At 42.8% G+C, this 124563-nt stretch overlaps 1 protein-coding gene across 18 annotated transcripts; it reads right to left on the minus strand.

Annotated features, from left to right (window-relative positions):
* Window positions 1-1926: 1926 nt before the first annotated feature.
* Window positions 1927-66460, minus strand: GPATCH2L (G-patch domain containing 2 like). Of its 18 annotated transcripts, XM_082451734.1 has the most exons (11): window positions 66335-66410; window positions 65517-65778; window positions 63495-64166; window positions 51143-51207; window positions 46240-46416; window positions 44589-44668; window positions 41411-41478; window positions 40293-40347; window positions 38297-38382; window positions 22277-22383; window positions 5780-10656 (listed from the first exon to the last, which is right to left on the minus strand). In XM_082451734.1, exons 3-11 carry the CDS (start codon window positions 64154-64156, stop codon window positions 10496-10498), a joined length of 1461 nt encoding a protein of 486 aa, XP_082307860.1. In that variant the 5' UTR covers window positions 64157-64166; window positions 65517-65778; window positions 66335-66410; the 3' UTR covers window positions 5780-10495. The 18 variants fall into 18 exon arrangements, 13 of the variants coding, with proteins under 13 accessions (XP_082307864.1, XP_082307860.1, XP_082307853.1 ...); XR_014261032.1 differs by lacking the exons at window positions 5780-10656; window positions 65517-65778 and adding an exon at window positions 1927-2753 and having other exon boundaries at window positions 22289-22383; window positions 38297-38323; window positions 66335-66460; XM_082451738.1 differs by lacking the exons at window positions 5780-10656; window positions 65517-65778 and adding an exon at window positions 1927-2753 and having other exon boundaries at window positions 22289-22383; window positions 66335-66460.
* Window positions 66461-124563: the final 58103 nt, after the last annotated feature.

The following is a 124563-nucleotide window of genomic DNA, read 5'->3' on the forward strand; positions in this document are numbered from 1 at the left end:
CCATAAATTTTCCTCTATCCCTTTAGCTGTATCCAAAGAGTGTTAAGGCATAAGATTTTTATATTATTAGTTATAAGTATTTTCTAATATCCATTAGGATTTTTTCATTGATTCATTGGTTTAGATATGTTATTAAATTTCTAAATGCATTAGAAAATCACCCCCCCTTTTTGGCTATTGTCTTTTAAATTTACTTTAATTGTGATTAGAGTGTGATCTATGTGACTCTAATCTTTGGAATTTACTAAGGTTTGCTTTATGGCCTAAGAGTCAATTTTTATAAATGTTCAATCTGTGCTTGAAAATAATGTGTAATTCTTCATATTCTTGGGTGTGATTCCATTCATGTCCATTACACTAAGCATATTTGTTATTTAAATATGCTATATTCATAACCATTTCTGTCCACTTATTTCAATTACTGAAAGAGTATATTTTAAACTTAGTTCTGCTTATGTATATTGAGGCTATATTATTAAGCTTAGTTGAGAATTAGTATATCCCCCTGACAAATTGAACCATTTATCAGTAATTGAACCAATGTTTATTATTTTGTAGAGATTATCCTTACTTTCTCTGATATCTGCCTCGTATATTTTTTCCATCCTTTTCCTTTTCAATCTTTCTTTAAAGTTTTAGATATGTTTCTTATAAAGAGCATATAGCTGGATTTTAAAAGTCCAGTATTATAGGCTTTATCTTTCAACTGGAGTAATTCATTTACACTTTACTACTATATTTACTACTATATCTGAATCCTTTTTCCATCTTATTGTACACTTTTTATTTTTCTTAACTTTCTAATTTATTTTCTTATCATTCCTTTTATCCATTATTAGTTTAAATGCTATATTCTTTATATTTATTCTTTTAAAAGTTACTCCAAATATTTTAACAGCTCTACTTACCTAAGGTCCCTAACTAATAAGACTCTTTACTCTCCTCTTGAAAAAGTAAAGGGCGGTAGGACATGTTAACTCTCATCAACCCCTTTCAAAAGTATATGCTTTTGTTGCCTGGTGTTCTGAAGCCTCTCTTTGACTTCTTGAAATATATTTAAAACATGTGTAACATGTTTATATTCTGTGCTAATAAGTACAATATCTAAGTTGTTTGTGAGTCTGATTCTCCTGTATGTTGTTTCTGATGACTTGCACTCATGGTACTTATTTCCTTCTTTGGTTTGTGGTTTTTAACTGCGAGCTACCCATATTCTTTGTAACTTTATCTGTGGGAATTCTTTGATACCTAGATTGAAGTTTCATTCCTCCAGAGAGAATGTGTGTTTGCTTCTGCCAGTCATCTGGGGTTACCACCTACCTGGGTCCATTGTAAATTAAATTCCCACTTGCAGTATTTTGGACCACACGAGTAGTATAAATTTGGGCCATAAACCTCTATAAGGGGCAACTTGTTAAAAATTTTTAGGTTAAAATAAAAGCTTTTCCTCCATCCAGGGCCAAGGTCAAGAAAGGCATGTTCCCTTGCTGTTATTTCTGCTTGGTGGGTTTATTTAGTATCTACCCTTACACTGTAAGTGTAGTACTTTGAGGGTCCTCGCTCTGTGGGAGACCTCAGATCTCCCTGCCTTGAGCAGACCCTGCTTTACCTCCTGCACGCATCACAGTCATCATGACAGAGACTCAAGGAGACCAGCTCTCAGCAGATACCTTCAGGTTGAAAGCTGGCTTTCATCTTACTTGCCTCCCAAGTTTTGAGCTTTCACATCCCTTTTTGACCTCTACAGATTCTTTCATTTCTTGCCACTGCTTTGTGCATTTAGAAAGATGTTTTTGGACCCTCAACGATCAATGATAAAACTAAACCCAAAAGTAAAAGTATTCAGTAAGTTAGCAGGATAAAAAATTAGCATATAAAAATCAACAGCCTTCACATATAAGAACAATAACCAAGTAGAAGACATAATGGCAGCGAAAACCCCATTTACTAGCAACAAAGATTAAATACTTAGGGATAAACTTAACAAGAAACACAAACCTATACAAGGAAAATTTTAAAACAGTCTTTAAAAGGCACAAAAATAGACTTGAACAGTAGAAATACATCCCCTGTTCTTGGATAGGATGACTCAACATTGTAAAGATGTCATTTTTCTCTAAGTTAGTTAATAAATGTGATACGATCTCAATAAAAATATCAACACACTTTTTAAAAACGGAGTTACGCTGGTTGACACTAAAGTTTATATAGAAAAACAAACATGTAATAGCCAGGAAAACACTGAAAAAGAAAAATTATGAGGGGACTAGCTCTCCCAGACATTAAAACATACTGTGTTTAAGGAATTCATCTCTCCCCAGTGGAAGCTAAACATTCCAGATAACCTCATTCTCACTTCCTGCAGTTAGGACATAGGCATCTGACAATCAGATCCACCTATCCCAGATTTTAAATCAGAAACTAGTGATGTAAAGAAGCCAGAAACACACAGTCCCTTCTGGTGAGGGTGGAACCCCTTCATAGAGTTCCAAAGGCAGCACGCAGTGATGTGGAAAATCAAGTTCCACTTCATTATTAGTAGGGAGAATGCCTGAGACTCCAACAAAGTTTTCTGATAAAGTAAGCTCCAACATGGCACCCAAGGTCAAAAAGAGGTGAGGAAATGGGTCTCTCCCCTAAAGTCAAAATAAAATCTTACCAACAGCAGCAAGAAAAACTGAAGCAAGTACTAGATGGGGGGTAGCCTTCTTATATGTAGAAGTGGGCCCAGGCCTCCTTACCAGTCCAAGACCCTGGAAAGGAGAAAGCAGAAAAGGGACCACAGTTCAGCCTGACTCTTCATGAAGAACAACTCCACCCACTAGTAAATAGGGGCTATCCATTATAGAAACTGACTAGTGTGGTTAGCAATTCTTCCTACTACAGCAGGCTTGAAGGAGGAGCAAAGAGAAGTGAGGAAAGGAGCAGACACCTTGAGGTGGCTTTCCCAGTTTACGATAATTATCAATGAATGGAAGTGCTTCACTCCAATCTGTGCTTTAAGCCAGCACAATAAGGCGGCATGGCAAAGGAACTCACTAGCACATGGGTATTAATGAAGTAATGGAGGTGAGGGCAGAGGCAGACATTCAGTCTGCATTGGACTGACCTACCGACCACTCTGCCTGAGAGGCTGAGAAAGCAGGAGAAAGATCAGGAGAGCAGGGTCAGAAGAGTCAGTATTCCAGAAAGGAAGCAGTTATATGGTATCAAGACATAAAGATCAGCCTAAGGACTAAATTTTGGCAACCAGAAGTCACTGGTGAACCGAGCAAGAACAATCTTAATGGCGGCGAGGGTAGCGGCCAGGTTTTAGCGTGTCGGCTCTCAGCCTCGGCTGCACGTTGGCTGCACGTCTTTGCTTTAAAAAGACTGTCCCACTACCCCATTCTGGTGTAATTGGCTTGTGGTTCAGTCAAGGGAATTAGGGTTTTTAAAAATCTCCCCAGATGATCCTAGTGTGCAGCCAGGGTTAAAAACTACTGCTTCAGTGAATTGAGAATAGACAAAGTACAGGAAAGAACAGTATTTAGTGCTAGTCAAGGGGTTCAAAGGTTTGAGGAAAGGCATTTTTGTTTGAAGAGGGAGTCTTTGAATGTGTTTAAATGCAAAGCCATATGTGTCAGGAGTGAGAAGCTGTATTGAACAAGGCATCTGATCAAGGGCAAGGACCTTGAGTGTAAGAGAAGGGATTTGTTAGGGGGAGGACAGGAATTTCCAAGACAAAGAGGTGAGGAAGGGTGTATGTGAAGGTGTGTAAGCGGAGTTTCCCCATCTAATGCTCTATTATCTGTTAGGGGAGAGGTGAGATTAGCTGCTGGGGTTGAGAGAAGGTAGGGACTGAAAGGGTTTAAAATGGCCAGTTTGCAATAGCTACTGACAACAGGTGGGAGGTTGAGTGAGATAAATATTTTTATCACCCATGATTTTGGGGTGGCAGATTTTCATGGAGAAATACATGGCCCACTGGGAGGAGCAACGTGTAGAATCTATACATAGTGAAACGAGTTGATTTAAGTCTCACCAAGGCTACTTATAAGTTCTCTGATATTTTCTTTCCTTTTTCAGTTAAACATTTGAAAGAGGGATCTGCAAGGGTCAGAACTCACTTCTAGTGAAAGAAAACATTATTTTCATAATTTACATCTTAAAATTTTTTATATTCCCACACCTTGATAATATCTAGTAACGCTAACATTTTTGGCCAGAGGTTCTTTTAAATGGTTTTCAAGACGGAAAAGAAAAATTATGTGGTGCTTTAAAAGACTACAAAAATTGAAAGGAGAGCTAAACAGTCTATACATGTGTATTAATCATGTTTCATATTTTCAATATATCATGATGTTTTGACATCTTAAAAAAACTTTCTGGGGGCTTCCCTGGTGGCGCAGTGGTTGAGAATCTGCCTGCCAATGCAGGGGACACGGGTTCGAGCCCTGGTCTGGGAAGATCCCACATGCCACGGAGCAACTGGGCCCGTGAGCCACAACTGCTGAGCCTGCGCGTCTGGAGCCCGTGCTCCGCAGCAAGAGAGGCTGCGACAGTGAGAGGCATGCGCACGGCGATGAGGAGTGGCCCCCGCTCGCTGCAGCTGGAGAGAGCCCTCGCACAGAAACGAAGACCCAACACAGCCAAAATAAATAAATAAATTAATTAATTTTAAAAAAAAATTAAAAAAAAAAAAAAAACTTTCTGGATGGGGAAAGACGAGCCCTCTCAGGGCTAGCCAGTTCTTAGAGACTGCAAAGGACTCAGCCTGCAGCATGCTTTTGATGTGCAAACTAACCAGGTCTGATGGAGCCACACCTCCTCCATCTGGCCTGCACACCCCAGAACACAATCATCCCAGGGCCAGGCATCAGGCAACTGGAGCCCACACTGTAGCCCTAAGGCCCTGGAATTATTCACTAGCCATTCCTAAACTGTTCTCCCTGCCCTGCTTTGCCTTTCCCAAGAAAATCCTGATCATGGCTCCGGCCTAAACCTATCACTTGTTCCCGTCTTCTGCCTCCTGACCCAAACTTGGTGTTTGTCCTGTGACCCTGCATGGCAAACCGTGCCTCTTGTTTCTAGGGGAACTGTAACATTAGACTTTTCTTTCAATGGCACTGACCTTTCCGTGTCATCAGTTACCTTTACAAATAAAAATCCAGGCACAAAACGTGAGCATGTGAGGAAACGATACTAGAGAACTCCTCCGTAGTCACACATATTCCCAGAAAGAGAAATTTGGTTCATAGGCTTTAGTTATAAAGTAGGGCCCAGGCCAATTCACACAAATAAAATCTAAAGAAAAAATGACCATACCACCACTTCAAAGCTTTAAGATTAGAGTACTGTCTTCTGAAACACTGAATCGTTAAGTCAGACGACGAAAAAATATAACATGTTGTTACTACTGGTCCCCAACCCCTGCGGAATCACTAGCTGGAAATGTAAAACAAAGACAGTAAGGTGTGATTAAGTGGGATCACTGAAAATTGATTTTTACATGCTCTGAAGTACTGAGATTAATTCCCAGCAAAAGATTACCAATAATTCAACAGGTGTTTATTACACAATAGCTATGTACTCAGGGTGTTTTTTTCCTCCAATTATTTTTTTCATTTTTGTGAGCCATACTTTAAAGACTTCATCATTATGATGCTGGAAAATACATGACATTTTCCCATGAAACTAAGATATAATGAACAGGTATCATAAAATCATGGATGGCAGTATCTTACACAAATGTTTTACTGTCGGTTGTGAAAAGCAATGATCACTCACAGACTAAAAATCCATTGTTATATTTTAATCCACTTTTAAAAGGTTGTTTCTATCCACCTAAAAATGGCCTCAATGGCATTTTTCTCCACATCATCCTTTCTCAATATTTCCAGGAGATCTTTCAGGAACTTGAGGGGAAAAGTATGGGAAATAAAGACATTTAACAGTTTCTGCAAAGAACCATACACAAAACATCTCCATACTTATGGAGGAAAGTATAAGAGCACCTCAGAGCTTGGGGGGGACACCAGTATATTAAAACACTTCTTTTTAACTGTGGCAAAGCCTGCGGTTCTTAAACATCATTGTGCATCGTTCTTAAACATCAAGTCCCCTGGAGGGCTGGTAAAAGACTGCTGGGCCTCACCCTCAGAGTTTCTGATTCAGCAGATCTGGAGGGGGAAGAATGTATGGATGCTGTCGATCTCGGGGCCCTAGCACCCCTGCTCTAAGCATCTCCTTCTCTTCCCCTTGCCTTCCCAGTCTGAACCTTGCCAAGATTCCTTTCCTTGGTGAACATCTTCAGGATCTGCCCCATTCTTCAATACTGTACTTGAAAATTTTTTTTATTCTCCACATTTGGCAATTTTACCAAGTGCAGTGCAGGGCAGTGGCAGGAAAATTTCTTCTTTTGGCCATAAGTTTGTTTTGCTGGGCTTGTTAAAAACCTTCTAATCCACACTCTTCGGCAAGATCACTCAATTTCCTTTGTTTCTTTTCAATGTTGCTATTTCCAGGCATTTGATGTTCATCTGTTTCGTGATCTTGATGTTCATCTGTTTCGTGATCTTAATGAAAGCATGTCTGGGCCACTTGCGTTTAGTGCTAATAGCAGAACCCACCAATTTCCTCACCTTTTTTCCTCTGTGCCAGTTTTCTCATGGGGTAGGAACCCAACCTGATTGCTGTCACTATCAGTAACTACACTAACTGTCACAACTGGAGAGGGAGATAAGGAAATACTGACAAGTAAAATGGGCAGCTCAAACATTAGCAAAGGAAGCAGCTGACAGCAAGAGCAAACTGCTTCTACCACCCCTCCCACCATCCCATGAACCATGATACAGCCTATAAGCTATGCCCCCAACTAGACTGTATCCACTGCTGCTAGAGAAAGCCACTCTGTTCTCACCCCAGCTCGGATAAGGTTCACCAAATATACAGAATGCTGAATATGGCTAATGCTGAATTCTTACACAGCCTAATCCCCAGGAAATAAAAAAGCTTGTGGCTCAGAATCATGGTAGTGAAGCCAAAATACAGCAAAGACTTGAAATGAATCAGGCACCGCCAGGAGCCTTTTCCTGGAGCCGAAGTGGAGAACCCATCACACCGGCAATGACAGTGCCACCTAGCTCCTTCCTCACGTGACACTCCGGGACTCGTGCACCTCCAAATGACTTACTGCCATGATAACTCTGCTCCTGTACTTTCAGCATCAGAACTTGCTATGCTGTGATCTAGACTGCATTTCTGGTTCCAAAGTACAGAGATATGTCAGATTCATCTATTTGGGATTCAGAAGTAGTTTAAATTACCTCTCCTAGGTATTGAGCTTTACTTAGCAAAGGATGCCATAAGCATCACAGATTAAGAAGCTTTATTTCAGCTTTTGGTCATTTTGTTGCCAAAAAGGCCTTACTTGCAGCCTGTTTCTATAGCCCAGCAAAACTTTGTCATCTGAAATTTCCAATTGCATTTGATTTCTAAAGAATTCAAGGCTAAATGAGGCCTATTTATCGAGAACACACCACTCAATAAAGATCATACTCTGCCCCTCCAAACTTGGCACCATGTAAACAGCTACTAATTTCCTCTTCTGAACAGTTCTTACCAAAAAGCAACACAAGTTTTGAAGCAAATGAAGTTGTTCCCTTTAAAATACTGCACCTGAAAAATAATCTCAAATTCCCTTAAACCCGTAAGCAAAACTATCCTTTATGAATGATGCTCATGCAAGTACATAATGTTTTTGCCCACTGTGAAAAATACCCAAGATTAGGATTTAGACAGGCAGACTGGACAGCAAGCTGGGATAAATCAGAATCCTGAAATTAGGAAGAACTGTGGAACTCTGCTTCAGTTATTACTTTTGAGCAGATCAAACACATGTGAGCCCAATGATTATCCTCAAAAGAAGTCAAGCTATAATTTTTTTTCAACAGGTTTCAAAACCTGATTTTGAAATTATACCTTTTGCTGAAAGGTAACAGATTTTTCTTAATTTATGACATTATACACTTTGCCATATAAAAAGGAAATTTAAAATTTAAGATTCAAAATACACTTGATTCTAAGAGTATTCCTCTGGAATAGACTCATATAAAAAACAAGCAGAGTAAGTCGGTGAATAATTCTGTAAGCGTGCTCATGCAGCAGCTTAAAATAAGGAGCACAATTTACAACCCTGTATTGGAAAAATATTTGTGTGCTTAATGGCTATTCTCTTAGGCAATTAATTTTCTCTCCTACTTATTACAGATATGGCATTTTGGGTTGCTCCCTGTTGAAAGTATTCAAAATATGTAGGAAAGCTTGATCAAGAAAGATGATAAACATGCTGTTTATCTGGCATACTGTTTCGAAAATATGAGTCTCAGAGTTACTGTTTCAAAAATATGAGTCTCAGAGTGACTCAGGTCTATCAATGACAATCAAAAGACTATAACCCAGGGCCAAGAAAGTCTGTAAGTCTGGGATTTTAGTCTTGACTTGATTATGAGATTTGGGGCAAGTCACTAAGACTGTTCTTGACTCTATAAAATGGTAGCAATCACCTACCTTTACATCATAGATGTTTAAAATGTAAATAAAGTTGTACATATAAGTGATTTTTAATCGCAGGTAGAAAGGAGAATTATTAGGCTACATGTCATGAAGAAAAAGATGTTACCCGACCTACAGAGATCTTAACAGGCCAGGATCACAGAACTGATCTTTGAATGAGCCATGGAGCTTAGTGCAAAGAAAATGAAATTATTATGTTCATGAATTTCTCCCTTAAATCCAACAAATTATGTTAGAAATATATGCCTCGGGACACTATAGGGACTAGGTAAGAATGCACATATTACAACAAAAAGATACCTTCATCACTAAAACAACTGAGTAGAACCACTTTATATTCAACAGACATTATGTTTTCTATTCTGCTATGGGTACAGCCATAGGAAGGGAAGTACACTCGCTACTGCACAAGAACCTGGGTGGCTCCCAGGGATGCTGGGCTGGCTTTAGCACTACTTCTCATGCCATAATCTCCACCCGCCCCTCCCTCCACCATGTTCCTTGTTGTGGACAACTGCCATGTTCTCAGTCTTACATAAAGTACTATGTAAACTTAGCTTCCAGTTCCCCTTTCCCACCAGATTCACACCCACCCCACTGACAAGGACATTCTGGAGCTACCACTGATAAGGACAACAATTTTTAAAGGAATACAACAGAGCAGCCCACCATTAAATTCTGTGTGAGAAAGAAGGACAACTGCGCTTCAGGGAAAGGAGGCTCTGTCCTACCAGGTGCAGGGGTGGGAGTTCCTCTAGAATGTCACAAGAGCAGCGGACACTTGAGAATGGCTTCTGTGTATCTCAGAGTAAAAGCATTCAATTTGTACAAAAAAGAGCCCTTCTGCCAACCAGGTCCCTCAACGACAGACAATCTTGATAATACTTTTTTTAGGAAGGGTGGCTTTTCTTCAGAAGCTCTAGGCAGTCACTTATTCCTCATTTTGACAAAGGAGCATCCAACTTGAGGCATGGCTGTATATATAACTCTTCATGCAGCTGAGCCGTCATAAACATACCAAGTATAAAGGCATGTCAAAAAGACATTTTTCCTCCCCAAAGTATGGCCTCAATAAGCCATTATTATAATAGAGTATGAATTTCTGCTACAGGTTATTGACCTATAATACTAACGATAAAAGTCTTGTTTAGTACATAAAGGCTTACACCGCAACATGAAGTATTAAGACACAATCCACTATTTTAAATTTGCTGTACACCTAAAGCACCTTCTTCATGACACCAATCTGTATGTGTATATATATAGGTCCTCTTTCAGTAGAACACAGACTTTGGAGATGAGGCAAAGTACAATGCAGCTGCTGGCGATTCCAACAGGCCATCTAGAAAAATGGAGTAAGCTTCCAAGGCCCATGCTGCTGGTAGTCTCTTCTCAGGCTCCAAATTGAGTACTTGGTGGATTTATCTTATTGGCACTCTGCTTGAATCAAGACCATGCTCAAAGGCAAGCCTTATCTCCTGCAAACAATTCCACACACAGATCTTAAATCTGTGTTTAACTTTGTCTGGAACTGGCTGCAAATTTGGAACTTCCTCAAATGGTATTAAAAGCTCTACACAAAAAATATGCAAAAGCAGTTACTAGTTCTTCAAGAAAAAAGACATACCTGCAAAAGAGCAACAGCTCTGTAAACAGAGCTGTAGGTAACTGTTGGGACAGCAATAGCAATGTAACAAATATAGCATAGGATGACCTTTTTTAAAAAAATTGCTGTCCTAATATTTTACAATTAAAAAAAAGAAAAAGATTTTCACAATATGATTTTCTAAGAGAAAGAGTCCACTTCTTTGAAGAGGAGTCAGTCCTGGTGGCGAAAGGACTGGGAATGTCAATTAAGATATGCAAGACAATATAATACAAAGTCTAATATTTGTTTCAACAACATCCAGTCGTCTCTTGGTGGGTGAAATTCTGCTGTCTAGCTGTATCCAGGGCTCTTTTCTTGTGGCATTTTAAAAAATGTAGCTGCAGTTGAGTCAGTGGTTTTCTCTGCAGCAGAGGTCCTGACCAACCACTCAGAGCTTGGAGATTTGGGGGCCTGTGATGCTGCTATGGTTGGCTCCGCTGCATCCATGTGAACTGGTAAGGGTGTTACAATAAAAGTAAGGAGGAAAAAAGTCAAAAGGAGACAAATTAGAATGAGAGAGATGTCAACACAAAACTTTCTTAATCCTTATACTTTATGTCCTATTAAACCAAGTGGCCACATAAAGTTTCTTTTTTTTTTTTAAACCAAAAAATAAAGGCAAGATTTAAGTAAGATAAGTATTGTCTTTCTCCACCTCAGATAATGGGTTTAACTGAAAAAATGAATAAATTCAGTAGTACAAATTCATAATGTAGTAATAATCACTTATTAAGCATTTATGCGCCAGGCACTGTACTGTGTAAACAATGTATACTTATAGTCTTATTTCTTAACGCAAACTCTTAGAAGTAGGTATTGTCATCTCCATTTCCTGGATCAGAAAACTGAGGCATAGAGAAAGCAGATAATTTGTTCAGGGACACAACCGGGCTGGTTAAGTAGCAAGACTCAAACTCATATACTGGACTCCAAGCCCTCCGCTCTTTCTACAACATCCTATGCCTCCAATATGACGGTGTCACCAATAAATACTGAACAATAAGGCAAATGGTAGAAAAATCACACAGCCAAGCCCATGGTTTTTCAACAAGCACATTAAGACACTGTGGACAGGATAATCATTGCTTGTGCAGGGCTGTCCTGTTTTTTTAGGACACTTACCATTCTGGACCCTGTCCCTGAATGCCAAAAGCATTCCCCAGTCACTGTGACAACCAAACACTGTCCTCACATTTCCAAATGCCCCCTGAGCAGAGCAGTACAAACCACCAGCATACCCCCTCTGTTGAAAACAAATATAGACACCGAAATAGAGCAAAATCTTAAAAAGTTTCGTTTTTATCCTGTCACAGTAATTCCACTCCCAGTAATATAACCTAGAAAAGTAATTTTCAAATTATGTGTCACAAAATCAATGTAGTGGGTCATGACCAATACTTTTTTTTTTCTTAATGAAAAAGATTAGATTATATCAGAGTACACCCAAGGGTTTATTTCAGATTTACAGGTATACCCAACATTCAAACATGAATTTCAGAAAGAAAAAAAAAAAACCTTGAAAGCTTTTAACTCCATGGCACATATACAAGAGTTTTTAGAGGGTAGTGGCTTTCAAACATTTTGGAACCTCAACCATAGCAGCAAGAAATACATCTGACATCACCACCCAAATCTCTCTCTCTCTCTCTCTCTCTCTCTATTTCTCACACATACGTGCTCATCCACTCCTATTTAAGTGAAAATAAATTTCATAAAACTATACCTAGCATTACTAGATGGTCATCAACCATGGTGAAAAAACTCTGTCCTAGATTCTTGGCCTGTTACCTTTTTGAGGACTCCTATCCAAAGAAGAGGAATTACAGTATGGTAACTGTGCCATCTGCTTCTCTGGATACATTTCCTTCAGAAAATGAGAACTTTCTATGTGATCTCATGGACACAGCAGTTACAAAGAAACCCTGCTCCTTAGAAACTGCAAGGGCCCCTTCTCCAAGAACTGGGTCTTGGTGCTCCAGGCGGGTGTCAGGCCTGAGCCTCTGAGGTGGGAGAGCTGAGTTCAGGACATTGGTCCACCACAGACCTCCCGGCCCCTTGTAATATCAATCGGCAAGAGCTCTCCCAGAGATCTCCATCTCAATTCTAAGAACCAGCTCCACTCAACGACCAGCAAGCTCCAGTGCTGGATACCCCATGCCAAACAACTAGAAAGACAGGAACACAACCCCACTCGTTAGCAGAGAGGCTGCCTAAAATCATAATAAGGTCACAAACACCCCAAAACACACCACTGGACACGGTCTTGCCCACCAGAAAGACAAGATCCAGCCTCATCCATCAGAACACAGGCACCAGTCCCCTCCAACAGGAAGCCTACACATCCCACGGAACCAACGTTACCCCCTGGGGGCAGACACCAAAAACAATGGGAACTAAGAACCTGCAGCCTGTGAAAAGGAGACCCCAAACACAGTAAATTAAGCAAAATGAGAAGACAGAGAAATACACAGCAGATGAAGGAGCAAGGTAAAAACCCACCAGACCAAACAAATGAAGAGGAAATAGGCAGTCTACCTCAAAAAGAATTCAGAGTAATGACAGTAAAGATGATCGAAAATCTTGGAAATAGAATGGAGAAAATAAAAGAAACGTTTAACAAGGACCTAGAAGAACTAAAGAGCAAACAAACAATGATGAATAACACAATAAATGAAATTAAAAATTCTCTAGAAGGAATCAATAGCAGAATAACTGAGGCCAAAGAACGGATAAGAGACCTGGAAGATGAAACAGTGGAAATAACTACCACAGAGGAGAATAAAGAAAAAAAGAATGAAAAGAATTGAGGACAGTCTCAGAGACCTCTGGGACAACATTAAACACACAAACATTTGAATAATAGGGGGTCCCAGAAGAAGAGAAAAAGAAAGGGACTGAGAAAATACTTGAAAAGATTATAGTTGAAAACTTCCCTAATATGGGAAAGAAAATAGTCAATCAAGTCCAGGAAGTGCAGACAGTCCCATACAGGATAAATCCAAGAAGAAACACGCCAAGACACATATTAATCAAACTATCAAAAATTAAATACAAAGAAAAAATATTAAAAGCAGCAAGGGAAAAGCAACAAATAACATACAAGGGAATCCCCATAAAGTTAACAGCTGATCGTTCAGCAGAAACTCTGCAAGGCAGAAGGGTGTGGCAGGACATATTTAAAGTGATGAAAGGGAAGAAGCTACAACCAAGATTACTCTACCCAGCAAGGATCTCATTCAGATTTGATGGAGAAATTAAAACCTTTACAGACAAGCAAAAGCTAAGAGAATTCAGCACCATGAAACCAGCTTTACAACAAATGCTAAAGGAACTTCTCTAGGCAGGAAACACAAGAGAATGAAAAGACCTACAATAACAAACCCAAAACAATTCAGAAAATGGTAACAGGAACATACATATCGATAATTACCTTAAATGTAAATGGATTAAATGCTCCAACTAAAAGACAAAGACTTGCTGAATGGATACAAAAACAAGACCCATATATATATGCTGTCTATAAGAGACCCACTTCAGACCTAGGGACACATACAGACTGAAAATGAGAGGATGGAAAAAGATATTCCATGCAAACGGAAATCAAAAGAAAGCTGGAGTAGCAATTTTCATATCATACAAAATAGAGTTTAAAATAAAGACTATTACAAGAGACAAAGGAGGACACTACATGATGATCAAGGAATCAATCCAAGAAGAAGACATAACAATTGTAAATATTTATGCACCCAACATAGGAGCACCTCAATACACAAGGCAAATGCTAACAGCCATAAAAGGGGAAATCAACAGTAACACAACCACAGTAGGGGACTTTAACACCCCACTTTCACCAATGGGCAGATCATCCAAAATGAAAATAAATAATTAAACACAAGCTTTAAATGACACATTAAACAAGATGGACTTAATTGATATTTATAGGACATTCCATCCAAAAACAGAATACACTTTCTTCTCAAGTGCGCATGGAACATTCTCCAGGATAGATCATATCTTGGGTCACAAATCAAGCCTTGGTAAATTTAAGAAAACTGAAATCATATCAAGTATCTTTTCCGACCACAATGCTATGAGACTAGATATCAATTACAGGAAAGAAACTGTAAAAAATGCAAACACATGGAGGCTAAACAATACGCTACTAAATAACCAAGAGATCACTGAAGAAATCAAAGAGGAAATCAAAAAAACCTAGAAACAAACGACAGTGGAAACACGATGACCCAAAACCTATGGGATACAGCAAAAGCAGTTCTAAGAGGGAAGTTTATAGCAATACAATCCTACCTCAAGAAACAAGAAACATCTCAAATAAACAACCTAACCTTACACCTAAAGCAATTAGAGAAAGAAGAACAAAAAGACCCCCAAAGTTAGCAGAAGGAAAGAAATCATAAAGATCGTATCAGAAATAAATGAAAAGGAAATGAAGGAAACGATAGCAAGATCAATAAAACTAACAGCTGGTTCTTTGAGAAGATAAACAAAATTGATAAACCATTAGCCAGACTCATCAAGAAAAAAAGGGAGAAGACTCAAATCAATAGAATTAGAAATGAAAAAGGAGAAGTAACAACTGACACTGCAGAAATACAAAGGATCATGAGCGATTACTACAAGCAACTCTATGCCAATAAAATGGACAACCTGGAAGAAATGGACAAATTCTTAGAAATGCACAACCTTCCAAGACTGAACCAGGAAGAAACAGAAAATTAGAACAGACCAATCACAAGCACTGAAATTGAAACTGTGATTAAAAATCTTCCAACAAACAAAAGCCCAGGACCAGATGGCTTCACAGGTAAATTCTATCAAACATTTAGAGAAGAGCTAACACCTATCCTTCTCAAACTCTTCCAAAATATAGCAGAGGGAGGAACACTCCCAAACTCATTCTACGAGGCCACCATCACCCTGATACCAAAACCAGACAAGGATGTCACAAAAAAAGAAAACTACAGGCTGATAACACTGATGAACATAGATGCAAACATCCTCAACAAAATACTAGCAAACAGAATCCAACAACACATTAAAAGGATCATACACCATGATCAAGTGGGGTTTATCCCAGGAATGCAAGGATTCTTCAATATACGCAAATCAATCAATGTGATACACCATATTAACAAACTGAAGGATAAAAACTGTATGATCATCTCAATAGATGCAGAAAAAGCTTTTGACAAAATTCAACACCGATTTATGATAAAAACTCTCCAGAAAGTAGGCATAGAGGGAACTTACCTCAACATAATAAAGGGCATATATGACAAACCCACAGCCAACATCGTTTTCAATGGTGAAAAACTGAAACCATTTTCACTAAGATCAGGAACAAGACAAGGGTGCCCGCTCTCACCACTATTATTCAACATAGTTTTGGAAGTTTTAGCCATAGCAATCAGAGAAGAAAAAGACATAAAAGGAATCCAAATCGGGAAAGAAAAAGTAAAACTGTCACTGTTTGCAGATGACATGATACTATACATGAGAATACTAAAGATGCTACCAGAAAACTACTAGAGCTAATCAATGAATTTGCTAAAGTAGCAGGATACAAAATTAATGCACAGAAATCCCTGGCATTCCTGTACACTAATTATGAAAAATCTGAAAGAGAAATTAAGAAAACACTCCCATTTACCATTGCAACAAAAAGAATAAAATACCTAGGAATAAACCTACCTAAGGAGGCAAAAGACCTGTATGCAGAAAACTGTAAGACACTGATGAAAGAAATTAAAGATGATACAAACAGATGGTGAGATATACCATGTTCTTGGATTGGATGAATCAACATTGTGAAAATGACTACACTACCCAAAGCAATCTACAGATTCAATGCAATCTCTATCAAATTACCAACGGCATTTTTCACAGAGCTAGAACAAGAAATTTTACAGTTTGTATGGAAACACAAAAGACCCCTAACAGCCAAAACAATCTTGAGAAAGAAAAATGGAGCTGGAGGAATCAGGCTCCCTGACTTCAGACTATATTACAAAGCTACAGTAATCAAGACAGTATGGTACTGGCACAAAAACAGAAATACAGATCAATGGGACAGGATAGAAAGCTCAGAGATAAACCCACACACATAGGGTAATCTTATCTTTGACAAAGGAGGCAAAAATATACAATGGAGAAAAGACAGCCTCTTCAATAAGTGGTGTTGGGAAAACTGGACAGCTACATGTAAAAGAATGAAATTAGAACACTTCCTAACACCATACACAAAAGTAAACTCAAAATGGATTAAAGACCTAAATATAAGGCCAGACACTATAAAACTCTTAGAGGAAAACATAGGCAGAACACTATGACATAAATCACAGCAAGATCCTTCTTGACCCACCTCTTACAGTAAAGGAAATAAAAACAAAAATAAACAAATGAGACCTAATGAAACTTAAAAGCCTTTGCACAGCAAAGGAAACCATAAACAAGACAAAAAGACAACCCTCGGAATGGGAGAAGATATTTGCAAATGAAGCAACTGACAAAGGATTAATCTCCTAAATATACAAGCAGCTCATACAGCTCAATATCAAAAAAGCAAACAAACAATCCAAAAATGGGCAGTAGACCGAAATAGACATTTCTCCAAAGAATATATACAGATTGCCAACAAACACGTGAAAGGATGCTCAACATCACTAATCATTAGAGAAATGTAAATCAAAACTACAATGAGGTATCACCTCACACCAGTCAGAATAGCCATCATCAAAAAGTCTACAAACAATAAACGTTGGAGAGGGTGCTGAGAAAAGGGAACCCTCTTTCACTGTTGGTGGGAACGTAAATTGATACAGCCACTATGGAGAACAGTATGGAGGTTCCTTAAAAAACTAAAAATAGAACTACCATACGACCCAGCAATCCCACTACTGGGCATGTACCCAGAGAAAAAAGAGTCATGTACCACAATGTTCACTGCAGCACTATTTACAATAGCCAGGACATGGAAGCAACCCAACCTAAGTGTCCATCGACAGATGAATGGATAAAGAAGATGTGGCACATATATACAATGGAATATTACTCAGCCATAAAAAGAAACGAAATTGAGTTATTTGTAGCGAGGTGGATGGACCTAGAGTCTGCAGACTCTAAGTCAGAAAGAGAAAAACAAATACCGTACACTAACACGTATATATGGAATCTAAAAAAAAAAGGTTCTGAAGAACCAGGACAGGAACAAAGATGCAGACGTACAGAATGGACTTGAGGACACGGGGAGGGGGAAGGGTAAGCTGGGACAAAGTGAGAAGTGGCATGGACATATATACACTACCAAATGTAAAATAGATAGCTAGTGGCAAGCAGCTGCATAGCACAGGGAGATCAGCTCGGTGCTTTGTGACCACCTAGAGGGGTGGGATAGGGAGGGTGGGAGGGAGACGCAAGAGGGAGGGGATATGTGGATATATGTATATGTATAGCTGATTCACTTCATGATACAGCAGAAACTAACACACCATTGTAAAGCAATTATACTCCACTAAAGAGGTTAAAAAAACAAAAAACAAAACAAAAAAACTCTGTCCTAGAAAAACTTTGTTTTGCTCCATATTTTTTATTATGGTAAAATATACATAAAATGTACCATTCTAATAATTTCTAAGCATACTGTTCAGTAGCATTTAGTATATTCACACTGTCGCACAACCATTACCAACCATCCATGTCCAGAACTTTTTCATCATCCCAAATGGAAACTGTCTACCCATTAAACAATAACTCTGCATTCTCTTCCTCCCCCAGCCTCTGGCAACCACCATTCTACTTTCTGTTTCTATAAATTGGATTGTTTTAGGTACCTCTTATAAGTGGAATCATACAGTATTCATCCTTTTGTGTTTGGCTTATTTCACTTAACATGTTGCCTTCATCCATGTTGTGACGTTCATAATTTCATTCTTACAATGAAGGCTTTCAGACTGAATAATAACCTACTGAATGTATATACCACATTTTATTTATCCATTCATCCAGTGATGAACATTTGGGTTGTTTCTACTTTTTGGCTACTGTCAATAATGCTGCTATGAACATGGGTGTACAAATATCTATTTGAATCTTTGCTTTCAATTCTTTTGGGTATATATCCAGAAGCAGAATTGAATTGCTGGATCACATGGTAGTTTTATGTTTAAATTTTTGAGGAACTACCGTATCTTCTTCCACAGTGGCTGCACTATTTTACATTCCCACCAGCAATTCACAAGGTTTCCAATTTCTCCGCATCCTTCAAACAACAACTTTTTTTTTTTTTTGATATAGCTATCCTAAGAACTGTGAAATGGCCAAGAGAAACTTTTGCATATGTTCTCCCGAAGAATGGTGCAGTACTTTTCACAATAGCGTAAAACAGCATAAGAATACGATTGAAATGTTCATCAAGAACGGTTAATTGTATTATATTTGTCAACTGATAAAATGGAATACCATACATATGGCAGTAAGAAAATGAATGGATTCTGGTAGGATAAGACCTGAATGAATCTCAAGAACATAAATGGGTGAAACTTGTAACTTATAAAATATAACATTCCATTTACACAAGGTTCAAAAACATGCAAAACTAGACAATATACTGCTTAGAGATACATATGTCTGTCACAACTATTTGAAAAAAACAAAGAATGACAAATGATTAACCAAAAATATATATCAGGATAATGGTTACCTCTGAGGAGAGTGGGAAGAAAAATTTAAAGGTGATGTTCCTTTTCTTAAAGTGGATGGTGGGTATATGGATACTTGCTGTATTGGTTTTCTTTATATCTTATATATCTTCTATAAACGTTCTTTTGTGGCCATTCAATATTTATTTTAAAAAACATTTTTAACTTTAGAAAACATTTAAACTTAATTAAAAGGCACAGTAGGCAATAAGAATCTGCCCTATGACTCCTGAGACAAGGGCCAAACTGAAATGGAACTACTGAATCCAATCACAGGATTAGAATAATATGGAGAATAACTGTTTCATCTTTAAGATTCTGTTCATTTATTCATACAACAAATATCTAGAGACTGTTGTATGCGTGGAGCATTATTCTTTAGATGCCGTGGGGTACAGCAGTGAGCAAGACAGGTAAAAATTCCTGCCCTTGTGAATGCTTCGCTAGCACTGCTGGCCTGGTATTTGAAATCTTATGTAACTAATTAACAGGTTAACTGTTGGGTACCCTTCTAAGGACACATGTCCTATCCCAGGGTGAAGAAGGCCAGAAATGGCTCTTGCGATGGCCAAAACAGTCAGGGCGCGTGGGAATTCCCTGCCGGGCCAGTGGTTAGCACTCCACTGCAGAGGGCACGGATTCAATCCCTGGCCAGGGAACTAAGATCCCGCCAAAAAAAAAAAAAAAAAAAGTCAGGGCTCTTAACAGAATATCTTATTATCCCAATTCTCCTTCAGCTAAAGCCATGTGTTTACTTTTTGAAGGAATGGGATTTGCTCACCCAAAGCTCTGATTTGCCATTCTAATGAAGAAAATCATCTCAAGGAAAAGAAGTCTTGTTTTCATCTGAGTTCCTTATGCTTCCTATAACTACTTAAGTCTCTCAAATTTTAGAGAAAATAACCCTTTTTTCTTTTCCAGTTACAATCTTTAAGAACATATATGACAGCTGGTTCACTTCGGCATGAGGGAGACATTGCTGGGCATTCCCTGTTCTGGTGTATTGACCTTAAAAGCAGGTTAACACAGTTACTCACTAGGATGCAGGGGTGGATCTGTACACCAGGCACCTGCATGTTATAAAGCCATAGAGGGAAGGGGAGTGGAGATAAAATGAAGAAAATACAGGTGCTACACTTTCAAGATGGATCTACCTAACGATCCTATGAAAAGGTCCTTTTCCCTGGCCTTTGTTAATATTAGTACAAAAAGACAGGAAGGCATGTTATTCCCTTTTGCTCTTCACCTTTCCAGCCTTATTAATATCTTTAAATGCAGTCAATTTCAACTTAAAACTTTCCACTAGTGGGGGAGGGGAAAAGGGAAAAGATTTGTGGCTGCATGTTTAAGAAAGAAGCTGAATTCATCACAGTGACAGGAGAGAGTGTTGGCAGAGATCTGAGCTATTTATTCTTTTAGGAAAATCCTATAAAGAATGACACAAGGAGGCCTCTATCTGCAGTCTTGTTCATCACACTGGTGAAGAGTCCGATAACAGATGTATGCAGGAGCATGATTTAATGCCAGGAGCTGGCCCCTGATGTGTATTAATACAGCGGCAAAGCGGAACGCACCTCTCTTCATCACTCATTTCTATAAAAGAGGTGGAATCCGAGATGGCCCGATGTTAGGCAGAGCAAGCCCATTTGTTCTACTGACTGATGGCGCGGGCTCAGGCTATGTCCTTCACCTCCATGGGGCACTCAGGTTGTGGACAGAAAAAAAAAATGTTCAGTGAAGCAGGCCTGAGTCAACAAGTGAGAGGAGTTGGGCTCAGTAGGGGAAATGCTGAATGCTCAAGTCTTGTTTAATACCTCCCAGTACATTTCCTGATTTGAATATGGAATAAGGATTATAAACTCTTCTCAACAGCTCTTCTCTTATAAACAACTAAAAGCTAAAAATAGAGCTAGATATTAAGGGGGAAAAAAGAACAAAAAGATAAAGAGGGGAGACTGTGCTTTATTGCTTCCAATTCCATAGACTGGATGAGGATCTGGGTTTTGACATGGAGTCATGGTTTGGAACCAATTCTGTCGTATACAAGACCAAACACCTGCAGTGTTTAAGAGGGCAGCTCAAGAGTCATAGGGAAATTGGTCTAATCTTGGCTCTACAATTTATCAGCCATACAACCTCAGCGAGTGATTTAACCTCTCTAAGCCTTAATTTTCCCATGTGTAAACTGGGAATAAAAACAGTGTCTGCCTTATAAAGTTGTTGCAAAGGTTAAGTGAAATAATTCATGTAAAATGTTCAGCTCAGAGCATGGCCATGTGAAAATCACTAAGAAAAACTTACTACAGTCATCAGACCCATGATTAAGAATGTTCAGTATGAACCACTGTCAAGCAGCCATTCCAAACAGAAGCTCAAACAGGTCAATTTCAGAGTATGCAGAAACTTACTAAGTAAAGTTAGAGAAATAAGAGTTCCTATCTGTCTGAGGTCTACTCTTTACTCAGGTATCAATTGCTCTGATCTATAATACACAGTATTTTCTGAAGAAAATAAAATAATTTATGATACGCTCAATTCCCTCAGAGTGAATTCACCATCATCAACAAAATAACCATAGGTATTTCTGATAGGTCCTACAAGCAGATATGCCCTTTTTAACCAGAGCAATTCACCCCAAAATGTACCGAAGTACACAAAGTATTATTTCCTATGATTACTAATTACCTTTAATTATCTTAACTTCAAAGAAAAATATCTATAGACATCCAGTATTCTTACTGATATAAATACGTAATTATCCCCCTTTTTTCATTGAAGGATAACATACCTGTATGTATGTAAATGTGCAGCTCAGTGAATCTTTACATGTGTATATACTCATGTAATCCCCACCAAGTTCTTGATATAAAGCATTTCCAGCATCCCAGAAGACATTTTTATGTCCTCCTCTGGTCACTACATCCCACTGAAGATAACCATTATTTTGGTTTCTATGAGCCAGTTTTGCCTAGAAAACCTTAAGTTTTAACTTGAAAACTTAATTAGAAATTTCTTGAATGGTAAGATATTAGCACTCTGCTAGACATTAAAACAGTGATAATGTATTGTGCTGTATACCAATCATGAAAGTAAATCAACCCATATGGCTCCTTCACTGTTAACTAAACTGCAACCCTACCAGGATTTTCATTACCACACACCTAATTTCCTGTCTGTGCTAGAGCAAAAGTACAGATGACTAAAGACTGTTGATAGTGGAATATAGGGATTCAAACTCAAGAAAGCTGTAAGACACAGTGAAAAAGCACAGACTTCAGGGTCAGACATGAAAAGGTATATAAAACATATAATTTAGTGCCTGACACACAGTAGGTGGTCAATAAAGGATAACTACATATATAATTACTGGCACTTGGGCTGGACAGAGATGCTGTAGCCACAGGTTTCCGTTTCCTCTTGATGTCACGTGAACATGGCGGTCCCAGGTGTATGTTTGCCTGTCTGCAGATATGAGAAAGAAAAAATATTGTTTTAACTTTGTAATTCTTATTGTAAGAGAATATGTTCAGCCCAGATGAAACCTCTGACCCACTATAGACATATACTAACAAAATGGGCATCATCCTTTGCCATCAAGTGTCAGTACAAGATTATTCAGAATTAATCATAACTTATTCTTTATACACTATATACACCCACTGTAAACTTCTTATCTGAATTCAGAACAGCAGACATTCATGATTAATTTCAATAAATATGTGTTTCATTACATGTTATTTTTTGTACAATTATTTTTCATAAAAACTATAACCGAAATTGTTCTAAACTCACTAATGAAATACCTATTCCCAACTGGTAATATACTGAAACACAGATATTTGCACAGAATTTTAATAGGAAGTTTAACCCTTCTATCACTATAAATCTGGATTTTTAATAGTGTCTATATCACAAAATAAGTAAGTTTAGTTTCTGTGATTTTTAAAAATATTATGTGGCAATAATATGTTCCCTCAACTGATTATTCAGTTTATTTAAAAAAAAAAAAAAAAAAAAAAAGGGAATTCCCTGGCGGTCCAGTGGTTAAGACTCTGCGCTTCCACTGCAGGAGGTGTGCGTTTGATCCCTGGTCAGGGAACTAAGATCTCACATGCCATGCGTCGCGGCCAAAAAAAAAAAGAAAACTGAGAGCTTCAAAGCTAGAAAAGCAAAAGACTCTCTGAAAGGCAATGGACTTAACACTGAAATAGCTGGTAACCTATTTGTTTAAAAATTTTTATTTTTATATTGGAGTATAGTTGATTTACAATATTGTGTTAGTTTCAGGTGTACAGCAAAGTGATTCAGTTAAACATATACATATATCCATTCTTTTTCAGATTCTTTCCCTATACAGGTTATTACAGAATATTGAGTAGAGTTCCCTGTGCTATACAGTAGGTCCCTGTTGATTATCTATTTTATCTATAGTAGTGTATATATGTTAATCCCAAACTCCTAATTTATCTCTCCCACAACCTTTCCCATTTGGTAACCATAAATTTGCTTTCTACGTGTTTCTGTTTTGTAAATAAGTTCATTTGTATAGTTTTTTATTTATTTATTTTTTAAAATTAATTAATTTATTTATTTATTTTCAGCGGTGTTGGGTCTTCGCCGCTGCGCACGGGCCTTCCCCAGCTGCGTTGAGCGGGGGTTACTCTTCGCTGCAGTGCGCGGGCCCCGCATTGTGGCAGCCTCTCCTGTTGCGGAGCATGGGCTCCAGGAGCCTGTGCTTCAGCAGTTGTGTCATGTGGGTTCCAGAGCGCAGGCTCAGCAGTCGCGGCTGCTCCGCGGCATGTGGATCCTCCCGGACCAGGGCCCGAACCCGCGTTCCCCGCATTGGCAGGCAGATCCCCAACCACTGCGCCACCAGGGAAGCCCTGTATAGTTTTTTAGATTCCACATAAAAGTGATATCACATGGTATTTGTCTTTGTCTGACTTACTTCACTTAGTATGATAATCTCTAGGTCCATCCATGTTGCTGTAAATGGCATTATTTCATTCTTTTTTATGGCTGAGTAATATTCCACTGTATATACGTACCACATCTTCTTTATCCATTCTTGTCAATGGACATTTAGGTTGCTTCTATGTCTTGGCTATTGTAAATAGTGCTGCAATGAACATTGGGGTGCATGTATCTTTTTTTTAACATCTTTATTGGAGTATAATTGCTCTACAATGGTGTATTAGTTTCTGCTTTATAACAAAGTGAATGAGCTATACATATACATACATCCCAATATCTCCTCCCTCTTGCGTCTCCCTCTCACCCTCCCTATCCCACCCACTAGGTGGTCACAAAGCACCGAGTTGATCTCCCTGTGCTATATGGCTGCTTCCCACCAGCTATCCACTTTACACTTGGTAGTGTATATATGTCCATGCCAGTCTCTCACTTTGTCCCAGCTTATCCTTCCCCCTCCCCATGTCTTCAAGTCCATTCTCTATGTCTGCATCTTTATTCCTGTCCTGCCCCTAGGTTCTTCAGAACCTTTTTTTTTTTTTTTTTTAGATTCCATATATATATGTGTTAGCATATGGTATTTGTTTTTCTCTGACTTACTTCACTCTGTATGACAGACTCATTTTCTCTGGATATATGCCCAGGAGTGGACTACTGGATCATATGGTAATTCTATTTTTAGTTTTCTGAGGAACCTCCACACTGTTTTCTACAGTGGATGCACCAACTTACATTCCCACCAACAATGCAGGAGGGTTCCCTTTTCTTCACAGCCTCTCCAGCATTTCTTATTTGTAGACTTTTTAATGATGGCCACTCTGACTGGCGTGAGGTGGTACCTCATTGTAGTTCTGATTTGCATTTCTCTAATGATTAGTGATGTTGAGCATCTTTTCATGTGCTTTGTGGCCATCTGTACGTCTTCTTTGGAGAAATGTCTTTTTAGATCTTCTGCCCACTTTTTGACTGGGTTGTTTATTTTTTTTGATATTGAGCTGCATGAGCTGTTTGTAAATTTTAGAGATTGATCCCTTGTCAGTAGACTCATTTGCAAATATTTTCTCCCATTCTGTGGGTTGTCTTTTTGTTTTGTTTATGGTTTCCTTTGTTGTGCAAAAGCTTTTAAGTTTAATCAGGTCCTATTTGTTTATTTTTGTTTTTATTTTCATTACTCTAGGAGGTGGATCCAAAAAGATATTGTTGCAATTTATGTCAAAGAGTGTTCTGCCTATGTTTTCCTCTAAGAATTTTATAGTATCTGGTCTTACATTTAGGTCTTTAATCCACTTTGAGTTTATTTTTGTGTATGGTGTTAGAGAATGTTCTAATTTCAGTCTTTTACAAGTAGCTGCCCAGTGTTCCCAGCACCACTTATGGAAGAGACTGTCTTTTCTCCATTGTATATTCTTGCCTCCTTTTGTCGTAGATTAATTGACCATTGATGCATAGATTTATCTCTGGACTTTCTATCCTGTTCCATTGATCTGTATTTCTGTTTTTGTGCCAGTACCAATACTGTTTTGATGACTGCAGCTTTGTAGTATAGTCTGAAGTCAGGGAGCCTGATTCCTCCAGCTCTGTTTTTCTTTCTCAAGTTTGCTATTTGGGGTCTTTTGTGTCTCCATACAAATTTTAAGATTTTTTTGTTCTAGTTTTGTGAAAAATGCCATTGGTAATCTGATGGGGATTGCACTGAACCTGCAGATTGCCTTGGGTAGTACAGTCATTTTGACAATATTGACTCTTCCAATCCAAGAATATATTTTTCCATCTGTTTGTCTCATGTTCAATTTCTTTCATCAGAGTCTTATAGTTTTCTGAGTACAGGTCTTCTGCCTCCTTCGGTAGGTTTACTCCTGGTATTTTATTCTTTTTGATGCAATGGTAAAAGGGATTGTTTCCTTAATTTCTCTTTCTGATCTTTTGTTGTTAGTGTACAGAAATGAAAGAGATTTCTGTGTATTAATTTTGTATCTTGCAACTTTACAGAACTCACTGATGAGCTCTAATAGTTTTCTGGTAGCATCTTTAGGATTTTCTATGTATAGTATCATGTCATCTGCAAACAGTGACGGTTTTACTTCTTCTTTTCCAATTTGGACTTCTTTCATTTCTTTTTCTTCTGATTGCCATGGCTAGGACACTGGCACACTATTTTAGTTCCCTACTTCCTCCTTCCTCTCAACCTAGATAGATCCTACCCCTGACTAAGGACCAAGCTGAGCCTCACGTTTATACAAAGCTTTCCTTGAACATCCTAGGCCTTATCTACCATGAATCATTATTTATCCGGTGTATACATATCTTTTTTCCCAAATGAGGCTAATCTCCTTGAGAACAGGGACCATATTTACATTTCTTTCATAATTTTCCAGTGATCTACCAACTTCCACACACGGCACACAGCTGATCCCCACTAAATATCTGTTGAATAAAACTGATATGAATGACTAAAAGTTCTAAAAACAAAATACTCAATTGTACACTTATAGGTGGTTAAAATGGTAAAATTTTTCTTTTTTTTGGCCATGCTGCACAGCTTATGGGATCTTAGTTGCCCACCAGGATTGAACCTGGGCCCACAGCAGTGAAAGTGCCAAGTCCTAACCACTGGACTGGCAGGGAATTCCCTAAAACTGTAAATTTTATGTTATGATATTTTACCACAATTTTTAAAACACAGCCAGAGTACAAAACATATAAAAAGGACTCTAATAAAATTATATCAGATGAACTCCTAATTCGTAGTCCTAGGTGGGGAATCAAGACTCATGGCTTAATAGTCTTAAAACTGAAACCTGAGTCAAATCTAAGAGAACCTAGTTAGCAAGGCAACAAGACTACTGTTGAATGGGCAAATTTTCCTATTCAGAGGTCCCCAATCTGGCAACTTCCACAATTTAAAAGCATATGGAGGGCTTCCCTGGTGGCGCAGTGGTTAGGAATCCGCCTGCCAATGCAGGGGACACCACTTCAAGCCCTGGTCCAGGAAGATCCCACGTGCCACGGAGCAACTAAGCCCACGTGCCGCACAGCTACTGAAGGTTGCGCGCCTAGAGCCCGTGCTCCACAAGACAGGCCACCACCAATGAGAAGCCCGCGCACCACAATTAAGAGTAGCCCCCACTCGCCGCAATCAGAGAAAAGCCCGTGCAGCAACGAAGACCTAATGCAGCCAAAAATAAATAAATTTATGTTAAAAAAAATATTGCTCTTCAAGGTCAATCAATGTCTATAAAATGCTAAGTTTTGACAGATGCAAAATAACAAGCATAAGAAAAGCACTCAAAAGGGTTTTAAGATAGTAATTCTCAAAGTATCACCTTGAGCTAAATGAAATAAATACTGCCTTTTATTTACACACCATCCATCATTTCATAGCTCTGCATGTTTGATGTATGTCAGTAAGATGGTTGAAGGCACATATTATCGCTCCTTTATGGACCTAGTCAGTAACATTTATCTCACATTTTCCAGGAATGACACATTTTGGAGTAAAAAGATGAAGCCATTTATGCACCAAAATGTTTACATTGTTAACCACTTTAAATGGAAATATGGTAGTTTTTTGAATGCTTATTTATTTTAGTAAAGTGAAAATAAGTATTTACCTACTATTCTGCACATAGTTATTCACTGCACTATATTCTGCAACGTCCTTAGAAGGCTGCTGTGGACTGAAAGGTTTAGGTGGCCCTTGCACTACCAGCCCCTCTAGGCCTTGCTTCTTGGATCCCCACTCATCCCTGCTCGGTGATGTTAAGGGCTTCAGGGTTAATCGTCCCTACATTAAATGACCCCCCCAACTGCTAAGCCTTCAGCCTGTAACTTCTCTGCAGTAAATGATCTACTTCTACCACCCCATTCCCACTCCTAATTGTTACACCTTCAAATTTTGTAAATTCCTCTGGTTATAACTTAGGAAAGAACTGAAGGCTTTCTGAAACCAGGTAACACAGTTTATTAAGTCAATAACCTTATTTTGTTGTAAAAGTATATATTTCTGTGTGGACTACTTCCTTTCTACTCAGGAGGGTTTTTTTTTTTTGCTTCTTTCATTGTTCACTGAGTTTTTACTGAGCACTGGGGGAATACGGTGGTGAACAAAACAGACAGTCTCTTCCCTAATGGGCTTGTAGCCTAGTCCTATTTCCAGCTGCACAGCTTTCCTAGTTACAGAATCTGCATAAGAGAGAAACTGAGGCAGAGATAAAGAGAAGTCATGCTCATTCCTAAAATTCAGCTTAGTGCTCCTTCCCTCTTAAAACATTTCTCTTAAGATCATTTCCAGGTTGGAGAGCTATTTCAAAAGAAGTAGAATAACTTCATAACTTAGGGCTGAGTACAGAAGGGATATCTTCTCTGTGTCCCTTCCTAGTAAAGATGTGGGGAGGGAGGATGAGACACAGCCAAACTGTTACAGCAGGACAGGTCCAAGTGAACTCTAGTAATGGCAGAGTTTACAGCTTGGGGAAATCTAATTTTCCCTACTTGGGAAAAACCTTAGAGCCGGTGTCCCCAACCCCTGGGCCGCGGATAGCTACCAGTCCGAGGTCTGTTAGGAAACGGGCCGCACGGCAGGAGGTGAGCGGCGGGCAAGCGAGTGAAGCTTCATCTGCCGCTCCCCATCGCTCACATTACTGCCTGAACCATCCCCCATCCCCCCACCCCCGTCCATGGAAACACTGTCTTCCATGAAACCGGTGCCAAAGAGGTTGGGGACCGCTGCCTTAGAGGACAAAGAAGGACGAGAACTCAGAATGAGCCAGGGGAAAGCCAAGAGGAAGCCGGGTGCTCCGAGCAGGAGGATTAAAGGAGACAGGAGATGAACCTGCCGTGCTGTGCAGCACATTCAGGACGTTAGGAGAGGCCTGCACCGGAGTGGAGAGCACTCTGTGTGGGCTGGAAGGGCCCCTTGTGTTCTTTGGGGACCTGTGCGTGGCGGCAGGCAACTGCTGCAGCTCAGCTTCCTATTCAAGAGGCAGTTCCAATTTTCTGTTTATCCCCCAAAATTCCATATCTATAAATTGTAGACATAAAGCATTAAGGAAGGGAAGGAAAAACAGATTGAACTATCCCCACCCCCATTTTCACTTAGGAGCATTTAACCACTTGGCTCCCTTTCTGTTTAATGTGTTATTTCTTTAATTTGTGTTGTTTTATTTTTGCATCATGTTACTTTTTTGTAGACCTTTCATATTTTGGTTATTATAAACTACTACATTATTTTCGTTATTAAACTACTTTTTTGTAGTCTGAAGAACAAAAAGAAAATTGTGTTCTTTTACTCTGTGTCACTGTCTCAAAAGACAGGAACTGAAAAGGGACAACACACAGGCGAGGCATCACAAAGGACAGGAGAAGAGTGTGGGCTTCCCCTTCTCACCAACACACAAACCCCCATCCTTATAGGTTGAACGGTAGAAGATTTAACTAGATTTTTAAAAACTCTTTTTAAGAGCAGTACACAGTTGCTTTTGTGTTGAACCATGTACTGTGTGAGGAGGGAGAGGACCTTTCAATTATGCAGGGGCAAAAAAGGCTAAGTATTAGTTAAGCTAAAATCTCTACCAAGTTAAAACTTCCTTCTCAATTGAAGTGGCATATGGTTATCAGAATCATGTAAGGAACTTTCACAAAATACACATCTCCCACCATGCTGGGATGGGAGAAGAATCTGTAATGTTTATTTTGAAATTCTTCCTCAGGTAATTCTCATAAGCTTCTACCTACAGTGAAAATTACTGAGCTAAAAAAAATAGACCAAATTCCCAAAGCCAAGCTAGTCCATAAAACAAATCTAAATATTTAACTTAAAGAATAAGAGAATGACTAAATGAATATAAATGTAGATAAAAGTATTGTTCCCCAGTATGCAAGCAATTAACCCAGAGAAAAGACAGACAGCAAAGCTCACTCTTTTTCTGTTTCATCTGATCTGGGCCTCAGTATTCTTTGGGCACTACTTCTTTCACAGCATGAATGCCAAGTCAGTACTTCCCCTAAAAGCATCACATTCAGCAGCATTTGCCGAAAAGAACTCAGGGAGGTGGAAGTGGAATGAACATTAAAAATAATAAATACACTCTTCAAAAATTCTTACTTCAGGGAAAAACACTAAATTCACTTCATAAATGTGAAGGTGAATGCTGAAGATTAACAATTAATTGAAAGAGTATTCTGTATATCCACACATAAACAAAACAAATCTATTTCATTTTTTACTGCAGGTAACTGAAAAGATCAGGTGAGTTGTTAAAACTGCAGTGTTACTTAGGAAACTAGGCAGATCACTATGTCCCTGGGGCAGGAATGTACTTTTAGGGAAAAACAAAAACAAAAAAAAAAACTTTGAGAAATACATGCATGTTTAATAGCACCAATGTTGGCAAAAAAAATAACTGAAATGACTGCTTTAGATTTAGAACAAAGATGTTTAGAGTCACTCCTAAGGAAAGAAAACAATCTTTATCTGCCGATGGCAAGCTAATTTAAGGAATGGTTCACCTTCAAAAATCACTCATTTTAAAAACTCATTGAAAAGTTCAGTTTTTGGTATGAAATAAAAATAAAATTTACTGGGAAAAGGTATTTATTTGCTGTACTTTTCCTTAAGCACACACAAATAAGTAACATCAGGAAAAAATTATTGATATTTCTAAGGACCATAGGTCATATAAATCATATATTCCAATTATTCTCCTTAATTACTAATCTATTCACCTCAATTATTTTTAACAAAAATTTATGGAGGCCTACATTATGCTGGATGTAGAGAGGTTATATACAAGATGACTGAGCCAAGGGCTCGTCCACCAGGAGCTCACAACATAGTGAGGGAGGCCGAAGCATAAAGAACTAACAGATACAAGACACTGAGCTGTAATCAAGGAACAAGGAAAGTGTGAGGGTAAATTGTGGAAAAAGAGGATTAAATCTAAGGATGTAGAAACCTCTTCCTCACATGTGATTTTTACCTTCAGGGTTAACTGACATTTATTAAACACCCAGTAGGGGAAACGTATTTTCACAAACTTGCACATATGAGAGGACCCAGGCCTATGACACTAGAAGCAGCCAGAGAGAGAAAACGACCTCACAATTAGAGGACACAAAGGAGCTTTATCTAATAGGAAGAGATCTTAGCAATCCCACTAGTGTTTTCACTCAAACCTAACTAACCCTCAGCAGTCTATGACAAACTGCTCACTAGCACCTGAAGATTCTCCATAATCTACTTCCCTTGGCTGGGCCAAGGTTAGCATATCATGAAGCTGTTTCATGCCACCCACAGGAGCAGAATAGTTTCACATCAGTTAGAAGGATGGGTATATTACAATAGCAAAACCGAGAGAGAGAAAACGCTTTCATCATTCCACTCCGGCAGTAAGATGCCAGCTGGCTGAGAGCTGCTATAAACAAGACTGTCCAACAGAGGACAAAAGATTCCAGACCTGTGTACTATATAATGGGAATTCCAGTAGGATTGGGCAGCCTTATGGACAACATTAGAGCAGAAACATTTCCTAACACATGACCAAAACCGAGGCACTAAAGAGGTGAGCAAGAGCTGCTGTGCATCACAGCATCCCAACAGATAGAGGACTAATAACAGGTTCTTTCCCCCAAGCCCTGAGGTAAAACCTGAGGCTGTTTACTATGGCTCCAAAGGTCAAAATAAATAGTATGAACTGAGTCTTCTTTTTGCTCTTTGAAACTCCTTGTCAAGTGGCACAGCCAGCTGGGCACACAACTCTGATATGCAGATCATAACGTTTGTGAACAGATAAAATGAATTACAATGAGTGCAGCCTATCACATTTCAACTCTGTAACGGGCAGGAAGGTCTCTCTCTTTTTCACCCAAGCACTGTCCAAATGCCTCCTCTTATAGTCCACTTGAGGTTATTTTAAGCACCTCAAGAAGCTGTACTACTTCTCATTAGCAAACGACTCTGGAAGCCAACTCAAGGTTTGTAAAACTGAAATTATCCTAAGAACAGGGTAGGGTGGTAACTATATAACAAAAATAATAATTTTAGCTACCAGTATGCTAAATATTCAAATATACTATTTCATTTTGAGCCCCACTAGCCCCCAAAATATTGATATTTTCATTTTCGAGGTGAGGAAATTGAGGTATGGAGAGGTTAAGTCTTTCGCCCAGGTTAAGCCAAGATTCTTACCTGAGTCTGCCTCACACTAATATGAGATTAAGAAGGAATAAATGGAAATGGTGATACATTACCAAGTCACCACCCAAAATAGAGGAAAGGTCAGGAAAGTTGGAGAAAACTCAAAACTGCCGCAAGACACTCAAAAACTACAACTGGTGACTTGTGCATCACACAAAGAGATGTAGCAATTGATAAGTTCCAGTTATGGTTTTCTAAGACAATAATGGTTAAAAAAAAAAAAGCTATCCTTCACAATCAATAAATCTCTCATTTTGGGAAAAGCTGCCTACAGCGCTAGTTCCTTATTACCATTCCATGACTGTGTCCTTGACAGCAATACCACCGCCTCTACCAGAACACCAATCACACCATCTGCCGTTGGAGGAGCAGCAGCAATTCTTTTTTTTTTTTTTTTTTTTTTTAGAATAAGAAAATTTTTATTCATTAATTCATTTATCCATCCAAGGATTCACTAAATATAAATTGAATGCTAACAATATTCTAGAGAATGTGAGTCCCATAAATCTGAATATGACATAACCTTCAAATACCTACATATTTTTTAATTTAAAAAGTATTCCATGTACTTACAGAAAACATAGAAAAATGACACAGAAGAATGCAAAAATACAGGAGATAGATACATACATACACTCACAGAATTAAAATTTTATTATATAACCTTGTTTTTGACTCATGTGAAAATAAAAATACACATTAAACTTTTATATTTATATATGCTTTCTTAAGTTTTTTCCACTGCTATGAAATACAATTCTTTTCCATGTAATTTAGTGGTGAATTTAGTGGCTTTATAGTAATCTATTAAATAGACACATCAAATTTCTTTAAATGGATGGCCCACTATTACTGGACCTGTAGACTGAATGCTACTCTTCTACATTATTATTGGTCTACAACTTTTCAGATTATATAGTCTTTCCAATAAAATTTTGAGCATGAAACCAATACATAAATATCTACTTATAAATTATATATCACTGTAATATCTCTTTTTAATTTTGAAGGTAATTTTAATTATTTTTTCTAAAACTGTATAAAAACTAAATGGAAAAATTTTTTTAACCCATTTACTGTGAAAAATTTCTGCAGAAAAAAATCCCGAGTTCCCTCTGCATTCTACTTTCATACTTTGAGCAGCAGCAATTCTTAATACCGGAACCAAGTCTTACTACTTTAATAGCAACAGCCCAATACCAGCAACCAAAACAACCAAACCAAAACAGCTGGTTTACGAATTTCATCTAGGTACCCTGCCCACTATCCACAACCCACCCACCAACTCTGCCCATTTGTTAATCACTATGTGCTGGGCACTGTGCTAGACCCTAGCACTCTCTTCCTCACCTGCAGCAGTTCTCCAAAGCTAAGTGAAGCCCAGGGTTCTACCTCCCATACAGAACTGTGCTCACAACAGCAAAGCACAGAGCTCATACCAATTATGAAATGGGATTTCCTGCTAAGCAAATTACAAAGCACCAGTCATAAAACCATATGCATTTAGGGCGATAGTTCCCAACCCTGGCTGCATATTAGAGACACCTGGGAGCTTCAAAATACTGCTAATGCCTGGGCCTCATCCCAGGCCGATTAAATCAGAATCTTGGGAGGTGGTGGCCCAGCATGGCTATATTTTTTAAAGCTTCTCAGGTGACTCAAAAGTACAGCCAGGGATGAAAACCACCAAACTTACGTATTTCTAGAGTGGCACTTCTGAAAACCTCTTAGCCCACAAATCGATTAGGTGATACAAAGACCACAAAGACTCGCTCTCATTGCACTTGCCATGTGGGCTGTATTAAAATGACACATCAATCAAACGTTGTCTTAAAATCACGGTCCTGTTATTTTTTTGTTTATGCAATGAAATTCTAAACAAGAGAGTACCTTGAGGTCACTCATCGCCCCCCAGCGGTCCCCAGGCCTCACTCAGAGAACCAGAGCTGTGTTAAGGCTCCAGCAGTGAGGAAGCAGGTGCTTGAGGAGCACTCCCTCTCCTGCAGCTGAGGGTTTGGGGGAGTGGAACTGGCCACGTCCAGGCAGGAAGCAGCCTCAGCTCAGTAACCCGAAAGCAGGAAATCTTCACAGTTCAGGCATGATTATCAAACTCTTTGTGCTCTTACAGGAGAGTAATTATAGGCATGTGAAAAAAGGGAAGCACTCCCCAAGGAACTCTTCCTCACATGCTTCCCAAGAGGCAGTAGGGCCATTAAAAATTCCATGATGAAGAGGAAAAACAGCCTGGGAACAGCCAGGAGGCAATACAGCAAATTAATACACCAGCCCTCCTCGGGGAAAGCTGTGATAAAACAGGAAACACTTCTCTCTTCGCAAAATAAAATTATACCACTAATGATAACATAGTCACCACACACACACACACACACACACACACACACACACACACACACACAAATCGTTCTAATAATGGGTATGAAATTCCCAATGCTGCCCAGATGCTTTGAAAGAAATCTTTTCCTACTACAAATAAAATGGAACAAGAAAAAGATAAAATTTCCATTCGAAACAGTTTTTCACACGGTCATTCACCTGCCTCTTCCCTACCACCAGCACTCTTTAACATTCCTTCCTAGGTGCCAGGCTTTGTTAAACGGTCCACTCTTTACAAAGCCCACCATCTACTTGTGAATCCGATCTCATCAGTCAGCCACACTGGAGCTAGACTGCTCCTTCTCTACTGACTACTTAGTGGGCAGGGACCCTGCTATTAAGGAAAACAGGGAGCCCTGAGGGCTAAGTGAGACCATCATCCACATTTCCTAAAACCTGCAGAGGTCACTTGTGCTGACCATTTCCCACAGATCAGGGGTTGCCAAACTATTGATTGTGCACCCTCACCAGGAAAAAATGTGAACAAACCCTTCTTATATATGTAATACACACACATAAAACAAAAATACGTGCTGCTAGACTAATACATGTACAACTTAAAGCAAAAAAAAAATTTTTAAGGATAAGATAATAAGTAACTGTATTTATTTAAGATACATTTAAAAATTTTTTAAATTTCTTCCCTCTACCCCAAAGAACCTTCATGTTTGCAACCTACTTTGTATCCACTGGCCCAGGAATGATGTCAGGCAGGACAAGGATGAGCTATAATTGTCCACATTCTCTCATCTTGCTTTCAGCAATGGTCTGAAGCAATAAGCAATATTTCCCTAGAGCTGAGTGCACCAGAAACACAGCCTAGGCTTCCTTATGTTTCCAAGTCCAGCCACCAGCACTGCTGGTAAAAGAATGAAGATAATGATGTGGATAATGAGATACACAAAGAAACAAGAAGCTCACACCCACTCCAACCAGGATAAGGCCTTAAAGGCAACAGGAAACCTGATAAAAGCAAGGATACCAATCTCAGCACAGCACAGCTCTAGGCAGCAAAGGTAAAGGGAGAAGGGCAAATAATACACTTTCAGCATCTGACATAACACGGTGTTACTCATACAGTCCTCCCAAAGAGCACACACAGCCATTATTTTATTTGGTATTAAGACAAACAGCTGTGTTGGTGGGAATGTAAATTGATACAGCCACTATGGAGAACAGTATGGAGGTTCCTTAAAAAACTGAAAATAGAACTACCATACGACCCAGCAATCCCACTACTGGGCATATACCCTGAGAAAACCGTAATTCAAAAAGATGGGGCTTCCCTGGTGGTGCAGTGGTTAAAAATCCACCTGCCAATGCAGAGGACACAGGTTCGAGCCTTGGTCCCGGAAGATCCCACGTGCCGTGGAGCAACTAAGCCCACAAGCCACAACTACTGAGCCCACGTGCCTAGAGCCCGTGCTCCGCAGCAAGAGAAGCCACAGCAATTAGAAGCCCACGCACCACAATGAAGAGTAGCCCCCGCTAGCCCCAACTAGAGAAAGCCTGCATGCAGCAACGAAGACCCAATGCAGCCAAAAATAAAAATAAATAAATTTTAAAAATTTATAAAAAAAAAGCAAACAAAACAAGAACAAAAACAAAAAGAGGCTTGTAACACAATGTTCACTGCAGCACTATTTACAATAGCCAGGACATGGAAGCAATCTAAGTGTCCATCGACAGATGAATGGATAAAGAAGATGTGGCACATATATACAATGGAATATTACTCAGCCATAAAAAGAAATGAAACTGAGTTATCTGTAGTGAGGTGGATGGACCTAGAGTCTGTCAGACAGAGTGAAATAAGTCAGAAGGAGAAAAACAAATACCGTATGCTAACACATATATATGGAATCTAAAAAAAAAAATGGTTCTGATGAACCTAGGGGCAGGACAGGAATAAAGATGCAGACGTAGAGAATGGACTTGAGGACACAGGGAGGGGGAAGGGTAAGCCGGGATGAAGTGAGAGAGTGGCATGGACATATATACACTACCAAATGTAAAACAGATAGCTAGTGGGAAGCAGCCGCATAGCACAGGGAGATCAGCTCGGTGCTTTGTGACCACCTAGAGGGGTGGGATGGGGGGGTGGGATAGGGAGGGTGGGAGGGAGGCACAAGAGGGAGGGGATATGGGGATATACGTATACGTATAGCTGATTCACTGTGTTATACAGCAGAAACTAACACAACATTGTAAAGCAATTATACTCCAGTAAAGATGTTAAAAAAAAAAGACAAACAGCCGGACTGCTTTCGTATGGATTGAAACCTCGCCTTCCAAGTCAGCCTGAGCACCACCACCTCTAAGAAAAGCTCCCTGAGCCTGAGTGAGGAGCCGCTCCTCTGTGCTGCTATCACTCTGCTGCACACCTTTAGGCACTTGTCACTACAAATTGTAGTTCTCCATTTCCACACCTGACCTTCCCATGAGGATATAAGCTCCTTAGGGGTAGTACCTAAACAAAGTGCCTGGCACACAGTAGGGAATCAGCAAATGATGAATGAATGATGACCAAACAGCATACAACTAAAGAAAAGGCCTTACAGTAGTTTATTAATATCCCCTAATCTTCCAAGTTCTTAGTTAACACCATGTGTGATAGTCTCTCTTTTCAAATGACTTTTCCTATTGAAATACTACTTTTCCAGTAGAAGGCTAGGCAGTAGGTTATAATGCAGAGTTTATTATTACAGCCCACAGCAAAAGTTCTAACTGTATCCATGAAAGAATAATTTCTTTGTGCAGCCTGCACCCCAAATCTATGAACATATCCACTTAAGAATGTGTTAGGAAGAAAAACAGAAAAAAAAAAATCATCAGAACTTTGGAAAAAAATTCTTTGTGCCACTAGAAGTAATAAAAGTTCTATGGTTCAGCCTATTAGTTGCTCCTTGTGCACAAAAACCTGCTAGGGCATGCCATCACTGAAACCATATTTACCTTGCATGTCACCCAACTTAGAATTTATATTCAGAGGCACTGGTTTCATTCTGCTATGCAGGTGCAGGACTCTTTCTGACAAATATACACTGAATGCCCAGTAAGTGCCAGACACTGTGTTAGGTACTGGGGACATATCAGGGAACAAGACAAGGTCCCAGCACCTAGACGCTTATATTCTAATGAGAAACCGAGGGGAAAGCAGGAAGAAAAAAAAAACAATAAACAAAGTCATTTCAGACTGTGACTAAAGCTCTAAAGGAAAGAGATAATGAATGGCGAGTGGCATAGGTGGCCCCTTTAGACAGGGCGGTCTGACAGGTCCTCCCTGAGGAGGTGGCCTGAGCTGAGATGAGAAGGAGCCAATCATGGGAAGAGCTCTAAGGTGGCAGTCCAGGCAAAGGGAACACGTGTGAAGGTTCAGCAGCAGGAAAGAGTTGCAATTTTTGAAGAACAAAATGGAGCTCCCTGGTGCAGCTGGATCTCTTCCCCAGTGAGGAGGACAAAGTCTATGAAAGGAGGCTGGACATGAAGGCAGGAGTCAGATCATGCAGGGTTTTGCAGGTCATGGCAAGCACCATTAATAACGTTCTTTGAGGATGGGGCTTCTAGCAGAAGAAATACGGAATAGGAGCCAGAACTTAGGTCAAAGTTGAGATTTAAATCACATCCTAGCCATGTGACCACAGGAAAGAACTTCAACACTTTGCCTCAGTTTCTGCACCTATAAAACAACTACTGACCTCAAAAGGTTGTTGAAAAGATCAAATTGGATAGTATACACTAACATACTTTAATTTGCAAAGTGTTATAAAAAGGAAATAGTATCATCTAGAAAAAAAGTCACTCGAAGACAATTACCTGGCAGAGCAGTGTGCTGGTGAACATCTTCGGTGAGAAGCATCAGCAAGAACATCCAGGGAGTAAAGGGGAGAAAGAGGATTAAACTGCAGGAATAAATGAGATTACTTCAGTATGGCTTATATGAAACAGACCTGATCCTAAAGGGCTACCTGCTACTTGCTTACTTTTGCCCTTTGACTGTTCAACTCTCTTGCCATAACACAGACACCATTCAATAAAGTTGTGCATATTCAACAGTGTACCCATGAATGTAGCATAACTGATCTAGCACGCCTCAAAAAACAGACTATTCCTTGGTAAGCAACAATTTTTCAAAAACTTCTGATACACAATAATTACTTAAATGGTAAAAGATAGTACTTTCTAACTGACATAAAGGGAACTTATGCCTATTGATTATCAGCCCTTGTTCCCAAGAATACTAGCATGAAATTACCTTTTCATTTCCTTATCCTGGCAGATGTTTCCAGTGAATAACTGGTTAGCACATACCAGCAGCAGTGTAGTGGAAACAGAACTAGATTAAGAATTAGAATACCCAACGTTTAGTTCCAGCCTACAACTGAGTTGCCATATATTAAAAACCACAAAATCTCTTTGACCTTTACTATCCTCATCTGTAAAATAGATGTATCACTATCTGTCTTACCTATTTTATGGGATTATTTTGAGGGCTACATAAAATATTACTTTCGGTTTAACAAGTAATTTCAGTTTCTCATCTGTAAAACACCTATTCACCTCAAAAGGGGGCTGTAAGGATCAACTAGGACACTATAATAAAAGTACCTCACTTTATGTTGGCTACCTTTCTTTGGATTTTTTCCACAGTAAGTACTCCTTCCCCAAAATTTGAGAAGTAAATATATATCAATACTAGAAGAACACTGAATGGTAATTTCAAAAGGACTTAAAAAGTATACAAACTAAGCAACTGTTCTGTCATAGAGGTTCCAGTCCCAATGTTGTATGACTTTGGGCAAATAGCTTAAACCTCATTTGTAAATAACACATCTCATTTGTAATAACACATCATCACAGGTCTCTTTGCCTTTAGATCCTCTGATGCAAACACAATTAATACCCTTGCTTAGCATTCCCCAAACTGTAATCTCTCACATCCCACCTTAATGGCTTTCTCTTTATCTGCCCACCACCCACTCTACTATTTAATATTTTTCTTTGTATCAATTATTTTTACTCACCCTTGTCCTTACTATATTTCTATGAAATAACAAGTTTGATAGAATGATTACATGTTTCTAAAGTAAATTATCAGAACTTAAAAGTAAAAATTCTGTATCCACAAGCCATCTAAAATCATACAATAAATACACACCAGTTAGGTGTACCACTAAATGTTTCATTTTGAAACAGTAACTTCAAGATGAAAGTTCCAAGTCTAAAATGTTTATCAACTTAACAAGCTAATAAGCAGTCAAAACAAAACAAAACAAAACAAAAAAAATGATGGAGCGATAGAAAGCCTGAGAATTTTTACCTATCAGTCTTCATCTATTTTACAACTAATCATCAAGGTAAAGCAACCTCTCTCCCAGCAAAACTCAAAAGCCTCAAACGTTAAAGGAACATATTGAGAGTCACTGTCAGTAATTTTAAAATTATGACCCCTATAAAGGATTAGATATGCCAAGGGCCCCCTCAGGGGTAGCTAGGGTAAAAGAGTAAGAGGCTCTAGGCCTCAACCCCACTTTACCCAAAGTAGCTCTACCTTCCTCTGCTTCATATGTTTAGGATTCAACATTGTACTTCTCAGCACAAGATGCTGATGCATTCTGATTTCTTACTGCCAAGTTCAAAACCAGAATGACAACTGCATTCCTATGAAATATGTGTTATAAGTAATAAACTGAAGGTCACAAGTTGAAACTAAAAAGGGGAATTAGCTACAGTTCTTATCAGTGAATACTAGATTTTCTTGGAAAACAGTCCTCCAAGAAAATCAGAATAACATAAGGAACAAGAACCTTACCTCATGTGCACAAGCAGAAATGTGAGGAAAATCAGAAGCCAACGCTTTATTCTTTCTAAAGAAAAGGAAATCAAATGATAAAATAAAGATGACAAAGAAAAGCAATCTCACCTGATTTCGTTCTCTTTTCCCAGCTGATGGTAACCAGAAACTAAAGAGAGGGAGAGAATAAGAGGAAAGAAAACAATAAAAGAAGTGGTAGGAACATTATTAGAGAGAAGATAAAAAGATGTGGGTTAATGAAGACAAAGAAATGAGAAAAAATGGAGTTGGAGGAGAAAAGGAGAGAGATGTTAAATGTGTATGAACTTTTTTTGCAGAAAATAACTCCTCAAAGTAAAAAGCCTTTTAATGGAATGCAGAAGACTAGACACTCTTAAAAAACCTCAAGATGGTGGTGTGACACCAATGCACTCTCAACTGTGCAATGAGAACAGGATCCCCAATTCAACAAGAGCATAAACCACATCTTGCCTACTTTATAGATTAAAACTTCAACCAGGCTGGATGGGTATAGGAGTATAACTGGATACTGACCATGACATGTAGTAGAGACACCAAAGAGCCAATCATGTTATGGGACAAGGCTGTCACAAAAAAGGGTGGAATGATTTTCCTATAGCTACACACAGGCCTTCCAGTGGCACTTATCACAGTAGTTAGAACAAAAAGATATCTCTCTGTCTAGAGGTCTAAAAATGGGAAGACCATATAGGAGAATACAGAGGCAATCACCCATTTTGAACAAAAAAATTTTTAAGAGACAGAAAAATGAATTTAAAATATAATATCCTTATTGGAGGCTACTTTTATAATGGAGCACCTATAGACATAAATAGCAAAGAAATAAAAACTAGTATAGAAAGGAAAAAAAAAATCACTCTCGTGAGTTTACGTTGTTAGCCATTTTAACCCAACACAGCCATAAGTGAATAAATAAATAAATAAAAATTAAAAAAAAAAAACAAAAACATATGTTAACTGTTATAAAGTACCCGTCTTTAAAACCTTCTTTTTCAGCTCTACAATCGAATTTTTAGGTTCCTTCATAAAATGTTCCCCTGCTGCCTCCTTCAAGGAAAAGGCTAAGACAGCCAGTAAATACATTAAGTACTTACTCTTTCTGCCGAGGGTCACTAATGAGGTGGCTTATCCTCTCAGTTCCCAAATTACTCATGCTGGACTCCTGAAAAGCCAAAGAAGATAACAGTGTCATCTAACCACAGAAACAAATATGTAAGTGTGATCTGTCATCAAGCTCATGCTTTCCCATAATTACACCAGCAACCCCAAAGCACAAGTCAGATGTCAATCTTAAAATCCAACAGTGTCTTTTTGTGGGACTCTACTGTTAAAGTATTGCATGTTATTCTAAACTTATTTTTCTCTAGTGATCAAAAAAAAGTCATTATAAACATTTTTTTTTACTATATACAGTATTTTAATATAGTGAGTAATACCTCCTAGAGTTACTAAAGTGTATCAAAATAGAAACACTTTTAAAAAAATCCAACAGCAGCCAATTTTTTTTTTTTTTTTTTAATTAATTAATTTATTTATTTTACATTTATTTTTGGCTGTGTTGGGTCTTCGTTTCTGTGCGAGGGCTTTCTCCAGTTGCGGAGAGCGGGGGCCACTCTTCATTGCGGTGCGCGGGCCTCTCACCGTCGTGGCCTCTCCCGTTGCGGAGCACGGGCTCCAAACGCGCAGGCTCAGTAGTTGTGGCTCACGGGCTTAGTTGCTCCGCGGCATGTGGGATCTTCCCAGACCAGGGCTCGAACCCATGTCCCCTGCATTGGCAGGCGGATTCTTAACCACTGCGCCACCAGGGAAGCCCAGCAGCCAATTTTTAACAGGCCAGCACACCAAGATCCCTAGAGTCTATGATTTTAGCCTCATAAATCGGACATTATCATTAGCTTCATAATCAGACATTTACTGAGTCCTCACTGGTAACACCTAAGTATCTACTAACTAAATGTATACACGTCAAAGGACTTCTGTAACTTACAAAAATCGTCACCCTGTATTTTGCCTGTTAAACATGTCCTAAAGTAAAAATAGAAGTCTGTATAAATTGCTTCTTAAATTTCCGGTTCTCAAGATTGTAATATGAAATCACATCCGTAACACCACAAGCAATTCAGAAACTAATCATATCCAAAAAACGGGAAAATGGCAGAAGGCACTCACCCTTCATTTAACGTGAGTACACTTACAGTGAACATCTATCACAGAACGTTGGGATGCGTACCAACAGTACATGAGCAAGAGTTACGCACATATGAGGAAGCGTTAAGATGAGACAGCGTAAGTCATAGACATGAACGTCAAAAATGTCAAGCCTGGTACTCAAACACATTTGTTTCTGAGCAAACATTATTATCTGCATTCATCTATGTGTGTGGATTAGCCTAAATATTAGGGTACACATTTCAGCAGAACTGGCTATAGAAAAATTAATTTGAGGTCAGATTTCAGGTGGGATTGGAGCTAAATGAAAAGGCTTCACATACTGTATTCTTCATATTCTTCACTCCTTACACCTATGCCTCCTGGTCACAGACACAGCCATGGTAATGGGCCAAGGGAAAAGATGGGTGAAAAATGAGCTATTTGTTACAGCAGAAAAATTATTAACTTAAAGTGCCGTAATGTTTAAATTTACAGTTTATTACTGTGTAAATTACAAGCAGTACTTTGCGTAATTAGCAGCTCGCTGGCAGGGAGCTGTGAATGAAACTCATTATTTATGATTACAATTTAGAAAAAGAGAAGAGAGATGGGGGAGGGAGAAGAAGGGGGGCAGAACAGTGACCTCTGGTAGAAATGACAAATATCCCTTTAAGGTGATGAAGATGAATTAAACAAGTAAATATTATCCTATTCATTTGAAATCATTAAAGACACATCCAATAGACCCTACTTTCCTTCCATGCAAGCTAAAGGGAGCCTCCAGGATGAAATGATTTACTTCCATGGAAGTGGAAGGCTCTTATTTTACAGGAGCTGAAACAAAGTAAGGTAGGTGGTAGGGAGAACATCATCTGTCAAGCCTAATCAATAAAGAGAAAAAGTCAAACCAGCGCTCTGCTCCCCACTCCCAACCTCCTGCCTCCCTCATGCATTCCTACCCTGCTAGCTGTCCTGATAAGAATAAGCTCTCAGAATAGCAAATGCAGCATTTTATCGCCTATAAAATGAGTAATCCAAAAGAAGAGGTATCATTCTTCCAATAAGCAAATGTCTTTCTAATTAGAGATTTGAAATTGAATTTAAAGATAAAAAGAATATGAATTCATCTGAAAATAAACAGCCTCATTTCTTCTGCAGAAAACAGTTCCCTGATTAATCTATGAAACAGTAGCTCCCTGAGGGCAGGCAGACTGTGGCTCTGACCACTACATACCTGGCTGGGCATAGAGCCTGCCACACATAGGCACTCTAGATGCTTACTGAGTGAACAAACACGTTAATGCTCTAAAATGCCTCTCCTGTCCTTATTCTTTGTCCACCACAATCCTCTCTGACTGGGTATGAACCCCAGTCTTAACCTATTTTCAATCTCAAAGCCAGAGTAAAAAATAAATGAAATAACTAATTAAATTTAAATTGAAAAAGATAAAAAAGAAGTAGACCTGGGTTCAATTTTCTATATTTTGCCACTTCTATCTGGGTAACATCAGACATTCCTTAACATCTTTGAACCCATTTTCCTCATCCTCTAAAGAGAATATCATCTTTTTTACAAGATTTTTGGGAGGATTAAGTGAACTGAGTGCCTAGCACAGTCCCTGGCAAAGGCAGAACTGAGTAAATGGTAGATATCCCTCCCTCATGGCCAAGGAGGGGCTTCTGAAATTTGATAACAGGTTTTTTTTGCCCAGTTTTTTTCTTTTTTAATGAATTCTAGAATAAAAGACCAAAGTTAGAACAAAAGAAGCATTCATGAATTCAAGAGGAGTCATAAAGAAGCCAAGAGTATTTCAACTTATATAATAATAATATACGATTAATCAAAAGAGAAGACGAGACAGAGATCAGGCCTGTAGATTTACAGACAGCAGACACTGTCATGACAGTGTTTGCTTTGTCAGAACTTCTGTATAAATCAAGCTTCATCTTCTTTGTGTGTATCCATTCACACCCTATATAATGTTCACTCTTGTGAACTTGCAAAATACACCTGGCTTAATTAACCACAGGGAGTTCTGCAGCACCTTTGATTATCAACAGTGTACGCAAATAGGGAATATTATCTTCCCAGTGAGCCTAGAAAACAATGACAGCTATCACCTTCCCAACAAGCCTTCTTCGCCCCTTTCTGAGGCATCGAGCTGCAGCTCCAGGCAGACGATTAAAGCGAGCGTGGTACCCTAAATAAAAAAGAAGAAAGACCTCAGTAACTGAATGCAGAAGATTCATTAGCAATGATATGCTTCTAGTACACCAAAGGCCTTCCTCACCAAGATCTTACTAAATTAACCCTTAAACTAGTATCACTAGGCTATTTGCCAATGATTTACTATTCCCATGTCTTTGTCACCAGTAGTATGATCGTAGGCATGTCATTTACCTCTGACATAGGCATCCTCATCTATAAAAAAAGAATAATCACTGGCTCAGTCCTCTTTTACAGGACTGTTTTGAAGACTCAGTGAAATGGCACATGGAAGGTACTTTATAAACTAAAAACACTGTACAAATATAACGTATTATCTACAATTTCTAATTGCAAATTAAATGTTAGCTATTATCTTAAAAATATTCTAATTCATGAAATAGGTAAAAATAGCATGTATAGTATAATCCCATTTTTCTAATTGCTGTATATGTTCTACACATAGAAGAGACAACTGGAAGAATCCACACCAAAATGTTATCAATGACTCTGGGTGTGGGATTATAGGCCATTTAAAGTTTCTTCTTCCTATTCTTGTTTATTTGTATGTACTTTAAGTGGTCCATAAAGAACTTTTAGAAATGGTCACTGAAATGTTTATGAAAGTTTTAAGGTAGCAAACAACGTGCCTCAGCCAAGCATCATTACCAAGAACCAACTGCTTTGAGAAGGACTTTCAATCACCCAAATTTATCACAATGAAATGCTACAGAATAGGAATTTACAGCTCTATTGTAATTCTGATCACCAATAGATGCTCAACATATACTTGGTAACTGACTAACTGGTTGATTATTGACTACTGGGAATCCTCACATCATAAATTTATAGAGCTAAAGGAAACCTCTGAAACAGTTTTGTTCATTGTCACGATATCCTAAGTGATGACCCTGATGTCCCTAGGAAATGAAATGACTCTGCCACAGTCACACAGCTAGGGAGACAGTACCAGACAGTATTACCACAGAGTATTACCACATTTCCTTCCCCGTCCTAGGCTCTTTCCATTTCACTTTGCTACATCATAATTGATGGAAAGCAAAGGGAAAGGATATGTATTTGTGTTACAGTCCACAATAATAGAATTATTAATATAAAATATTTTTTAAAATATTTTTAAATCATCCATTTTTAAAATGTCATTATACCGTGTACGTGAGTGTTGTTACTGAAATCTGGTATCTTCCAAGATCCACTACTTCAGGCTTCCACTGGGCACTCAGTAGCCCATCAGTTTCACAGCAGGATAAGCAGCAGTGACACGCTGCTAGGCTTCTTAAATCTGGCACAAATGGCAATAGCAAGCTGAAGGAACGCCCTGCTAATATATATTCCAACAGTCTCCATGGATTGATTTAGGTAAGAATGGAGAGAACCTCAAGCTTTGAGACTCACCCTTGAATCTTCTAGAAAAATCCCTGGACTAGTTCTAAAATTCAGATAGGTAATGCATGCTTACAGGCATGAGTATGCTTGCCATGGGAAGACTCTCCCCAGAAAGAATCACATAAGTGTGAAGTATATTTTGGTCTCCTCAGAACTCACCTCTTTGAGCTGGCCGAGAAGGTAAAAGGAATGTGGAATCTGAAAGTTTATCCAGTCCAGAATCCATTCTCTCTACTTCAGAGCAATGGTCAGGAGCCCACTTGGGCAGAAGATTAGGGACAGTGAATCCTGGGACACATTCTCCTTCATAGAACCAATCACTCTGCTCGTCATCCCCTAAAGCAAAGAGATCCTATCATAAGCTGGAATTTTAACATGCTCTATGAAAAACCAAATACGAAGATGACTTCTCAGTGCTATGGGTTTGATTATACATTTTTTTAAAAAATTTATTTATTTTTATTTATTTATTTTTGGCTGTGTTGGGTCTTCGTTTCTGTGCCAGGGCTTTCTCTAGTTGCGGCGAGTGGGGCCACTCTTCATCGCGGTGCGCGGGCCTCTCACTGTCGCGGTCTCTCTTGTTGTGGAGCACAGGCTCCAGACGTGCAGGCTCAGCAGTTGTGGCTCACGGGCCCAGTTGCCCCGCGGCATGTGGGATCTTCCCAGACCAGGGCTCAAACCTGTGTCCCCTGCACTGGCAGGCAGATTCTCAACCACTGCGCCACCAGGGAAGCCCTGATTATACTTTTTAAACAAAGCCAAAATACAAAAAAATTGTTTTGATACTTCTTCTTGATCCATATTTTGATGAAAACTGGGACATCAAACTAGTGCCACATAAATGTCATACTGTGGTACACTGGACTGCTTTTGATAGTAAAAACTAATAAAGCTCCCATTTACTAAGCCCTTACCACCTACCAGAATCTATGCTAAAAATCTGTAAATTTGTTATCTCTTCCAAACCTTACACTAACTCCAACTTATCAATTAGGCAACTTATCAATTAGGCAACTAAAGCCCGGAGAAGTCAAGGTCAAGTTAGTAAATGACGAAGCCATGGTTTCAACCCAAAGCCTGACTAACTCCAAAGCCTTTAGCACAAAAATAAACTGCCTCCCATGTACCATTCTAAGTGGTAAAAATGAACTTGGAGGTTCAAAGCCCACAAATGTTTCTCAATTCAAAACCAGCTATTCCTGAAGAATTTCCTGCTATATTTGTATTTCTCATAATAGGTGAATAAAGAATGTATATCCATACCTTGTTTCTTCCTTGATGCCTCATTAATGGGACACAAAATCATCTTGACAGTAGCAATCCAAGCTACCAGGAAAAAACTAACCACAAAGACAATATAAGCCCCCAAGGCTTGTCAAGAAGTTATACTATTTGCCCAAGGCCATACTTTTGATTATTGACAAAGTCAAGACTAGACCCATATAGCCCAGACGCTTGGTTCAAACTTCTTTCTACTGGCTACAATGATAGCATCTCAATTTCCCAAAGAGCTTATTCCTGCCCACAAAGAGTAAGATGGGTAACTTTATGTCCGCTACCCCACACCCCTTTCAAAACAGCAAGGATGAAGGAAATTATTACTAGAACATCTAAAGAGTTCATACTGCATTCATTTTCTAATGGGTACTGGATCTCAAGGAAGCTGCTCAGGCCATGCTAATCTCATGAAGTATCAGTTTCATGGACCACTAACACCCAGGAGAATGATAACTCTTAAATCACTGCAGAGATCTCTAAAAGGGGAAAGAAGCCACTAAAGAAGTTGCTCCAAGTGTTCCCTTATAAAAACACACCATCAACAGGCTGTTTTTCTAAAACAGTGGTTCTCAACCTTTAGTGTGCATCAGAAGGACTGGGAAGGGTTGCTGGAACACAGACTGTTGGGCCCTACCCCCAAAGTTTCTGATCCTGGCCTACACAGGACCAAAAATGTTCATTTCTACCAAGTTCCCTAGTGATGCTAAACTGGTCTGGAGACCATACTTTGAGAACCACTACTCTAAAAGCATCTCACCAAACCAGGTACAAGGATGAATTAAAGATAGACATCAGAATTAACAATGATTAGTTTCACTGCAAGTCAATATATTAATTCCTTCCTATTCATAAGCATTCCTCAGGCCATTTATTAAAATAGTATTATTTAGCTAGATCATATTTTCTGATGACCAATGTCAGACTATACGGGAATTTTCTTTTTTTTGGTTCTCAAGCATTCACTCAAGATTTCTGATAATACAGAAAGGGACTCACTGAACTGGAAGGAACCTTCTGAGATCTCATCTAGACCAGTAGTCTTCAACCTGGGTTCACTAGGATGCCTGATGCAGGAGCTCCTCAAGCTCCTCAAGCCTGAGTGGATCAGGCTCCAGACCTCCTGCTCCTCTAGGACCTTGCTTTAACCAAAATAAGTTTAGTTGTTTTATAATTTGAGGTTCTATGTACACTTCTGTTTGAGGGAGAAAAAGGAGAATTTTCCCCTTATCTGGGTTCCCCAATAATTATTTATTAAGAGCTTACTATATGCCAGGCAATGTGTTACTTATTGTGGTAGCAAATAAAAAAACTCCTGCCTTTGAAAAGCTTCAATGGAAAAGACATGCATCTATAAACAATAGTGTAATATGGTAAGTGATAAGAAAGCAGTAAGTACAGGGAAAGAAGAGTCGAGGGTTCTAGGAGATGACGCCTACACTAAGTGTATCAGTCAGAATCCCTTTAGGAAACATGTACATTTGAATGGGGTATTTGAGACTTTAGTGAAGTGATTATTTACATAGGTATAGACAGTACTAAGAGAAGCCAAAGGGATGTTGAAGCATTCGGAGCCAGCAGAGCAGGGAGTCCTTACCATTCCTAGACCTGAAGAAGGGGAAAGAATGGTTACCAGAGCACAGAAAGAGAACGGTGGTTATAGCAGAAGGGCCCAAAGAGGAGAGGTAGCCTTCAGCAGAAGAACACAACCCCTACCAACCAGCAGTCCAACAGAAAGGGAGTCAGGGACAGCTCTAATCCAACACTGCATTACTGTTTCCAACTCTTCACTACCTCACTATAATAGAATGATATATCCACGCCCTTTTCCTTTGCCCTGGGATTCCACAGAGCCTTCCCCTTGAGGCAGAGCACACTTCCTCATTCCATGGACACAGACATGGGGCTTAGTCATCTGATTTGCTTTAGGTAGTAAAACACTAGCAGATGTGATTCAAGCAAAAGTTTTAAATGTTCATGCATGGTCTGGTTTGGTCACTTGGCATTTATGTACTCTGCCATAAGAAGTCCACGCCACACAGAGCCATTGCTCCTTTAGCCTAGGTCCCAGAATAAGAAAACAATGAGTAGATACAAACCTAACTTGAAGCCTGGAGACAGGCTGAGCCCAGGCAAGATCAGCTGACCCACAGCCAACCCCCAGCCCCATAGCAAGAAATAAATGTAGTAAACCACTGAAATCTGGGGGCTGTTAAACAGTATTAGCATAACAAAAACTTGACTAATACACCCAATCTCTTTCACCTCCCTCCCTCCATACTTCTGCTGTTGCCTCCTACTGGCCAAACCCAACAAGAAACTGAGAGCAAAACTCACAGATGTAGTCCACAAATATGCCCCAGAGGAGCAAAATGAGAACTGTCTTGGAGGATGACCAGCCATTCAAGGAAAGGTGAAGATGAGATTTCAGGCAGAGAGACCAACATAAACAAAGACATAGAATCAGGAAGTAACACAGCTTTGTGCTGAGAACTCTAAGTATCTAAATATCACCAAAATGTGTGAAGTTGAGGCAGAGACAAAGAGGAAAGCTGGGGCTATAAAACATTCTACAACCTTCCATAATATACCAAGGATTCCTTATCAGTGGAAGGCTTTCCAAAGGCCCACAACTTAATTGGTTGTAATAGGTCCACACTTTCTTACCCCTCTGTATACACATCATAACCTTTAAGAGATGCATTAGGATACTGTAGTAAAAGCAAAGAAAAAGTAATTCTGAAAGTATGCTCCAGTTCATTCATGGAAAGACAACCAGACTTTCCTGGTATGAGATAAGAGAATCAAGACCCTAGCTAGAGCTCACCGGGGAGTATATACACACAGCTTCTAATGACACCTAGCTCCCTCAAAATCAGAAAGGAACAGAAATGTACTCACAACAGCCTCCATTATAGTAGGAAGCTCACGAACTCCATCTATGCCCACAACTCTGAGGCATGGGTGAGACACCTCCCCCACGGTCTCTCTCCAAAACTAGGACTTGGAACCTAAGTCTCACTGTCCCAGGATCCCTTCAGTTACTAAGGAGCCTATCTGGATCAACCTAGACATGTAGCCGTGTCTCTGTCCTTCAATCACTTAACCCTTGGAGAAAAATCACTGGATTTCAGAAGATCTACAAACCCCTTATTTAGATTAAGAAAACTACAGTCCAAAGGAGCTATAAGAAATTCTTATCAGTACACACTTACTGTGTCACTAAGCAAGTGTACAGGACAGGATCAAATTACTGTTTAAATAGTAAAAATAAAAAACTGATAATTAACATACACCAGCCTTATTCACAGTGCTCTCTACTAAACTTCAGAAAGAATTTCTATAATATATTCACCTAGAACACTATGGCCACTTATAAATAAGGTTAAAAAAAATAAATCCTCCATATGTGAAAATAAGAATGTCTTAACATCCATTAATACAGAAGGTTATTTTTTGGTTTTAATAAAAAGCAACTTCTCAAAGTTCCATCTTTGACACTATAACCCCCCTGGATGAATGATTCTCAAAGTCTGAACTACCTGCACAAAAATCACCACAGGTGCTTGCGGAAAATGCAGATTCCAGGGGCCAACTCTAGACCAATTTGATTTCCAGGAGCTCAGGAACTTGCAGTTTTAACAGTTCCCCCACGTGGCTTTTATGCCCTGAAGTTTGAAAACCACTTTCATAGACAACCATCATATTCTCTGTGAGGCACTCCTAGAACCACTAGAATCTTCCCAGAAACACTGAACCAGTGTCCCAAAGCTGGAATCAAGATTACCTTGCCGTCCTTCATCGTTGGTAAAGAGCCCTGTGTCACTGCTGCTACACACACTGCTGGTTTCACTGAAAAAAGAGTAAAACACAAGAGAATGCATCAGCTCCAGTCAAAAACAAAGCACTGTCCATTCGTCTTCTGGTTTTCAAATCGAAAGATTCCAAGTTTCCCTAATTTCACTCTAGCTCATTAGCCAATCAGAAATGTAAATTTCATAGTTAAGTCACAGGGGTAAGTTTACTTTCCCCAAAAACGAAAGAAATGTAAGAAGAGGAGAACTGTAAAACTTTTACTTACATTTTAAAGTACTTTTAAAAGATCTTGAGTCACTTTATTAGTTTAGCATTAGAAAGTTATTTATTAAGGCTCACAGAAGTAATCTCAACCTGCTTTGGTATATCAAACAACACAAATTTACCAACCAATTTTATTTTTAAATATTGTCTACTATCGGTTTCAAATGAAGCCACGCAACTTTAAGACATCCAGCATGTTTCAAGTTTTCCCATTTATAAAGCAGCAAACAAAAATCCATGAACAGAAAAAAAAAAGAAAATCAGTATGACAAAAGCTGTATTTTCTAAAATTAATGTCTCTCTTCATAGCAAGTGGATACAGCAAAATTCATTTTCAAAAAAGGAGATTAAAAATAAAAATATAAAAACAAACTCCATTTGAAGTCATTGAAATAAAACTTTTAGGGACTTCCCTGGTGGTCCAGTAGTTAAGACTCTGGCTCCCAATGCAGGGGGCCCGGGTTCGATCCCTGGTCAGGGAACTAGATCCCACATGCCGCAACTAAAGATCGCGCACTCGGCAACAAAGATCCCACGTGCCACAACTAAGACGCAGCACAGCCAAATAAATAAATAAATATTTTTAAAAAATTGTAGAGTAAACCATCATATACCCCCCACGTAAATTCCGCAATTAGCATAGTGCTCTATTTCCTTTATCACACGTCTCTCCATCTATCCATCAACCCATCTTGTTTATATGCATGGAAAAAAATAAACGGAAATAAAACTTTTGCCCCATAGAATTCTGTCCAAGTCAGCTTCATTTTGAGCTACTTCCAACAATTGATTCTGCCTCTTCTGATGCTGCATTTCTCCCACCTAATCATCAAATTTGATTTATCTGGTTCAAGAAAAATTTCTCTATTCTTCACAATTGTAGCAATTTCCTTGATTGGGATGTTTCCTTCTAAGCTAGTCAATTTTGTTCACGTGCTCTAGAAGACGGAAGAAGCATTCTCACCATGCTGCATAAAGAATAGTCTTGGCAAAATCCCAGTCTACATTTCTGGATCAAATATCTGAAAATATTTTGTATTTTGCAACATTTCCAAATATCTTGCCAATACTAAATCCTAAAAATGCTGGTTAAATTAAGTAGCAATGTTTCCTCACTTAAGCTTGTCTCTGGGTAACAGATCCAAGAAATTTGTTTCAGCAAGAGCCAATAAAACATACCTGATTTCTTTAAAGGTTCTTTCATTTTATTTTCCTCTATACTTATAAGTGGGAACATTCTCAGATGTCATTATAAGAAATGTCTCACAAAACTATACCGCTGGATTCTGATGGATTTAGAGTCTTCAAAGAGCTCTGCAGTTAAATCCGGAAGACATCCTCACTGGGTACTGTATTCTTCCTACTTCTGAGTCCAAGGAACTGTGCCTGCTGAACTTTATGGTGTTGTTTTTATGTTTTTAGCAAATTCCTAAGAATATTAGTGGTCTAACTCTAACTCCACTGAGTCTTAATACACATTCTCTTATATCAATTTCTCTCATCTTGCCTCGAAGGTAAAGCATATTTTATATTTTTTAGTTCCTCTTGATATTAAGGAGGGCTTAAAAAGCACATCAGGCCATAAGACAGACATTCTACTCCACCACTGTGTTACATGCTTTCTTGGTTAGCATATCAGTAACTGAGATGTAGGGGTCAGCAAACAGCCAGCCGCCTGTCAACCATTTTTATACAGTCTGTGAGCTAAGAATAGCTTTTATAGTTTTAAATCACGAGGGGGGGTGGGGGGTGATCAAAAGAAGAATACTTTGTGACATATGGACATGACACGAAATTCAAATTTCAGTGACCATAAATAAAGATTTACTGGAATACAGCCAGGCTTATTCATTGACCTATCGATTCTGGCTTCTTTCACACTACAACTGCAGAGCTGAGGAGTTGCAACAGAGAACGAATCACCCACAAAGCCCCAAAATATTTACTATCTGGCTTTTTACAGAGGAAATTTGCTGATCTCTGCTCTAAGTGTATTACAAGGTCTACTCTGCAATGTCTATTGAATATTTATTTGAATATTTCCTCTATTTGAATATTTCCAAGTAAGAAATTAAAACCATTGTTTTATTACGAAGTCTATGAATTCTTCTCCTCATTCATTTCCAGCCACCTGTAACCACTACAAGATACAGTGCTTCTCTGATCCTTTTTTGCATGGATTCCATTCTCTCCTCATATTCTAAATAAAGGGGGTAAGCGCAAAGAAATCTGCTGGATCAAGAAAGGTGTTGGTAACCTAAAACCTTCCTGTCCCTGTACATTTTCTATTTCTGTCAACAGTATTTAAAGAGACTCACTGTTCTTTAAAGAGACTGGACTAAACTTGTAAGTTTTCTATAAACAGTTAATTAGAGTAATGGCAATGATGTCACAGAAATATCACCAGGATTTTAAGACTGTGTTCAAGGCAGATACATATTTTCTTCACTGAGAAAATAATTTATGCCTTAAAGAACACTTATTACATAAAAGTATCATCATTCCATCAATATCTGGAAATGAGTATTTCATCTGATAACATCTTATTCCCTCAGAAGAACTTGCATTGTGGAAATCTAATTTTATGTAAGAAACTGTTAGCATAATTTTCTAAGGAAGAAAATGGGAACTTCATGGCATATTTGCACATAAACACCATGATACAGCATGCAAAAATGTAGTGCTAGCTATGAAGTAGAAGTAAATATTTCCCCTTACAATTTACAGGCCAAAGCTATCCAGCCCTGTGGCTTTCATTCACTTCTGACTCAGAGATTATGATTTTTTAAAAAAAAATTAGATTCATAGGATTTTAATAGTGATTTAGTCAACTATAAAATGTTAATATAGCTAATTAAACATAATGTTTAATATTCTGTTAAAAATAAGCTCCTATCTTTCAATAAAAACAATTTTCTTTTAGTACCCTTGTAAGATCACAAGGTCAAAAAGTTAAAAGATGTCAGGCTACTACACATTTTTCCTATTCCAAAACCTTCAAATTTGTTTATAACTTTTTTGCTATGAGCAGTTTTATTAGGCCAGGAAAAAAGCTCTGTTCCTCATTTTTATAAGGAAAAAGAAATGTGATCCTATCCTTAGTGTCCATTCCACTATGGTCCTCTGAAACTTAGTCAGGAAGACGGAAACTCAGCCTTTATTAATCTTCAGAAAAAGTAACAAGACAAAGCCCACAAAGATAGTAGGTAATGAAATCCTGTCTTTTCCTAAAACGACAGCAACTCCTAGAGACATCAATGCCTCCTGTCTTTGCCTTGGGAGCTGTTCTATACTCCCTGTTCTCACATGATTCTAATCTATAAATAGTTTGCATATAAAAGTCTTCATAGAATATTTCTAAAATATTTTTGAGTAGCAATGTATTAACCCTACAAATAATTTATATGTCATTCAAAAATACTCAATTCTTAATTGGGGCAATAAAAATCTCTAACAGGAAAAGGAGGAGGAAGGATTTCCCCCACTATTTCCCCTATATTTTCACTCATTCACTTAGTAAGCATTTATTAAGTTTATACCAGACCCTGCTATAACCAGCACTAAAACTAACAAAGAAGCATGTCAACCACAATTTAAATGCATGCATTTTATAAAAAACTTAGACTATGGGAGAAGAGTGTGAAAACATAGAAAGAATGCTTTCCAATGAAGAAAATTCTCCAAATAAGGGGTGGGGCAAGCCTAGAATTTAACCTTATAATACTGAGAAAGTCACCCCATTTTAGAAGCCAGAAAACGTCTCAAAAATATTCATATGTGAGTAAAAATAGTAATAATACATCGCACTTCTCTATAATGGTTTTCACTAAAAAAATGTTTCCACAATTCAGAAGCATAGCCACCATTTAAAATAAGACAAACAAAATTAAAGCCTAGATTTTGGACTACCAATTAATTGTATTATCTAATTATTATAATATTGTTAGAAGCAACTGAACCACATCCAACTGAAATAACGTAAATGTAAAGAAAGTCAACCTAACCAGCAGTTCCAGCAGCTCTCCTCTCCCAACATTTTGTTACTATGAAGACTTTCAAGCACACAAAAAAGTTGAAAGTTACCACTCACACTCCATCACCTAGATACTACAATTAACATTTTGTTTTTTTCTTGTTTTGTTACACATGCATCCATCTAACCTCACCTGAGCATCTTTGTAATTCAGGGCACTCTGGGTAGACCAGATGACTGGGTATCGCATTCATTTTCAGAGAGGTAGATTATCTTAGGAATCAAGCCTAATAAAACATAATTGATACCTCTTGTCCATTTAAATAATTAATTCCAGGGCAAAGAGTTAGCTAAACATTGTAAACTTTGATATAAATTTTTAAATGTTTTCGTCTGAACTGCTCTTCTTTACAAGTTCTGAAAACGAATTGCCTGCCCTTTTCAGAGCAATTAAAGGGTACTGTTTTCAAATTAGCAAAAACTCTCCATTTTTAAATCACAGTATTTTTATTCTATAGAAGAGATCAATGTTTTGGTCTTACTGAGTTCTCTAATTTGAAACTCATGCTTGTTGGTAAAAGCAGAGTCAATGAGGTAAAAACCCAATCTCAGTACCAGAAACATCTAGAGCAGTGGTTCTCAACTGGAGGCAATTTTGTCCCCCTTCTCCTACCTTCCTGCCCCACCCCAGCCCTCGGGGTCATTTGGCAATATCTGGAAAAATTTTTGTTTGTCAGGACTTGGAGAGGGGAAGAGGAAACTGGTATTCTATTGGCATCTTGCGAGTCGAGGACAGGGTTGCTGCTAAACATCCTACAATGCGCAGAATAGCCCTCACAACAGAGAATTATCTGGCCCAAAAGGTGAGACCCCTCATCTAGAGTGATGAACAAAGTGGAGGGATGAAGGGGGTGGGACATCATGGTTAAGGGAAACCACTTCAGAGGAGGAGAGGAGCCTGTGTGCTTCTGCTGGATAGGGCCAGCCTTCAAGAGCTCATCAGCTAAAAATGCATCCTATGTGCTGAACATCAAGAAAACGAATTACAAACTCACTTCAGAAAGAAGCTCTCTCCCTTAATGCCATATCTTAAATTTAAAAAATAAACATTCATCTTCAGTATACTTACTTAAAATACAACAAAATACATTCTCAGGGATCTATACCTTGCTTGCCTTTATAGTTCCTGAATGCCCTTCCTTTGAAATCACAGTAAAAACATTCTCTCAGTATGTTCTGAGGAAATAATTAGTTTGAGAATACTATTCCTGAATTTAGCTTCACACTAAGTTAGGAAAAATTTTCAGAAGACCAGTGGCCACCTGTGGTAACCAGACTCCCAGATGACTCCCAGTGATGCCAGCCTCCTGGTATTTCACACCCTGGTTGGGCTGTGTAACCAGTAGCACAGGCAGATGTAACTAACAGTATGTCACTTCTGAGACTAGGTTATAAAAGACTAGGGTTCTATCTTGGGTACTTGAGTGAGGGCTGGCTCTCTCCCTCTCTCTCTCAGACAATTTGCTCTAGGGGAAGCTAACTACCATATCTTAAGAATGCTAACAGCCCTGTAGAGGGGCCCACGTGGAAAGGAACTGAGACTCTCTCGAGCCTGCAGCCAATAAGAAAATGAGATCTGCCAACAGCCCTGTGAGTGAGCTTGGAAGTGGACTCCTCAGCCCCACCCAAGCCTTGAGACAACTGCAGCCCCGACCAACAGTTTGATTGCAAAAGTATGAGAGACTCTGAACCAGAATCACATAGATAAACCGTTCCCAGATTCCTGATTTCAGACTGTAAGGCTATAAATGTTTTATAAAGCTACTAAGTTTTAGGGCAACTTTTTCTGCAGCAACAGATAATATAGCATCTTTATGAATTCTTTTTTGAAAATAATTCCCTCCTTTCTAGCCCTAACGAGAAGTTTCTAACTTCTATAAGTTAAATCTCTGAATTCCCACAGCTGAGAGGGGGAAAACACAGCTTGTCCTCTGACCCGAGAGCTTGCTAATTCCTTCATATTCCTAACCACAGAAGACTGTAAACTTAGAACTGAATCAAAGTAGTTTATACTTGTCACAATTACAGTAAGGAGGTACAGAATTAGTTTATCATCTATATTCAAAAGTTGGTACCAATAACTTTACCACCTGGGTTTCTCACCCCTTTAAGATTATTAAATAAGAGGTGTCTTTTACATCTAATTTTAAAAGAAACAAGCAGGATAGAGTTAATGTCTTACTTCATCATGCTAAAAACTAAGGGGTTTTCATTTTAATTTTTTTATTAAATAATAATACACTTAACAAAAATTTTTAATTGTCCTAGTATTTACAAAAAATGGAAAGGTCACTCCTAGACCTATCACCCAAAACATTTCCACTCAATTCTTTTTCCTTCTTTTTTCTGGATTGAGGTGCTACACTTGTAACTATATGTAATCAGATTTCTGATTCTGAAAGTAAACAGGACTGAGGGACAGGTTTTTCAGAGAAATATCTCACACCAACCGCAAAATTACTCTCATAGTAAGTTATGAGAATGTATAACGAAGGAGTTTGTTTTTCAGTTTCATTCAGATGGCACCGCAAAAGAAGGCAGCAACCTCTCTAGTTTCACAGGTTCATTAGCGTGGCCACTGCAATCAGGTATACTTTGCAGAGATAATGATTTTTGTCAGGACTCTGCTACTGAGCCGTGGGCTGTGCCTTACAGAAGTCCACCCATCCTTTTAAGACTTACCTTTTCTTAGAACTAACAGTTTCACCCTCAGTTAGATGAAATATCTTTTCAGAGTAAATTTTTAAAGAGCATATATTTTGAGACTTGAATATCTGAAAATGTCTTTCTAGTGACTTTCCATATGAAATCTATCTTAGCTATATATAAAATTCACGGTGGGAAGGTGGGAGACTTTGGCCCTCAAAATTCTACAGGCAAGTCGATAGCCCCTCACATTTAGTACCGTAGGGATCAACGTCAACCTTATTTTCATCCCTTTAAAGATTTTTCTTTATAACTGCTCCCCTCCCACCACCAATGCAGAATGCAAAAATATTGCCAGGATATGTCTAGGTAGAGGTCTCTTTTCATTAGTTTTCCCTTTTAATCTGTAGGCTTAATTTTTTCAACACAGGAACATGTTTTCCCCTCAGTTATATTTTTAAAATCACTCTTCTATCCCTATGCTTTGGTTTCTTCCTTGGGAGTATTTACGTACTTGCAGACTGGGCCTCTATCCCTGTCCTCCAGATCTATCACCTTCTCTCTCATTTTTATCTCCTCTCTGTGCATTTTGGGAGGGCTTCAAAAGTTTTCCACATCATCAACTCAATTTTCTGCAGAAAGAACTGCCCTTCATTTTAACATTACAATTACATTTCAAATTTCCCTACACTTTTTCCTCCCATACTACTGGGCTTTCAAATAGCTATCTTTCTGTCCTTATGACTTACTGCTCCTGTTTCAAAGTGATTATATCTCCTTGCATCCTAATGAAGATTTTCTAAAATGTTCTTCTGGTTTCCACTGGCAGTCATTTTCAAAGATGTGTTCCTCCACTGAACATTCAGGATGATGTTCCCTTTCCCTTATTCTGCATAACTTGTCCAAAAGCCTCTTGTTGAGAACCGGTTTACCTAGAATTTGGTATTTGCCAACAGAAAGGGTATGTAAATTACCCCTGGTTCCATCCTCTACTTCTTGGATACAGGTAACATGCTCTTGTCACATCTACAACTGGCCAAGAGGATGTGCAGAGGCCCTAGCCTAATCCCCAGTGTCACTGGTAGGCTTTTATCTCATGTAGCTATGTGGGACTGAGACAGGATCTTCTTCTGACCCTCACTGCCTGATTCTGGGCCCATTCCAGGAGTCTACAATAAATGAAGGTATATAAAACACTCCAGTTTCCAGAATGCACTACTACTAAGAGTGTTTTTTCCTTCTCTGTCCATGCCAACAGTAAACTACTCTTGGAGACTGTATTTCCCAGAACTCAATATGCTATGACTGCCTCCTATCCCTCAGAACAAATACACACACAGATAACACTACGATTCCCTATCCAAGTATATTCTGGGAGTTACAGCCTCCAAAGAGAAACTGAAAGATACTGATTGCAAGTAAAGGGTGGAACAACACTCTGGCTCAAACTGTAGCCGCCCAACTTTCTGACTGAACCGGACCCTGCCTTTCTGAACCAAGGGCAGACTATAGAGAAAGAATGCAGGGCCTCACTACCGACCTTCAGGGCAGGTTCAGCACTGCTATGGGCTTCCGACTGCACTCTCCAGCGCAGTTCTATCAGCCTTGGAGTTTGAGAAAATCTTGGCAGTAAGCCAGCAGTAAGTCCTGATCTCTGGTGATGTGAGTTTGCAATGTTTTATGTCTTCATAAATATTTTAGGGGCAGTTGAGGCTGCTTATCAGACGCTTTTTAAAATATGAAATTACAATGATGGGAAGGAGGTTGTGACTGAAAAGAATTACAGAATCTCAGTGTTGCAAGGGACCTGAGAGGTCATTCAGTTCAACCTCTCCAACTCTACAACAACTCAGTAAGTGGTCACCAAGCCCAGGCTTGAATCCCTCCAGTGACGTAGAACTCATCACCTGGTAAAACAACTCACTTCATTTTTACAGAGTCCTAATTTTCAGAATGTTGTATTTTATACTGAGGCAACACTTCACACTCTGTACTTTCTACCTATGAGTCCTAGTTCCTTCCTCTGGAGTCACAGAGTAATCCTAACATTTCTTTCAAGAGACAGATCTTCAAATACAATAGTATCAAATCTATCTCTCAAGTTGTTTTTTTTCAGTTGTTCCTAAGGATATAGTAGCAGAGCTTTGAATAAATCTATAGAAGCACTCTATGCTAGCAACTCAATACTCTCAAATGCAACGGTACAATCTTCAACAATGGTAAATATCCTCTTGGTCAGCATCCCTATTTACAGAATAGAAAACAGAACATCCTCAACCTACCACACAGAGTCTTTTCCACAGCTCCAGTAACCCCTGATTAATGACCTCCACTTGCAAAGGAGGCTACTTACCTTAACCATGAAATAATGAATGCTATTGATCCAACAAGCTACTGCTATAAAGTGTTATTGATCACCCAATCTTTGGTTAAAATGGTCCTCATTTAGCAATTTTACTGTCGCAAACACCTGGAGCAAAGCACCCTCATAATTAAAGAGTTTGGGGGAGTTAAAGTGAGAGGTGATGGACAGAGATCTCAGCTTTCTACCATTTATTCTTGCTTCTGAGCTATTGTTTGTGTCAGAAAGGATATTGATTTTCTATAAAAATAAGAAAACAAGAGGCACCAAGGGGCGCAGAAGGTCAGCTTGGGCTAGAGAAGGAGGGGGAAGGTTTAGTACTCTATCTCTGTCACTTGGCTTCCAACAGAAGGGAATATTTTCTTTCCTGTGAGATCGGCTTCTAATACATCACCTTAGGAAGGCTCCTAACTGTAACTTCAGGCCATCACCAAACCAATTCACTTATGAAAGAAAAGAAGCTAAATTATATTCAAGGGGAACAAATGAATGATGTATTAGTGAAGAATAAAGCAAAATTAAGCTATAACTCACCTAATTAATAGCTGCTATATAGACAATTTGAATAAAGATCAGTAGAAAGTAATCCTTTAAAAGAGTTGATCCATTTTAGAATGGAACACACATGCAAAGAAAAATATTAAAATAATAACTGAGCTTTTTGAAGGCTTTAAAAAACTATTACATCATAACCACTTTCAGTTCCTCAGAACGTCTGAGGGATTGATTGGTATAGAATGGAAGGAAGAACAGAAACACAAAAGCAAAAAGAATTATCAGTTAAGCTTAAAATTACTCTATGTTTAGTTAGCAGAATAAATTTAAGGAAAGTAGAAATAAAGCTCTCTGAGATACAGATTTTCAAACCTAAAACACCTAACATATGCTTTTTAAAAGAACTCTATCTATTGACTGGGCTAAAGTAAAGCTTAATGATCAACTTCATCTTAATAATTTCACAAGTTGGATCATATACTCTGACAACCCTCAATACCTCTGATATAAAGTTCTACACTTTGATCTGTATGCAAACAAACTGGCACATCCAAGCAGATTTTTGAAAGAGTAAATTGCTGCCTACCTCAATTTATCCAAGCTCTAGATGTATATTATCACAACCTGACTATAATGTGCAACAGATGTATCTGGGGTAAGAAGGACCTAGAAAGACTGAAGTGCCTCACTGCAAGGTTACAGGCTCTGCATTTGGAACCACACTTGGGCTGTAATCTTAGAGAAGACAGAGTTAACAGTCGCTCACACACACAACTAAGTCATAGTTTAGCAAGAAATTCTGGGGAAGAAATACATACATCCAAAAATATCATCCCAAAACATTCTTAACAGTACGATGATTACTATTCAGTATGTAAGCTTGACATTGAAACAAACTTGAACACCTCAATTGAGGGTTTCAACACTGTGAAGGATACAAGTTAACTGGGCATTTCTTGTTTGATTAAAAATAGCATGATAAGGAAAAAAGCTTTATAATCCAAAATTATAAATATAAATTGGGTAAATAGGCCTCAGAATATACATTAGAGGAAAATCAGGAAAGCCAAATTATAAGCCTACCTAGTTGCACAGCCTGACAAATATAAAGTTAGTTAAGAAAAATTTTTAAAACTGGATTAAAACCACCCATGAAAGGTACAGGCATACAGACCTGAACAGCTTTTCCTGTTACTGACAAAACCTCACCTCCAAGTTCCTAAGATTTATGCCTTTGTTTTTCACACAAACGTCAGAAGAAGCCAAGTCCTAAGAAAGGTCATCTGTTCTACGGTTGTAAAAGTTCAGATGAGACAGAAAACGTGCCATGGCAAAGGCAAGCTCAAAGCACAGCAAAACATGGTGGTTAACTATGAGCTTTGGAATCAGGTTTGATTCCCAGTTTTGCTACTAGGTGACCCTGGGCAAATTATCTCCACACTCATAACCTCTATTTCCTCGTCTATAAAATACAAATAGTGGTACCTACCAGACAGGGGAGTTATGAACATTAAAGAAGAATATATGTTCTGCACAACAGTACAGTGCCTGGCACACAGTTAGCGCTTAATAAATGCTAACTAATATTAACAATAATAGAATACACTGGTCCTCGATTGGGACTACTCAACCCACTTCGGGAGCACCGCTGGAGGCATCTGCTTTGATACTGTGAAGGGTGATGGGAACAACGTAGGGGTGGCAACTACCCTACAAGGCATGGGACATCCCTCACCACAACGAACTGCCCCATCCAAAACACCAACAGCATCCACACTGAGAAACAGGTATCACACATTAATATTACTAATAATATTAAAGTATCAAGCTGGGGAGTATCAGTGTCCCTAGGACTATCTATTTGAGATGTAAAAAATTAAAAGTCACCAAAAACTATACTGACGTTTTAAACATGCACCCATTAGAGACAGATTTTTCTGGCTCGATGACATTTGGTGTAAGACTGATGGGATTTAGCCCCGTTATTTTCAAAGCCTACCATGTGTTCAGACAACTTGAATGTTAAACTCAATACAGTCAAACTGTAAGTAGCAGAGAAGAGAATTATAGTCCAGAAATATCTAAAGCCATGACTCTTAATGGGTAAAGGCAGCTTACCAAGAACATTTACAAACTCCATATGCCTGGCACCCGTGTTTTCTCCCTCTCACACATACATATACACACCAGCCTCTACTGAGGCCCTGGTTCTAAAGAACAGTATCTGTGTATGAACTACGTGGCACAAAGAGCAGCAAAATGTTTTTTAAAATAAGAGGTACACGTTTTAAATGATTTTTAGAAACAAATGTGTTTCTATAAAATATAGCCTTCTTGATGTAGGGAAACAGGATCATGAGGGTACTTTAAGAAGCTAAACACAACCTGACTGGTTAAAGCAGAGCTACAAAGTCAGTATTACAGAGGCTGGTTTGAAAGAAAGTTGAACTCATCAAGACTGTGGATTTGTGCTTTAGGTAAAGTTAACCAGGAAAATCTATGACTTAGTAAGGGAGATCTCACCATTCTGACATATTCTCATCAGAGCCCTGTTTTTGTTCATCTGCTTCACACTCCATCCTTTCTTTCCTTCCCGTTTTGCTTAGGAAAGTCCTATTTTCTGCTGCTTCACACAACGCGTGACCTGATGAGGTCCAGGGAGTATTCTCCTTCCAGCGGGACAGACGCTGCTTCTTCGCAGACTTGAACCTGCAGCCTCTCTCATAGCTCCAATCTGACACCTTGAGCTTCTGCTGAAGGCTGGCAGCCACCTCTGATGTTACGCGCTTCACCTTCCGCCGGCGCCTGAGCGGTCGACAAGGCGCATTTTCAGTAAAGGAGTCAGATTCATGCCAAGAATGTTGCTTACTCTTAACAATGGCGTTAAGAGCTGGGTGCCGTTTGGCTACCATAGTGTCATCAGAGTCACTAAAATTGGTGACTGGGGCCATTTCTCGACAGTCCTTGATGGCCTCATCCAGACTTGACTCAGAGGCCTCACTGTAGCAGCAGGTATGCTCTGCCAGGTGAGTGAAGTCTGAACGGCGCTTCCGGCCTCTCCGTTTGCGAAGCTGCCGCCTCTGCTGCCGAGGGCTCAGCGCCATCTCCTCCCACAGCTCACCAAGCTTATTCTGCTCAGATGTCTGCTCCAAGGCTGAGGCTAAGTCATGTACCAGCTCATCCATGAGGCCACATCTGCCAAAAGGAGGTTCAAAAAAAAGAAAAAGGAAGAAGAAAGACTGAATAGGATCTGTTCTTTTCGAATAATTTTTAAAACAGATCATGGCACTGCAGAGTCCACCCTATCTACAGAAAATAAAGTCACCTTTCACCTGGCTACCCTTAGACTCTACTCCTACCATCCATACTCCCTTAAGCCATTAAAAATAGGTATCTGGCCCTTGTTAAATGCCTGAAGTCAGCATGTTCTTAAAGCACAAAAACTCAAAATACTCACCAGATGACAACTGGGTTATTAGTAAAATCAAGCAAACTCAGGGGAATAAATCAGTCATTCCCCTTTTCCCCCAATTAAACTTGCTAAACTAAATTACCTGATGATCAGATCTAAAAAGATTAGAGAATGTCTCATCTGTCCAAACAGGAGGAGAAAAACACTCAACTTCAAAACCATGGATGAAAAGACCGTTCTATGGTCTGGGGTCACTAATAAGAATGTTTGTGGCTGGAAGAGAAAGACAACTTAGTGACACACTTTAAGGAAGGCTGCTTGCAGTTTTAGTGTTCCAAGAATCTGTAGTGACCCAGGTTTGTACTCTGCATGGAAAAAAAGGACCAAGTCTGCACCCATTCTGGTCCCAACTACCACCCAGAAGCTACCAGGAAAAGAGCCTTAAAGAGTATGTCATATATTTGTGAATAATTAGCAACATTTAAGTCTTCTTGCCATCCTTCAGAAAATAAATTAAGTGATTATCCAAGTTTTGTGCTTTAGTGCCAGACAGTCACACGAAAACACGTTATAACTGAGGTTGAAATGACAAGGAAAGAGGGGTCTCTAAGATTTCTAGCTAACAGCTTCCCAAAGTTTCCTGTTTTTCAACTCATTCTTGTCAAACCATCATACATCACTTCATAGGCAAAACTTCCAGAGGCTGAGAGCAGGAGGAGCGATTTTCAAAATGCCTTTTTAAAGGGAAACATTTAATATACTTCGTACAACATCTAATTAAATACATTTTAAATTAGCACCTTTTCCCTAGCCCTTGTTAAGTCCAACGTATTTCAAGACCATAATTGGAGCTTAAAACTCTGTGGCGCCACTCTCAGACCATAGTTCCATTCATACAGTTTACATTTTGCAAAGGACTTTCTAAAATCTATTTTCATGCTATCCTTATGCCAACCAATTTAAAGGCAGGAGGAGCAACGGGGACACCTAGTCCCAAACTACCAACCAAACAAAACTTCTCAAAGTGTCAAAAGCCACACTCATTTAAGCAATAAGTAATTTAAAACACCATGGCTGGGGTTTGGGAGACAACTGTCTCTAAAACCAAAATACGTAAGTGGGGACGCACTTACCTATTTCCCTAATAAAGAACTACTGCTTTAAAAACTCAAGCAGAACTGTACAAACTTTAACGTGAAACGAAGTTACCAAACAACTTGCAGTTGACTGTGCAGTCGAATGCCAGGCTCAAAGGCTGCAGTTCGAACAGGAGGTGACAGGAGAACCCTGGAACTCCCACCCTCCCTGGATGCACAGTCCGAGAGGGTCCCGGGGCCAGGCAAGCACTCGGGGAGACAAAGGCTGTCCGAGTCACGCAACGGAAGGATCGAGAAACTAGCAGAAGTAAAAAGAGAAGCGGGCAGGCGCACGGTCAGGCGGGGAGGGGGGGCGACCGGGTTGGGGGAGGGGGCTGGGGGAGGCACGAGGCAACCTCTCAATTTGGGTGACCAGGGGCAGGGGGTCAGCCCTTCCAGGGAAGAAACTGCCAAAATGCAAGTCCTGGCGACTAAACTCCCTCCGTGCTCAAGGGTCGCAACATGGCCACATCCGTGAGAAAAAGCGTGTTTCGAAGGACTCCCCCACACCCGGGCCCGCCCCCGAGGACTAGGGCGACCACGGCTCGGGACACCAAGCCCTCACGCTGTCGCCAGCTCAAAAGAGCCAAACAGTAGAGAAGAGAGAAGGTGACTGTCGCCCGGGAGATGGCCCGACCCTCATCCCCCGGATCGGGGAGATGGGCCCTGAAAAACAAGGCCCCGCCACCCTCTCCCCTCCCACCAGCCTCTGGGGCCCCATGGCGCCCCTGGCCGCTCTGCCGCGGCCCGGAACGCTGATCCCCGCTGGCGCGGGCCCCCTGGGCCCCGACCCCCTCACTCCCGGTCCCCCTCACCCGCTGCCGCAGCCACCTCCGACGGCCGCGGCTTTTGCGGCCGAGTCTCCCCACCGGGGCTTCCCTCTCTGACCTCATTTCCGGTCTGAGCCGGTGCGGTGGGGCGGTGGTGGAATGGGAGGGACAGGCTGCGCGAGAGGGCCCGCCCCGGCCCAGCGCTTCCTGCCGCGGCCCCGCCCACTTCCGCCCCTGGGGGCGGGGCCGAGAGAACCCGGAAGAAAAGCAACGGGGCAAGGAGGGGCGGCATTTAGAGGCTGACTGGACCGGGGGTGCCTATGGGGCTGAGGTGTCCATCTTGGTGAAGGGCCTACCCATGCAGGCCTCGTCTGCCTCGGAGGCGTCAGGAAATTGGGCGCTAGGGAGGGGCGTCGGCCTTGCCCTTGATCGCTGACCTACTTTATACAGGGTGTGTGAAGTTAGGGAAATGGATCCTCATTCTTAACCATGCGAATTGTACAGCCTTTGCGGGGGTAGCACGAATGAGTTGCTCAGACTATTAAAGATACACATGCTTGAGTAACAAAACAAAGTAGTATTGGATTATAACTTGAAGTGTAAAAGTAATATCCATAGTCAAACTGGTATAAATCAATTACTGATACAAATAAATTTATAAATGGGAAAGAAGAGCTAAGTCTCTGGTGCAGAATTCCAAACAATTTTTATAGATACTCCACCCTGAGGCATAACTCCTGATTCTAAATGTGGACTGTGCAGTGACTTCCTTCCAAAGAGTACAATATGGAAAGTGGGGGGAAGTGAGTAACTTTTACAGTGGAGAAACAACTACAGTGGAGTAACTTTCCAGTGGAGAAACTAGCACTACCTCAGCCGGGTGATTAAGGTTAACATCAACAGTGATAAATCATGTTGATAGTATGCGGACTAGATATGATATGATGAGAATGGCATTTTATCTCTATGGTACTTTCCTTCTAAAACTCATAACCCCAGTCTAATCAAAAGGAAAAAAGTGGACAACCCCCAAGTGAGGGACATTCTACAAAATGTCTGACCAGTATTCCTCAAAATTGTCAAGATTTTCAAAGACAAGGAAAGTCTGAGAAACTGTCACAGCCAAGAGGAACCTATGGAGACATGACAACTAAATGTAATATGGTATCCTGATGAGATACTGGAATAGAGAAAGGACGTTAGGTAAAAACGAAAGAAATCTAGATAAATTATGTACTTCAGTTAATGTTGATAATAATGTCTGTACACTGGTTCATTAATTGTGACAAATGTGCTCTACTAATGTGAGATGTTAATAACGGAAGAAACTGAATATGGAGTATGTGGGGACTATCTGTAGTACCTTCGGATTTTTCTGGAAACCTAAAGCTATTCTGAAATAAAAAGTTTATTTTTAAATATGCACATACCTTTTGACCCAGAAATTCTGCCTCTATGAATTTTATCTAAAGAAAAAATTGGAAATGGGCACAGAAATGTTAAATACAGGTAAATTCATCTTTGTAGCATTGTGGAGGAAGGAGTGAGAAGACTAGAAAAACGCCATACATCGTACAACAGGGGTTAGTTATCTAAATTACGTCTATGGGATGGAATACCTTGCAGCCTTTTGAAATTGACTGTGGAAGAATATTTAATGACATGAAAAGTCATCAATTTCTTATGTACATTTCTGCATGATGGTTGTACCTTAATAAAAAGGTTACTCTAAAAATGTAGCTTATGACTCTATTCATACATAAAGGAAACTAAATCTATACTTGCACAGGAATATGACCTGAATGATACACTACCTATCATCCAAAATAGTTCCATTATAAGTGACTGTCTCTACTACCTGTTGCTTTTGTGGATTTTCAGAATTTTCTGTAGGTGAAACATTGTGTAAAGAATTAAGGGAGGAGGCAAAGAAGACTGAGGTTTTGAGCCAGAGTAACTAACAGAGGGGTTGGTGCCATTTGCATAGCGAGAGAAGACAAGGAGAGAAAAGGGTTCACTTTGGACATGCTGAATTTGCGACTCCCACAGGACAAAAAGATGGAAATGTTCAAGAGGTGTCCACAGCCATCAGCCCTCTTTTCTGCTTAAGTGAAGTTCTCTCCCACAAATCCTATCCACTCCCATGGTGTTGGTTGCCTCCATCAGCACTGAAAGCTCCCAAATTTCTTGAAATCCAGCTTTTGTTTTCAGATTTATGCTATATATTTCCACTTATTTTCTCGACCAGCATCTTTAAGATGTCAAAAGAAATCTTAGTTTCTTCCATAGTCCCTATCATATTTGCCCCTCCTCCACTATTCCCAGTTTGGGAAATGTCAGCACCATCATGCAGGTACCCAGGTGAATTAGCCATTAGTCCCTGCTTTTTCCTTAATACCTCTTCATCTAATTAAATGCCAAGCTTTGAGGATTCTACTTCAATAGTATTCTTGCATCCACCCTCCCTCCTTTGCTTTCTGTCTGCCACTGGCCACATCTGGGTAGGCAACCACTCTTCTGGATGGTACAGCAGCCTCCTTACTGTCTTGCCACTTCTAGTCTCTCCCCCAAAAGTCATTCTCTACACTGGCAGGGAGTGAGATTCCTGAAACACCATTTCACTTCATCGGTCTTCCACTACTTCCTATATCATGCTTGGCACACCAGACCACTTGCTCTTTCTTGAACACCCCTGGGACTTGAGGGGATTTAAAGGCTCAATGCCGGGAGGAGATATGGGGATATATGTACATGTATAGCTGATTCACTTTGTTGCACAGCAGAAACTAACACACCATCGTAAAGCAATTATACTCCAATAAAGATGTTTAAAAAATTAATTACAAAAATAAAGGCTCAATGCCAATGTCACCTCCATGAAGACTTCCCCTTGCTTGTCTACTCTGTTGGGCTCTCTCAGCACTTGCTGGTATCTTTATTACATCATCTTCTTCATTCAACCTTGAATCTGAGCCAATCATGTGCAAGTTTGCCTCCCCAGCTAAACTACTCATCTAACAAATATCTACTGAGTACCTACAACATGCGTGGCCCTACACTAAGCTCTGGAGACATAGCTATGTGAACAAAAATGAAGCCTACACTCCGTTGCCCCAGAGACCCCGTCCTAGCCATTGTATTCTCACCAATTCCTAGCACGGTGCTTTGCACATGCTAGGTGCTCAGAAACTATTGTCAGTTGAAAAAACAAATATTTGTTTACTATGCTGGAACAGGAAATTAGAAGTACTTGTCTCAATCTTAAGAGAAAATGCAAATGAAAGCTAGTGATGGTGGGATCTGTGGGCAGGGCCATTCGAGGAAAAAGGGTGCAAGAGAAGAAGCCTGTGGAGAACCAGGTGGCCAGCTCAAAGGACAGAGAGCATTGGAAGAGAACCAGTGTACAGAAGCCAGAGAAGGGTGACATTTAAGAAAAAGAGGGGCTTCCCTGGTGACACAGTGGTTAAGAACCCGCCTGCCAGTGCAGGGGGCACGGGTTCGAGCCCTGGTTCGGGAAGATCCCACATGCCGCGGAGCAACTAAGCCTGTGCGCCACAACTACTGAGCCTGCACTCTAGAGCCCGCGAGCCACAACTACTGAGACCCTCGTGCTTAGAGCCCATGCTCTGCAACAAGAGAAGCCACTGCAATGAGAAGCCCGCGCACCGCAATGAAGAGTAGCCCCCGCTCGCCGCAACTAGAGAAAGCCCGCGCGCAGCAACAAAGACCCAATGCAGCCAAAAATAAAATTAATTAATTAAAAAAAAAAGAAAAGAAAAGAAAAAGAGGGCCAAAAGGAAAATTGGGGAGGAACAGTTCTCAGTAAAGGCCATCACACTTGCTGACTGAAGCAGGCACTGATGATAGTGGATGATAGGATTTGTGAGCAGACTTGGAGCAGGTGAAATGGAGGCGGGAGAGAAGCCAAGGGTGAAGCTCCGTATGTGCCTAGCTGTGTCCAGCGCTGACGGCTTCACTTCCTCATCTGTAACACGAGACAATAACAGAACGTACTCATCTCCTGGGTGGAGGTTAAATGAAATAATGAATGCAAAGCATTTCATATAGAGCCCGACAAAAATGAAGCACTCCAAAAATATTAATAATTACCAAGACGAGGAAGGCAGTCTAGTCAACAAGTTCCCCTCAATTGACCATCAGGGTGGAACTGTAAGTTGAATGAGCAAATCACCAGCTGAAAAGGATCTGCACACAGTAAGCTTCTCCCTCCTTTGTCCTTCCCACCAAAAAAAAAGTACCTCTGCTGATTCATTAGATTCCCTGCAGTTATAATAAGCTGAAAGTCCTCATCATGGTCTGCACAGCCTGGGATCTGGTCCCTGCCCCATGCTTCTAGTACCAACCCACTAAGCTGTCCCTCCCTGCCTCCCCACTCCCACCCCAGGGCCTTGGCATATGCTGTCCTGCAACCAGGAATACCTGTCTATAGGGCTTTGTAGGTGAGGGTCAAGGAATCTCCTCATCTTTGAAGTCTTGGCTAAAATGTCACTTCCATAAAGAGGGCTTTTCTAATACCATCTGAAGAAATCCTACTCCCCTAGCCATTTTCTGTCTTATCATCTTCTTTATTTACCTTATGGCCTATATCATAATCCAACATTACCTTGTTTATTTGGTGTGTATTTATTTATATTCTGTCACCTCCCACTAGAATATAAATATCATAAGAACAGGGACGTTGTCTTTCTTTTTGCCTTCGTGTCCCTCCACAATTCTTTTCCTTGCTCAGAGCTTCTCTTTAAACTGATCCAAGATATTCTGGAATCTTTCCAGAAATTTTTCCAGTAGTCACTGAAGAGATGTTCCTAATAGAAGCAGTGTCCACCAAGGAGGGCAGGAAGTGTCTGCATTTACCTGAAAAAATGAGTGACTCCCTGAAACTTGCCCTCCTCCCTGGCCCCAGCACACCTGATGCCTTTTCTTTTGCAGGTGGCAGATGGCAGAAGTTTTCCAAACTCCACCTCTGCCACAGCTTTCATACTCTCTCATGTACCCCCCTCAACTCTATAGAATTTGGGGGGGGTCGTTGAGGTAACATTTATTGAAGGCTTACTATGGGCCAGGCATCATGCTAAAGACTTTAAATTCATTATTTCATCTCATCTTCTCCAGAACCTTTTTGATGTTGGTGTACGTATTAGTTTCCTGTTGATTCGATACCAAATTATCACATATTTAGTGACTTAAAACAACACAAATTTATTATCTTACAGTTCTGTAGGTCAGGCGTTCCACATGGATCTCACTAGGCTAAAATCAAAGTGCCAGCATGGCTTGTTCCTTTCTTCAGCCTCTAGGGGAGAATCCATTTCTTTGCTTTTTCTAGCTTCAAGAGGCCCCCCACATTCCTCAGTTCGTGGCCCCTTCCTCCATCTTCAAAGCCAGCAATGGCGAATCTCTCTTATCCTCCTTCTGCCATCACATCACTCTCTGACCACAGCTAGGAAAGGTTCTCTGTTTTCAGGAACCCATGTGCACCCACATGGATAATCCAGGATAATCATCCCATCTCAAGGTCCTTAACTTTAATCATACCTGCAGAGTCCCTTTTGCTATGTAAGATAACATATTCACAGATTCCAGGGGGCCATTATTTTGCCTATCACAGTGTTATACAATCCTCATTTTATAGATGACAAAACTGAAGCTTTGAGAGGCTAATAAACTTGCCTAAATTCACACAACTAGTAAAGGATAGAGTCAGGCTGAAAATCCAGCTCTGCCTGACTCCAAAGCTTGTACACACTATCTCTAAGCTGTGTTCACCTATTCCTACCCCTTCCTTTCCTCTCACTACTACTGTAGTGAATGCTACTGGCTGCCTACCAGACAACCCCCTTCCTCTTTTTAATGGAGCCTTCCCCCTTATATTAGTCTACTAGGGCTGCCATAACAAAATACCACAGACTGAGTGGCTTAAACAACAGACATTTATTTTCTCACAGTTCTGGAGGCTGGAAGTCCAAGATCAAGGTGCCAGCAGTATTGGTTTCTTCTGAGGCTTCTCTCCTTGGCTTGCAGGTGGCAACCCTCTTGCTGCTTCTTCATACCCCTAATGGCTCTCTGCATGTCCCAATTTCTTCTTCTTATAAGGACACCAGTCAGATTGGATTAGGACCCTACGCTAACAGCCTTATTTTAACTTAATCACTTCTAAAGGCCCTACCTCCAAATACAGTCATATTCTGAGGTCCTGGGCTTAGGGCTTCAACTTATGAACTTGCGTGGAGACATAATTTAGCCCACAGCTCCCCACTAATCCATGTGCTTGGAAAATGCTGACCACACCCCCATCTCAAGGGGTGATGAATCCCATTCCCCATGCAGATTGTTTCAGGAGCCGGTGCATCACCCAACTATGAGCAAGGAGACATGAGGGGAGAATTGTTGGGGATGCCTTCTGAGACAAGTTTCTACTCTAGAGAGAATCGTAGGAAGACATCATGTCTCTTCCTTTTCTGGAAATTGTTATGTCTAGATATGACATCTAGAACTGTTACAACCTTCTTGCTAACATCCCAAGGATGAAGCCAACACTGAGGATAAAAGGGCAGAGAGAGGAAAAGAACCTGGACCTCAGGTAACAACCAACCCTGAAGGCTCTATTCCAGAACTTATGTGTTCTGTTATGTGACATACCAAATGTCCACGTTTTTTAAGCAACTTTGGGTTGCTTGCAGCCAAGAGCATCCTAGCTTTTTACCTGCCCACCATTCAGGCCACACTTTGTATCCACTACCATCTTGTTGCCCACCATTAGGACCAAAAGCTGCTCTACCACTTAAGGCTGGCAAAACCTGCAGCTCCTCTACTCATGTCCCTCTTGCATTCCCTTCACAGAAGTGACAGTGCAATGTGCACCCAATCTTCTGCCCTGACATGCATGAAAGTTGTTTAGCCACTGAGAGCTTAGACAATACAAATTCTTGGAGTTCTGTGTTTGAAAGGGGCTCACACAAGATGTAGGGCCTGTCTGGACAGGTAATGAGGGGCTGAAGTAACCAAGCACAGATGAGCTTACTTTGACACGGAAGGCACTGGAAGTAATAATAAGCAAGAAAGTGGAGTGTTCAGAGGGCTGGGCCAAGACTGTTTAAGCTGCAGCTCGTTGGAAAGAGCGGGGAAATGTGCTGTAAAGACAGCTCGAACTGAATTATGAAGGGGCCAGAAAGGGAAATTAGTGTTTATGGGGCACCAATGTGCCAGAAACTGCCTCAGAAATGCATAGAAGATCAAGTTAGATGATAATATAATAGTAGTTAATATCTATTGAGTCCTCAGTAGGTGCCAGACACCATTCTAAATATTAACATGGATAAACCTAATAATCCTTACAGTACTATTCTTATTTCCATTTTACAGATGAGAAAACTAAGTCACAGAGAGGTTAAGTAGCTTGCCCAGGGCCACACACTGGTAAGCATGTAACCAGGCAGCGCCATGTCCTTAACCACTAAATTATATGCCCCTAAAATGAACAGCAGTGCTTAGCACACTGCATGACACATAGCAATATGTACACACATACATGATATACATTAACTGTTAGACATATGTTGATTATACAGAGATTTGTACCTCTATTATATATTAACAAAATCACTCAATTAATCCTCATAATAACCATTTAATGAAAGCGCTTTGCCCTAACTTACACAGAAGAGGAAACTGAACCTTAGAGAAGTTAACTGGAATCACACAGCTGGTGTGTGAAATAACTGATCAGAACCAGGCATCTGATTTCAAAGGGTACTCTTTTCACTATACTCTCTCCTCCCCTTTTGGGAGGCATTTGGCGGGTATTGCCTGCACTAACATTCACTCAGTCAGTCCGGATATATTTGGTGAGTGCGTACCAAATCCTAGATACTGAAGATACATCTGTGAACAAAATAGACAAAAGTCCCTGCCTCAGGATTCTTCCCTTCTCAGGGGAGGAAGACAAACAATAAACAGATCCATATATGAACTGTCAGGTGGTGGAAGTGTTATGAAGAATAACAAAGCAGAATAAGGGGAAAGGGGTTGCTGGACTTGGGGGCTTGCTGCTATTTGTGATAGGTCCCTCTGACAAGGGCTCATCTGTGCAGATACCTCAAAGAAAGCAGGGAGTATGCCATCCAACCATCTCAAGGACGAACATTCCAGGCAGAGGGAACAGTTAGGGCAGGGGCCATGAGGTGGTATGTTAGTTTCCTAGGGCTACTATAACAAAGTACCCAAAACTGGGTGGCTTGAAGCAGAAATTTATTCTCTTACAGTTCTGAAGGCTAGACGTCCAAAATCAAAGTGTTAGTAGGGTCCCTCCAAAAGACTCTAGGGAAGTATCCTTCCTTGTCTCCTACCTTCTTGTGTGGTTCTTGGCATTCCTTGGCTTGTAGATGCATCACTCCAATCTCATCCTCACAAGGCAGTCTTCCCTCAGTGTGTGGCTGTCACTATGTCTCTTCCCTTCTTGTGAGGACACGAGCTATTGGACTAGGGCCCACCCAAATCCAGTATGGCTTCATCTTGACTTGATTACATCTGCAAAGATTCTATTTTTAAATAAGTTAGCTGGAGGTTAGGACTTGAACATATCTTTCTGGAGGACACATGAAAAGTTGGAATCATTAACGGCATCATCTCATCACAGTCCTCCCGAGGGTCACAATTATTCCTGTCCCTCCCACATGCAAAATATTCACACCCCATCCCAGGACACCCAAAAGTCTCATCCAACCATGGTATTGGGCTAGGAGTCTAAGATGTTGTGATCTACATTAGGACCAAAATGCAACTCCTTAAATGTGGCTCCTCTTGGGCTTCCCTGGTGGCGCAGTGGTTGAGAGTCTGCCTGCCAATGCAGGGGACACGGGTTCGAGCCCTGGTCTGGGAAGATCCCACGTGCCGTGGAGCAACTAGGCCCGTGAGCCACAACTACTGATCCTGCGTGTCTGGAGCCTGTGCTCTGCAACAAGAGAGGCCGCTAGAGTGAGTGGCCCCCGCTTGCCACAACTAGAGAAAGCCCTCACACAGAAACGAAGACCCAACACAGCCAAAAATAAATAAATTAATTAATTAATTTTTTAAAAATGTGGCTCCTCTTGATCCAGAGATTTATTGATTAAAAGGACAATTTTGTCTGGCTGGGCTGGGGTGGTATGGTGGAGAAAAGGGTTATTTAGAATATTTATATTTAATATGATTATTGATATGGTTAGTGTATTAGTTTGCCAGGGCTGTCATAACAGCCTGGGTGGCTTAAACAACAGAAATGTATTTTCTTAAAATTCTGGAGACTTGAAGTCTAAGATCAAGGTGTCAGCAGGTTTGGTTTCTTCTGCGCCCTCTCTCCTTGGCTTGTAGATGGCTGTCTTCCCTCTGTATCTTCACACTGTCTTCCCTATGTGTGTGTCTGTGTCCCAAATTCCACTTCTTATAAGGACACCAGTCATATTGGATTAGGGCTCACACTAACAATCTCATTTTAACTTAATCACTTCTTTAAAGATCCTATTACCAAATATGGTCACATTCTGAGGTACTGGGAGCTAATACATCAACATATGAATTTGGGGGGATATAATCAGCCCATAACAGTTAGGTTTAAATCTATCATCATGCTATATATTTTCTATTTGTCCCATCTGTTCTTTGTTCTTTTTCCCACTTTTTCTTCCTTTTTTTGATTGAGTGTTTTTTATTTCATATTATGTCCTTAGTTAGCTTATTAGTTATATCTCTGTTTTATATTTTTAGTGTTTGCTTTAGGGTTTATAGTATACATCTTTAACTTATCTTAGTCTGCCTTCAACTAATACTGTAACACTTATACCTAGTATAAAAAGCTTACAACAATATCCCTCCATTTCCTCTCTCCTAGCCTTTGTGCTATTGTTGTCCCACATTTTACTTCTAAATATGGCAGAAATCCCACAATACATTCTTATTTGTTTGCCTTAAGCAGACAATTATCATTTAAAGAGATTTTTTTTTTAATCAGAAAAAAAATTATGATTTCACAAATACCACTTTCGGTGCTTTTCATTCCTTTGTGTAGATCCAGATTTTTATGTGGTATAATTTTGCTTCTACCTAAATTATTTTCCTTAACATTTCTCGTAGTTCTGGTATGTTGTTGATGATTCCTTCAGGTTTGTCTGAAAAAAAATCTTTATATTATCTTCATTTTTGAAAGATATTTTGCTGGGTATAGAATCTTAGGTTGACAGTGCATTTCTTTTAGTACTTTAAAGATTTTGCTCCATTGTCTTCTGGCTCACGTTATTTCTGAGATGAAGTCTCCTGTCACTCTTATCTTTTTATTTTTTCTTTATACAGGCCATGCCTTTATACTGTTGTTGCTGTTAAGACTTTATCACTAGGTTTAAGCAATTTGACTATGATGTGTCTTAGTGTCATTTTTATCATGTTTCTTGTCCTTGGGACTCATTGAGCTTTTTAGTTCTGTGGGTTTATGATTTTCATTCAATTTGGAAAGTTTCTGGCTATTGTTTCTTCAAATATCATTTTTCTCCTCTCACTTCCTCTCTACTTCTGGGACTCCAATTACACATATTTTAGGTTGCCTTAAGTTGTTCTTTTGTTCTTTCTTTTTTTGTTGTTGTTGTCTTCTGGTTGGTTTGGTTTTTTTTTTTTCCTGTTTTATTTTGGATAGTTTATATTGCTATGTCTTAACAGTCATAATCTTTTCTTCCATATTGTCTAATCTATTGTGAATCCCACCCAATATATTTTTTATCTCAGACATTGTATATTTATAGAAGTTAGATTTGGGGCTTTAAAAAATTTCCATGACTTTCTTTAATATGCTCATGTTTTTCTCTACCTTGTTAAACATGAAATGTAGTTATAAAAGCTGTTTAATATCCTCATCTAATAGTTCTGTCATCTGTGTAATTCTGAGTCTGTTTTTATTGATTGGTTTTTCTTTGCATTATGGTTGCTTCTTTGTGCCTGGTAAATTTTTTTATTGTTTTCCAGACATTTCTAATTTTACCTTGTTGGATACTGGAAAATTTTGTATTCCTTTAATTATTTAAGGTGGGAGAGTAAATACAGTCCCTATTACTCCATTAATGCCCGAAACAGAAGTCCCAGGCCCTGTATTACATTGAGAATATTTTACTGGCTTGGGAGACTAGAGATTACTTTTCAGTCCAGGAAGTTCTGGCCCCTTTACATTCCCTCTAAATTCTGTTGACAAACTAGTTGTTTCCTTTTTTAGTCCACCTCTTTCTCATAGTACCTTATAGTATTCAGTTAGTAAGAGCCAGCTGATCCTTTCAGGACTCTACCTGAAAATTACTCAAATCTATAAGTTGATTAAGTACTTTTTCTACTGTCCAGATTACCTCAGACAACAGTTTTACTGATTGTTTAAGCATACGTAATATGGGCTACCTTTTTTCCAACCTGCTATAGCAGTATCTTTATCATCTTTTCCAGCCTCTACTTCCTACTTGCTTTCCAATCCCAAAGCCAATGTTTGTATCTTAGGCTTGGGTTTTGATTTATTTTTTGTTTTTGGCAGCATCAAACTTCTAAGCACCAACTTGTGTATCAGTTATCTACTTCAGAATAATGCTGCATAACAAGCCACCCCAACATTTAGCTGTTTAAACAACATCCACTTATTTATTTCTCACAAGTCCATAGGCTGACTGGATAGCACTGCCCATCTGGGCTAGGATTGGCAGATCTCTGGGCTTGCTCATGTACCTGCAGTCAGCAAGGAGCTAGCTGCTCTAGTATATCTTTTTCTGGGACAAGTTGGCTATCTTCCACATGCCTCCAGCAGGCTGGCACAGTCATGTTATCATGACCAGAGTCTAGCCCTGGTATAGTCTCATGACTGTGGTAGTGTTCTGAGAGGTACACAAAGAAGTACACATTCGAAGATGGAAAAATGCAGTGATGACTCTGCTCGAATCAAGCTTGTAATTAACTGAGCCACTGGCTAAAGCTAGCAATGTGGCGAAGCCCAGAGTCAGCATGAAAAGGCACTAACAAAGGGTATACGTACAGGGAGGTATGAAAAACCAGGACAGTAATGCAATCAGTCTATCCTACCCTACGAAGTAGATAGTAGTAGTATTATCATTGTCCTCATTTAACAGATAGCAAACAGGTACAGAGAAGTTAAATAACTTGCCCAAGGTCTCAGCTCATGTGTGGTGGAATTTGGGTTTCTACCCAGGTAATCTGGCTGTGGAGTCCCTGAGCACGATGCTGTACTGCCCTCCGGGAACAGGCCCAGGGCATTATGAGAGCCTCTACCCGTCTCCCCATTTGGATAATGGGCCATCCAGCCTCCTCTTGGGGCCTTCCAGGGACAGATGGCAAGCTCATCCCTTCCCTAGCGCAGCCACTGCCCCCAGAGATCAGCCAGAAGCCACAGCTCTCCAAGGTCTGGCTACCAGTGGTCAATAGAGTTGGACCCTACCGGTCCCTGTTTCCTGGCCTCCAGTGCCTGTGGCCACACAGTGAAGTCTTTCAGGGGTTAAAGGCAAGGAAGAGAGAAACAAAAGAAGGAATAAAGTCAAGAAATGTGCCATGAAGCTTCTTGTAGCGCAAAGCAGAGAAAGTCATTTCCAACTTCTTTCATCTCCTAGATGAAGCCACTAAATAAGGGGCAGAGCGGCGAACACAAGGGCTTTTAATCTGTCTCATCTCCTTCATAATAACTGCAAATTTTCCCTGGGCCCCTGGGAGTGAGCCTCTTCCCTCCGCTCGGCCTTATCTCCCCCTCCACATTTCGCCGGCGCCGCGCTGCTCCCCGCGCGCGCTGCCCGGGCCGTCCCGGCGAGGCCTGGGGGAGCCGCCGCTCCCTGCCTCATTGTTCCGGCGGCCCGGGGCTCGGAGGAGGGATGAAGGCCAGTCAAAGGGAAGCGGGCTCGCCGCGGCTTCATTAACGGCGGCCTTTCAGCGGCGCACATATCGGAGCGAGGCCTTTTCAGAGGCGCTAATTAGCAATTTGGATCCTTCCCCCCTCTGGAGAGGCGCCTTCAATCTAACAAGTGGGAACAGCGCTGCGCTCCCTTTTTTCTTGCACTTGGTATTTATTGTTTTCCATTTCTCCCTCTCCTCTTCCCCTCCCCACCCACCGCATTGTCCTGCTCACCGCCGCCAGATAAGGGCTGTGGGATGGGGGGAGGGGTGCATGATTAATCACTCTTTTAATTCTCTGCTAATGATAACTTTCTCGCACTGAGAGAAGTTAATCTTTCTTGGATGTTGAGAGAAGCGGGAGAGTTGGGACAGGTGGGGCTGGGGTGAGTGAACATGGAAGGGCGGAGATGACAGAAGGGACTACGCTGCTCTAATCCCCTCTCCCCCACCCAATGTCCCAACTTTCCCGCCTGACCAGTTGGCCGTACAACTTGATACTCTCATTCTTCTGGCCCCCTCTGCCCAGCAGCAACCTTTCCCAACCTATAGAAAATTCAACTTTTACTCTTCAAAGGTCAGCTCGGATGCCACCTCCTCTGTGAAGCCAACCCTGATTGCCCTGTCCTGCCTGAATGTCCCTCCCTTCTCCTTCTGAAATCCCATAGCAGTCTGCACACCACCTTTATGTGGTGAATTCTGCCCATGCTGTTATGGTTGTTCACAACTAGAGTATAGAGACCACCAATCTTTAAAATGTCTATATCCTCCATAGGATCAGTATGCAGTAAATGTTTGTTGAATGAATAGATCAATAAATTCCTGACTGCCACTAGAATGTAGGTTTGTTTTTGTTTTGTGTTTTTTTACTTCTTTCCCAAACATATAAATAGCACCTGCTTCCTCCCAGGTACTATTCTAAGTAAATTACATTAAATTAAAATGTTATTAAATGACATTCAGTCATTTAATCCCTACACAACCCTATGAGGTAGATGTGATCCGCATTTTACAGATGAGGAAACCAAGGCACAGAGAGGTTAAGTAACTTGCCTATGATCACAGAGCTGTTAAGCAGCAGAGCTGGGATTCAAACCTAGGCTGTCTGGCTCCAGAGTCCGTGTTCTTAAAACCACCTTGCTAGGATATGATCTTGGCTTCCACGGAGGCCCCTGCCTCTCTGCCTGGATGGAGGGATGGACTGAGAGGGAGGCCCAAACCAAAAGTCCAGGCAGGCGCAGAAGGGATGGTAAAGGTGGCAAATTAGCAAGGCCTTCACCTGGAAAGCCCACACAACAGCCAGATTTGACACCTGGTGTTTGGCGTCTGGCCACTAAGTCAGCATTATTGGTAATGGCCTAAGCCCTGGGCCCCTGGACCATGACCATGCCCCCAGCTAACCTGATCTCCCTTCTCACCCCAGGCCCACTCCACTCACGGAGGCAGCAGGAGCAAAATTCCCAACAAACTCTGGGTTCTGCTATTCCGAAGTGCGTGGAGTGGAGTGCCCCAGAGAGGGAGGGAGGGCAGGAGAGCCCCTGAAAATCCCCTCCGAATTATAAACATATCCTCTTTAAGTACATTTCTAAGGATAACATTTGTATTACTCTGTCCTGTGCCTGCAGATAGGGCCGTGCATATCTCCTCCATCTCCCCTCCTTTCTCTCCACTCTGCTGGGAGCAGTCCCTATCTGAAGCGACGCTGGCAATCCGCTTCCCTGCAATTGTTTCAATAGAGGGGAAAAATTAATTTCTGCCTATCGTTAATTGAGAGAATTGTGTGGAGGGCGAGGGAAGGGGAGGGGGGAGGAGAGGAAGGAAGAAGGTGGAGGGGAGCAATCGTGTTATTAACCGTGTCTCTTTCATAAGCAAATATTCTGATTGCCATCAGTGAGATGAGAGGCTCATTAATGCAGGAAGCAGAGAGGTGATTAGAGAACTTTCAAGAGCTATTGAGCTAAGTGGGAGGGAGGGTTGCAGGGATCTGGAGGCCGAGGGAATTTGGGAAGGAGTGGGCTGGGGGGAAAGCCACTGGCCTTTAGATGGGCCTTCCTGCTCTTCTGCCCCCTCCACCCCTCTCCCCACTACTCACTTCCAAATAGTTCCCAAAGCCATCAGCTAGAGTTGGGAAAAAAGCTAAACAGTGAGTGAAAACTTTGCAAAAGTCATACCTTCTCCAAAGACTCCATCCATCCTGATGCTAAACTGATAGTCTACAGGTGAAATTTTCTAGCCCCCTTACAAGTTTGTCTAATAGCACAAACTTATGCTATTTTAAAATTATGTTATTGTCTTTACAAGATTGTCTCTACTCTCTGATTTGCCAGTCCCCACCAGTTCCCGTTTATTGCCCCCATCCTGCCTCACTTGTTTGCACCCCTGCCTGGCCTGTGATAGCATTTGTGTACTACTGGAGGTCCTGGGGGCTGGGGATTGAGAGGGAGGGGCTGTTGAGAGGAGGTGCGCATGTGGGATGGTGGCAGGAGTAGATGTTATTGATGCCACCTCACTCCTCCTGGCCCACCTCTGATTTCAGTGATAGCTGTGCTGGTCAGGTCCCTGTGAACCCATCCCAGCCAAACCCATCTCAAGAAGGAGCCTCACATTTCTCTCCAGTTTTCTGCCCTAGGGACCTCTCCATGAAGAAGGTGCTCAGCAGTACCTGTCACCCACGCACAAGCATGGTGGAGAAGTAAGGGAGAGTTTAAATGTATGTATGTGTATAACTGAGTCACTTTGCTGTACAGCAGAAATTAGCACAATATTGTAAATCAACTTCAAAAAATTTAAAAAAAAAAGAAGTACAGGAGAGTTTATACCCTTGGGGGCAACCCTTAGCCCATGGGGCACAGGGCCCTGTGAACAAATACCCCAGGCTTTCCAGAAGCACAATTCTGGAAGGCATTGTGTACCTGGCTCAGAGGGCCTGGTGGAGTCAAGCACCACTGCCAGCGAAACAGCTCCCTCATTAACTCATGCTTTTATTGTCTTTTCCTCTTTATCACTCTCACTTTCTCCACCCCTCACTCCTGCTTCCTGATGTCATCTCTCAAACTATCTATGCCCAAGTCTGTTCAAGCTCTGCTTTCTGGGGAACACAAATGAAGACAGTGGCCAGGTGTGTCCCCAATACGCAGGGCAGGAGATGGTCACCAGGGAGAAGTGGCAAGCATCACAAACAGCGATGGCTCCGTGTGGCTCCGGGCAGCAGTGGTGTTAAAGACAAGGGCATGTGTGAGGCTAGAAGAGCCAAGACCAGGAGCCAGGGAAGACATGGAAGCTGCACGTTGTGCTCAGGTACTGAGACAAAGCCACATGGAGAGCCAGAGATGAGAACACCCAGAAGCTGACACTCTGTCTGCCTTGGTCAGGGAGCGCTTTGTATGCAGCCCTGTGGCAGCACAGCCCAATGGCCAGCTTCCCAGGTGGTGGCCAGCCACTGCACTGGGGCTCAGCGTGCTTCAGACACTGTATGGCCATCTCCAGGTGCTTCCAAACCCCTCCCAACCATCTCCTCCAAATGTGGACATGATAAAGTCCGCATGACAAATAGGAACCCTGCCCAGTCCTTCCTCACACTCAGGTCCTTTACCTCCCAGAATCAATCCCAATGCCTGTTTTCAAAGATGCTCCCAGCTGAGGCACAAAGAGAGGCAGAGGCTGCCTCTGGCAAAGGAATCCCAGGGAGAGAAAGCCAATGCGGGCTCAAGGGATCTCAGGGTGAGAAAGCCGACGCGGGCTCAAGGGATCCCAGGGAGAGAAAGCCGACGTGGGCTCAAGGGATCCCAGGGAGAGAAAGGTGATGCGGGCTCAAGGGATCCCAGGGAGAGGAAGGTGATGCAGGCTCAAGGGATAAGCAGCTGTGGTGGTTCTGTCCCTAACCCCCCACGTCCAAAGGACATTTGGATTCTCGTCCAGGAACCAAATGCTCCCTTCCATCAGATTCCGACCAAAAGTAGGAGAGCCACCAGCAAAGAGCCCAAGACCAAAAAGAGGCCAAAGAAAGAACTGGAAAGAAGAAAAGAAGAAAAGAAAAGGGTGAGAATGGAGAATAGAGAGAGGGCGAGGCACTTGGAGATTTTCAGAACAATCTCCATTCTCTACGGTGCTTTCTGTTTAAAAAAAAAAAAAATGAAAAAGGAATGATGGAGAAGGGGAGAGAGTCAGACAAGTTTAATGATGTGTGTTCAAAGCTCAGATTGGAAAAATGACAGAGAAAAGCAGCCTGTTTCGGCACTAATAAATTGTTCTCTGCCGTAAGAGGCGCCTGTCGCGGCATTAATACAGGCCCCTAATACACGGGTCAGGGTTAAGTAATTCTCTCCGGCAACTTAAGCGAATAATGAAGCTGGCAGCGGCTGGTGGTGCGGTGGGAGAGATGGTCTGTGCCGCCGGCACTTTGTCTTCATTTATTATGCCAGCGGCGGCACGGACGGGAAGCCTCCGCAGAGGAGATATCGCTTCATTTCGGCAAGGTAATGAAAGCCGGGTTGGGGGGAGGATAAACCAATTTGCCGGCTGACACTGGAAGGAGTGATTTGCGGACTCAAGAAGGGGAGAGGAGGGCCCATGCACAAGGAGGCACAAGGCTAAACCAAAGAGGACCAAGGCCCTTCCAGCTGCGCAGAGACCGGGTAGAGGCACTGAGTGGGAAAAGTGAGCCAGGCTGGGGGAAGGCGGGGGTAAAGTCCGGGGCCCAGGCCGGTGGGAACGTGGCTGGAAGGACCCACTAGGAGTGAGGGGAAGGAACAGAGAACAGGCTAAGGAAAAGAAAGGTCACAGACATAGTGGGCTGAGGCTTGGGGATGAGGCATTGTATGAAGAAAACAGACAGAAGCTGGAGGACAAGTAAAGGTCAAGGTCGTCTGGCAGAGAAAGCCGGACGGGGATTGCAGGGGGAAAGTATATGTTGGCTGATAACAAACTTGAACTATCTGGAGCTAAACTGTCTTTGAATGGAGAGTCTGAAGTTTCCCCAGAACACCCTGATGTTTGGTGATTGCTTCCTCTATGGGCAGTGCGGGCCAGTTTGGCCGTCAGAATCACCTTTGGCAGCTTCTCTCCTCCAGTGATAGCCTCAGGCGGCAATCTGAATGTGGGGACAGAGGGTCTGAGGTTGTTCTTAAGGGGGATAAGTTGGGGGCGTGATCTAAAGCCTGGAGCATCTCTTCAGTCTGGATGGGTCCAAGTCACAGCAGGACCCTCCTTCCCCCCCTAGTTCTGTCTTAAAAGTGGGGGGAAACCCTCCCTTGGGTCAGGTGTTCAGGTGAATCTCCCTTGCAGTTGAGTACCTCCCTCTAGCAGTCTGGCCCAGTTACAAGTTGCCATTCTTCTCTGCCACATGGGAAGTAGGCAAGCAAGCAGGGCAGAACTGGTAAAGGGACCCAGTCCCGCCAGTCCTCACAGAATGTTGGTAACTGCATCTTGTATGTGCTTCAAGGTCACATCTGAGCCAGAAGAAACACCTATAGGAGCAGGCATAACCCCAGGGATCTAGAAAGGGTTATGTAACATTACCCTGTTATCTTTCCAGACACTATCAACTTTCCCTCTTCTTTTCAGCACCAAGGCCTTTGGACAGCTCCAGCCAGAGGTTCGACTTACTTAAACAGGCTTTCTGCCCCCAGCACTGCATTTTCAAGTTACCTAAGATCTATTCCTCCTCCCTTGCCCCAAGATTAAGGTGAGCAGATCTTCAGCAGTCAATAAATGGAGGAGAGTCTCAACTTCCCCATCCTCCCCTTGCCAACATGCACTCCTCTCCCTCTTGCCCTATACCCCATCCTCCTCCCCATCCTCCGACTCACACACTCCCAAGTAATGCTGCCACTTTTCTCCCCCTGATGTGGGTTAAGGATTTCCAATAAGGACCAAGTATTTGAAGCTTAACACTGCAGTCTCTGGAGGAGCCAGGCCAATTTCACACTAATCTAACCCATGAAGGGAGAGAGCAGCGGAAGCAAAAATTACATCAAAGAGAAGTTAATGCTGAGAAGCAGGAGACATAAAAAGGAGCTGCTTTCAGTTTCAAATGACTACACCAATCTGGATTAAGAGATCAGCCTGCCAAATGCCTGTATCACCATTTCTGTGCCCGGGCACCAGGCAGAATGAAGCCTTGTCCTCAGGCACCTCTCTGAATGGGAGTCAGGGGAGAAAATAAAGCTTCCAACCTAACTCCACATCCAGTGACATAGGACAGGCCCTGGACTAGGTGCTTTTGAGAAAAAAAAAAAATTAAAGAGATACAAGAAAAAAGACTAGAAGGAAGCACACACTACGATATATAAAATAGATGATCAACAGGGACCTGCTGTAGAGCACAAGGAACTCTACGCAGTACTCTGTAATAACCTTTAGTGGGAAAGAATCTGAAAAAGAACAGATACCTGTATATATACAACTGAATCGCTTTGCTGTACACCTGAAACTAACACAACATTGTAGATCAACTACGATATAAAATAAATTTTTTTTAAAAGACTAGAAGGAAGCATATCAAAATGCCAGCTTTGTCTTTAGGTGATTTTTTTCCCCTCTCTATTGCTCCACATGCTCTGTAATGAAGTTATATTATTTTCATAGTGACAGAAATAAAATAGATGCTTAAACAGCAGTGGAGACCCAGTGTTTTTCTCTCCATCTGGAATTTATATCTCCAGGCATTCTCCTTGGTACAGCACTTGGCATAGTTATGTTTATATGTGAAAAGCACTTCATAAATGACTGTGCTGAGGATTATGATGGTGCGGTCAGTGATGGAGGGGACTATCGGTTCATTCACTAAGACGGAAATGGCAACCCGAGAAGTCCTTAGCCATTTAATTTTCCCCTTTCTCGCAGGATGGGGGGCTCTGTGTTGTTGAATTCCCAGCACTTCACACAGAGCCTGACTGAATACCATTTATTAAATGAGTAAAGGAATGAGTGAAAGGAGAAATAAAGATCTTTTCCATTTCGTTGGACGACAATAGAATTGTTCCAAAGTAGGCAGCTTAAATCTATCCTTCATCCCCCACAAGGCCCCATGGCTCCCTCCCAAACACACAGCCTGGTGCCCAGGACAGAATTCTTTTTGCCCTCACGTGCTCCCAGTGTGACAGAGTCGCTTGGGCAGCAATATACCTGGCTCTGAGATGGCCCATCTGCCCTCCTCTTCCCACTGTTGGGCTTCTTCCCACTCCTTTGGCCTGAAGTCCACTGACGCCCGGGAATGACCCACAGGATGAAGTGGAGGGGCAGCAAGGGCAAGTGGACCCAGCCTGCAGAGCACCTCCCCTTCTCTTCGGGGGAGAAGCCGCCAAAGTCGCCAGTCGTCCCGTTTTAAGTAAGTGGAGCTGAAGTGAGACCAGCCTGCTGCCCACCCCTCCTCCTGCCCACCCCCAGGCGGCAGCCTGACAGGTGTAAATCCCAGAATGAATGAAGGCGCCCGGCCTCGAGGAGCCCGTGTCTCCCCGCGCATCTCCGCGCTGATTGACTTGTCGCCTCCGTGAGGCTGACTCTATCAGCTCCTCGGCGCCTCCAATTCCAGGTGTGATTTAGTTTGGAGATGAGAGGTGACAGTTAACATTGGTACTCGTCACTGTAGATCAGACGCAGTCATGCCGTCTTCCCCCTGCCCTCCTCCCCAGCCCGCCCGGCCCTCCTCCGGGAGACGCCGCGGGCAGCACACCGGCTCCTGCCGCGCCCACGCATCTCCCCGCGGGCTGGCGCGGTCCGCGGCTCCCGCCCGACTCCTTTCCGCCCTCCGCCTTCCCAGGGGTTTCCTCCAAGCCCAACGCCTTCCCCAGGCCTGACCGCGAGCAGCCCGAGTGCCCTTGTCTCCCCGGGGAAGCTTGAGAGGCTTTTCCTTCTGCCACCTCCTCGTCTTCTCTCTTTCCTGGCTACGCCAGCCTCTGGATGTCCTCAGTCCCTGCTGGCCCCTGGCTCTGGGTCCCCTGCAGGGACGGAAGGGTACTCACTGGGTTAGTGACTTCCTCAACAGGGGGAGGGTTTTGGTTTTGTTTCTTTTACTTTTCTTTGAGGCATAACACACAAAAAACGCACAATTCTTAGGTGTAGGGCACAGTGACTTACATATATATAAAACCAGCCCTGTGGCCGTCAGCCAGACCAAGCTATAGAACATTTCTAGCACCTGAACCCCCTCCCTCATGCGCCTGCTCTCCCCCTCCACCCCACCCCCGCCCACCCTCTACGCCCCACCCCCACTCCCCAGTTAAGGAGAGGTTTGAATATGTAAACTCTTGCTGAAAGGATTAGATGTGAGTGAAATCCCTCAGGTCTGGAGGACCCAGAAGGGTCTAGAAGGTTTTTGTGGGCAGGGGAGCGTCTCTGTGTCAGGTTCCAGGAAGCACACAGCCCAGGGCAGCCAGCATGGAGAGGACTTCTGACCTTCTGCCCATGCTCACAGCCATCTCCTCTGCCTTGAACAGTGGGAGCTCCAAGAGTGGAAAAGATCTCAAAAGGCTACTTGGTCAGCCCCCCAGCACTGAGCAGGGTCACGTCCCAAACCACTCTGGCCTTTCCAGTTTCTGAAGGGTCACCGCTGTTTCAGCAATGTGTGACTTTGTCAGTGGGGCAGTTTATTCTTCCTCCAAACCTTCTCCCTCTTCTTCTCTTGAAGCCCATTTCACTCATGCAACAGGCCCCTGTTAAGGCCTGGTGGTTGTAAACCCCCCAGTCTTATCCATGCAGAGGTGAGGGAGACATGGTCTTTATTAACCTCTAATCTTGCAGGGGAAACAGGCATGACCCCCAATCTCTGTATAACAGGGCTAAGTAAGTGCTCTGTAGAGAGACAGGCAAAGAGCCAGAGAGGAAACAGCAGTTAATTCTATCTACAGGGTGTAGAAGAGGACTGAAAAAGGCAAATATTCCAATATGGCAGAGTAGTGGGGATAAGCAGTTATGCCAACCTTGCAGTTCTAGGCTGCTGAGGCACCAGTGGCGGGCACTCCCTTGGGTGCCTCAGCACTCAGCAGTATCAACCAAGGCAGGTCGTGGATAGGCACACCCTTGGAATAGCCGAACCTGCATTAGCATCCTGGAAATTCTTTTTTCTATCCTTATCCTCATGTAACTTAGGGGTAGAAGACAATCAGTAAGATCATTTTAGGTTGCAACCATGGAACTAGGAGTCTGGAGACCCCAGATATTTTTTTGAGGTATAACACACATGCAGTGAAGTGCACAAATTTTGGTGTACATCTCATTGTCTACTTATATATGTATACATCCAGCGCTGTGCTAGCAAAGGTTTAAACTGGCTCTTCAAGGGAAAAAAGCCCTGATTGTAACCTTGCCCATCACTGTAGGGTAAATACTCAGACCATGGCCAATTTCAAGTCACTAACATGACATCACTGAATGCAAGGTTGGGAAGAGATGCTGTGTGAGCCAGTTTGAGTTGGATCCAGCACCATCTGTATATTGTACAATATACTCATGTACTCCGATGAAGATATAAAACAGTTCCAGCACCCCAGAAGTGTCCATCATGTCCCCTCACCATCAAGGGGTAATATATAAGTTTAAAATTTACAAATTTAAAAATAAAAATTGCATATATTTAAGGTGTACAACATGATTTTATACACACACACACACATATATATAAATGATTACTACAGTCAAGCTAATTGATGAGTACACCTGAAATCTACCCTTTTACCATATTTCCAGTTTTCAACACAGTATTATTAAGTATAGTTACCATGCCTATACCTTAGATCTCTAGACTGAATAAACCTACATAACGGCAACTTTTTACCCTTTGACCAACATCCCCCAGAGGGAAAGTCTGGACAGTAAAAATCTTGTTGAAAGAAGAGCTGCATGAAATTTGAGCAAAGTCCCTCAGGCCATGAAGGACCCAGAAGGATCAAGACTGTTGATAAGAGAGGGCACCCCTTGGATGAGTCACTGCCCCTTTCTAGGCTTCTAGAAAGTGGAATGTTGAGTGAGATGAGGGTTTTTAACCCTGCAATCCTCAGAGTTCTAAGGGATCCCCAGAGATGCTTTAGGGACACTGATGAAGCGGCTCCAGGAACAGGAGTTGGTGGGCCTCCAGACCCCAACTCCTCTGATTCAACTTCAGTCTTATCTGTGTAATATACTGGGTTTCTGTGTAGGATTTCATTTGAAGAAAAAGTTCTGAAGCTAAAAATAGCCTGTGCTTTCCTTTTGGCTCCAGTCTCTGTAGCACTAGCATGCATTGATTCCCTGACCACCGTCTGTCCCCATAGAACCTTCTTCATTCTCTCCCACCTTCACTGAGTGCCACACTGGGCTGGGAGAAGGGCTCCCACCTTCTCAACAGAGAATGTTCCTTACCTCCCCACCACCCTCCACTCCCACTCTAACTTCAGGCCTATTTGCCTTGGCAGCTGCTGAGAGTACAAATTCCTGATCTTTGGGTATCCCCTTGGGGACTGCCTGGGGGTGGGGTGGGTGGTACTTCAGAGTTCTCCCGGGCAAAGGTGGAAGAAAAAGAAAGAGAGGGAAGCTTGGCTAATGTTATCCTCTTCCTCCAACCCAAGCCAGAATTAAAAGAAAGTTCCTTTCTTTTCATTGATCCAGGACCCTATAAATACTTTGATTGACCGCAAAGTTGTTCACATAGGAAAGGAGAAAAGCAGCTTCTGACACCGAAGAGCTGGCCTGGCACTCACAGCTAGACCGCGGTGCTTTCCTGGTGATTGTAAACAATTTCACAGAACACCAACATCAGACAAAGCCACTCCATGACCATAATGAATCAGGGTGAAAACAAGACCACTTCAAGATCCCGTCTGAACACAGACAAAAGCAAGAACGTTATCCAAAGCACAAAATGACCAACCACCCCCCTAAGCTAGCCAATAGGATGACTGCTGCTTCTTAATCAATTACAGCTTTAGCCTAGATCTAGTCTTGTCTTCTTCTAGATAAGATTCATGAAGATACCCAATCATAGAATTAGCCCAACTTCCTGTCAGCATCCAACCCAGAGCAAAGCCCCACTTCCTTGAACCCTCCCTCATATCACCTACCATGAGTCCCAATCCTATAATAATTCATTTCTAACACCCCCTTATTCAGACATCCCATGGTGCCCCATGGTGTGCATTCAGCCTTGTTGCAACAAGTCAGTGATCCAACTTTGCTCAACTACAGGTACATTCCTGATGGCTTTGGCTGGGGGATGTTGGCACGCGCGCACTGTGTTTTCCCCCATTCACAAACCTTAATGCAGAGGCTCAATGGCAGGAAGTGGTGTGCATGAGTGAGGGAAGTTGTCAGGAGTATGTGTGTGCTGGGTCCAGAAGGAAAGCAGGGGACAGGGTTCAAGTCACCAGGAAAATGGGATTCACATGTATAGGTCTTGCATTTCTCATATGGGTGTTTCAAAGCTCACCACACTCCAGTGAAGTGAAGGGTGTGAGCCCCATTTTTACAGCTGAGTAGACAGAGTTTGAGAGAATAATCGTTTGCCAAAGCCACACAGTAAATGACTGGGATTCTAACTCAGGTGTTATAGAATGCATGTTTGTGTCCCTCCAAAATTCATATGTTGAAGTCGTAACCCCGAATGTAATGGTATTTGGAGGTGGGGCCCTTGGGGGAGAATTAGTTTAGGTGAGGTCATGAACGTGGGACCCCCATGATGGGATTAGTGTCCTTATAAGAAGAGGAAGATAAAACACAGCTCTCTCCCTGTCTCTGCCTTGTGAGGACACAGCAAGAAGGTAGCTCTGTACAAGCCAGGAATCGGGTCCTCACCAGGAAGTGAATTAGTTGGCACCTTGATCTTGAACTTCCCAGCTTCCAGAACAATGAGAAATAAATGTCTGTTGTTTAAGCCACCCAGTCTATGGTATTTTGTTATTGCAGCCTGAACAAACTAAGATATCAGGTTTGTCTAATTTCGAGGTCTACACCATAGAAAGCCACACTCCTTGATAGATTTTTTTCCCACTTCCATATTAAAATTTAATTATAAAAGTAATACAAAAATAAATTATCATTCTAAAAATATATACTATTGATAATGTTTGACCAAACTTAAGTCTTGGTCCCTTCTTGATCTTCCAGAGGTCATTGCCATTAGCAATTTGGTATGTAAACTTTCAGTACTTTTTTTATGTACTTACATACATAGATGAATACCCATGGAAAAGATGTATCATTGTTCTGTGGTGTGGCTTTATTTTTACAGAAATAGCTTTCTATGTGTTGTTCTACAACTTGCTTTTTAAAAAAAGTTTTTTTTAACATCTTTATTGGAGTATAATTGCTTTACAATGGTGTGGTAGTTTCTGCTTTATAACAAAGTGAATCAGCTATACTTATACATATATCCCCATATCTCCTCCCTCTTGTTTCTCCCTCCCACCCTCCCTATCCCACCCCTCTAGGTGGTCACAGCTGTGCTATGTGGCTGCTTCCCACTAGCTAGCTATTTTACATTTGGTAGTGTATATATAAGTCCATGCCACTCTCTCACTTCATCCCAGCTTACCCTTCCCCCTCCCTGTGTCCTCATGTCCATTCTCTACGTCTGCGTCTTTATTCCTGTCCTGCCCCTAGGTTCTTCAGAACCATTTTTTTTTTTAGATTCCGTATACATGTGTTCGCATACGGTATTTGTTTTTCTCTTTCTGACTTACTTCACTCTGTATGACAGACTCTAGGTCTATCCACCTCACTACAAATAACTCAATTTCGTTTCTTTTTATGGCTGAAGCTCAGGGATTTTTGTTTGTCCTGTTCACAGCTGTGCCCCCAGGACCTAGAAGAGTGCCTGGCACATAGTAGGTGCTCAGTAAATGTTTGTTAGCTGGATGAATGAGTGAACAAATATGAAATATTAGAAATATTAGAAAGCCTTTCATGTGAGGGCCTATAGAACTACCACAGTATTTTCACCACCGCCTGGTGCTCCATAGTGGGCAGGGCAGGATGTCGTTCTGTTCTTTGTGTAGAGATCCCCCTTGATGGACACTTAGGTTGTTCCTGGTTTGTCACTACCAGCACTGGACATCACGCCCATGTCACCTTGTGCACATGTGCACATGTTTCTCTAAAATAGACACCAGGAAGTGGCATTCTGGATCGTAAGGAATGCATGGTTTTAATTGTCTCCTTCAAACAATCCTTTCAAAGAGGATTTACAATTTACCCTCCCACCAGCAGTATACGAAAATACCCATTTCCCCACATTCTTGATAATACTTGATATTATTACACTTTTAAATATTTACCTATTTGAAGGGTGGGAAATGGTACCTGCTTTAATTTTTCTTTCTCTCTTCATGTGATTACTTATACCAAAGGGGTCCCTAGTATAATTTCTGTGGAAGAAAAGTAGAGACAGAGATAGAGGAACCCCCAGAGTATATTCAGGGAAACTGAGTAAAATTATAATAGCTGACATTTACTAAGCACACCCCTATGTAGATGTTAAATTCATATCTGGGAGGCAGACATACCTGGGTTTGAATCCTGACCCTGCCACATGCTAGCTGTGTGATCCTGAGTGAGTCACTTAGCCTTTCTGTGTCTTGGATCTCCCACCTGTTAAATGGGGAAAATAATGGTACCCACCTTACAAGGTTGTAGGAAGAATTAAATGAGTTAATATTTGTCAAGTTCTTAACATGCCTGCCCATAATGCTCTATTAGAGTTCACAAGATTATTAAAAATACATGTCAGAGTCTACGTTCTTTATATATATTGACTCATTTGGGTCTCACATCAGTTTTAATGAGGCAACGCGATTGTTAATCCTGTTTTAAGGGCAAAGAGAGGTTGAGAAATTTGTCCAAGGTCACATAGTTAGGCTATTACAGGCAGAGCTAGGATCTCAGCCCAGGTTTCCAGCACCACTTAACCACTGAGCTATATGTCAATGTTGCAAAAGGAAAAGAGGCAGATTCCACTTCTTGGAGTAGCTGTGAAAAGCGGAGGAAAACCCCCAGAGGCATTGAGGAGGAGGCCACCATGTCAGAGAACACCCCAGCCTTGCCCAGGGCGTCCCAGCCTGGGCTTGGTCCGTGGCTGCAATTTGGGCTAAAACATACAAAAATGGCCTCCCTCTCATGCCTGGCCCCTCAGCGGGTATGGCTGGAACACTGCAACTTCTCTTTCCTCCTGGCCTTTCATCCTCTAGGCCTTTCTAACAGGATGACCCAGACTTTTTTACACTGTGGCTCAGAACTCCTACAGATGAAAGTGGAGGCCATAAGGCCTCTTTGGTCCTGGGCCTCGAACTTGCACAACCTCCTTTTGGCCACAAGTCATGGGCCGGCTCAGGTTCAGTAGGAGAGGGAAGCACACAAGAGTGTGAATCAGAGAGGCACAGGGCCGCACCCAGCAAGCCACCATCTGGAAGCTGTGACTGTCCTGCATTTAGGGAGTGGCCGAGCCTGGGTGACGCCGCTGTGCAGCCGAGGGTTCTCTCTGAAGCCTTCCACAGCCTCCGCCCAGTACCCAGTCTCTGGGTGAGGCCTGGTCTCCCCAGGACCCTCCCAAACCCACCCTCCAGAATAACCCTTTCCAACTCCCATTAAAACTCACCATCAGGACTGACTGGCCCTACTGACCTGTGCTAACCCCGCAGGCAGCGTGCGAATAAGCCCCGGCCAGTCCTGGGCCTGGCCCTCCCACCCGCCAGGCCGCAGTGGTCTTCCGGAGCAGCTCTCTTGGTGAAACTTCCAGACACTGCAGCAAGGGGGTCAGGGAGAGGTTCCTGAGCAGGTGGGGGCTTGACATCTCCTGGTCACCCGTGTTCCTTTGTGCCCCTGACTGACTATATGCCAGGGGGAATTGCCAAGCTGTCCAGAAAATTAGAGACCCCCTCAGTCCAGGCCATTTGGGGGAGTTTTCTTTTCAGTTACCTTCTTCGCTTGCTCTGCGGGTGCCTTTCCTTAATCATTTCCTTCAGAGCTAACAGCAATCACAATCACGAAGGCAAGTACTGCTTCTTCTGCCCCAGGCTTTGCGCTGCGGACTTGGGGAACCACCTCACTGCAGGGAGGGGGCTGCTGTCTGGGGGACCCACTGATGCTCCTCTAAGCACCTGTGAGGCCTGTTACACACGGCCCCTTCCAGCAGGCCCTGCCGGCATCTCTTAGCATCACACCCTCTCCCTCTCTGAGCTGCACCCAAGTGTGTATGTCTATCACAAGAAGGGGGAGAACAACCCAGCAGTATGTCACGGGAGTGATAATTACATCCCCAACTCCCATCATGCCGTCTGCTGCTGACCTTTCACCCTTCCTCTCTTTTAATCACCCCCCAGCATCACTCACTCTGACAGAGCAGCAGCACAGACCCTGTGACCTGTCAGCCCAGGGACATGACTTATAGGGCCTCGCAGGTGGACAAAGGGAAGGGAGATAGGCCACATAAATCTCCCGGGTGAATAAAAGAGAGTAATGGAGTGCACTAGCAGATTCCCGTGGTCTTGTTATTCGGCACAGAGTTACGGTGATGAGGACGTGGCCCAGGCTGACATGTGGGTCCCAATCAACCTTGCCAAAGCCAGCAGCCTCTACACGAGCCCCAATGTCACGTCTACCCCGAAGTCCCCAGAGAAGGCAGGACGGGCAAGGGCAGCTGGCTCCTAGGCTGGTTTATTGCATCCCCGAGCAGAGGGGAGGAAGGAGAACCAGCCTCAAGCCAAGCAACCCCTGGCCCAGCCCCTCCTTGGGTGGGGCTCTCTGAGCAACTTGGTCAGGAGCTTCTTCCAGGCAGGGGACAGGCCGGCAGCATCACTAGGCTGAGAGCTCTCCCCAGTTTCTGGAGAGAGCCTGGAGTGGTGCCCCCTACCTGGTGAGAAGTCCCCTGGACAGAGAACATTGAGGGCATGACTTCACGGGTTGCGTGCAGGAATCATCAGGGCCTTTACAAGCTTCACTAACTAGCATGAGGGGATCTGTCCCCACTAAAGCATCTGAGAAGCAATGGGCACCTGATCGCCTGGAACCCTGAGCTGGGCAGGAATGTCCCCCTTCCATGGGTGGGCCCTGGAGTGCGGATGAGTTGATAATTCTGAAACAAGCTCATTCATAAGACACTAGCTGTCTCCCAAGTCCTCCTTTACCTGTTCATTTAGCTGCAGGGCTGCAAACTGGGGCCCATAAGCCAAACACGGCCCACGGATGTCTTTTATTTGGTCTGTAGTTATTTTATCAAATTAGAATTTGCAATTCTTCAGGCAGGGTAGGCTCACTCCAGTCCACACTCCACAGGCACCTGCCATCTCACTCCATCCCAGTTCCGGTCATTTATGTCACCTGCCTCTTCCCCAAAGGGAGCATGACCCCAAGGAATCCCCTGCAGCCCAGGCCTGGATCCAGGTGGTCCCACGCAGACCCTCCATCCTGCTTGTGGACCCTTTCCATCTCACCTCCCACATCTATCCGGGCAGTGCATTAACTTCCTCAAACCCTTTATACCTTTTACTTCATCTGAGCCTCAGACAGCACCATACCCATTTGGACAGATAGAGAACATTAGTAAGAGGGGTAACTGGCTTGCTTTGGGCCACTCAACTGATCAGTGAAAGAGAGAGGAGGACCCAGCGTCCTCCTCTGGGAGGAGGGAGAACCCATCTGATTCCAGATGTCTCTTTCCACCAGACCGGAATTCTACTGAATTGTTCCCTCCACCACACCCAGCCATATACATTTATAGTTGAATCATCATGTCTCAGAGTTCAAGAGCTATTTGGTCCAATTCTCTGCCGTGTGCAAAAATAGGCTTCATGATAACCCCAACATAGGTGGTCCCCTGCTGGCACCTTCTGGGGCCAAGGAACTCACCACCTCAGAGGGATGGTTTATTCCATCCTCAGGCAGCACCTGCCCTTAGAAAATTCTTTCTCATCTTCCTGGAGCCCAAATCTGTGAGGCCTTCTTACCACCGCTATTGGCTCTTCTGCTCCTGTCAGGATTCACGTAGAAGAAGCTCGTCCACTTGAAGAATTTGGACACTTCTGTCAGGCTCAACAGGCTCAGTTTCTGTGTCAGTCAGAATGACAAGGGACAAAATCCGACCCCGAAGGGAATTTATTGACATGTGAAACTGGCAAGATCCAGGGTTAGGCACTATGGGACCCAAGGGTTCAAACAATGTTTTGAGGAACATGTCCCCATTTCTTGGCTCTGCCTTCCTCTGCACTGACATCGTTTTCAGGCAGGAGCTCCCGATGCAGTAGCCCTTGGCAGACTCAGCCTAAATCCCACCAGCTCATCAAATGCAACAGAATAAGACTTCCTCTTTCCCAATAATTCCAGAAAATGTCATGGGTAGGACTGTCTTTGGCTGAGCTTGGGTCACATGTCCACCCCTGAACCAGTCTCCGTGTCCAGAAAGATGCACATCTCTGAATGGTCAGGCCTGTGTCATAAACCCACCTCCAGGGGTTGGCCTCACCTATATGACATGGCCATTGAGGTGGGGTGAGTCCCCTAGGGAAAATCATGGAGCACTTTCCAGAACAGGCAGGATGGAGATTGGGCCAAACCACCTCTGCTCCCTGTAGTTGTCATGGTTTCAAGGTCTATCCCATCCTGGTCACTCTCTCTCTCTGTGCATTGTGTGTGTTTCTTTTCTTTGAAGGGTATAGTTCAGAGAGTAGAACCTAATCTCCCGTATGTGGTGTCAACTGTGAAAAGTAGGTCCCAGGTCCACCCCACCCAACTCCTGGACACACTACTTTCATCACACACGAAGTGTCCCACTTGCTATTATGTGACCACACTGAAGTTCTAGTCCCCTGAGCCTGCAGGCAACTAACATGCCCCAGTCTTCTGTCACACGTACTGCCACTTAGCCACCAATATCCACCTCTGTGTTAGTACAATTGGTTTTTTTTTTTTTAAAAAACAAAGGTGTAGTCCTATTCAACCAAGCTTAATAATTTCAGTCCCATCATTGCAGCCCACTGGAATCATCTAACGTACGTCAGCTCTGGCAGTCCTAAACTGTGTCCATGTGTTTTCTATCCAAGTCCTTGATTTCAAAAAAGGCTTAACAGGACAGGACTAAGAGAAGAGCCCTGTGGCCTGCCACTAGAGACTCCATCCAGTCTGACATCAATTCAATGATCAGACCTCTTTAGTGAGAATAATAATAGCACCAATCTCATAAGATTGTCATGATGATTAAATGAGCTAATATTTGTAAAGCTCTTAGAACAGGGCCTAGCACATGGTAAGTAATATGAAAGTGTTCACTAAACAGACAGCTGGGACTTGATTAATCAAGAGAGATGAACTAGAACTGTGCCATCATTCAACCCCCATTTTCTGTACCAGGCCCAAGTCTCTTGTGATAGGTTTTATCAAATGCCTTGACATACAAGAATGGATATCTCTGGCTTTCCCCTCATCAATATTATAAAACACAGAAAGTGAGGTTTGGCTGGTGTGAACAATACTGGTCCCTTGTGACCCACATTCCTTTCAATGAGCTCCAAATCCATCTACTTGATAAGCACCCTCTTCTAAAACTGGGGACTAGCAATCTTTCTGATCAAGAATATGTGGTATCACCTATTGGAAATTTGGGACAACATGGTATTTGTGTCTCTGTTCCTGGAGTCAAAGTTATACTCAATGAAAAAGAGTAAATTCAGTTTCCTTGAGGCCCAAAACAACAGCCCCCAAAGTCAGGACCCTTCCCTTGATCACTCTCTGAACCAAGCTAAGCAATAAAGAAGGCACTTGTATCAGTTAAAAATGCTATGACCTGCAAGTAACAGAACTCACAGCCACCATGGCTTAACCATAAGGATTGGTATAGCCTGCATACCAAGAAGTCTGGAGGTGGCAGGTCTTAGCATTAGTTTAGCGGCTTAACCATGTATTAAGAACCCAGTCTCTTTCTGTTTCTGTTCTGCCATCCTTAGCTGTTGGTTTGTGCCTCATAGTTACAAGATTGCTGCTGCAGCTCCAGACATCACGGCCTTCTAAGAGGCACAAAGAAAGTGGAAAGATCAGCACCAGTGAATTCTCTTCCTTTTCCTATGGGGTAACAAAATATATTTTCTAGAAGTCCCCAGTGCACTTCTCCCTTGTACATCATTAGGCACATGGCTACCCCTAGCTACAAGTGAGGCTAGGAACAAGAATATCTATATTGCACAGTGAGTGGTGGCAAGGGATAAGTGGGTTAGGAATGGCTGCTGGGTAGCCAACAAACAAGGTCTACCACGACATCCTTAAGATGGTAGTCCTATTTATCCACTCATGCCCCCAGCCCAGATGTTAGCACTAGAAGTAACCTTCAATTCATCTTTTCCAACTCCCTCACTTGGCTATGATAAAACAGAGGCCCAAAGAGAAAAAGACTTGCCCAAGGCCACATTGCCAGTTAGTAACTAGTTAGTAGCTGAACAGTGTCTTTATCCATACATGAGGATAATGATATATTTTAGTGAAGGCTAGGCTCTCTCTCAGAGAGAGAGAGAGATTTTTAAGGGTCATGTAATTGTGACAGCTGGCAAGTCTGAAATCTGTAGGGTAGGCCAGCAGCCTAGAAAATCAGGTAAGAGTTGATATTGCAGTCTTGAATTCCAACTCTTAAGGGCAGCAGGCTGGAGACTCAGGAAGGATTTCTATGTTGCAGTCCTGAAAATTTCTTCTTCAAGAACCCTCTGTCTTAAGGCCTTCAACTGATTAGATGGCAGCCCACCCACATTATAGAGGGTAATCTGCTTTACTCAAGGTCTCCTGATTTAAATGTTGATCGTATCTAAAAAAATACCTTCACAGCAACATCTAGACTGGGGCTTAACCAAACAACTGGGCACTACAGCCTCACCAAGTTGACACATAAAATGAACCACCACACAATAGTATCTACCCCATAAGGTTGTTAGGATGATTAAATGACTTAATACTTACAAAGTTCTTAGAACAGAGCCTGGCACAGAGTCAGTACTATGAAACTGTTTGCTAAATAAATAGATATGTAAACAAGCAAACAAACAAACTGGGACTTGAACCCAGGTCTTCTACCACCATGGTTTCCAAACTGTGGACCAAGGTGCTCCTGGGCACTGAAGCACATGCACAGGGGCACAGTAGGATGTTTTAAACTTTCCAAACACTCAACATCTGCCAATGTTGAGGAAATGCTTGACATCTGTCAGACACCGTGTGAATTACCAGGTGGAAGTAGTTCACAGTTTCAACGTTAGATCACTCTACATTCTTTGCAATGGTAGCATATCTTTGAGAAGCTGGATATTCAGTGGTTGCTGTGCTAAAAATCAAAGCAGAACCGAATGAGGGTGGTGGTGGCAGTCCATCTTATTACAAAGTCTGAGAAGATGTGCAGTGTCCAAGAGGCACACACATCCCATTGGATGTAATTGCAGTTAACAATGAAATAAAATCTTTTAAATTTAAATTTACATGTACTGTTTTTTTTTTTCAAATGGCTAATCAGTTGTGAAAACACAAATACTTACATTGTTGAGACCTAACTACTTAAGAAACAGAAGTTTTAGGTATTTCCTTTGATCAAGGGGTATTGTGAAAAAATATTGAGACACTAAGAGTGCCATGAACCGAGAAAATTTAGGAACCTCTGTTCCTTCTATTTCATCACACTTCTCATTATTGTGCCCGACACTTGTCCACATCCAAACATCCTGAAAGATGACAGGAAGGGTAAGGGGGTTGGCGAGGCTTCATTTACTCAATGACTGAAAAAAGCTCTGGGTGGGGCGTTCCCGACGAAGCCAGGAGTCTGGCAGGTGGGCCAACGGGTCACCCTGCCTAGCCCTAGAGAGAAACCCAAACCCAGGGCCCCCTTTCCCCTCTAGGGCAGCACCTGGAGTGAGCAGCATTCCCTCCATCCTCCCTCCGCCAGCCCCGACCCACACCCCAAGCAGGGTCAGACTCAGCTGAATGGCTCCATTCTTTCTAGAAAAGGGGCTGCCATGCCGTCCTGGGGCAAGTGAGGAGAGAGAGAGAGATCCTCCCTCCCTAGCCTCACCAGCTGGGCCAGTGCCTCGGAAGAGCTACAGTGCACAGCCCCCCTACCCTCCCCCCATCTGCTCTTTAACGATGATGGAAGCTGCTGTCAGTGCTTGGCGACAGTAATAAACACTCTTCTTAATAACACAGGGTGTACCTCTTATTAAAATGAATGGACTCCCACAGCGCAGCCTGGGGCCGCACGGCTGGCAGCTAGCCGGGGACAGCAGCCCTCAACTGGAGCAGTTTATCTGCTGTAATTACTGGCAGGACAACGCAGTGGGGGCTTCTGGGGGCAGGCTGGGAATGGGTCCGGGCCCAGGCCCAGCTCAGAGTTACATTCACACACTCAGCCTGCCCATGACTAGGTTGAGGCCCCATCAGGTAGAGGCCCTGTCCTGCCCCCCACTGAGCCCAGTATTTCCTTGTTCACAGGGACCTAGAGACCCCTCCAGGACTCTCCACAAGGAGGGGCCTTCCCACAAAGTAGTGATTTCCAGCTCCATCCCTCCCAGGGCTTTACAGGAGTTCCATTGGAGGAGGCAGTGGGGAAGCTGAGAGAGAAAGAGACAGAGAGAGAGAGAGAGAGAGAGAGAGAGAGAGAGAGAGTGTGTGTGTGTGTGTGTGTGTGTGTATGCACATGTGTGTAGGTGGCTGTGCCTGTGTCGGCAGCACAGGGAGGGCCAGAATTTCTACTCCCCAGTTGGAGCAACCCTCCTTTTCCATCCTAGTACTGGGGCTACACAAAAGGATTTGCCCAAAGTGTTCTATTCTTTACAAATACACAAAAATTGAAAATCACCAAACTAGCCTGGGATCAACTACATTTTCCTTATCTCAGTCCAAGCTGGACAATATCAGAAGCCATGGAGATGAGGTTTTAACCATGGACTGCTGATCAAATCAGTCATTTCAAGCTTCCGCCAAGCCTTTCCTCTGTGCCAGGCCTGGCTATGCACTTTAGAGAGGCCATCTCATTGAATCCCCACATCAACCCTGTCATCATCTCCCCTTTATAAAGGAACAAGTAGATAGTAACAGTACCAGGATTCACACCCATGTTGCCTGACCCCAGAACTCATGTTCCCCATCAGTGCACAACACTGTCCTTGGAGACAGCAAATGCATGAACTTGACCTCATGAGCCCACACTGCAACCATCTGAGTTCACCAGCCTGGTGTTCTTGGAGCTACTCCTCACAAATGAGGTACTGAGTGGGAGGGAGTCTCTCACACTAGCCTCCTACAGGTGATGGTGGCTGCAGTGGGGGAGCTGGCCCCATGACTCACGGCCATAGCGCTGCACTGCTTCTAGCCTTGGACAACTAGCTTGTATCTGGACAACCCAGCTTCCGAGAACAACTAGTAAAGCTGGACTTAAAAACATAAAATATACAACATGGATGAACCTTGGGAACATTAGGCTAAGTGAAATAAACCAGTCACAAAAAGGCAAATGCTGCATGATTTTACTCATACGATGTACCTAGAGTAGTCAGATTTTCAGAGTTTCAGTTCAGGGAGATAAAAAGGGTTCTGGAGATTGGTGGAGAACAATGCGAATGTACTTAACACTACTAAATCATACACTTAAAATGGTTATATATTTTTATATTATGTTTATATATTTATATTTAGGAGTACCTAAATATATAAAGCAAAGATTAGCAGACCTAAAGGGAGAAATAGATAGCAATACAATAATAGTAGGGGACTTTAATACCCACTTACATCAATGGATAGATTATCCAGACAGAAAATCAATAAGGAAGCATCGGCCCCAATGACATTAAATCAGATGGACTTAATAGATATATACAGAATATTCTACCCCAAAGCAACAGAATACCTGTTCTTCTCAAGTATACATGGAACATTCTCCAGGATAGTTCATATTAGGCCACCAAAAAGTCTTAACAAATTTAAGAAGATTGACATCACATCAAGCATCTTTTCTGACCACAATGTTATGAAACCAGAAATCAATTACAAGAAGAAAACTAGAAAATTCACCAATATGTGGAGATTAAACATGTTATTGAACATCTAATGGGTCAACGAAGAAATCAAAAAAGAAATTAAAAAATACGTTTTGAGGCAAATGAAAAAAATGGAAATACAACATACCAAAACTTATGGGATGCAACAAAAGTAGTTCTAAAAGGGAGGTCCATAGAAATGAATGCTTACCTCAAGAAACAAGAAAAATCTCAAATAAACAACCTAACTTTATACCTCAAGGAACTAGAAAAAGAAGAACAAATGAAGCCCAAAGTTAGTAGAGGGAAGGAAATAACAAAGATCAGAGCAGAAATAAATAAAGACTAAAGAGACAAAATAAAAGATCAATGAAACCAAGAGCTGTTTCTTTGAAAAGTTAAATAAAATTGACAAACTCTTAGCTAGACTTACCCAGAAACAAAGAGAGAGGACACAAGTAAATAAAATCAGAAATGAAAGAGGAGACATTACAACTGCCACCACAGAAATATATCATAAGAGGCTACTACAAAAAATTATATGCCAAAAAATTGGACAACCTAGAAGAAATGGATAAATTGTTAGAAACATAAAACCTTCCAAGACTGAATCAAGAAACAGGAAATCTGAATAAACCAACTACTAGTAAGGAGATTGACTCAGCAATCAAAATCCTCCCAACAAACAAATTTCAGGGCCAGGCAGCTTCATGGTGAATTCCATAAAACATTCAGAGAAGAACTAATACCAATCCTTGTCAAACTCTTCCAAAAGATAGAACAGGAGGGGATACTTCCCAACTCATTTTATGAGGCCAGAATTACCCTGACACTGAAACCAGAAAAGGACACCACAAGAAAAGAAAATTACAGGCCAATATCCCTGATGAATAAAGATGGATAAATTCTCAATAAAATATTAGCAAACCAAATTCAACAATATATTAAAAGGATCATACACCATGACCAAATGGGATTTATTCCAGGAATACAAGGATGGTCCAGTGTCCTTAAATCAACTGATGTGATATACCACATTAACAAAATCATATGATTATCTCAATAGATACAGAAAACCATTTGACAATATTCAACATCAAATTGTGATAAAAACTCTCAACAAAGTGGGTACAGAGGGAACATACCTCATCATTATAAAGGTTATATATGACAAGCCCACAGCTAACAGCATACTCAATGGTGAAAACCTGAAAGATTTTCCTCTAAGATCAGGAACAAGACAAGGATGCCCACTCCTGTCACTTTTATTCAACATAGTATTGGAATTCTTAGCCAGAGCAATTAGGCAAGAAAAATAAATAAAAAGCATCCAAATTGGAAAGGAGGAAGTAAAACAGTCACTATTTGCATATGACATGATGTTATATGTAGAAAACCCTCCAAAAAACTATTAGAGCTAAAAAAATGAATTCAGAAAAGTTGCAGGACACAAAATTAATATACAGAAATCTGTTGTGTTGGTATATATTAATAATGAACTATCAGAAAAATAGATTAAGAAACCACCACATTTACTATTGCATCAAAAAGAATAAAATACCTAGGAATAAATATAATGTAGGAAGTGAAAGACCTGTACACTGAAAACTATTAGACACTGATGAAAGAAATTGAAGAAGACACAAATAAATGGAAAAATATTTTTGTGCTTATGGATAAAAATAATTAATACTGTTAAAATGCCTATGCTACCTAAAGCAATCTACAGATTCAATGCAATCCCTATAAAAATTCCAATGGCATTTTCACATAAATGGAACAAATAATCCTAAAATTTGTATGGACTCACTAAAGATCCTGAATAGCCAAAGCAATCTTGAGAAAGCTGGAGGCATCAGGCTCTCTGATTCGAAACTATATTACAAAGCTTTAGTAATCAAAACAGTATGGTATTGGCATAAAAACAGACATATAGATCAATGGAACAGATAGAGATCCCAGAAATAAACCCAGACATATATGTCAATTAAGTTATGACAGAGGAGTCAAAAATATACAGTGGGGAAAGAACAAGCTATTCAATAAATGGTGTTGAGAAAATTGGACAGCCACATGCAAAAGAATGAAAGTGAGCACTATCTTACACCATACACAAAAATTAACTCAAAATAGATTAAAAACTTGAATGCAAGTACAGAGACCATAAAACTCCTAAAAGAAAAAATAGGCAGTAATCTCCTTGTCATTTGTCTTGGCAATGATTTTTTTTGGATTTGACACCAAGAGCAAAGATAACAAAAACAAAAATAAACAAACGGGACTGCGTCAAACTAAAAAGCTTCTGCGCAGCAAAGGAAACCATCAACAAAACAAAAAGGCAACCTACTGAATTAGAGAAAATATTTGCAAATCATATATCTGATAAGAGATTTATATCTAAAATATATAAAGAACTTATACAACAGGGCAAAAAAAAAAAACCAATCTGATTTAAAAAATGGGCAGAGCTCATGGACATATATACACTACCAAATGTAAAATAGATAGCTAGTGGGAAGCAGCCGCATAGCACAGGGAGATCAGCTTGGTGCTTTGTGACCACCTAGAGGGGTGGGATAGGGAGGGTGGGAGGGAGGGAGATGCAAGAGGAAAGAGATATGGGAACATATGTATATGTATAACTGATTCACTTTGTTTTAAAGCAGAAACTAACATACCATTGTAAAGCAATTATACTTCAATAAAGATGTTAAAAAAAAGAAAATGGGCAGAGCATCTATATAGACATTTTTCCAAAGGAGACATACTGATGGCCAACAGGTACATGGAAGAATGTTCAACATCACTAATCATCAAGGAAAAAATCATTATTTACAATATCCAAGATATGAAAACAACCTAAGTGTCCGTCCATTGAATGGATAAAGAAAATGTGAGATAGATAGATATATACACACACACATACATACACACACAGTGGAATATTATTCAGCCATAAAAAGAATGAAATCTTAACATCTGCAACAACAAGGATGGACACTGAGGACATTATGCTAAGTAAAATAAGTCAAACAGAGAAAGACCATATACTCTCACTTATATGTGGAATCTAAAAGAAAAAAAAAACCCAAACTCATAGATACAGAGAACAGATTGATGGTTGTCAGAGGTGAGGGAAGCACGAAATGGGTGAAGGGAGTCAAAACGCACAAACTTCTAGTTATAAAACAAATAAGTCATGGGGATGTAATGTACAGCATAGTGACTATAGTTAATAATACTGTATTACATATGTGCAAGTTGCAAAGAGAGTAAATCTTAAAAGTTCTCACCACAAGAAAAAAATTCTGATACTGTGTATAGTATGGACGTTAACTAGACTTGATCGGTGGTGATCATTTCACAATACATACATACAAATATTAAATCATTATGTTGTACACCTTAAACTAATGTAATGTTGTATGTCAATTATACCTCAATAAACAAAAAGGAAAGAAAATGGTTAAAATAGTTAAGATGTGTATTTTCCCACAAGTATCGATACAAATGGAATGAAGGGTTTGGAACAGTTAGGCCTGCAGCGAGTGTCCCCAGAGAGGGTTGTAGTGTATCTGGGTTGTCAAGCCTTCAGCATCTGTCTCAGGCCCTCCTGCCACCAACACACACCCTGCAGCCTCATCCACCACACATCCTGAGCCTCCCCATACTCCCCCAGATGATGAACAGATCAGCCTTCAGCTGAGTGTGGCCCTGCATCTGCCTCTTCCCCCTTCTCTTCCCCTTTTCTCTCTTCCTCCCCTGCCCACGGCTTGCCCTCCTCACCTGAGTCACAGCTATAACAGCTGGTGTCCTCCTCTGGCTCCTCTGGTTTCATGTTTCCACTGCATGTAACTTGGCTCCAAACCATGGGAACCCCCAATTTAGAGAGAGCCAGTTCAAAACCGCGGTTCCTGTCACAGCTCGGGCAGTTCCAGGGCCAGCTTTTGGTGGTAGGTGATGAGGAGGCAGGGTCCAGAATTATGGAGACACTAATGATCATAAAATGACATGCCTTTGGTGCACACCATGTGAAAAGGGTTTTACATCCATTGTTTCATTTCATGCTCACAACAAAGCTATGGTGGTAGTGTGAGCCCATTTTACAGATGAGGAAACTGAGGCTCTGAGTAATTACGCAAGTTGCCCAAGGTCCCCAGCTTTTAACCACTGAGTCATGCTGCTTCTACTACTCCTAGAGGAACCCAGAAGCCCTAGGTTTCCCTCCCATGAGGAAAGAGGAGAGCAAGTGTCTTCTTTTGGGATACAGGATAGGGATGGTAGTGACTTCTGTCCTACCTTCAGGCATCTCTGATGGCTGCAGTGAGGAAGGCTGGGCAACATCCAGTGCTGTCCCAGCTTGCACAGTTGAGGGCGCCAATGACTAGGCTCATCAAACTCTGGGTCAGGGGGCAGTGGCTGCCTCTAAAGTTGCCTAATGGACAGGCTGGTCACTGGGCCACCCATGGTTGGCCCCGGAGGTGAGGCTTGCAATAAACCCCACTTTGGACCCCTCCAAAAGTTGTGTCCAGGTGTCCTCAAGGGAAACCTTAAATGGAACAGGAAGTTGTGAAGGAGGACGAGGGCTGTGGCAGGGAAAGGGACAGTCTCAACTGTTTTGCTTTGGCGGTGATGACAATAATAACCAAAGTTACCATTGCTGGAGTGCTCACTATGAACCAGGCACCTGCTCTGATCATCTACATCCTTGTGAGTAAAACTGCGATCCATCGGCATCACCTGGGAGCGTATTGCAAATGAAGGCTCTCAGGCCCTATCCTAGCCTTGCTGAGTCAGAATCTACATTTTAATAAGATCCCCAGGTGATTCACAGCCACTACGTTACACCTTGTCCTATTCAGTCCTTAGTACAACATTCCCACAAAGTGGTTTTTGTTCCCCCCCCACCCTCCCGTTCAGATTTTACAGATGAGGAAACTGAGGCCTAGGGAGGTGAATTTCGTTGTCCAGGGTCACTGGTAGAAAATGGTTGGAATTTGAGCCTAGGGCAATGTGGCTTTAAGCCCAAGAAGAAGTGCTGGGAGGTTTATGAGCTGATTCTGATTCTGAGCTTTTGACTCTTATTTTTTAACCAGGCTGCCCGCCCAGAAGCACACCTGAAGCTCCCTCGGGGCTGGGGGAGTTACTGGAGGGCTGCTCTGGCCTCCGCCTTGGCCCCCTCCTCCCTCAGCCCCTTGTGGGAGGCGCTAGGGGGCCACTGCTCAGGGTGCAACAAGGAAGCCCTCTTACCTGCCCGCTCCTGCAGCTCCAGCTTGGCCCTCCTGACTCCCACAGGCAGCCAAAGGGGCAGCCTAGGACCTGCCGGGTTGGCCCAGCTCCCAGCGAGCTAGAGCCGTTCTCCCACCTGCCCAGGGGCTGGGGCAGGAACGTGGCCCCCACTCCCTCCTCAGAAAGCCATGAAGACGTGCTACCTCGCCAAGAAGCATCTTGGCCCATGGGGCTGTGTCCCATGACGCGTCTCATTCCAAACTCCTCAATCTCTCCCATTAGCTGAGATTGCAGGTTCAGAGCACAAACATTGCCGCCTGTCACTGCCTCCTCACGTCAGCCATCAGCCGGGAATGGTCTCGTCTCCTTCAATCCATCACGAAGGCGTGCTACTGCTCTCACTCTGCCGCAACTCTGTGAGCCCTTCCCCCAGCGCCTGGCCCTGGGGATTTGCTGCATTTCCACGTGGGAGGAGAGAGGAGGCAGGAAGCTGAGGGCAGGGACCTCTCAGGCACCCACCAGGGAGCAGGCCTGCTTCACATCCAGAGGAAGCAGGTGAGGGGTGGAGGGAGCAGAGGCCTCCTCTACCGCTCCCAAGGCCTGGGATATACACTTGCTGCCTCTGAAGGTGAAGTCACTGTGGTTAGAACTGCAGATCCTGGGGCCTCACCCCTGGGCATTCTGACTCAGTGTGTCTAAGGTGGAGCCCGAGAATCTGCATTTTTAACAGAGCTGTTCCATGTGATTCTGAGGCAGTAGGTACCTGAGCCCCAAAGCTGAGAAACTTTGCTGATGGAGCCTCGTATCAGTTAGGTTAGGCTGCACTGCACTGTCATAACAACCCCCAAATCCTCACAACAATCATTCATTTCTTGCATCTACATGCCCAAAGTGGACTGGCCGGAGGCTCTGTTCATTGAGGTTACTCAGAGACCCAGCTGACAGAACTCCATCTAGACCAGATTTCTGTGATTGCCATGCCAGTGACGAGCAGAGCTGGAGGGTCTCACATTAGCAGACAAATGCTCCGGTCTCAAAGCAACACGTAGCACTTCTGCCCACAACCCATTGGCCAGAACTAAATCATAGGACCTTGCCCATGGGGGTGGAGAAAGAGAATCGTCCCATGTGCCAGGAGAGAGAGAGGAGTGGGATACGGGTGAACAGCTGGAATGCCTGGAAAGCACTAAGCCCGAAAGCCGAGCCCCTGCCTGGTGACACCTGACCCACTGGCTGCAGTAGGCACAGCAGAAGATGGATAATGCGAGGTGAAGGCCTGGGCCCACCATCCATTTCCACAGCAATTTATCGTCTCCTGAGCTTAATCACATGCGTTACTGCATTAATGATTCTTGCTGCAGCAGAATTGTTTATAAATGTATATCATTTGTTATGTTTTATTATATTATTTCGCTTAGCTTTCAGAGCAGCTAAGTGCACGGCCCAAGGCTACAGTTAGTTAAAGGGAAGGACTGAAGTTAGTGCCCAGGTGTTTGGGCTCCTAGTCCAGGGCCCTTCCAATCAGGCTCAGGCCAAGGCAGAGCCAGGACAGGTTGGTTCCACGAACTTCGTGTTTATTGGTTTGGGTTGGGCCTCCCCCCAATGGGCTGGGTCCTGTGCCCTCGGAAGTCTCATGTTAGGTCTGCATGGGTCCAACTCTGCTCTCCCACCCCTACGATGCTAGTGGCAGCCCCAGAGCTAACCAACTTTCTCTCTCTTCCATCTACCAGGAAAAGGGAGACTCCATCAGGCCCCAACCTCCAGCAGTCCCTCCATTAGCATTTGGGCCCACTTCTCCAAGCCTGGCAGGCAGGACACGTGCCAGGATTCAATTTCAAGAGTAGTGGGGAACACAGGTGAAGCAAATGAGTGGTGAATCTGATGAGACTAAGTAGGGTTGCTGTGGGATGTTAGGGCAGGAGGCTGGGGGTGGGGAAGACTTGTCCAATCTTTGGGAAATTAAGGAGATGAAAAAATTAGTCTAAGTTGAACTTTTACTTTTACTGCCTAGCTGTGAAACCGCGGCTAGAAGGGGCCAGTGAAAACAGGACAATGTGCTCACACAACTGCAGGGGCCCTCAAAGGCACTGAGGCCCATCCTCAGGCTGGGCTGGGCTGGACAGCTGCTCCAGGTGTGGGGCGAGTGGGGCTGCTTTAGGATGAACTAGCTGGGGCGCTTTCCCACAGCCAGTGCAGCGAAGCGACTCGCGTAAACACAAGCACTGAAATGTGGTCACTTCTGCACTTTTCATCTTAAAAGCGGTTTGTGCCCCTCGTACATGTTTTTTCTTCTCCTGAAAAAAAAATACAACATGGGGGCTCAGGGGTCCCCAGATCTCCTGAGAGAGGCGTGTGCTGTCACTGAGCCACACCATGACCTTCAACTCAAGACCTCATTTTCCCTTTTCTGTCTCTACTTTTCACCCCGCTCCTAGCCTGGATAGTCAAGGGTGGGGGGGAGAGGCGTGAGCTTGGGCCTGCTGACCCTCCACCAGCGTACACTCATGAGGCGTCTGGCCTCAGGTCTTGAAACTTCAGAGGCTGATGGGGGTTGGGGGCGGGGAGAGAGAGTTTTCAAGTTCAAAGACCCGGGATGGAGTTCCTGGCTCAATGACTTCCGATCTATGTGGTCGTGATAAATCTCTTATTCTCACTAACTTCCTTATCTATAAAATAGGACAATAATAACAGTCTGCTTTCTAAGACTTTTCAGTTCATTCCTCCGACAAATATTTATGGAGCAGGTGCAATGGTCGGGGGTATGTGGGGGGGATAGACAATAACCAGCACACTAAGGAGGTAATTACAGTTGTAGTAAGTGCCACGGAGCAGGTAATCAGGATGGTGAGATAAAGAGTAACCGGGTGAAGCTGGGAGGCGGCTAATTTAGACTAGGAGGTCAGAGAATCTCTCTCTGAGGAGGTGGCATTTGATCTCAGACTAAAGTGCATATGAAGATCTGGGGCAGTGTATTCAGAATGAGGGAAGTGCAAAGGCCCTGTGGCAGGAAAGGGCTTAGCAGGCACAGGGGTGGCCAGTGTTTCTGGAGAAGAGAAAGTGCTCAGCGAGACCACCCCTGGGAGAAAAGTGAGCTCCAATACAGTTCACAATGAGCAAGGCTTAGGGACTAGTAGGTGGAAATCCGGGCTTCCTGCTGTGTGATTTCTCCCCTCAGACTCGTTCCCCGCATGCAGCTGCCACAGGGGGAACCAGAAGTGGTAAGCAGAACCTCAGGCCGGCTCTGCTGCCCTGGGATCACACGGGCCCTCCCAGCGCACCTATGCTCAGACACTTGGCTGGCCTGGCTCGCAGGAGGGGAACAGCTCACGCCCTCTCAGGCCCAGATGTTGGGAAGGGCTGGTGCTCTCACTCCTGGCCAGGTAGGCCTGGATGAACCCTCCCAGGAGATGCCTGGGGTCCCAGCACTCACTCAGCAGCCTCATTTCTGCCCTCCAGTGTATACACACAGATGAAGAGTGACCTCTAGTGATGGATGCCTGGAAGAGAGCTCGGCTGCCCAGCCAGCTGCCATCAGGCCCTGCTTCAGAGCCCGAAGTGGGCAAAGGTGGGGCAAGGCCACGTGGGAACTGAGGCGCCACACGGCAACCTGTGGACCCGGAGCATGGGCTCTTCTCTGAGGGGTGGGAAGCAGCCTGGTGCTCTGGCCAGGGTGCTCGGCTGGGTTCAGGAGCCCTGAGCAGTGTCCAGGGCTGGGTGACCTGGATGGCTGAAAGTCCCCCAGCCTCAGTTTCCCCTTCTAGGCTTTCCGAGATCTCCATGAGTCTCACATCAAGACTCTAAGGTATTTGTCTCTCCATTTTAGAAATGAAGACACGGAGGCACATACGGGGCTAGAAAGTGTGCCTCATGCTTCCTCTGCCTGGACTTCACCAGGGGACCCACACTTCTCAGGAAACTGGTGAGCTCTGGGGCATGGTCGGGTCGGGTCGGCCCTCAGGGGACCCATTTGGGGCTGCATGGTATGGGGAGGAGGGTCAGCTCAGTACGCGGGTGCAGGGCCCACGTATGTGTAGGGTCCACGCATGTGCAGGGTCCATGCATGTGCAGGGTCCACACGTGTGCAGGGTCTACGCGTGTGCAGGGTCTACGCGTGTGCAGGGTCCACACGTGTGCAGGGTCTACGTGTGTGCAGGGTCTACGTGTGTGCAGGGTCCACACGTATGCAGGGTCTACGTGTGTGCAGGGTCCACGTGTGTGCAGGGTCTACATGTGTGCAGGGTCCACGCGTGTGCAGGGTCTACGCGTGTGCAGGAGTTGGCTTGTCCAGCACAAGCCATGGGCCTTCCGAGGCCCACCAGGCCTCCTCCTTTTATTCTTACACAGGAACTTGCAGAAACCCTCACCTCAGGAGTGGGGGAGGGGTGTGGGATGGGCTTTGATGCTCCCCTCTGTTGGGGCCTCATGTTCATTTCCATCTGCTCAACTTAAGAACTTTAAAGATAGACCCTCAAAGGTCCCGATGTCTGAGTCTTCTCTACAACATCCAGCTTCAGGAGGGATGACTCCAACGGTGGGGACTCGATGCCTCCATCACCATATCCCATTCCAATTCGGAGTATCCATCCGTTAGTCACAGAAAGTTCCTCTTTATGCTAAGCTGTCATCTGCCTCCATTGAACTTTGAACTATCAAGTCTAGCTTTCTTCCTAAAGTCCATGGAGCATTATTATGATACCTTTGAAAACACCTATTAAAAGGTCTTCTGCAGGGAAGACCTAAATAGACATTTCTTCAAAGAAGACATACAGATGGCCAACAGACACATGAAAAGATGCTCCACATCGCTAATTATTAGAGAAATGCAAATCAAAACTACAATGAGGTATCACCTCACACCGGTCAGAATGGCCATCATCAAAAAGTCTACAAATAACAAATGCTGGAGAGGGTGTAGAGAAAAGGGAACCCTCTTACACTCTTGGTGGGAATATAAGTTGGTACAGCCACTGTGGAAAACAGTATGGAGGTTCCTCAAAAAACTAAAACTAGAGTTGCCATATCATCCAGCAATCCCACTCCTGGGCATATACCCAGACAAAACTATAATTCAAAAAGTTACATGCACCCCTATGTTCCTAGCAGCACTATTCACAATAGCCAAGACATAGAAACAATCTAAATGTCCATTGATGAATAGATAAAGAAGATGTGGTACATATATACAATGGAATAATACTCAGCCATAAAAAAGAATGAAATAATGCTATTTGCAACAACATGGATGCAACTAGAGATTATTATACTAAGTAAGTCAGAAAGAGGACAAATACCATATGAATCACTTATATGTGGAATCTAAAATATGGCACAAATGAACTTATCTATAAAACAGAAACAGACTCACAGACATAGAGACCATACTTGTTGTTGTCAAGGAGGAGCGGGGGAGGGAGAAGGATGGACTGGGAGTTTGGGGTTAGTAGATGCAAACTATTACTAGAGAATGGATAAACAACAAGGTCCTACTGTATAGCACAAAGAACTATATCCACTTTCCTGGGATAAACTGTAATGGAAGAGAATATAAGAAAAGAATGTATATATGTGTATAACTGAGTCACTTTGCTGTACAGCAGAAATTAGCACAACGTTGTAAATCAACTATACTTCAATTTAAAAAATAGAGAATAAAAAAGTCTACAAATAATGAATGCTGGAGAGGGTGTGGAGAAAAGGGAACCCTCCTACACTGTTGGTGGGAATGTAAATTGGTGCAGCCACTATGGAGAACAGTATGGAGGTTCCTTAAAAAACTAAAAATAGGGATACCATATGACCCAGCAATCCCACTCCTGAGTATATATCCAAAAAAGACTTGAATACCGATTCAAAAAGATACGTGGACCCCAATGTTCATAGCAGCAGTATTTACAATAGCCAAGACATAGAGACAAACTAAATGCCCACCAAGAGATGAATGGGTAAAGAAGATGTGATGTGTATATATATATATATTATATATATAAAATGACATATTACTCAGCCAGAAAAGGAAAGAAATAATACCATTTGCAGCAACATGGATGGACCTAGAGATCATCATATTAAGTGAAGTAAGACAGAGAAAGACAAATATCACATGACATCACTTATATGTAGAATCTAAAAAAAAATGATACAAATGAACTTATTTACAAAACAGAAATAGACTCATAGACATAGAAGACAAACTAATGGTTATCAAAGGGGAAAGAGGGTAGATAAATTAGGAGTTTGGGATTAACAGATACACACTACTATATATAAAATAGATAAACAAGGACTTACTGTATAGCACAGGGAACTCTATTAAATATCTTATAATAACCTATAATGGAAAAGAATCTGAAGCTATACACCTGAAACTAACACATACAAAACATTTTGTATAACACATACAAAAATTTTAAATGGTTTAGGTGACAGTCACTGACTATGGGACTACTTCAGCCTGGATGGTTGGGGAATCTGAATTAAAAGGAGTCAGCCTTAGGAAAATCAAGGGAAGAACATTCTGATAGAGGGATGGGCTAGTGCAGAGGCCCTGGAGTAGGAAGATGCTTGACATATTGGAGGAACAGATGTCAAGTAATAATATCTTGCCTTTACTGAGCACTTACTTTGTGCCAGGCAATGTTCTAAGCCATTTACGCTTCATTTAATTCTCACAACCGCCCTGTGGGGTAAGGGCTTTATCATTCCCCTTTCACAGATGGCAAGACTGAGACATAGAAAGTTTGCCCAAGGTCTCATAGCTAATAAGTGGCAAAGTTGAGATCCAAATCCAGGTGGTCTGACTTCAGAGTCTGTGCTCTTGACCACCATGTAAGGCAGCCTGAGGCAAGGGCAACGCCCCAGAAATAGATGTGAGAATCTTAAACACAGATGATATATGAAGTACCAGGGCTGGACTAGGTGGCTGAGGTTCATGCCTAGAGAGAGAAAAGAAAGAGAAGAGGGCTGAGGTCCAAGCTAGGAGCACGCCAACATCTGAAGGTGGAAAAGAGCTTGCAAAAGAACAGAGAAAGAGCAGCCAAGGAGGTGGGAGGGAAATGGGAGCTTGTACTCTTACGGCAACCAAGGAGGAGGCTATCCCAGAAAGAAGGATGAAGTCAGTGGTACCTCTGTCGAGTGCTGCAGAAAGGTCAAGTGAGCTGAACACAGAGAAGTGACCATGATTTGGCATCAAGAGGGGTCAATGTTGACCTAGAGAAGAACAGTCTGAATGGGGTGGAGGGGTCAGAAACCCCTCTGGAGAGGGTTGAGAGAAGAATGTAAGGTGAGCAAGTGGAGATGGCAAATTCAGTTAGCTCTGAGATGTAGTGAAAAGAGCACTATACCAGGAGTCCAGAGACTCCCCCACGCACTAGCCCTGTGATCTTGAATCAGGGGTCTAATTTTTCTGAGCCTCAGTTTCCTCATCTGTAAAATGGGGATGATATTAATACCTACTTTGCAGGACTGCAATGAGGAATCAAATGAAAGAGATGAAAATGCTTCAAAACCCACAAAGCCCTGTGAAGATATAAGATATTTCAGGGCTCTCGAATGCCTTTCTTCATGTATGAGTCGGGATTTGCTCCCTCCCTCTTTTTCTACTTTAACCATCTGTCTCTCTGATCCAAAATCTGTTCCGCCTGACCCCTAGCTGACCAGAGCCTTCCCTCTCCCTCTGTCCTGCCATAGCCTCCTTCTCACAATCCTGGCTTGGCTCTGGGGGGCTCAGTTGAATATGCAAATGTCTCCCCAGCCAGCTGGTGTCTGCCGCCCCAAAACACATGTTCCAAAGCCCCTCTGCCTCAGCGGGGAGGGGGGCCAGAGCCTCTGCCGGCTCCCCAGCCCGGAGAGGACACATGGCTGGGCAAGGAACGACACAGCCAGCAGATGGGGAAGGGCTGCTAGGCACAGGCGAAGAGGCTGGGAGAGGGGCCGGCGATGTGTGTGGGCGAGGGGACCGGTGGGCATGGACGAAGGGAACAGAGTGTCAGGGGCATGCCCGCACACCACGAGGGCACACTGTCCACCCGATGCGTTCGTCCCTACTGACCCAACCATGGGGCTTCTTGGTAAATTTTATGGCCTCCAAAATTTTACTGGGTTTTGCAAAATTAGCCTTGCCTACATTAAAAATATATGTATCATAAAATACTTAAGACCTACCAAAATGTATCAAGAATAATATGAGGGACTCTCATACACTCACCCTCCAGCTTAAAATATCACTTTTTTTTTTTTTCAAACTTAAGTGAAGGCCCTCGGGCACCCCTCTCCACGTGCCCTCCCCTCCCCGCAGGGGAACCGCTACCCTGAATGCGGCGTTTATCATCCCTGTACATTTCCTTAGACTTGTACCATATATGAATGTAACCCTGACCAAAAACGCACACTTGTTTTGCATGTTTTAAATCTCTATATAAATGGCCACCGCATGGTTCAGCTTCTTTTGCATCTTGCTCTTTGGGCTCCATGTTATATTTATGGGGTTCAAGCATGTTGATAATTCACTCGCCTTCCCTGCCATCTTGCCCATATGTTTCATAGCACCTCAGTCCCCAAACAGAGAGCACTCAGTCTATGGCTTTGAGCCTCTGGGTTTCCCATCTCCCTGAGCCCAGACACAGACTCCACGGGAAATTCGGCAGAAAATCTCAAGCTAAGACCTGTGGCCTGTTTCTCTTTGCAGCTGATGGTCTTGTGAAGGTCGTGGGGAAGGAGGTCCCTGTAGGAGGAGACCCAGTAAAAATCTGTGCTTAAACCTAGTAGGGCTGGAATAATGAGCTGGCTAGAACAGGGCTGATGATCACCACCATCACCATCACCAACACCATCACCATCATCATCACTCAACAAAACACACACCACGTGCCAGGTGCCATTCCAAGCACTTTATATGCAGACTCATTTAATCCTCACACAGCCCCATGGGGTAAATGCTATTATTTCCCCCGTTTTCCAAGTGAGGAAACTGAGGAACAGAATGTTGAAGTAATTCGCCCAAGGTCACAGTTATAGAGCCAGGACTTGAACCTGCATGAACCACAGCATTACTGCCCCCAAGTGTACCCCAAGTTTCACCACATGTGCCCCACCCTGTTGGCCAGGTGATGGCCACCTCTGGGCCCTGAAGTTGTTGCCTTCCCCAGGCTGCAAGCTCCCGTGACTGGGGATGCGGCTAACTTGGTGCCAAAGGAGCCCCAGGAAAGCATCAGGCACAACCACGGAGCAAAGAGTCTTACTTTCCAGCCCCAGTGTAGACAGCAGTGAGCCCAGCTTCCTGAGAGCAGGGGGACCTGGACCCGAGGGCAGCCTTGGAAAGCAGCTGCTCAGATGAGATGGGCGTCGTGCTGCTTATTTGGAAAATGGGTGAATAGAGTAAGAGAGAGGCAAGGTTTTGTTTACTGTAGTTTCTAAAACCTCTTCCATCTCCCAAGTTATATGACTCAAAAGCAGAAGCTGGCAAGCATTTCTGTAAGGGCCCAGAAAGTAAATATTTGAGGCTTTGAAGACCATACAGTCTGTGTCACAACCAACAAACTTTGCCAGTGCAGCGTGAAAGCAGCAGATGGTACGTACATGGATGGGTGTGGCTGTCTTCCAATAAAACTATAAATATTAGAATATCTATAAATATCTGTGAATATTAGATACTGAAAGTTGAATTTCATATCATTTTCACTTGTCATTAAGTATTGTTTTTTCTTTTCATTTTTTTCCCCAACTATTTAAAAATGTAAAAACCTTTCTTAACTCACAGGCCACGTGAAAATGGGTGGCGGGTGGCAGTTTGCCAGCTCCTGCTCTAGAAGGAAAAGCCTGGATCGGGAGACCAGAAGTCCTGGATTTGAATTACAGGTCTGCCATTTTTAGCTGTGCCATCACGAGCAAGTCCCTAACCTCTCTGAACCTGTTATCTTCTAGGTGCAATGGAGATACCACCATCTACCCACCGCCCCCACCAGCGTGGACTAAAATGAGAAGATTCAGGAGCACATAATCAGGTCTTGGCAGCAGGCGCAGTCCTCCGGAATGTCAGCAGGGCCATGATTCTTCCCCACAAAGCCCTTCCAAGCTGAAACGTCCTGGACACTGTTTGTCCCTTTCCATCCTTTGCTGCCACCTCTCCTCCATCTCCCAGCCCTGGGTCACCTCTGCTCCCAGCGCCTGCTCGTCTGAAGGTCCAAGCCATGCACTGTGGAGAACCCCAGATCCGAGTGTGCTCCTCCGGCCACCCTGGGCCCCCGGGGCCACAGGCCTTCCCTGAGAGGGGCGTGTCCAGCGTGGCAGAGCCCTTGGGAGGAATTCACCACTGCTCACCCCAGACATTCAGACCTTGGAAAGCTCTTCATTTATGCCTCCTTTTCTACAGCTCTTTGTTCAGGAATCTTACTGACTGGGTGGTTCCAGATGTACAAGGACTCTGGCTTCTGCAAAGGCCCTGTGTCACCAACATGCGATACTTTTTGTGGCCAATGGCAACAAGGGAAGAGGCTTAAGAGCAGAAGGCAGGCATGGGAGTTGGGCCTCACAGAGCTATGAGCATACCATCCCCAGGGCCTGGTGGTGGGCAGCACTGAGCCTCGGAGGAAGAACCTTGGGCAAAGGCCGGCACGCACCTTCCCTTCCCTGAGCCACGTGTCATCTAGATTCTGGCCCCATCGGGAAAGGGAAGCAGCTAGAGTTCCTGTCTTTGGTACTTTCAAGCACACATTACGCACGTCTGGGCCAGGGAGGGAGAGGACCCAGGGCAAGGAGCGTCACGGGCAAGGTTCCCCTGCCACTCACCATCTGCGTTAGTTTGCTAGGGCTCCCATACCAAAGTACCACTGACTGGCTGGCTTAAGTAACAGAAATTTACTTTCTCACAGTTTTGGAGGCTGGAAGTCCAAGATCAAGGTGTGGGCAGGGTTGGTTTCTCCTAAGGCCTCCCTCCCTGGCTTGCAGATGGCTACTCTTGTGTCCTCACATGGCCTTTCCTCTGTGTGCAAGCATCCCTGGTGTCTCTCCCATTTCTTATAAGGACCCCGGTCATATTGGATTAGGGTCCACCCATATGACCTCCTTTTACCTTAACACCTCTTCAAAGGCCCTATCTCCAATGACAGTCACAGTCTGAGGTACTGGGGGTTAGGACTCCAACATGTGAATTTTCGGAGGACACAGTTCAGCTCATAGCACCGTCTCTCCACCTCCAAGCCTGAGCTCCTCATAGCCCCTCCTACCCCATGATGATGTGGGCACTGGGGGAGCCCTTGAGATCCTGAGCCCACAGGTTCTTGCAGACAGGAAAGGGCAGTCTCACAGGGAAGGGGGGACATGTTTTTGGAGGTGGGGGGGTGACTCTATGTACGGATAGCACATGAGGTTGGTAGCAGAGGGGGTTGTTTCAGTGTAACAGCGGCACATTCCTCGAGGACCAAACATGACTGTCTGTGAGTCTAGGGAATAATGGGTTGGAGGGCTCCCGGAGGACACTCTAGACTGCCCACAGACCCACAGCCTGGAGGCTGCATCTGCCCTCCGATGGGCAGCACCTTCTGCCCCAGCTCCGCGTGTGGCCAGCAAAACTGAGTAGTGGCAGAGTCCCAAGCTTTTAAGCTGAACAGAGTCCCACTGCAGCCTGTTCAAAATCACTCCAGCAGTCTCCTGGGCCCCGGTGACCTCACTGATAGTCAGCTTCCCCTCAAAGGGGGATGGGGGGGTGAGTGGAGGGTGTGCAGGAGGTGAGGGCACCCAGCATGCTGACTCGGCCTACATCTCAGCCTCTCAGGCCCGCCCCAAGCCGTGCCCTCTCTCCTGCCACCGCCCGACGGAGAGAACTTTCTCCAACTTGTGTGCTTCCTTCCCGAGCTCTCCCTTCCCTGCCCGCCCCTCCCCCGCAGCAGGGCCAGGGAGAGGGAGGGTGGCTGGTGGGCTGGGAGCTGGCTCACATGCCGCCTCTCCTCCCTGAGCACCTCCTGGTACAATTATTAAACGCAAATTACAAAAGATGTGACCCAAACGATCTTTATTTCTTCTTTCAACAAGTGCTGCCTGCAGGGCCCTGATTCCAAATTCCGTTTCAATTATCTCGGCCATTTTAGACACAAAGCACCGGTGTTTGTGATCGCCAGCAAGGAAGGATGCAGAGAGAGGAAGGCCCAGTGGCTCAAACTCGGGATGCCTGCCTCTCCTGTCTGAACTTGCAATTGCAGCGATTAAAGGCACCCAAAGCAAAAGACAAGACCGGCTGGAACACGTTGCATCACCACACTACCTTATGCCCAGGGGACGAGGTTACAGATCCACAAGCACCAGAGGCTCCCCTGACAGCAGAATGTGCTAGAGCAGCCCTCCTCAGCTTCCCCCAGTGCTAAGGCCCCCTTCTGCTTCTCCATGCTGGCGGCACCCTCACTGCTCCAGGAGGGACAGGAGCAGGAGAACGGGCTTCCCCACCTCCGATCACTCGTTCTGGGGAGAAGCAGCAACACACCTCCCCTGCCCACAGGTTGTGGAGCCGGCAGGAGGACCCTCACGAAGCAGAGAAGGAAACCCGCTGTGAACCCATGATCTTCCTCCGGGACCCCCAGTCCCCTCAGCACGAAATCATAAAGTCCCTGGAGGATGGAGATTACATCTTGCTCCCCAACGTGCCCAGCCTGACGCCATGCACATGGGACGGACGTGGTGGTGAAAAGCCCTGATTCTAGAGTCCGGGAAGTCTGCCCTCGTCCTGGCTTGCCATTTACTAGTCAGATGACCTTGGGCGAGTTCTGTGACCTTGCTAGGCCTCCATCAGGGTTTTCATCTGTGAAAACAGGGACGGTCATGGTAACTACACCTTGTAGGGTTTTTGTGAGGATTAAAGACAATTTGATGGCAAGCCTTAGCATGGTGCCTGGCACATGTAAGCGTGCAGCAAGTGCCAGCTGCTGGAGTTCTGGCTCAATACAGGCGGAAGTCGAAACTGCTCCAGCCAAAGGCACAGGTGTAAACATTTCAGGGGTCCCTTCCCTCCCACTTGCCACCCCTGCTCCCTCCTGGATGCCCATGATCCCAGGAAGGCCTGGGGGTGCTGGCCAAATGCTGGTCCCCTGGCTGCCCCATCCCCACTGACGGGCTGCCAGGACCAGGCCTGCCCGGCCACGGGAGGGGCGATTTACAGCTGCGCTTAGAGGGCTGGTGAGCCATTTGTCACAGGGGCCCGGGCACCTTGTTCCACCTGTGTTGAGTGTGTTTTATTGGTGTTGAGCAGAGTGAGGCCAGAGTTGAGTCGGGGATAGGAAACCCACTCAAGTGAAAAATGAGGAAAGCCAAATGGGATTGAGAGAGTGATAGGGGGAGAGCCGGCGGGAAGGAGGTGAAGGGGTGGATTGTAAAACACAAGACAAATGTGTGCCGCGGCCCTGGGGTTACTGGAGAGGGGCTGGGGCCTTCTGTACCTTCCCCGCTGTCTCGGGACCCCACCAGGACCCCAGGAGGTGCCAGCAGCTGCAATGGCAGGCGGGTCAAAACCATCAAGAGACAGAGAGACAGAGACACAGAGACGGGGTAGGGGCTGCAGGCTCTGGACCAGAGGATCCTCTGAGCCTACAGGCCACGGGACCAAAAGAAAAAGGGTTTTAAAAAGAAAAGCAAACCCATCTCAGCCTGGGCTTCTGCTCCGAAGTCCTCTCCCTGCAGCATCGCTCTCCCCAGCCTACTCTAGGGAAAGGAGGCGGGCTGATCTGCTTAGAATTTCATCCCCTTCCCTCAGTGTCCCTCAGCGCAGAAGTTTCAAGTCCAAACTCATGAAACGAGGCTGTGGCGAGGCAGAGTTAGAGATCTCCCTGTTAGGAACAAGAAAGGAAAGAGAGACAGAGAGAGAGGCAGAGGAAGAGAGAGAGAGAGAGAGACAGGGAGAGAGAGGGAGATGGAGAGATAGACTCTCACGGCTTTGTGCCTGCAACAAGCCACTAAAGGTGCATTTTTAATTAAATTTATACAAAATGTGTCAGTTTTATCTCTAGGTTTCAAACCTAACTCTTTTCTATCAAAGAGGAGTATTGATCTCCATTGCCCCGGAGCTACCTGACTGAATTAAACAGAATAAATAGAAGGAGGAGGACTGAAAGGGCTCAGAAACAACTGCAGAGAGGCAAAAATCTAATGGCTCCACAGTCATTTTCTGCAATTAAAAAACAAAACCATTTAGAGAGCCTGTTAACACCTTGAAGTCAGAAAACTCTCGCTTCAAAAAAAAAAAAGGCTCCAAACAGCTCCCAGGCAAAACATTTTAATTGCTCTAAATCCTTCCATCTTTGGCGGGCACTTGGGTGTCTATGCGTTTCCCTGTGACACTGAGGCACGTGGCTCTGTCCCCTGGCGCCCCGCCCCCGGGAGTTCTCTGGTTGTTTGCACTGCTCGACTCCCAGCCCCAGACGCACACTCAGGCTTCAGGAGCTGGCTCCCTCCCTCACTAGCAAGTGACTTGTGCCTCTCTCCACCCGTTTCCTCATCTGTAAAAGAGGGACAATAATACACATTTTATGGGGTAGTTGCAAGGACAGTAAAGTAATACATTAAAGGACTTTGTGCAATGCCTGGAAAGGGTAGATGCACCATCAGTGGTGCCTTAAAAAACTAAAGGTCCGGGCTTCCCTGGTGGCGCAGTGGTTGAGAATCTGCCTGCTAATGCAGGGCACACGGATTCGAGCCCTGGTCTGGGAAGATCCCACATGCCACGGAGCAACTGGGCCCGTGAGCCACAATTACTTAGCCTGCGCGTCTGGAGCCTGTGCTCCGCAACAAGAGAGGCCGCGATAGTGAGAGGCCCGCGCACCACGATGAAGAGTGGCCCCCACTTGCCACAACTGGAGAAAGCCCTCACACAGAAACGAAGACCCAACACAGCCATAAATAAATAAATAAATAAATAAATAAATTAATTAATTAATTAAAAGTCATTTCCTCATGGAAAACCTTCCCAATTTAAAAAAAACAAAAAAACAAAAAAAACTAAAGGTCCATCCGCAGACATTGTTGGGTTCTCCTGAATGTGGTGACTTCGTATAAATACTGGCCATGGTACCCTTCCCTGTGTCTTACCGGCAACTTCTTTGAGGTATTAACCCATTGTGTTTTCCTAGTTGGGCCTTTTCCCTCATAAGCCTCTAATTGTGACTCGGGCCCTATGACCTCTCATTTAGTCTCAGTGGCATCAGAAGTGGACGTTCCAATCACCTAAGAGACCTACAGAGTGACCGGCAGGCCGCCAAGGTGATGGTCGTTCTGTCTGGCTATGAAGCTACTGTGGGAATCTGGCCAGGGCCGGCTTTGTGGCATGTGGTCGTGTAGTTGCACAGAATCCTGCACTTTAGAAAGGCCCCACGCTTGGGCTAATGTACGGTTCTCCTCATCTTGAGATTCTTAGTAAGTTTTGAACAGTGGGCCTTGCATTTTCATTTTTCACTACGCCCTGCAAGCTCGGTAGCTTGTCTTGACCTCAGCATATCCCTACTCCGTCCCCATGTGTTTCCTTCGTACTTATTTCTGTCAAGCACCACTGTGCTGCCAGTTACTCAAAACCACGGAGGTGTCTTCACTTTCTCCCCTTCACTGCTCCTGCTGTCACTGAGACCCGCTTGCCTCTCTAGAGCAGATACTGAATCCATATCCATCCTTTCCCTTTCAGTCCAAGCTTCCCTTGGCTCAGGCCCTCACCAACATCGGGGAATTGAAATAATTTCCCCCTGCTCAAGTCTCTTCCTCTTCAATCCATTCCCATCAAGGCACACTTGGGCCTGGCCAGTGTCTGTCACTAAGCTGAGGTCAGCCTGCTGATGTGGGGCTACTCCAAGTGTGGTCCTTACATCAGCAGTATCAGCACCAGCTGGGAGCTTATTAGGATTTCACATTCACGGCTGCCTACCGAATCAGAATCCCTGATGGGGCCCAGGAATCTGCGTTTCAACAGGCCCTCCCCGCGATTCTGAGGCTAAGGTTTGAGAAGCATTGCTTTTCGATGGGTACTGGTCATCAACCAGCCCTGCCTCCCCAGCCCTCCAGACCCGATGTGTCCCTGCCTGGGACTCATGTCCCTGCCCTCAGGCCCCTCTGGGGAGGTGGAATGTCCAGGCCACAGAACCCATCACTCCTCTGCCTATCAGGAGAAGCGCTCATGCCCATCTCCACGTGGGCAGTAGTGGGCTGACCAATGTGGCTTAATTAAATGGGGGAAAAGATCAGGTTAATGCCAGATAAGCAGGCAGGATTAAAACAGACAGAAAGAATGGACAAGGGGGGAGCTGTCAGCACCCCGGCCTGTCTAGAATGATTATTAATAATGATAAGCAGGAGAACGAGAATAATAAAGGAATAATGAACTGGTTCTGAAAGTGACAGGAGATGGAATCTGATAGAGGGCCGAGCCCTGGGGGCCTGCTGCCCTGGGGGTGGGGAGCAGGCTTTGTTTGTGGTGGAGGCTCAGGGCTGGGGAAACAACTGTCTTCCTTCAAGGAGGCCAAAGACCCAAGAGGCCGATCTGACCCAGGGCCCAGTTAAACCTACATTCACTCTCCTCCCTCTAGATGACTACAGGTCTTAAAGCCTTAAGGTGCACCAAAATCACCTGGGGCACCACATTTAAAATGCAGATTCTCAGGGCCCACCCCAGAGATTCTGATTCCCCAGGTCTAGGGTGGTGGCCAGGCCTCTGCATTTTGTAAGCCTTCCCTGGAGGGTCCACACAGGTGGTCTGTGAACTATGCTTTTAGAAACACTGATTTCTACACCAGGTACAGTACTCAACCTGGAGCAGGGGGCACATGTCATGTCTGGATCATTTCCGAAAACACATCTGGCAGCAGCTGCCAAAGGACAGAGAGCAGAGGGGTGGGGAGGGGTGAGCCGACGCCTTCCACATAAGCTCTGCAAAGCAGGGCGAAGATGGGCCTACATAAAGGGAGGAAGCTGCACCACAACTGGCCTTGCTTGTTAAGCCCCGGTACCTGGTGTTGGCACTGACAGATACAAGTATTGCCATCTCCTTTGCCCAGGGGTCACAAACTCAAAATGTCCATGGAAGCCAGAGGAAAGAAGCAGGGCCTGGGGGCGCTGGGGGGCCCAAGCCCTGTCCTGTCCCCTCCAGGTAGTGTGGTGAGGGAAAGCGGGCTTGGCACTGCCGGATCTTCCAAGAAGCAGAGGTCTGTTCGTTTTTCCTGT

The sequence above is a fragment of the Balaenoptera physalus genome (genome assembly GCF_965194825.1).
Source record: "Balaenoptera physalus genome assembly, chromosome: 2".
Taxonomy (NCBI): domain Eukaryota; kingdom Metazoa; phylum Chordata; class Mammalia; order Artiodactyla; family Balaenopteridae; genus Balaenoptera; species Balaenoptera physalus.

What these genes read in the sequence shown, in the direction of transcription:
- GPATCH2L (XM_082451727.1), bottom strand. Translation starts at nt 64,156, where the DNA reads ATGGATGAGCTGGTACATGACTTAGCCTCAGCCTTGGAGCAGACATCT. An exon ending in GAAGAAGGCTTGTTGGGAAG is followed by an intron (nt 41,479 to 44,588) that starts GTGATAGCTGTC and finishes TTGGCTTTTCAG; the next exon opens with GAGTCCAGCATGAGTAATTT. An exon ending in TTTCTGCTTGTGCACATGAG is followed by an intron (nt 38,383 to 40,292) that starts GTAAGGTTCTTG and finishes TTATTCCTGCAG; the next exon opens with TTTAATCCTCTTTCTCCCCT.